At 42.2% G+C, this 134,274-nt stretch overlaps 1 protein-coding gene across 18 annotated transcripts; it reads left to right on the forward strand.

The window, feature by feature from the left end:
- Window positions 1-9,161: 9,161 nt before the first annotated feature.
- On the forward strand, window positions 9,162-109,143 carry SHLD1 (shieldin complex subunit 1). Of its 18 annotated transcripts, none has more exons than XM_045445251.1 (6): window positions 9,162-9,255; window positions 11,765-11,952; window positions 12,843-13,162; window positions 29,898-30,072; window positions 31,001-31,182; window positions 106,495-109,143. In XM_045445251.1, the coding sequence occupies exons 5-6, from the start codon at window positions 31,005-31,007 to the stop codon at window positions 106,935-106,937; spliced, it is 621 nt and encodes a 206-aa protein (XP_045301207.1). In that variant the 5' UTR covers window positions 9,162-9,255; window positions 11,765-11,952; window positions 12,843-13,162; window positions 29,898-30,072; window positions 31,001-31,004; the 3' UTR covers window positions 106,938-109,143. The 18 variants fall into 18 exon arrangements, 17 of the variants coding, with proteins under 17 accessions (XP_045301207.1, XP_045301199.1, XP_045301203.1 ...); XM_045445243.1 differs by having other exon boundaries at window positions 9,166-9,255; window positions 30,998-31,182; XM_045445244.1 differs by lacking the exon at window positions 9,162-9,255 and adding an exon at window positions 11,599-11,616 and having other exon boundaries at window positions 30,998-31,182.
- Window positions 109,144-134,274: the final 25,131 nt, after the last annotated feature.

Here is a 134,274-nt window from a genome sequence, read left to right on the forward strand (position 1 = left end):
TATTTCTACCATCACCTGAAAATGTGTAGAGTGATAGAAGTCCTCCTTCTTAATTAGTTTGGGACATTTATAAATTGCAGTATGAAGGGAATGGCCCTAATAGCAATGTGGTAGGCAGAATTATGGCCCCTCAAAGATATCTATGTCCTTATCCCTGAGACCTCCGAGTATGTTACCTTACATGGCAAAAGGGACTTTGCAGGGGTGATTAAGTGAAAGATCTAGAGATGGAGAGATTATCCTGGATTATCTGGTTGGGACGAATGTAATCACAAGTGTCCTTATAAGAGTGAGACAGGAGGGTCAGAATCCAAGAAGGAGATAGGATGATGGATGAAGAGGCCAGAGAGAGAGAAAGAGAGAGAAGAAGAGACAGAGAGAGAAAGCTGAAGATGCTAAGCTGCTGGAAGATGTCAGAGGGGCCACAAACCAAGGAATGCAGGTAGTCTCTTGAAACTAAAAAAGGCAAGAAAACAGATTCTTCCCGAGAGCCTCCAGAAGAAATCCAATCCTGAGACCCATTTTGGACTTCTGATATCCAAAGCTATAAAATAATAAACGTGTTTTGTTTTAAACCACTAATTTGGGATAATTTGTTATAGCAGCAGTAGGTAACTAATACAGACAGACAACTTATTTTTCTTGTTGTCATTTGTTTCAGAAACGACAGGAGGCTTTTGGTGCAAGCTGCTTGGGGAAGAAATGTTTCTACAAATCTGCATGGACTGAGTTTGAATCAATATGGAAAGAGTTTGAATGAAGCCTTGAACAGTAGCTTCCAGAAGCTACACAGGAAGATACAGAGAAGAACAAAATTTGATATCACAGTTCTCTTTTTGTAATGTTTATTTATTTATTTTGAGAATGAGCATGAGCGGGGGAGGGGCAGAGAGTGGGAGAGAGAATCCTAAACAGGCTCCGCACTCAGCGTGGAGCCCGACACGGGGCTTGATCTCACGAACCTCAAGATCACGACCTGAGCCCATAGTGACCTGAGCCAATATCAAGAGTCAGATGCTTAAATGACTGAGCCACCCAGGCGTCCCTGATATCACTGTTCTAAAAACAACTTTCCTCTTGCTTAGGACACAACTATTTATATGGAGTATAACATAAACGTATTTGAAATATGTATTTAACATATTATCTTCAAACATACTGTATTCAACTGATTAAGTTTGTTATGACAATCCAGGATCATATTTATGTAAATGTAAATGTGCTTAAAATTTGTCTAGAAAACTATTGATACTTCTGATCCCAGGTTGTATGAAACAGTGATAAATGCCAAGTATCAATAGACTATTCAAGTCTCATGAGTAATGCTATGAAATTAGACATGGCTAACTGCTACAATTACCTGATTAAAGAATGGAATAGTTTATTTTTTCATATCTTTGTTAGGGTACATAAATAACACGATTCTCTCTTTTAAAATTTTTTTAATGTTTATTTTTGAGAGAGAGAGAGAGACAGAGCATGAGCAGGAGAGAGGTAGAGAGGGAGGCATAGAATCCGAAGCAGGCTCTAGGCTCTGAGCTGTCAGCACAGAGCCCACATGGGGTTGAAACTCACAGACCTGTGTGATCATGACCTGAGCCAAAATTGGACACTTAACTGACTGAGCCACCCGGGCACCCCTTGTTTTTTTTTTTTTTTTTTTTTTAATTTAATGTTTATTTTTGAGAGAGAGATAGAGCATGAGTGGGGGAGGGGCAGAGAGGGAGAGGGAGACACAGAATCTGAAGCAGGTTTCAGGCTCTGAGTTGTCAGCACAGAGTCTGACACGGGGCTCGAACTCACAAACCTCGAGGTCATGACCTGAGCTGAAGTCGGACGTTTAACCAACCGAGCCACCCACTAAATAACATGATTCTCTTGAGAATTGTCTGAATCACGTCTTCATTTGCCCCTTCAGATTTACTTGATACCCTTCTTCACCCTGCTCTATGCCCTGGAAGGCTGGGCCAACATGGGCCAATTCAATAGGCTCCCTGGCTTCCTTGCCTTCTGGCTTGAGACTTTGGCAGAGGTCTCCAGCGGGTGACCAAAGGGAGTTAAGAAGGGTGAGGTGAGAGTATATGTTCTTCCGATATCCTCCTAAATAAACTAGTACTCAAATCCTTGATTCAGAGTCTGCTTCAGGGGATCCGATCTAAGAGAGCATGATATCTGGGAACTACCCCCATCTTCCGGGTGGACCCCTGCAAGCTTGCTTGTACTTCCCATAGCTAGCTGGACCCAAGCTACACCCGTCAGCTTCTCCTTCCCTGGAATCTTGTATTGGAACAGAGAGGATATAGGTCAGTGTCTGCAGGAGGCTAGGGCTCTCACGTGTGAACTCAGGAGCTTTGCAAGTGTACCAACAGGTAAGGGAAGCAGAGAATGCCAGTCTGTAGGATGGGGCAGAGGGGTGGTACAAGGAGGCAGGGAAGAGAGAGAGAGAGAGAGAGAATGGCCCAGAGAATCAGAGAAGAGATGTGGTTTCTTGATCCAGATCCTTCCTAAAACCCTCCTACACCTGGCTCCTGCTCTGTGAATTATGCCGATATGGGTACAATATAGGTATAAATTCTCCATTGTCTCTCAAGGTAGCTCAAGTAACTTCTATAACATACCATCAAAGAATCAATTAACCCAGCAAATCATCGTAAAATTACACTCACACTCTCAGCGAACCAGAAAGCTCTGCTCCACTACACTCCCTGTGAGAATTTCCTTCTTGAAGGCTTGAAAGCACGATGATTGTTAATCCCCCACAGGTGAATGAACAAAGCTTCAACCACCCTCGGGCATTTACAAAATCTGGCCTGAAGACCTGCTTGGCACATACAGCGAGGTGTTTGTGGTCCAAGACAACCCAGAAAGGAACAATTTATTCCCTAATTACTCTCCTGGAGCAGCACAAGCTCACCAGGGAGCCCCGATCTAGAGATTGGTGGTAGGAGGAGGAAGTTGGAGAAAGCCAAATACGCTTGAACAGGAACACACTGTGACACCAGTTCTGCAAACTCCCCGGTCCCTACTTACTGCCTGCCAGGGTTCTGAGTCCTCAGCTTTCTTGTCTTTACTTCCTGGGCCACCTAATGTGTGGGTGTCATAGGCTGCTCCCCATATGATACTGCTATTGAGGGAGCAAAAGTATCCCCTATCTGCCAGTCTGCCGCAATTCATAAATTCTCATTATCAGGTTGTTCTTCTGGTTAAGCTATTATTTCCAGAATATCACTAAGGCACAGATGTCCTATAAAATACAGAAAAAAGACTGGAAATGTCGTCGTTACCTTGCTGTTCAGGGTAGGGTGGCAGCAGAAAGATTTTTTTTTTTCTTAATGCTTTTTGGTGATCAGAGGGAGATACCAGAAAGGGATTGGAGAAGGAAGCATTAAAGGATCTTAAATCTGTTTGGAATTAGATTCATTTGTGGAACAAACATCTGTTGAGTGGCTGTAACAGGCATTGGGAATACAAAAAAACCAGCCTCCTGCATTTATGAAACATAGAGATTAAAGAAAAAGATGGTTAGAGATCAAAGAGTCAGTCCAAGATGGTGGTTCTCAACTAGGGGCCATCTGAGAACTCCTGGAGATGTTTTTGTCACTACTGGAGGAGTTGTTCCTGGCATCTATTGAGTAGACGCCAGGGATGCTGCTAAATGTGCTGTGACGCACAGAGCAACTCCTCCACAGTAAAGAATTATCTGGCCCAAGATGTCAATAGTGCCCTGGTTGATAAACCCTGTAGTAAGACAGCGATTCTCAAAGTATGGTTCCTGACAGGCAGCATCAACGTCATCTGGGAACTCGTTAGAGATGCAAGTTCTTAGGCCCTACCCTAAACCTGCTGAATCAGAAATTCTGGGGGGTAGAAGCCAGCGTTCTGTGTTTTAACAAGAGGACTCTGATGCAGGCTCATGTTTGAGAACCACTAAATTAAGGAATGAAGGAACCTATCGTTACAAGTGAAGGCAAATGCTCTGAAGGAAAAGAACTCTGTACCAATGCTACTCAAAAAGTGGTTTACCCACTATTGGTAGCATCACCATCAGAGAGCTTGTTAGGAGTACAAATTCCTGGGTCCCACCCTAGACCTGCTGAATCATGGAGAGATGTGTAGGGGTTATATTGAGAAAGCCATTATGGGCCATTCTAAGTAACTAAGACCTTAGATGATGGGAAATCGGAAATTTTTCGACTCTGGGTGGATCAAGTTCTGGCAATAAGCAGGATTAGGTTGGAGAAAAGATTAGAAGGAAACCAGATAGAAGGTTGTTGAGGTAGTTCCATGGGAGTGTGAACAAAGGCAGAGGTCGCAGAGATGAAATGAGGGAAGTACAAGTGGGAAAACTGCAGGAGGAAGAGTGTATAGGATGTGATGACTGATTGGATTAGGGATGAAGGTGTGCCAGGAATTCTTTTGACTGGAAGTAGCAAAAAAAAAATCCCAATTTAGAGTGGTTTAAGCGGAGGAGTTAATTTTTCCCCATAGTAAGAAGTCTAGACCGAGGCAAATGCTGCCTTTGTTTCATGATTCAACAATATCAAGGTTGCTGTCTCTCTACTTCTCTTGGCCTTTTCTTTTTTTTTTTTTTTTTTAAATTTTTTTTTTTCAACGTTTATTTATTTTTGGGACAGAGAGAGACAGAGCATGAACGGGGGAGGGGCAGAGAGAGAGGGAGACACAGAATCAGAAACAGGCTCCAGGCTCTGAGCCATCAGCCCAGAGCCCGATGCGGGGCTCGAACTCATGGACCGCGAGATCGTGACCTGGCTGAAGTCGGACGCTTAACCGACTGCGCCACCCAGGCGCCCCACTCTTGGCCTTTTCTTAATAGTTGTCACCTCATGGTCACAAGATAGCTGCTGCAGTTCCAGATGTCTTGCTTGCATTCAGGGATGGAAGGAGCAAATAAGAAAGACAGGGTCTGTTCCTTTCAATAAAATAGCAAAAGTGGGGCGCCTGGGTGGCTCAGTCGGTTAAGTGTCTGGCTTCGGCTCCGGTCATGATCTCCTGGTTCTTGAGTTTGAGCCCCGCGTTGGGCTCTGTGCTGACCACTCAGGGCCTGGAGCAAAAGCGTTTGTAAAATCATTCAGAGACTTCTAGTTATTGGCCAGAACTGCACCCCATGACCACCTATAGCTACAAAGTAGTGTGAAAAAACGTTTATCATTGGCATCTCCATGGCAGAGAAAGAGGTTTGGAAGTTGGTATTAAGTCCTCCAATCTACAGCATCTGTAAGGGAGGAAGGAGTAAACTAGACTGACTCTGGCTTCAGCTAATATGGGGAGTCTGGCACTATTCTGTAGGATAGGAACATGGTGGGAAGACACAAGTTTGGAGTGGGAAGAACATTATGGTAGATTGTCTACTGCAATAATTCTATCCACTGTTGTATATATAGCTCTTTGTTATGAGACTGCTACTTTTTAAAATGTTTTTATTGGGGTGCCTGGGTGGCGCAGTCGGTTAAGCGTCCGACTTCAGCCAGGTCACGATCTCGCGGTCCATGAGTTCGAGCCCCGCGTCAGGCTCTGGGCTGATGGCTCAGAGCCTGGAGCCTGTTTCCGATTCTTTGTCTCCCTCTCTCTCTGCCCCTCCCCCGTTCATGCTCTGTCTCTCTCTGTCCCAAAAATAAATAAACGTTGAAAAAAAAATTTTTTTTAATGTTTTTATTTATTTTAGAGAGAGAGACAGCAAGGAGGGGCAGAGAGGGAGACACAGAATCAGAAGCAGGCTTCAGGCTCTGAGCTGTCAGCACAGAGCCTGACATGAGACTCGAATTCACAGACCTGACCTGAGCCAGTCAGATGCTTAACTGACTGAGCCACCCAGGCATCCCGAGACTGCTATTTCTACCATCAAGAAGTAGAATTTACTTCTCCACCCTTTGAGTTGGGGTTTGGCTGTGGGACTTGCTTTGGTGCATGGGACATTAGCAAGGGTAACACAAACAGGGCCTTGAAAAGCACTTATACATGGAGGCCTGCTCTCTTTCAGCCAGAGGAGGAACACTGAGACCATGATGTGCATAAGCCTGATGAGCTCTCTAGAAGAGAACTGAAGTGCCCCAGCCAGGAGCTAGTATCAGCCACCAGATACATGAGGCCCTTTTAGGCCAAGATGAACCACCAGAGACTATAGCTGCATGAGTGAACTCCGGTGAGATCAGCAGAATTGCCCAGTTGAATCCAGCCCAAAATGCTATTCAAAGAAATATGAGCAAATTAATATTCTGGTGAAAACATCCCAGGAACTACCTGAACTTAAAAAAAAAATTAATTTTAATTTAAAAAATTTTTATTTTAGAGAGAGAGAGCAAGCAGGGGAAAGGGGCAGAGGGAGAGAGAAAGAGAGAGACAGAATCCTAAGCAGGCTCTGCACTGTCAGCATGGAGCAGGACTTGGGGCTCAACCCCACAACTCTGGGATCACGACCTGAGCCGAAATCAAGAGTCAGACACTTCTACCAATTGAGCCGCTCAAGTGCCCTGTACCTGAACTTTTTGATCTGAAGCTGCAGATCGGGATGCAGGAGTTATCAGCGTAGAGGGAGTACATATTTGAAGTTGTGAAAAGGGATGAGATGGCCTTGGGGCATCTCAGAAGCACCAGTGAGAGGTGGAAAAGAAACGGGCATAGAGCTCATAAGAGCAATTTCCAGAAGAAAAGTATCAACAGTGCCATGTGCCAAGGAAATATTAGGAAAGATGAAATCTGAAAAGAGAATGTTGGATTTGGCAATTAATGATTGGTCATCAGAGATCTTGACCGGAGCAGTTTCGGGAGACAGGAGGGCCCAGAGGTCAGGTTGCAATAGGATTACAATGGGTTGAAGAGTAAGCAGCAGGTGGGAAGCAGACTGTTTTTCCTAGGAGTCTGGGCTGTGTAAGCAAATAGAGGGAGAGGGGGCGGGGTGGTAGCTTGGTGAAACCACACAATCAAGGAAGGCCTGAACCTTCTTTTTGTCTTTCAAGATAGGGGAGGCTTAAAAATGTTTAGAAAGTGTTGGGATAGGGAGGATATTAAGAAAAGCCATAGTATCCACTGGGACTTGTTTCTTGAGAGGCAGGGTTTCTTTTAATCAGGGGAAAGGACGCCATAACACACAGAATGAAAGAAAACAAACACAAAACTAGAGGGTAGGCATTGTGGGGGTGAATGAGAGAGACAAGGTTGTAGATATGGGAGTGGGAAACTGAGGTACCCAGGCTTGACAGCATCCATTTCCTCTGGGTTGTCAGAGATCCAAGAGGCAGAAGACAGGCTTTAAAAGAGTAGCAAAGCTTTGGAACAGGCTCTATGGGCGTGAAGGAGGGAGCTGACCGGGCACCAGTGTGGGATTCACTGGGATGCTGAGATCCATCTGAGGTTTGATGATCACTCATCTGGCCACTACCTGTGCCAGCTATGTAGCACTGGGCAGTCTATGTGTACGAACTAGCAATGTGAATACTGGCTTACTCCATGGATTTCCTCCTAACTTCATTTCCTGCAACACAAACTCTTCTTTTAATTTTTCTGATTATTAAGTTTTACTGGGCATGTGGCTTTCGCGATCAAAGACTGCATTCACAAGCTTCTCTTGCAGCTAGTTGTGGCCACTTGACTAAATACTGACCAATGGGATATGAGTGCCAGTAAGTGTCCCTAAAGGACTAGGCATGGCCGTCTTTCTCTCTTCCTGTTTCTCTCTGGTTGGAATGCAGATACAACGGCTTGAACCCAAGCAACTATTTTTTGGTTATGAGGGAGAAGCTACACATTTAAATGGCAAAGCAACAAGATAGAAGGGATCTTGGTCCCAAATGATCACGGACCCAATATATCAGCACTGGACTAGCTACTAGCCAAAAGTCATTTACATGAAGAAAAATATTCTATCACATTTAAGTACATTTTCTGTTTCATATAAATGAAACTAATTCTAAATTTCCATACTCACTGCTCTCTTGAAGAGCCTCACCTACACCGATATTCTGTCAACTCCGGATGCCTATATATTTCTCAATTCCCTATTTAAGTTTCTTCTAAGGTCTTTTTTGAACACTTGCTCTGACCTGGCATCAGCTCTGCTTATTCAAATCTCTGACCAAAGACTTACCACATTTGGGCACTTCTGTTTATATTTTACTTCTGATTAAACCTAAGGGGAAATACTCTCAATTCTTACTCAACTATTTTTAGTATTGCATTATTTTCACCGTGCTACAAAAAAAATCATGCCATCCTGTGTTACACACTTATTAACTCATTTATTCAACATTGATTTGAACACTTTCTATGTACTTTGAAGTGATGGACTTCACAGAGACACAAAAATCAGTGTGGTGTCCCATCAAGAACTTGACCACCCAGCACAAGAGAAGAATATGAAAGTAACTAAAATAATAAAAGTTAGAAGTGACGCAGCCATATTTTGCATGTTTTGGAGAAGTAGGCAATATTTGAAATATTTTCCTAAATTTCCCATTGTGGTTTATAAGACTGGATTTAGAACTAAAATTTCCTGATTCCCAATATTCTGGTCATTGTATCAGACTCCACCCTAAGCCATGATGCCAAGTTTCATAAAACCATCTTAAAAAAAATTTTTCTTAATTTGTTTAAAAGTTTAAAAAAAGAAAACAGGGGCGCCTGGGTGGCGCAGTCGGTTGAGCTTCCGACTTCAGCCAGGTCACGATCTCGCGGTCCGTGAGTTCGAGCCCCGCATTGGGCTCTGGGCTGATGGCTCAGAGCCTGGAGCCTGTTTCTGATTCTGTGTCTCCCTCTCTCTCTGCCCCTCCCCCGTACATGCTCTGTCTCTCTCTGTCCCAAAAATAAATAAACGTTGAAAAAAATAAATAAATAAAAAATAAAAAAAGAAAATAAGGGCTGTGAAAGAAGTAGGAGTTGATTTAAGTTTATTCATTTGTTTCCCAGTGTCAGGGCCCGAGGTAGATGTTGAGATAAAATTGAAACAAATGACTGATGTGGTCTTGTCCTCACAGATGTTAAAAATAAATCTCCCATGTAAACATCAAGTGCTAACTGTGATGAAAACATTTCCAAAGGGAGGTCCAGAGAGGATATGATGGAGCGTTGGTCCTAGACAGGAAAAGCATGGCAGGGGCTGGGCTGCGGAGGGGAGGTAGCCTAGTAAAGGCATGAGGAAAGGCCCATTAGCAGGAGAGAATAACAAAGACACTGAGAGTTGGCTCACTCCCTGGAGCTCAGAGAGCAAGGGGAAGCGAGTGGTGTTAAGAGGAGATGGGAGAGGTAAGTAGGCGCCAGACTGCAGAGGCTCCTGTAGACCACATTACAACTTTGGCTTATTTTAAGAGCAACAGGAGGCAAGTGAAGTGGTTTGCTTTCAAACAGATCCCTCGGGCTGCCAAGTGAAGAGAGAAATACGGGGATGAGGAAACAGTAGGAAGCAGGGAGACCAGTTTGGTGGCCATGGCGGGAATGCATCTGTGAGGTGAGAATAGCCTGGACACGGGTGTGCTGTGGGGGGAGAGAGACTGATAGGAGAAGTCTTCAGGAGGATTTAGCAATAGTTTGGAGCTGGGATGTGAGGAAAGAGAAGTCAAGGAGGACACTTGGGCGTTTGGGTTTCTTCACCTGATGGATGATGCTATTATTCAGGGAAGAACACAAACCAGATTTGGGGATAAGGGCAAAATGAAACAGGTCTTTCTTGGGTCCAGTTTTGGACATGCTGACTTTAAAATGCCCTTGAAATACTCAAGTGAAAATGTCATGAAGGGGATCAAAAAATGGGTCTAGATTCACTTAGGAGTGGGACCTGGGTGGGAGAGAGGGATGATGAGTTACCTGTGGGTCGGTTCAAACTGAAGCTACAGGCAGGGATGAGACAACCCAGGCAGTGTGTGGGCATTAAGGGGGCAGGGGGTGGGGAGTGAGTGGAGAAACACCAGCGCTGGGTGGCCAGGTAGGGCAGCAGGAGCCCAGGTAGGAATTGGCTAAGGAAAAGGAGGAAAAGCCGGAGATGGTAGAGACTTGTAGGCCAGTCAGGAGAGCACTGTTTTCATTTTATTTAAGCTTATTTATTTATTTTGAGAGAGAGACAGAGAGAGAGAGAGAGAGAGAGAGAGAGAGAGAGAATCACAAGTAGGCTTTGTGATTGGGAGTGGAGCCCAATGTGGGGCTCAAACTCACAAACTGTGAGATCATGACCTGAACCAAAATCAAGAGTCAGATGCTTAACTGACTGAGCCACCCAAGTGCCTCAAAGAAAACATTTGAAGGAGCATTCAACAATGTCAAAAGCTGCTGGGAGAATGAATAAGATGTGGCCCAAAATCTGCTTGGGGAATCCAGTGTCATGGTGACGATTCAAGTTCAAAATGTTTTGATGCAATGACAAGGGTGAAAGCCAATCTGGAGGGAATTGAGGAGAAATGGAGGTACGGAAATGGAGGCAGAGTATAGACAATATTTTGAAAAGTTTGACTGCAAAGTGGAAGAGAGAACTAGGGCAAAAGCTAGAGAAGGATGTGGGCTTGAGGGCTTTTTTGTTTCTCTTTATGGTAGATTCATAAATAGAAAATCCATAAATTGATTCAAATACACACAGAAATTGAGAACATAATAAAAGTGGCATCTCAAATCTCTGGGGCTAAGACTTTTTATGAAATAGTGTTGGAATGCCTGAATAGCCATTTGGACATTCTAAAATTGGATCTATACCTCATATCATATATGAGTAAATTCCAAATGAATTGGATCTGTAAATGTAAAAATGAAACCATACAATTCTAGAAGAAAACGTGTGAATTCCTTGATATCTTGAGGGTGGGGTAAGGCGTTTGTTTGTTTGTTTGTTTGTAGTAATCTCTATACCCAATGTGGGGCTCAAACTCAAAACTCTGAGATCAAGAGTCACATGCTCTTCTGACTGAGCCAGCTAGGCACCCCTTTTATGTATGTATATATGTATATATGTATGTATGTATGTATGTATGTATGTATGTATGTATTTAGTAAGGGAAAGGTATTTTTAACTCAAAATCCAGATACAATGAAAGAAGTGTTTGATAAATGTTATTATTTAGAAAGAAACCTTTGCATGTCAAAAAAAAGAACAACACAAAACACAGTAAGGAGGCAAACAAATTAAAAAAATAATAAACAAAGTTAAAAGGCAAATGACAAACTTTTGTCTTCTTGGGGTAATTATTTGACTCATGCATTATATATATTATGTGTATTACCTGTAAAGGAATAGATATATAGATATGAATATAAAGAACCAGTGGAGAGGGAATAATTGGCCAGAGAAGAAAGGGGAAGCGAAGAGAAGGGAAGGGAAGGGAAGGGAAGGGAAGGGAAGGGAAGGGAAGAGGAAGAGATCAATAGTGTGAGTGTCCTGTGAGTAGTCCAGGACAGAGGATAGGGCATAGAAAGACAAAAAGGGACTGCCAGCAACTTCTGTGTTAAATCGACAGGAAGATAATCTGGATGTGGCTAGATGTTTAATAACATTAGGAAGTCAGTTAGCAGCTGGGAGGAAGAGGAGAGAATTTTAAAATAATCATGGTGGAGGGCAGGAGCCTGCACTGACCAGAGAAATGCCCAGAAAGACCAAAGCCTGTTGAATGAGTGCACTTGGCAAAGGTGAACTTACAAAGGAGCCATTGTGCCCCATGAGTGGCTTTTCCCCGGCAGTCCTTGAGAGCTGAGTTATTTGACTTTTTATTGTCTTCTTGGGGCAAGGACTTCCTCCTGATTCCACTCTATCATCCTGGGAATTTTTTTCCTACAGATCCAGGAAGAGGGAGGAAATGAAGGGAGGCTCAGAAAGAAGCAGTTTAACTTATATGAAAAATATTTTGACTAACTCATTGAGTTTGTCAAGTAAAACAGTGAGCAATGTGAGACCTGGAGAGAGGCAGAGAAATTCAGAAGATTCTGAGAGAAATGTTAAGGACAACTGTTAGAAGAAGGCTAGTGGTAAGTTTATCTTATCACCTTAATTCAGAGCTTGCTCTCACTGCATTTTGTTTTGTGGTTGAGTGAGGAAACCCTTGCTCAGAGCTCAAAGTCCTAACACTTCCTCGAGTTAATCTCTGAGATGGTCCTCTGAAGGGGATGGTACATAGGGTGTGTCTGTCTCTGCGATTTGCTAGCTCCCTCCTCCTTGCTTGCCACTCCTCCCTCCCCCCAGTTCCATGCTGTCTGCAGATTAAATAGACATTAAGATTTTTCTGTTATGACAACCTCTTCACAGCCAGGGCTGGTGGGAATGGCCCTTAGTTTAGTGTTGCTGGCACTCAGGGGATGGTAGGTTATATGCTAAGAGAAAGAATGTGAGTGTAGTGAGTTCCCTTTGCAGAGGGGGGGGGAAGCATTCCTGTCTAGGACCTTGAGATCCTTAATCAGAGCAGAATACAGACTCATTCTCCATGGAAAGGATTACAAAATCCATGATGACAATATAATTTAAAAACAAAAACAAAAAAGCCAGTTTTCTGGGGGTCAGGAGTCCATCTTGGAAAGATCGTGTCTGCATCTAGGCACTGCCCATAGCCCAGCTCTGTGTGTCTACAGAGTCTCAAAGCACAAGAGAGAAATAACGCCAGTGAGTCACCAAGTCTAGCTATTTGCTGGGAAGGTGACTTCAGAGGGAACCCAGCCAAAGCTGGAGGCATTTGTGCAGTTGGAAACTAGATTACCAGCCTGGCCCTGTTTATGTGGGACATACTGACCTGGGAAGGACTAGAGCTCCTTTAGTCCTAGGGGTGGTCCAAAGCTGGGAATAGTAACTCTGATTCCTTTTAGAATAATCACATTCTTTGCAGTTTGTTTATATTAACATCTTTTTGTGTCTCTCTCTTGGGCAGGCCCCTCCTAACCTCCTAACTTGAGGACTGATTGACCTTCTAGGCGTTACTCCCAATGACCCAACTTTGAACTAACTGCCCATGTGGCAAGGTGATGTGAAGATACTTTCATTCTGAAGGAAGACTCTAACAATACAAAGGAATGAATATCTAATGGTGGAACTTCAGGTACATAAAGTGTCCAAAGATGTTTTGGGCCAGGATGTTCTACCTTGTGCTGTTCAAATGATCGACTAGGTAGCCTCCTAGTTTACCCTCTTGAGAGGTTGGCTCTGCCCTTTGGAACTTCAGAAACATCTGGCTCATTGTCTTTCTCAAAGGTTAGTGGATTTCAGTTCACTCCAAGGACTTACTGATAATGGGTATTTATAACTTGATATTATCAGTGGACAGTAGGTAAGCGCTTTTCTCGTCACTTTGATAGCAAAGGGAGAGTACGTTTACATGCTGTCTTCAGGTATGGCGGGGAGGTGGATTTTACTACCCTCTTTTATAGAACAGGAATATTAGGAACCCCAGGAGCTGAGGCTGTGAACTCTCAGAGTGTCACCACAGACATGAAGTGAGCACTCTGCCTCTCTCATGAGTCTGTCTGGCTATCCACAACAAAGGAGGCAGCCAATTTAAGATAATAAACCCAACGAAGGGCCTGTCTTCACATTTTTATTTTCTACATCAATTGGTTTGGAGCATTTGAGCTTTGTAATTACACATTTCTCCTCATTTATGCTTTCGCTAGTGATTTGCCCTCTCTCGGCCTTTAAACAAGCCAGTTTAGCAACCATGCATTCTGACATGGGGTTTTTATAGCACACACAAAGGATATTTCTAAAACACACAAAGGATTTAGGTCACAGATATCCAGTATAAGGCTGTGTCTGCTCTATTTTAATAATGCTCTTAAAAAATAATTTATGAGTTCAATGTGCTCCGGTTCATTAGTTTAAATGAAAACCTAAATCATTCCCTAAATTATAAACTATTTTTGACTTATTTTCTAAAGCTAGGAACAGTACCACTGATTCTTTTTAGGATAATTGTATTCTTTACAGTTTATATATTTTAAAATCCTCTTAGCCATTTACGAGCTTTGTCTCTGTGTCTCAGTTTCCTCATCTGTGAAACAGACATAATAATAGTACCTTACCCACAGCATTATTACTAAAATTACATGAAGAAATTCATGTCATTAATGCCCTTAGCACCGTCTAGAGTGCTCTACCAAACTTAACTATTGTTAGCATATTATAATTATTTTGAATTACAGAAGTAATGTGTGTTGTTGTAAAAAAAAAAAAGAAAATCCAAAGAATTTGGAGGTTTATAAAGTAAAGAGTAATTGTGTCCACTCTTCACCAGCCCTACCCGGTCCTACTTTCTAGAGATAGCCACTGTATATCGACTGCAGTTTTTCTCTGCGCTGTCTTAGAACTTTGCTTGCCATCTAGCAACTGGCCATGGGCATCCTTCCAGAGCAGGTTCCCTGGAGCCCCCTCTTTACATAAGATGGGTATTAGCGCCTCACCCAATCTGTCTGTGGCTCTGATATGTGTTTAGGTCAGCTTTGCACATTTCTGTGCAGTCAAATCCTTGCTCTTTCCTTACACCTTCTGGGGTATGTAGAATGCATAGGAAGACCTTCTCAGGGACCAGCATTTAGAAATACACTTCCCAGAACTGGAAAATAAAGACTTGCACAATTCAAGAGAAATTTTGGAAGATACATTACACATTAGTGTGAGTGTATTTTGCTTTTTACTGGAGAAGTTCAAAGACTGAACTGCTTTTAGGTGTCATGGACAATGCTACCTTCAGTTAAAGATGAGAAATACAGGAATGAAGACATCTTCCAATCTGCACAGCCTCTTCGTGGCACCTGCAGGCTTTTTAGAGGTCATGGTGTGGAAAGAATGGGGGGGAGAAGTCAGTAATTTGGTGCTCGATGTAGTTCAACCTGTGATTTAACCAGCATGGAGTGTAAGAAGGTGGCTTTACCTTACTTAATTTCAGAAGGTTGTTGTCAAAGATCATAACAGCAAAATCATTTGGAGACTCAAAAATTACCAACAAAGCCAGCTGAAGCCAGCAGCTCTTGGCAAGTTCTGTCAAGTTCTCCGCATTCTTGCTCACATCCAGGCATTGAGACACTATCTTTGAGAACATGACTCAAAGGTATTTTCCAAAAAGACAAGTGGATATTTAAAAAGAAAAAAATTTTTGAGTGATTACTATATCTTTGACAGTGAGGTATTTCCATAAATATTTCACTACTCATGTTTTTCCTACATTTTTCTTTTTTTTCTTAGTAAACACATACTATGTCTATGTAAAGTCAGCACAACTGGCTGAAAAATATGAGGCCCACTATTTCAAAATAATTTTGTTAGGAGTTGTGTGGGATTTTTGAAGATAAAAAGATAGTCTCCACCCATAATCTAGTTATTTATATTCTTTCTATTTTCTAGACTTTTTAGGGAATAATTTAGAAAAATACCAAGCAATTAGGAGTAGACTATCTTATATTTTGAGATAAGGACAATTCTCTGTGTGCTCTATCATGTTAATCAATTGGTGTGCTCCTCAGACATATTATTTTTAAAGGCACGGTGTAGCAGTGTCCTCTGATGATCCATGCCTTTATGTACTCCTCTCCCACAATGAATCAAGCCCTGAATGACTAATAGAACACATGGGAGGGGATAGTGTGTGACTTGGCAGTCTAAGTTTTGGAAGATATGGCAGCTTCCATCTTGGTCTCTTGGATTGCTTACTCTAGGACAAGGACTGGAATTAGGGCTAATGGGCAAAACCCAGCCTGCAAATTGTTTTTGCATGCCTGTGAACGAAGATTGGCTTTCTTATTTAAAAAAAAAAAAATTCTTTTTTAACATTTATTCATTTCTGAGAGACAGAGAGAGAGATCGTGAGCAGGGGAAGGGCAGAGACAGAGAGGGAGACACAGAATGTGAAGCAGGCTCCAGGCTCTGAGCTGTCAGCACAGAGCCAGAGGTGGGGCTCAAACTCATGACCTCAGCTGAAGTCAGACGCTTAACTGACTGAGCCACCCAGGCTCCCCTCTGATTTTTAAAATAGTTTTCTAGGGGCACCTGGGTGGCTCAGTTGGTTGAGCATCTGACTCCTGGCTTCAGCTCAGGTCTTCAGTCTCACGGTTCATGAGTCAGAGCCCCACATCAGGTTCTGCACTGACAGCACAAAGCCTGCTTGGGATTCTTTCTCTCCTACTCTCACTTCCCCTTCTCTGGCTCATGCTCTCTCTCTCTGTCTTTCAAAATAAATAAATAAACTTAAAAACAAAAAATCAAATATAGTTTTAAAAATTTTATTATTATTATTATTATTATTTTTATTTTAGAGAGAGAGAGAGAGAGCGTGTGCACAGGGTAGAGGGGCAGGGGGAGAGGAAATCTTAAGCAGGCTCCAGGCTCAGCAGGGAGCCCAACGTGGGGCTTGATCCCATGACCCTGGGATCATGACTTGAGCCGAAATCAAGAGTTGGACACTCAACGAACTGAGCCACCCAGGTACTCCTAAAATAGAGTTTATTAAAAAGGGGAGAATATGTGGCAGACTGGAGGTGGCCCACAGGGCTTAAAATATTTGCTGTCTGGTCCTTTACAGAAAAAGTTTGCCACCCCAGATCTGAGGAATGCAGGCAGCTTGCTGTGAACACACTTATCTGGAGTGCCCTGGGCCTCAGGCGGTCCTATGAAAAGGCCAATATGGAGAGGAACTGAGGCCTCCCATCCAGAGCCAACACAAACTTCCTCATCATGAGTGAATCAGCAGGGAAGTGGAGTCTTCAACTCCAGGTCAGCCTTCAAAAGATTTCAGCCTTACCTGCTATCAGCCCGTATCCTCATGAGACACACCGAGCCAGAACCATCTAGTCAAACCACTGCCAAATAACTGAAGCACAGAAACCATAAGAGATAATAAAAGATCAAGTGTTATTTTAAGCCTCAAAGTTTTGGGGTAATTTATCAGGCAGCCATAGTAAATAGAATATATTATGTATTGTCCCCAGGTAAAATGCTCATTCACTTCCTTTAAAAGTTCTTGGAGGTAGGAAGAATATAAACACATAAAAATCTTCATCACCCTATTATATCTGATGATTTCAAAGCTTTGCAATAACTACTAAGACCTCAGACATCACATTCCAATAAAGGTATAGGAATCAAATTATTTCTTTAGTATTTATAAATATCATCAATGTTTTCATCTACAGCCTCTACAAACTGCCTTTGTTCCCTGCTGACATCATACTTTTGTTATACCTGGTATTCTTCAAATCACTCGTTTGCAAGGAAAGTGAATTTAGAATTGCTAGCCATCAGTCTGTCAATGACGCCATCAAGCAATTTTGGTTTTTTTTCTAAGTAGTCCTGGAAGGCATTTATTGTTCCCTTTTCACAGGCAAGGAAGTTGAGGCTCACAGAGATTAAAGGGCTACAGCCACATAATTGGTTATTGAGAGCTAGGACTGAAGCTCAGCCTCCTGACTCTACACTAAGAGATCTTGTTTCTTCACCTCTGAGTATAGATAGTCCAGAGTGGCTTTGGGTTATAGGTCAGACAGTCTTTACCATTGTGCTAGTACTGACTCTAGAAATTAAGGTCCAAGCTTATGTTCATGATAAATATACACGGTCCAAGTGCTGGGTATCTATCGGCATATAAAACCCACATCTTCACTTTCACGGATCTTCCAGTCCAGTCTAGGAGCTTACAGTCCATCTGATACGTATTTTTTTTCCTTGGGCATCTATTTATTGCTTAATTACGGCTTTATAATATTGCATGAATGAAGAGCAATAGGATGCCTTGAGACTCATCAATTACTTAACCCTTGACCTTTTGTAAGGTTTTCTTTCTTTCTTCTTAAAGCTAAATCCTCAGATGGGTGAGTAATTAGATCAAGGTTCAGAATAACAAAGACAGATAAGGTAACTGCAAACAACATCATCCCACGTTGAAAGAGCTATTCTGGTCTTTCACCTAAAGTGACTTCTTTCTGCTGAAAGAGATTTGGCAGCAGCTAGCTTAGCTGATGGCAGAAAAATCAACCATGAAATATAAAGGTTTCATAAGATTGTGACATAACCCAGTTTTTTACAGCCATTATATAATCAATGGCAAAACAGCAGGGGGACCGAAATAACTTATACCTTACTTTTGGAATGCAATAAAATCTCTATTTTGCTGTCTCCACAAATTTAAAGTCCCTATTTTGTTTTGATGATGACTTCAATTAGTTTTCATTTCTTATGCACTAAGCAATTTAAAGTGGTAAGAAAGGATGGTCAGAGGCATGCTATATGGCAAAGACAAGTCATTTCAGAATTCAGAAATTTGCTCCAGGAAGCCCATCAGTAGATAAAACTTATTATGGAAAGGCCACAGGAGAATAAAGAAGAATTAGTTTATAAGCAAACAAGTATGTTTTTTCTTTTATTATTATTTTTTTTGTTTATTTATTTTTGAGAGAGAGAGAGAGCATAAGCAGGGGAGGGGCAGAGAGAGAGAGGGAGACACATAATCCGAAGCAGGTTTCAGGTTCCAAGCTGTCAGCACAGCCCAACACGGGGCTGGAATCCATGAGCCGTGGGATCATGACCTGAGCTGAAGTCGGACGTTTAACGGACTGAGCCACCCAGGCGCCCTAACAAATGTGTTTTTCAAGGAAACGGTGACAATGGCAAAATGTTCCAAGGTTTGTTTCACTGATAACAGGTCAGGAAGAAGGTATGTTTTTGAGACTTCTTGGAGAGTATAAGGGTTGAGTCAGATGGCAGTGGGGAATGCAGGACACCTGGGAAGAGACATTAATTCATGCATATAAAAATGCTTTTGAGTCACTGGGCTGGGATCTGGACTACAAATATGAAATAGACACAGTCCTTGCCTTCAAGGCAGTTACAGTTAGTGGGAGAAACAGAAAGGGCAAAGGAATTTAATCATGGTAAATGGAGGAATGCAGGGATTCTTAGGAGGGATAACTACCTTTCATTTGAAAAGTAGGAGAAGGTTTCCTGGAAGAATTCCCTAAAGCTGAGATCTGAAAGATGAGAAAGACCAAAGAAGAGTGTCCCTGAGGAAGCAAACTGTCTACGTAAAAAGCTCAGGGGCGAAAGCAGGCAAGCACAGAGTATTTAAGGAAAAGAAAAGAGTGTACAGGTGGAGGGTTGGGGGATAGTGGTGGGAGATAAGGGATAAGGGTCCTCTAAATCTAGTAAAGAAGTTTGAGCTTTAGCCCCAGCGTAAGGGAGTGGTGTGCTTAAACTTCATTAAAACAAAACAAAACAAAACAAAAAACAAAACAAACAACTGGCTGCAAGAGAGTTGGAAAGCTGTTGTCATCCAGGTGGCAGATAATGGTGAGCTGTACTCAGAAAGTTGCTATGTGGATGGAGAGAATTAAGAAATAGTCAGTAGATCTCTAAGAAAAAGAATCAGCAGGGTTATGGTTGTATATAGGACATGCTGACAAAGGAGGAAAAAAACGTTCTGGCTTTGGCAACCAAATGGTCCAACTCACTGAGACAGGAGACACTGCGGTAGGAGCAGGTTGACTGAGAGGTGGGAGAAGTTTGAAATAAAGGTGACTGAAGGATATGTTGATTTGAATCTCAGGAGGAGCCTCTCAGGAGGCTTAGAGGTTTGGGAATCATGAGCATAGATGGGAAGGAGAAGATTCAAGACAGAATCCTGAGAAAGGCCCACAACGAAGAGAGAGAAGAGCTTATAAAGGAGATTTAAATGAATTTTTAAAAGAGGAAAAAGAAAAATAGGAAAGTGGTATCAGGGAAACCCAGGAAAAAACATTTTCCAGAGGGAAGGCGTGATCAACAGTGCTCAATGCCATTGGAAACCAGGCTGAAGCATCAGACAAACTCCAGTTGAGGGACATTCCACAAAATAAGTGACCTGGAATCTTAAAAAACATCAACACCAAGAAATACAAAAAAGACTGAGGAATGGAGATTCGAGGAGACCAAAGAAACATGGAAACTGAGAATGCAATGCATGATCTCAGATTTTTTTTTCTTTTGCTGTATTTTCTATCATCTTTAATGGTTGTATAATAATTCAGATAATTTCATTTAATTATATTTGAGTTTGTCATTTTATGAAACAAACAGGAAAGTAACTTAGTATTATTCCAGGCTTTCTCTAATCACAATTTGTGTTACTTTAGAAGAATGTTTTTAGGGCACCTGGGTGGCTCAATTGGTTGAGCGACGACTCTTGATTTCAGCTCAGGTCAGATCCCAGAGTCCTGGGATGGAGTTCTCCCCACAACCTCCACACTTAGCATGGAGCCTGCTCAAGATTTTCTCCCTTTCCCTCTCCCACTTCCCAGCTCACGCACATTCTCTCTCTCTCTCAAATAATAATAATAATAATAATAATAATAATAATAATATTTTATAAGATATATTACATGAAAAAGGGTGAAAATTGAATCTATACACTTTGACTACCAATGCTGGAAGAAAAAATGAAATTTACAGTTGCTGTGTTAGGTTTGTCTGAATATATTTTTACTTCTGCTTCTATTTTTATTTGCCTTCAAATTCAGCATGTGGTTGGCCAAACCTCAGCTAGCATTATTTAAAAAATTCTTCTCAAGTGAAGGACTCCCTAAATTATGGGATTCTATTCTAAGATAGGAATCTGTAGGAGGATGTGAGTGTACAGGACTCTTTCAAGAAGATGGTGAAATGGGACAATGACCTTCAGTCTCCTTTCTGTGATCCTGCAATTCTGGCACTGGTGTATGGCTAAGTCGCATGCAACATACTAAAATATTTTCATTCTCTTTGTTAATTTCTCTCTCCTCTTTATGTTTTTTAAAACGTAGGCATTTAAATTTTTAAAATTAAAAATGTTTCCTGTTTTCTTCAACGTCCACCAAGAGCATTTACCAATAAGCCTTTGGTAAAGTTTAGTCAAGGGCGCAAAATTTCACTGGCTTGGCCAATGCCCTCAGTCAAGATGGCGGTAGCTACATTCTATTGCCCTTACTTGCCCTCAGCAAAGGTGGCTCCAGTGACTTCCTTTCAAACCCTCTTTTCCCATAACAAATATGGCGCCTCCGCTTCCGGATTTGGATGTGCTGCTGTTGCTGGTCGGTGAGTGTAAACGGGACTTTGCAATTTTTCTCTATCAGTTGTCTTCGTGGAACAAGGAGTGCCCTGGGATTGCGAATCGTCAGGGAGTCTAGGCAATGTTATCAGATCAGTCTCATAGTTGGGAAGTTATGGCGGCTTCCCCTGGCACACTTCCAATTTCCCGTACCACCCCTCCTCCACCCCAACAACACATGGCCTCTGCAGACACCTCTTTGGGGAAACCCCGTAAATTTGCAGGCAGTGTGACCGGATGCCCTTGGGTTCTTCTCCTTTTTAAAAAGCAGCTTTTTAAAGCAATAAATACATATCATAAAATTCGCCTGTTTAAGATGTAAGATTCAGTGGCTTTTCATATATTCCCAGAATTGTTCAGCCATCCCTACAATCTATTTTTATCTTTATTTTTTAAAGTTTATTTATTTAGAATGAGAGAGAGCGAGAGAGAGAGAGAGAGAGAGAGAGAGAGAGTGAGTGCACGGTCAAGGAGGGCAGGAGCAGAGAGAGAGAATCCCAAGCAGGCTCTGTACTGTCATTGCAAAGCCCATCAGGGGTTCCAGCCCATGAACCATGAGATTATGACCAGTATATGACCTGAGTCCTGAACCAGAATCAAGAGCGGGATGCTTAACTGACTTAGCCACCCAGGCACACTCCCCCCACCCCAATCTAATTTTAGAACATTTCCATCACCCCAAAGAAATGCCCTGTGCCCCTTAGCAGTCTCCATTCACTTTGACCTTCCAGTTCTAGGCAGTTACTAGTCTACTTTCTATAGATTTGTCAATTTGGACATTTGATACAAATAAAATCATACAACATGTGGTCTTTCTTTACTAGTGTTAAAAGATAAACTGAGGCATATTTAAAATTCTAAGTTAATTTGAGTCAAAAAGCAATTTGAATTGGGCAGGATCCAGTCTAGCAGATAGAAAGGAGCTCTGAGGAGTTGAACAAAATGAGAGACTTATAGGCAGAAGGGAGCAGGGACAAGAAAGTGATGCTAGGCCAAAAAAGCAGGTTGGTTATTGCATGGTTACTCCTCTTTAGAGGATGGCAAGGTTCTATCTGGCAGATTACCCAACTAGTGCTGATGAGGCGATTCCTGATTGGTTGTGGGGTTTAGCACAAGCAAAACCATTTTGGATCTGTTGTCTTGTTTTTTAACACTAGGTTTTTATCACTAAGTATACATGTGGCATGTATTTGAACTTAATTCTTTTATAAAGCTGAAAAATATTCCATGTGTGCATATACTACATTTTATTCATCCATTTATCAATTGATGGACATTCGGATTGTTTCCACTTATTGTCTATTGTGGATAAAGCTGCTGAGGGGTGCTCAGTTGGTTAAGCGTCCAACTTTGGCTCAGTTCAATGATCTCATGGTTCATGGGTTCGAGCCCTGCCTTGGGCTCTGTGCTGACAGCTCGTAGCCAGGAGCCTGCTTCCGATTCTGTGTCTCCCTCTCTCTCTGCCCCTCCCCTGCTCACACTGTCTCTCTCTCAAAAATAAACAAACATTAAAAAAAAAAAATTAAAAAAAGGCCACTGTGAACATATGTGTAATGTTTGTGTGGACATATGTTTTTTAAAAAAGTTTTTTAATGTTTATTTATTTTTGAGAAAGAGAGACAGAGTGCAAGCAGGGGAGGAGCAGAGAAAGAGGAAGACACAGAATCTGAAGCAGGCTCCAGGCTCTGAGCTGTCAGCACAGAGCCCAATGCGGCACTCAAACTCATGAACCATGAGATCATGACCTGAGCCAAAGTTGGATGCTTAACCAACTGAGCCACCCAGGCACCCCTGGATATTTGTTTTTATGTCTCTTGAGCATATGCCTAGCAGTGGACTTCCCAGGTCAAAGTGTAACCCGTTTAACCTTTTGAAGAACTACCAAACTATTTTCCAAAGTGCTGGCAACTTTGTATGTGGATATCCACTTGTCTCAGTGAAAAGACTGCCCTTTCCTTTTCCTATGTCTTGGCACCCTGTGGAAAATCAGTTGACCATAACTGTACATTTTACTTCTGGACTCTCAGTTCTATTCCATTGATCTATATGTCCATCCTTATGCCAGTACTCACAGTCTTGATTAGTGTGGCTTTTTACTAAGTTTTGAAATTAAAAAAAAAAAAGAAAAAAAATGAGTCCTCCAACTTTGTTCTTTTTCAGGATTGTTTTAGCTATTTTGGGTCCCTTGAATTTCTGTATGAATTTTTTAAGTACTTTTGTCAATGTCTGCAAATAGAAAAAAACACACACACAACTGAGATGCAACTAAGAATTACACTGATCTATAGATCAATTCAAGCCATATTGCCATCTTAAAATATTAAAATATTAGATGTGTTTCCATTCATTTAGATTTTTAATTTCTTTCAACTCTTTATAAACCGATTTTATTTTTAAGTAATCTCTACATCCAACGTGGAACTCAAACTTATAACCCCGAGATCATGAGTCATATGCTCTACTGACTGAACCAGCCAGGAGCTCCTCTTTCAAAAATTTTTTTTCCAGTTTTCATTGTGCCTGTCTCACATATTTTTATTAACTATATTCCCAAGTATTTTATTCTTTTTGGATGCTGTTTTTTTTCTTAAGTGTATTATTTTTGGGGGAGAGTGTGAGAATGGGAGGGGCAGAGAGAGAGGGAGAGAAAGAATCCCAAGCAAGCTCTGCACTGTCAGCACAGAGCTCCTTGAGGCCCTCAGTCCCACAAACTGTGAGATCATGACAGAGTCGAAATGAAGAGTCGGACACTCAACCAACTGAGCTACACAGGCGCCCCTTAATCTTTTTTGATGCTGTTGTAAATGGAGTTATGTTCTTAATTTAATTTTAGGATTATTTATTGCTAGTGTATGTAAATATTTACACAGTATTTTTACATATTTTTTATTGGCAGTGTAAAATCATTTGCATATAGTTTTACTATATTGATCTTGTATCCAGTAATCTTGTTTAACTTGTTTCATGGTTCTACCAGTTTTTTAAGTGGATTCCTTGAGATTTTCTACCCACAAGATCACACCTTCTGCTAATAGAAATAGTTTTCCTTCTCTCTAATATAGAAGACTTTTATTTCACTCTTAAAAACTGAGAACAAACTGAGGGTTGATGGGGGGTGGGAGGGAGGGGAGGGTGGGTGATGGGTATTGAGGAGGGCACCTTTTGGGATGAGCACTGGGTGTTGTATAGAAACCAATTTGACAATAAATTTCATATATTGAAAAAAAAAAGAAGACTTTTATTTCATTTTCTTGCCTAATTGTGCTAGCTAAAATCTCCAGTATAATGTTGAATAGAAGTGATCAGAGAAGACATCATTGTCTTGTTCCTGATCTTAGGGGGAAAACATTTTACCACAAAATATGCTGCTAGCTATGCATTTTTTTCTTCTTCAAAAAATACCCTTTATCAGACTGAGGAAGTTCCTTTCTAAGTTGTTGAGTGGTTTGATCATGAAAGAGTGTTTGACTTTATCAAATGCTGTGTGTGTGTGTGTGTGTGTGTGTGTGTGTGTGTGTGTTGTGGTTTTTGTCCCTTATTCTTTTTGTCCATTATTCTTTTTTTTTTTTTTTTTTTAAATTTTTTTTTTCAACGTTTATTTATTTTTGGGACAGAGAGAGACAGAGCATGAACGGGGGAGGGGCAGAGAGAGAGGGAGACACAGAATCGGAAACAGGCTCCAGGCTCTGAGCCATCAGCCCAGAGCCTGACGCGGGGCTCGAACTCACGGACCGCGAGATCGTGACCTGGCTGAAGTCGGACGCTTAACCGACTGCGCCACCCAGGCGCCCCTTTTTTGTCCATTATTCTAATATAGTATATTACATTGATTCATCTTGAGATGTTAGAACAACTTTGAATTCCTAAGGTAAGTTCCACTTGGTCATGGAGTCTAATCCTTTTTGTATTTTGCTGGGTTTGGTTTGTTAGTATTCTGTCGAGGATTTTTGTGTCTGTGTTCGTAGTAGTGGTCTGTAGTTTTTTGTGGTGTCTTTGTCTTGATTTAGTATCAGGCTGATGCTGAGCTTAGACTAAATTGGGAAGTGTTTGCTCCTCTTCCATTTTTTAGAAGAGTTATTTAGGGAAGGGAATGACAAGTGTAGTGGGAGGAAGTGGGGCTTATTGGAGAACCTGAAGAAAAGCCATTATGCTTGAAGCCTGGAAAGCAGTGGGGCCTGGCGTTGGAGGATCTGGGCTAGAGAGAAATTTCTGGATGGTGATTAATGTCTCAGAGGAGGAAAGAAGAGGAGAGAGCCTTGGGCTAAACATGGAGAAAGTCCAGTTGCGGATGGAGGATGAGCCACAGAGCAGGATGGAAGGAACAAAGGCAAAGAGATGGGAAGACAGGAGAGTGGTTCCCTGGAAAGCAAACAAAGGATGGCAGAAGAAGGAGTTTCTAGAAGTCGTATGCTAGAGTGATTGAGTTGGTGGAAATGAGGAAATGAACCAATTTAGACTTTTGAGAATTTTGTGGATAGGAGAGGAGACTGGCTGTGGGGAGTGCAGGTGTCAAAGATTTCCTTTTCACTTTTCTTTCTTTCTTGACAACCTTTTTTTGAGAGAGAGAGAGAGAGAGAGAGAGAGAGAGAGAGAGAGACAGAGCATGTCCTTGCACACGGGAGCCAGGGAGGGGCAGAGAGAGAGGGAGAGAAAGAATCCCAAACAAGCAACGTGGAGCCCAATGTGGGTCTCAACTCATGAACCATGAGATCATGACCAGAGCTGAAATCAAGAGTCTGTTGCTTGACCAGCTGAGCCACCCAGGCACCCCACTTTCTTGACAACTTTAAAAAAAAGTTTATTTAATTTTGAGAGAGAGGGGGGGGAGAGAGAAGGAGTGGGGGAGGGGCAGAGAAAGAGAGAGAGAGAGGGACAGAGGATCCAAAGAAGGTTCTGTGCTGACAGCAGAGAACTCCATGCAGGGCTCGAACTCACAAACCATGAGATCGTGATCTGAGCTGTAAGTTGGACAGACGCTATAACCGACTGAGCCACCCAGGCACCACTTCTTGACAACTTTTAATGTTGATATGATTTTATACCTTCAAAAAATTGCAAGACTTGTACAAGGAACTCCCAAATAGCATTTTCCAGATTCACCAGCTGTCTATACTTGCCCCATCAATTTACTTTACCATTCTCTCTCTCTCACACACGCACACACACACACACACACACACAGCACTATTTGAGAGTGTGTTGTGCACACCTTTCCCCCTACCAATTAATGTTTGAGTGGCATTTCCAAAGAACAAGGACATTCTCTTACATACTAGGTTTTGTTGAAAATGGGAGCAATTTGGGCATATTGAAAAATCTAAGTGAAGATCCAGTGGGAGAGAAGTGAGAGAAGGGGTTGTTGTCACTGAGGGCTTGTTGAAGGGTCTAGAGAGAGCAGGATTTAAGGTGCAGGTGGAGGGGTTGGACTTTGCCACAGGAGGGACAGCTCTGTGTTGTGAAGAGGAGTGAAGCAGTGTGCAGACGTTGGAGACTTTGTTCTGCTTGACGGGTGGTGGAGGAAGTTCCTCTCTGCTGGATTCTGTTTCCTTTGTCAGTTAGGAAGTGAGCAGATCTACTGAAAAGAGCAGGAAGGCGTGTGACAGATGGGAAGCGTCTGAGTTGAAGAAGACAGGAGAAAGCACAAGAGTCAAGGAGAGGGGAAGAGGAAGTAATGAGATAAACATCTCAAGATTCATGTGGCCAAACAGCCCATTTCTCGTTGATGTTTATTCAGTTAGAGTGAGCCAGCTTGCTCTATTCAGTGACTCATGTCTAGCCCTGCAGAGGGGGGAGATAAACTGAGTTCATCTAGGCGAGGGTTTTGTCAAACGGGTGTGATAAAAGAACACAATGGTTCGGGAAGGGAAGTTTAGGGTACTGACAAGATAATGGACTATAAAGTACACTGGATAAGAATGAAAGAAGTAAGATGGCTACTGAACGGGAAATAGAAGGGCAAATGGATAGGAGGTAGACTGGGAAGATGGAAGCCTGTAAATTGTTTTCTAATGATTACTATTTGACTTATTGGATCTAGATATTATTGAGCATGCATTCTCTACTGAGTATTTTCCATCCATTAATTTCATATAATTCCTATGACAACCCTATGAGGTAAGCACAGGCATCAAGCCATTTTTATCGATAGAGGAAACAGACGTTAGTGACTTGCCCAAGGTGACACAGCTAAAAAGTGAGTCTCTAACTTCAGAGACCCTGCGTATCTCTGGACTGCCCTGCAGAGCTTCCCAGCTGTGCTCCTTGCTCCACTTTGACCCTCTTCTGACTCACGCTTCACTTAGCTAACAGTGTGAGCATTTGGAAATGCAAATGGATTGTACTGGGCACTAACTCAGACCCTTTCATTACAGGTCACTGGAAATATGTAAAAAAAGAAGAATTAACAGATGAATAAAGGCTTGGACAGGTGGATAGTTTTATGATAAAGAAAATCATAGTATGATGTTAATTGTGAAATCTAGATGGTAGCTATAGGAATGTTCATCAGATAATTCTTTCCAGTTTTCTTTATGTTTGAAACTTTTCACTGTAAAAACATGAAGGGAGAGAAGACCTTTGGCTGAAAAAAGAGATGAAGCTAAACAGCTTTTTATCTGAGGACCCTGACTGAATTGGATTTATAGGTTGGTAAGAATCTGTAGTCATGGGAGAATGGCTGTCTTCTCTTGGTAAGCAGGTTTTGATGTACCGAGAGACATCTTGTGCCTGTGCCCCTATGGTATTGGAAAAGAACACTTAGATTGGATAATTAAAGCCTTTTTTGTTTTTTTAAGTTTTATTTATTTATTTTGAGAGAGACAGAGACAGGGCAAGTAGGGAAAGGGCAGAGAGAAAAGGAGAGCGAGAATCCAAAGCAGGCTCCACACTGCCAACGCAGAGCCCGATGGGGGCTTGAACCCATGAAACCATGAGATCATGACCTGAGCCGAAACCAAGAGTTGGAGGCCTTAACAGACTGAGCCAACCAGGTGCCTCGGCACTTTTTTTTTTTTTTTTGAAAGATCCTTTTAAGCAGTCTCTACACACAATGTGGGGCTCAAACTCACAACCCTGAGATCAAGAGCCGCATGCTCTCTTGACTGAGCCAGCCGGGTACCCCAAGTACTTTTAAGAGAGGAAAATAAGCTCTTCTGGAGAAGAAAGTGGAACCCTGTGTTAAAAGTTTTAGGGCAGAGATAATCATTGCATCGCACTTGTCAGCTTAGGTGGTTACAGGCCATAGGGAGGGTCTCATCTGTACCTATTACTTGCTTTCTCCTGGGCAACTTCAGAATTCCAAAGAATGTTTTGCATGCACAGTTTCTTACTTTGCAATAAGCCAGATTCTGCCTTTCAGTAGACTTTCTTTTTTCTTTCTTCCTTCCTTCTTTCCTTCCTTTCTTCCTTTTTTTTTTTTTTTTGCTCAAATGCCCAGTTTGGAATATATTTGACATTTAATACTAGTGATTTCTAAAAGAAAAGACAGATATCACATCAATCTGCTGCTTGTATCACTAATGACACTCTTGCTTGATGGTCAATGTCAAGGCTCCTTTTCAGGCAGGCAGGATGTACTGCTGTCCTTCACTGAACTATTTTTTCCCTTCCAGAAGCCTCCAGAGCAGTGTTTGTTAACACGAGGGGAGAAGGAAGAGACACAGATGCCTGTGGCGGAGGTGTTTGATGAAACTTCAGGCTTGGTTGGCTAATGTAATATGTGTGAAGAGACAGGATGTTCTTGCTTCTTTGGGAACCTTGATCCCTCTGCTTCTTTCAGAAGCAATCAGCTGCTTGCTCTCTTGGCTCACTCTCTGCATGGGCGAATGTCCACAACAGCATGTGACTGTTGTCCTCAAACAAGAAGAATCTTGCCAGGCCTCTCTGTTGATATGTTTTTATACACACCCTATCTTTGCCTGATAGGGTGGTCCTTTGGGCTGTGCAGACACAGGAGGCTGGGAGGTCTGGGAGGTGGGTTCATTCCAGATTGGCATTTTCTAGATGAGGTTTCTTTGGGCAAGTTACTCGACTTCCCTCTTTGTCTGACTGTCTGATTGTAAATGAGGGTCGTGGTAGGATTGCCTGCTTCATGGGGCTATTGCAGATGAAGCTCTTTGCACAGTGCTTGGCACCCAACAAGCACTGGATAAATGTTATCTACCCTTATTATTATACTGTTCCTGTTATTCTGAAATTGCTTGTTTCATTCAAACATATGTCTTTGAGATCTTTCAGGTTCCAACTGTCATCTTAACAGCTGTATAGTATTCCATAATTTGGAATACCACCCCCTCCGAAAACTATTCCTTCTCTAACGCAGTTAGATAAAGCAACCCAGTCATTAAAGCTGCCATTCCTCATTGACTCTCTTTCTCTTTAGCCCCTTTACCTGTTCAGTGATGAAGTTCTACTCTCATTTTAGTTCCTACATATGTTCTTAATCTGCCCCCTGCTCTTGATTACCCTACCCTAGTTCACATGCTCCTCGTCTCTCACCAGGACCATGGCAGCTGAATGAATTCCTGTTGCTTCTAAGATTGCTGGCCACTGGGCTGAAGCCCTATAAAGTCATCTCCCATCCAGCTGCCAAATCTGCAGATCTGACCGTGTAAACTCCTCTGCATGGCACGTGGCGGCCCACGGCAGTCATGACGCATGGTGTTGGCTACAATATGATTTATTGATGACAGAAATTTATGAGGCAGAGAGTTGCAGAGGGTTTAGGCTCTCCCCAGGCCCGTAGTTATTTTATAGAGAGGTGGGCAGAGCTGAATGCACTGTAAAGAACCTTCCAACAGAGAATCCAGTACCCACAAGTAGATCGGGGTCTACCTGGGGAGGGAGGATGAGGAACACCTAATTTTATTTTATTTTATTTTTTTTTAGGAACACCAATGTAACAAGAAATGTCCAAGTGATGAACCCAATAAAGCACCTTTGTGGTCTCGAAAGCTCAGCCGGAGCATTTGTGCATCCAAGTGGCTATCAACAGCCAAGCCTCGCTGTCCTTCCCAGAGCTGGGAACAGAAGAGCCCCACGGCCATCCAGCTGAAGCCACAAGGTTTGTCTCTGCCCAGTTACCCATGTGTGATTGGTCTTTGACTCTCACTTTAAACTCCCAGCACCCCATGGCACTTGTGGTTGCCCAAGCTGGTTCTACTTGCATTTGCGCTGTCCCCCAGGCATTGGCCTGGCCTGCCCCATGCTTGGAGATGACCTTCTCCAGAAAACTTACTGTTGCTTTCTGGGTTCTTCTCTGTCTTGTCGTTGTGTTTACATGGTGTGTTGGTGCGTTTGCATCATCCCAAACTGTGAGCAACTTGAAGGAAGGGTCTATTACATTCACCTTTGTATACCCAGGGCCTGGCGTGTTAAATCATTGACTGAATGCATGTTTGACTAGGCCACAGATAAAAATACAAGTCACCCGTAATCTCACTAGTCAGCAATTAAACCACTGAATTAATTACCATTGAAGTTTATTTGGGATTTATCCTTCCAGATGCTTTTTTTCTAGCTATAGATATGTGTATTTCTCACTTACACAAACACACACACACACACACACACACACCCCACACATGATTCTGCATTTTATAAAGTCTGGATCAAACCCTACCTATTGTTTAAAAATCTTTTTTCCACATAATGTATCATAGACAGTCTCTCTTCTCATTACATATTCTTGTAGTCCTTGGATTATCGTGTTGCACAGTGCTTCATCCTTATCAGACATGCGGTTTATTCTCCAGCTGAAATTGTTAATCTTTCTGTGTCGAGAGTATTTGTTTCTCATGATGAAGAAACATGGTAAACAAATACTGGGTCTAAAGTAAGCACAAGGAAGACTGTTACTAATGGGAAAGTATTTTGGCCAAAGTATTGTTTGGCCTTTAAGGCGCTGGGACTTTAGTCCTTCAAGCTGTGACTGAAATGGGGGCCTCCTCTTAGGCAATGCCTCTTGTATTGAATTATTTTTTCCACAGCAGGACTATGGCGACCCAGGAAGCCACTCCAGGCAGCCAGTCCGAGGAGAGCAGTGCCTTGGATTTGCCAACAGTTTATGACATAAGAGATTATGTGCTGCAGAGACCCCACCAAGAGGCCGACAGTGAGGCTTTTAGTTCTGTAGAAGCCCTTTCTAGTCCTTGCTCTTCTGATGCAGATCCAGGTAAGAAACAGGGTTTAAAACAAGCTAACACTGACACCCCCCCCCCCCCCCCCATACATACAGGTATGTGGTTGTTTGTTTCTCTCTTTTCCAATAGCACCTCTCTGAGGAATGATTCATTGTCTCGGGTAGAAAAACATCTTATCTAAGCACAACTGTGGGGAGAGACTTCAAAGGACAAGCTCCCTGGTGTAATCACAAGGAGCTATTTCCTGGAGGCCTTTTTGTCTGAGGACCTTTCTAATCTCCATCCAACTGCATTCAGAGGTTCAACAGGGAGAGGGTGGAATTGAATTTTGTTTTGTTCTTTTAAAACTTCAGAAAGTTGGGGTGCCTGGGTGGCTCAGTGGATTAAGCATCTGACTCTTGATTACAGCTCAGGTCATGATCTCATGGTTTGTGAGTTCGAGCCCCACGTTGGGCTCTGTGCTGATAGCATGGAGCCTGCTTGGGATTTTCTCTCTCCCTCTCTCTCTGACCCTCCCCTGCATACACTCGCATGAGCACGTGCACACTCTCTCTCTCTCTCGAATAAATAAATAAATTAAAAAATAAAATAAAAACTAAAACTTCAGAATGCAGCAGTGTGGGCCTGTTAAATGTTACAGGTGACAGTAGTAGGGCACTCAGTATTCCTCGTATAGAGTATACTCTGCATTTGGGGAACAACTTTTCTACAAGTTTCCCTGACTGAATTGCCAAAAAGTTTATTATTTAAGCTTAATGATGATTGTTGACGTAGTTACTGACCATCTCTGGTTGTAAAGCCCTTGACTTTCCCATTCTTTGCCCAGTCCAGACCTGGAGGTCCACAGACCTGGGCCCAAAGCTCTCCCACTTACTGGCTCTGGGACTTGGGGCATGTTTCTTAATGTCTCTGAGCTCTGTGTACTTGACATCATCACTTAGATTTCTGTTAGACTTCTGGAATTTGATATATCCTAAAGCAAATTGCTAATTCCTCCCCCACCTCCCCAGTCCATTTCCCCTTGTATATACACACCTGTTCGTTGACCCTTTCTCATCTCTAAAAAGCATTTTTACCCATCCATTCACTTGGGCCCAAACTTTGGAGTCATCCTCAACCTCTCTCACATCCAGTCTATCACTGTCAGCTTTACTGCCAGAGTAAGATCTAGAATCTAAACCGTTTTGCCACCCCCTCTGCTGCCACTATTGCCTGTCTTCTGGATTATTGTTACAAACTCCTAACCAGCTCTTTCCATACCTGCCCTTGACCTCCTACACTCTCTTCTCAACACATCCACCAGAGGATCCTTTTAAAAATGCAAATCAGATCATGTGAGCCCTTGGTGCAAAACTCCCATGGCTTCTCATCTGACTCAGAGCAAAAGCCAAAGTCCTATGGCACCCATGCCCTCTGGGCCCTGGGTCTGCCACGTCTCTGCCCTGACCTCCTACTGTTCTTATCCTCACTGGGCGGGGCCTCTGCCTCCCACCTCTAAGAGCCAGCCACCCTCCTCCCTGCTGACGTTCTTTGTTGTACCCTTCCCTGGCTTTATTCTTTGCCTCGGCAGGAATGCCACTGGGCACCCTAGATTTGACTTTAATTGATTCATCTCCTGGAATATAAATTCCAGGATAGCAGGTACTCAATAAATACTTGTATGAGGAATGAATGGGTGAATGTTAACTGCTATTGGTATTTCATTAAGAGATATGCTTGTATGGATGTAGGGCTGAAGCTGATCCCAACGTAAAAACATCTCTGGTCCCCTCTCCACTGCCCACACATGTAGCTTAAGGCTGGTTAGGAGTAACTTTGGAAAGTTCCATGTATAAGGAGTGGGAGTCATAGGCAGCACTGAATCAGGTGAAGCCTGAATTTAGCCCCATAGCACAATCAGTGTTGGAGGAGATTGTCAGATTGCATCTGCCTCCCAGAAGAAAAGTCAAAATTGATGGAGACATGGCCCAACTGTCAGCCATTAACGTGTGCAAAGTGCGTTATCAACTATTGTGCAGTGATATAAATCCTGAGCCACTTCTGCTAGGATAGAACACATGCACCCCAAACCCAAGTGGGTCCAGTCCAACTGGAGGCCCAGTTCTCACTTTGTCTTCTCCTTGCTTGGGCCTCCACCCCATTCCTGCGTGCCCTGGGCCTTCATATGTCACCCTTCAGAGCCTCCCCAAAAGACGATTTGAAACTTGGACTCAGAGACAAATAGCTTCAAGTGTCAGCTTTTCCAGGATGGTCTTCATTTAAGAATACCTAGCCTTAACCTTAAAGAATGGTTTAATTTCAGGAATCGAGGATAGGTAGAAGAGAGATTGGGAAACTCTGTCTGTCTGATGTTCCTAAAATGCATCCAGTTTATGTTTTCCACCCCTACACATCCTCACACCCCCCCTCTGCACCCTACCCCCCAATTTGACCTTTCCAAATGGAGCCATTCCTAGCATCTGGGAGTCGTATCTCCTCCTTCTTCCCTGTGGCCATGCCTGCTGATCTGCAGCATGTGTTTAAAACACTCATGTTGGTTTGCACATACTACAATGAAGGTTCTGTGGTTACTTTTCTCTGCAGAGCTAGACATCGGAATGTCTTAGAATACAGGAATAATGATCACTCCCATTTATGGCAGCCTGGCTGCCTGTCAGGTTTTTTGTTGTTGGGCTCCATGCTAAGTGGTTCACAAAGATTGCTACTTTTAATTCTTACCACAAACCTGAGAAGCAGAAAGCAACCCTATTTTATAAATAAGGAAATGTAGATGTGGAGACATTAGGAAGCCTGCCCAGTGTTACTTAATAAATGGCGGAGCTGGGCTGAGCCCAAAGGCACTGTTTTAAATCACATTTTTATTGGAAAAAAGTTGCTTTTTCTAACCTGGAAAACAACCAAATGGATGATATCACTGAGATAAGGAATTGCCCAGAAATGAATCTAGGCAAGTTTGTTTGCTTGATACAGCAAACAACTCATTTTTGGAGGGGGGGGGGCAGTTTTAGGGAGGAATATTAAGTTTTTGATACTATTTTATTCAGACTTACATATTTAAAAGCAATCTTAATTTTGTGGTGCAGTCCACCATTCTGCAGTACTTTTGTATGCTATACCATTTATTACTCACGATACTTGTTATGGTTGCTTAAAATTGGGCCAGATCGGGGCATCTGGGTGGCTCAGCCGGTTACGTGTCTGACTTCGGCTCAGGTCATGATCTTGCAGTTTGTGAGTCTGGCCCTGCGTCAGACTCTGTGCTGACAGCTCAGAGTCTAGAGCCTGCTTTGGATTCTGTGCCTCTCTCTCTCTCTCTCTCTCTCTCCCTCTCTCTCTCCCCCTCCTCCGCTTGCACTCTTTTTTTCTCTCTCTCGAAAGTAAAAATAAATATTCAAAAAAAATTAAAAAATAAAATAAAATAAAGTAAAATTGGACCAGATCACCTAGAGCTTCCCAAGAACTGAGTGGAAATGATATCCGAAAGATATCATGATGGGAGCAGGGATTACGCTAGGATCCAATGGAAGGCAGCCACCTTTATATTTAGTAGCTTTGTAGCGGATAGCTTATGGTAGGCAGGAATAAATGCACTCAGGTGTATCCACCACAAAAGGAACTTAATTCTGATCTCACTAAATGAAATTTACACAGCATGGGAAGCTATTTATTTTGTTGTAAACATTTCAGAGTTGCCTTTTGTGAGAAAGAGATTTTTACTAAGTAAATTTAGGAAAGATTGTCACTGGTAATCCGACCATTACCAGCCAGTGAAATGGCTGAGGTGGACGGTCCTACACTGTGGGGGAAAATCACTGCCCTAACCACCCAGCCTGATTTGCTCTTGGCTGACCATCTTGCACCTCCTGTTTCTCAAAACTGTCTATGGTCTTGAGTTTTGATTTTCTATTTATAAGGAGGACCCGGGGTGGGGGGGTGCCTGGGTGGCTCGGTCAGTTGAGCCGCGATTTTGGCTCAGGTCATGATCTCACGGTCTGTGGGTTCGAGCCCTGCATCGGGCTCTGTGCTGACAGCTCAGAGCCTGGAGCCTGCTTCGGATTCTGTGTCTCCCTCTCTCTGCCCCTCTCCCGCTCATGCTCTGTCTCTCTCGCTCTCAAAAATAAATAAACATTAAAAAAAATAAAAAAAATACATAAAATCTTAAATAAATAAATAAATAAATAAATAAATAAATAAATAAATAGGATCCGGGGCACCTGGGTGACTCATTCAGTTACGGGGCCGACCCTTGATTTTGGCTCAGGTCATGATCTCATGGTTCATCGTGGGCTAGAGCCCCGTGTTGGGCTCTGCACTGTCAGCATGGAGCCTGCTTGGGATTCTTTCTCCCTCTCTCTCTGCCTCTGCCTGGCTCTCCCTCTCTCTCCCTCTCAAAAATAAATAAACATTTAAAAACTAAAATTTAAAGAAGTATGTATAAGTAAGATCCACTTTCCTTCCCTTCACTGCATGCTCATAGGTAGTTATAATTACAGATTCTCTCCCCCACAGCCCTTCAGCAGATTTTGCCCACATTTTAATCTAGTTCTGATAACTCTGGATCTGTTGTTTGCTCGGAGACATGGCCTACCTTTACGTTGGTCTCCGTTGGTGTTCTGATGGCTACTGTTCTAGCTCTGCTTTTTAACATATCCAGCTCCCAAGCCAACTTGCATTCTTGGCTTGCTTGTTTGCTGTTGTGTTTTGTAAGGAAATTGATCTTCTAGAGATTGGTGAACACAGTCAAAGTTTTCCAGCTGATAGTCACCCAAGGTATCTCAGCATTGGGCTGCACCCAGCCCTAGTACTCCCTTACTGTTGGTTGCACTTAGATAGCCTGTGCTTACCTCAGAGTATGGTTGACTACCTCAAGAACTGATGGAGTATGGCAGGTTGCTTACAGAGGTCTGAGGGTGAACCCAGGACCTGGCTTCTCTAGCTACTGGGTGAAATAGGAGCCAGGAGCTGACCCTTAAGATTCAGTCCAATAAGCCCAGTTGTCAAAACCTATGGTTAAAATTCAGACACACAGTTAGCAAGGAGATGGGGTCCACAGTGATGGTATAGAATAGCCTACTGGTAGCAGAGCACAGCCCTGCAACAGGTAATGCAACGAGAGTACCCAGAAATCCCAGCAAGTGGCAGGCAGTGTGCAGGTGGCTTATCAGTTAGTGGGAAGGTCCCAACTTCAAGGTCGGAGTCAGCATCACAGTTGTAACCTCTGGAAGAATAGCAGGCAAGGGACGAGTGGCCTCAATTTTAGGAGATGGCAGGGACCACTGTAAAAACCAGGTTTCAAGGACAGGGACCTGGGCTGACGCCTAACTTTTATAAAGGATCCCCCATTTCACCATGTAGCTGCCTCTGGCTTTGCCCATCACTGACCTGTTCTTCCCAGCCAGGCTTTTTGAAGGGGTTGCCCATATTCCATTCTACTTCCTCTTATGATTGTTCTTCAATTCTGGGCACATGTCCTTCACCCCCACTACCCACTAGACTAAGCCTGCCCTTGCTCAGATGCTGGTGATTTTGCCCAGGAGCTAAACGTAATGGACACTTCTCTGCCCTAATCTTGTATGCCCAACTGCCATATCACTGTTCATGCCCTGGAGGAGGATATTAGCAGCAAGGGACATGAGAGTTCAGAGCACTTTCTAGGAAATGAGTTGATAAGAATCGGAGAGTATTAGTCAGGAAAACCTCAAAGCCTTGGTCATTTCAGCCTGGGTACCCAAAAGCGGGTGAGTCTGGGCTGTGTCTCTCTAGATAACCACCGCTCCTCTGTCTCAAACTGGTGTCTTGAGCAAGCATTGTCTAGCTACTTCTTATGAAGTAGTAGTAAAACAAACAACAACTTGTCACCTAAGCCAGGCATAGGAGTACAGAACTCCCTCCCTTCTCTTCCTGGTGAGATCTGACAGAAGAGCCACACCGCCAAAGAGGTCTTCTTGAAACAGCATTTCCATCACGTTCCTCTATTTAAATCCCTTTGAGATATCATTGTACACCCCCACTTTCCTTCCAACTCCAAACAAGGCTCCTGTGCCTCCTTGTCAAGGCTCTGCATAATCTCATGTCCAAAGCATTTGTTCAAGATTAAAAAAAAAAAAAATTTAATGTTCATTTGCTTTTGAGACAGAGAGAGAGACAGAGTGTGAGCAGGGGAAGGGCAGAGAGAGAGAGAGGGAGACATGGTATCTGAAGCAGGCTCCAGGCTCTGAGCTGTCAACACAGAGCCTGATGCGGGGCTTGAACCCATGAACTGCGAGATCATGATCTGAGCCAAAGTCGGACGCTTAACTGACTGAGCCGCCCAGGCACCCCTGTTCAAGATATTTAACAGCCAGTTCAGCAGTATTGCAATATTTTAGTAACTGGCAAGGCACCAGGTAACATACAGGTGCATGCCAGCCGAATGCAGGCCCCTGCTGGTGTCTAACTACTCATTAACACAGGCCTGCTACTCCTGTCGGGCTTGTTTTTATGCTGAGTCAGGCCTTAATGCCTCAGCTGCGTTGTTCCTGTCCTTGAAATGTGCTCCTTCCTTCCTGGTCAGCTCCAGGCCACTCCAGAAACTGTTGAGCTGAGTCCGTCAATTAGTCCCCCATACACACTTAGCAATGGGCTTGGATTCCCTGCCTCTTAGATACTTGTTTCCTTTCTCTTTTGTTACTGGGCTGGAGAAAAGCATAGAGTAAACAGAATGCAAGTGCCAAGTGAGATGGTCAGTGGTCTCGGATAAACCCCTCAAAAACAAGGTCACCAGGGTTTCCTGGAGTGAAGTTCTGTTTGTACTGCTATAGGTTGAGAAAAGTCTGAGATTGGTGGCTGATCTCATCAGGGCCCTCTGCAGCCTCTGTTCTGGAGATGCATTCTATTAGATGCCTTCTAATATAGGACAGAGTTTCTTTGGAGTTGTTTGGCTTAGACGTTGCAATATGGAGTTGGTAAATGTTTCTTTTTGAGCCCTTTCCTCAAACTTTGACTTCTAAGAGCATTTGTTGAGAAAACCGGCTGCATGTGAACAACAAACTGTTTGATGATTAAATCTTGATGATTAAAAGCCCCAGCTGGTAGCCCTAGTTGTATGTCTAAAGTAAATAGTGATATGGGGCGCCTGGGTGGCTTGGTCGATTAAGTGTCTGACTTCGGCTCAGGTCATGATCTCACGGTCCGTGAGTTCGAGCCCCACGTCGGGCTCTGGGCTGATGGCTTAGAGCCTGGAGCCTGCTTCGGATTCTGTGTCTCCCTCTCCCTCTGCCCCTCCCCTGTTCATGCTCTGTCTTTCTCTGTCTCAAAAATAAACAAACGTTAAAAAAAATTTTTAAAAATAAAATAAAATAAAGTAAATAGTGATTTAATGTCTCCTTTTTTTCTTCTGGAATCTGTCAAAATCCCAATCTTCAAAGACCATTTTGTAACCTGTATAAATATATAGGCATTTCATCCAAGGAATTTGCGATTTAAGAGTAGATAAATGTGTCCTTTTTCCGTTCTATGATTCCTATGGTATCTATTTGTAATTCTGGAAAATTTTATTTCCATAAGAAACTTTAAGCTCTTGGGGCGCCTGGGTGGCTCAGTTGGTTAAGCGGCCGACTTCAGCTCAGGTCACGATCTCGCGGTCCGTGAGTTCGAGCCCCGCGTCGGGCTCTGGGCTGATGGCTCAGAGCCTGGAGCCTGCTTCCGATTCTGTGTCTCCCTCTCTCTCTGACCCTCCCCCGTTCATGCTCTGTCTCTCTCTGTCTCAAAAATAAATAAACGTTAATAAAAAAAAAATTATAAAAAAGAAACTTTAAGCTCTTAAATCTAAAATTTCAAAATAGAATTTATATATAATAACTATAGAATTCTGAATGTGGTGTTGTCATCTTAAATAGGAGTCAGGATATATTCTACACATGTAAATAATGGTAAAGACATTTTCCTTAGAGGTGACATCCAACCTAGAAATGACATCCAACCTAGCAGCTAATGACCCAGCACCCTTTAAACCAGACCTGAGATACAGGGAGGAAGGGAAAGAAGGAGATTGAAGAACTAATTCTCTGAGAAATCAGAGAACAAAATCTGGTGCTTACTAACCCATGTCCAGTTGATGGGTTTTATTTGGAAAGTTTGAGTGTCCTGCATGCCAGTGCATTTCTGATTTGTTACCACTCATTGGGGTGAGTTCTACAGATTCAGCCACTGTAGGCTTCATTTTCAGGTCCAAAACAGGATGTTGAATTCTTTGCTTGCTACTATTGGAAGGAAGCAGTGCGTCCTAATTGTGTGGCCCAAGCAGTGAAGGATAAACTATCCGTGTATATGACTAAGGCCCACAGAATTACAGAATGTTACAGCCCCTGGGCCGGTGGTTTTCTTTTTTTTTCTTTTTTTCAACGTTTATTTATTTTTGGGACAGAGAGAGACAGAGCATGAACGGGGGAGGGTCAGAGAGAGAGGGAGACACAGAATCGGAAACAGGCTCCAGGCTCCGAGCCATCAGCCCAGAGCCTGACGCGGGGCTCGAACTCACGGACTGCGAGATCGTGACCTGGCTGAAGTTGGACGCTTAATCGACTGCGCCACCCAGGCGCCCCTAAGGCCGGTGGTTTTCAAACTGTGTTCTAAGCATCCCTTTAGGAGCTATAAGGTCAGGACTGAACTTATGGGGGCCCTGGACTCTCCACTTTTGCTCTCCATATCAACTTATTTGCATCATAGGCTTCTAGATGAGCAGTCATTGGAAGAAAGGATGTCAGGGCCAAACAGTTTGAAAATTGCCAAGCTCACCCAGATGTGTCATTTTCTGCAAGAGAGTGTCGAAACCCAGGATAATGGGATAATAGGATAATGTCGAAACCCAGGATAATGAAGAAAATCACCCAAGGTCACATAGCAACCTGGTAATTTCTATTTTTAGGTGGCCCTCTCTACAGACTACTTCTAACTGTGACTTTTCTATCCCTTTTCTGAAAATAGAAGAATATTCTTCTCTAGTTTAGGCTGCCAAATTGTAGATAACCTTAAATAGTTGTTAGAGATAGTAGTTTAAGAGGAGAGTTCTTTTCAAAGGCTCAAGAATGCTATTTGCCATCTGTGACATCTCTCATTGCTCCTCACTTTGAGTTTCAAGGACACCTGCTATGGGAGAAGAGACTTGTTTACTTCTGTGTACTTTGCCTATAGCCACAGGGTTTTTTTCCCTGTATAGAACACAGGGTTTTAATGTTCATGTATTTATTTTGAGAGGGGAGGGGAGGGGCAGAGAAAGAGAATCCCAAGCAGGCTTCATGCTCAGTGCGGGGCCCAATGCGGGGCTTGATCTCACAACCGTGAGGTCATGACCTGAGCCCAGATCGAGAGCCACATGGTCTTCTGACTGAGCCAGGCAGGTGCCCCAAGAAAACTATACTCTTATCACATTTTATAGCATTCTGAATTTTCCTGCTCGCAAAATAATGGAATTGAGTGGAAATTTTAAATAAATTCTAAAAACCGACAAACAAGCCAAGAGATTTAACCCTGTTTCTTCACAATATATTCAGTCGTTAGATCCAGAATTTTCTTCTGTAAAGAACTCTTCGAAAACATTAGGGAATGTTAGCGCAGTGCAAGTGAAAATATGAGGAAGTTACCCGTGGGCCAATGCCATTTTAGAACATGAGTTTGAGGGAGAATGGGTTAAAATAATATTCTGTGTTTTCAGCCAGCAAAACCCAAACAGCTGCTCCGGGTCTAGATCCTGGAGATGGTGCTTGGCAATTGCTTGCCATGGGGCAGTGTTCGAGTCTACTGCCCTCTAGTGACTATTTTTTACATATTCCTGAGCGTTACTGAGAACAAGAATTTCAGTGTACCAGATGTGTTAAGCCTTTATAATTCATCCTTTGCAGAGCTTTTGTGCCTACTAGAAATAAAACTTCAAGTTATTAGAGATTTTTTTACTCAAAATCTGAGACGCTAACTTGTCTTAAGGCCACCAGTGTTAAGTCTAGTTACTGCAAGTGCATTATATAATTTGAGGACACTTTTTCATTTATCTTGCTTGATTGATTGCAGGTGAAAATGTAAACATAAAAAATAATACCTGATTTTTTTTGTGTGCATTTGCCAAGAAAAAGTTGCGTTCTTCTGCAAAGATAAGACCAAAGGATTTAAATTTGCTTTATTTGATGAAATTATAGTAGCATTAAAGGGTAATGAGATTTTAAAAATCTTTCGGGATTTCTGATCTGATAAGATGGCATACCCATGACTCCCTGCTAAGTACAACTATAAACCATGGAAACATGAGAAGTGGTCAAGGAATAGTGGGCAGTGGTAAGAAGAGGAATTGGTTTCAGGTCCCAGGACTGAAGGAACAACACAGAGGCAAAGTGTCTTCTGTTCTCCCACCCACCAGAAGAAGGTGACCAGAACTTGGTGCATTTCAGCCTGCAACCTAGCAACAAGAAGGGGCCTGGGTAGGCTCATTTCTCCATAGTACTGAGCAGTGGGTCATCCCACATCACCAGGAGAGCCCAGCACCCAACAAGGGGGCATCTATAGCAAAACCCATCATAGTAGGTGGCGAGAGGAAGCACTCTCCTCCATTGGGCCAGAGACTTCACTCCTCTGCTAAACCAGACCCAGGTGGCCCGCAAGCACAAGTGAGGGGATTCTGCCAACTCAAGTAGTGACCTGGGCCGAGAATCCCCTTTGTCTTTGTGGGCCTGAGACTCCCCTTGCTCCCTACCTTCTTACATTCACTGGGGCAGCTGGAGGCACTGGAAAAGGGAAATCCCACAACAACAAGCAGCCCATCTGGAAAACTGCCTCTTCCCAGGGGGCCTGAGATCAACCCCCTACCAAGAGACACCCACGGGCTGGGTCAGTCCTGCAGGCAGTTCCAGCAGGGTGCTATGGGAGCCTCAACAGTACCTGATAAACCAAGGAGACCAAGATAAGCAGCAGAGGCTCTGAAAATTAAACTGTCATTGGAACCATGCAAAAGTAGGCCACAACCTGAGTGCTAAACCTGAACAGGATGGCTGTGTGCTAAAGTACAGGACCTAAATAGCGCCAAGGTCACTCGTCATACCCAGAACCAAAAATCACAACGTGAATGAAAAAAGTCACAGACACCAATCCTGAGATGAATCAGACACTGGAATTTGCTAAGGATTTTAAAGCAATCACCATAAAAGCACTTCAGCAATCAGTTATAAATTCTGTTGAAACAAATTAAAAAATAGAAAACTCAGTGAAGAAATACACGTTATAAAAAAACCTAAATGGAAATGATTGAAATGAAATAGACCATAGCCAAAAAATTGATAAATTGGACCTCATCAAAATTTTTTAAAGTTGTGGGGCGCCTGGGTGGCTCAGTTGGTTAAGCTTCCGACTTTGGGTCAGGTCATGATCTCACCACTCGTGGGTTCGAGCCCCACATCAGGGCCGACATCTGTGCTGACAGAGCCTGGAGCCTGCTTCAGATTCTGTGCCCCTCCCCTGCTCACACTCTGTCTCTGTCTTTCTCTCTCAAAAATAAATAAACATTAAAAAAAAAAATTTTTTTTTTTAATTTGCTCTCTGAAAGCCCACATAAAAAGGATGAAAAGATAAGGTACACACCAGGAGAAAATACTTGCAAGTCTGTTGTCTGACAGAGGACTAGTATTTTGAGTATAAAAGAACTGTCAAAATTCAGCTGCAGAAAAGTAAACACTTCAAATAGAAAGTGGGCAAAAGACATGAAGAGACATTTCTCTGAAGAGGGTATCCAGATGGCAGATAAGCACGTGAAAGTATGTCCAACATCAGGAGCCATCAGGAAAGTACAGATTAAAACAATAACGATACCTACAGAAATGGCTAGGATAACACCACCAAATGCTGGTAAAGAGGTAGAGAAGCCGGACCACTCACGCATTGCTGCTGCGAGTGTAAAATGGCACATCTACTCTGGGAAACGGTTTAGTAGTTTCTTGTAAAACTAAACATGGAATTACCATATGAGCACCTGGCATTTATACTCTTGGACATTTATCTGGCAAATGAAGAGTCACATTCGTGCAAAAGCCTATACATGAATGTTCGTAGCAGGTCTCGTCTTAACACCTGAAAACTCGAATGTCCCAGATATCCTTCATCAGGAGATCGTTAAGTAGATTGTGGTGCATCACTGGTATGGCCAGTGAATACCGCTCAGCAGTAGAGTAATGAACCATCCAGACACACAACTTGGATGAATGAATCTCCCAGGGAGTTCAGCTCATGGGGAAAAAAGTGAATTCCAAAACTTGACGTACTGTCGTCCGTTACACAATATTTTTGAAGAGCAAACATTTTTAGAAATTGGAGAACAGACTAGTAGATGTCAGGGTTTGGAGTTGGGGTGGGCAGAAGGGAGGTGGATGTGGTTCTAAAAGGGCAATGCGTGGGATCCTTATGATGAAAATATTCTGTATCTTGACTGTGGTCATGGATGGGTGAACCCAGATGCGTGATAAAATTGTAGAGACATACATAAATGCATACGAGTAAACTGGAGAAATCGGAATAAGATTGTTGGATTTATTAATGCCAGTATTCTGTAGTTGGAAGTACATTGAGGGAAAGTAGGGAAATGTTCACAGGATTTGTCTGCATTGATCTCTAGCACTGCATGGGAGTCTTAAATATCTCAAGAAAATTTTCAACCAAAAAATCTGTCGGGCATCATAAAAATCCTGGCCCTTTTTCTTTAAATGCTTGTAAGCTCACCTTTTCTTTGTTTTCTTTTGTTTTCTTGTGTTTCTCTGAAATAGTTGCATTTTTCTCTGAAACAACTGTAAAAATTGCTATACAAATAAACAATTCCCTAGCTTTGATCATTTTCATTGTTTCTAATGTGTTGTTGTTATAAAGGGCTGTGTTCAACATCCTTCTGGTTAAGCCCTTGTATTTATCTTAAATTATTCTTCAAGCTAAATTCCTATAAGAAAAATTGCTCTGGTTAAGCCCATGTATTTATCTTAAATTATTCTTCAAGCTAAATTCCTATAAGAAAAATTGCTCTATCACATTAAAACTTTTTTTTGACACGTATTACTAGTTTGTCCTTCCAGAAAAGGGAAGAAAACCATTTTTTCCAAGGCTCTTCTCAACACTAATATATAATTTTTTGAAACTTTGCTAATTATGGGGGGGGGAAAAAGACTTTTGTTTTAATATGCATTTCTCTGATTATAGTGTAAAGAAATACTGTGTTTTCTTGGACATTTTCTTTTTTATGAATTGCCTGTTTTCTATTAAAATTGTCATCTTTTCTTACTAATTCATAAGAGTACTTTATACATCAAGAATACTAACTCTTTAGCATTTTTTGCAATAATTCATCCCAGTTTTGCCTTTTAATTTTTATACACTCTCTGATTGAAATTTGTTTTCTCTAAAATGACCAAAGTAATGGGTACTTTAAAAAAGGTAAAATAGAGGCGCCTGGGTGGCTCAGTTGGTTAAGCCTCCAACTTAAGCTCAGGTTGTGATCTCATCATTCATTAGTTCAAGCCCCTCATTGGGCTCTGTGCTGACAGCTCAGACTCTGGAGCCTGCTTCAGATTCTGTGTCTGCCTCTCCGTCTCTACATCCCTCCTCCACTTGTGCTCTCTCTCTATCTTTCTCAAAAATAAATAGACATTAAAAAAAAAAAAGTAAAATACCACAGATGAAAAGGAAGCAAAAAGAACATTCTCTATTCTTCCCCTCCCTTTCTACTTTCTGGTGGTAACCAGTAGTGTTGTGTATATTTTTAGGGAAGTGTACCGTAAATATATATATCTCAGTGTTGGTAAACTGTGCATGTAAATGTGTGTGTTTTAGTATAGTTGATTATGCATAGCTTTTAACCTGTCAAAGTTCAGGGGAAAAAAAAAGAAAACAGAAGTAAAACGAATGAATCACTGAAGTAGTAATTAGTTTATTGTGCATACATTAAAAAGACACTTTGCAAATTGGGAGTGCTCAAACCAAAACACAGAATGAAGCTCAGAGGTATATTGTTATAAAGCAGCTTATGTAGTGTGGAGGCAGTGACTGGCTTTTGCAGTAATTGGTTACAATATTAGAATTTTCTTAAATGTAAGGGTTTGGTTAGTGGTTACCTCCTATTAGTTTGGGGGAACAATTTAAGTTTTGCTTATGATTTTCAGACACATAACCAAGAAGTGTCCCAGGTCAAGTTAGCCTCTCTTATCTTGCAAAGTAAACTAAATTAAGCTTTACATGTATGACTAACTGGTTGTGTCCATTCAGGGAATTTTCAAGTCTGGTCTCTGTTTGTGTTTGATTTTAGCAAACCAGAAATCTCTAACAAAAACATACTGTTTTCCAACTTGCCTTCTTAAAAATTTATTTATTTTTTATTGTTTTTAAATGTTTATGTTTGAGAGAGAGAATGAACGGGGCAGGGCAGAGAGAAAGAGGGAGACAGAATCCGAAGCAGGCTCCAGGCTCTGAGCTGTCAGCACAGAGCCCCACACAGGGCTCGAACTCACAAACCGTGAGATATTGACCTGAGCTGAAGTCAGACACTTAATCAACTGAGCCACCCAGGCACCCCTCCAACTCACCTTTTAAAATTCCATGTTCTATCACAATCATCTTTAGATGTTAATAGCTCAACCAAAGGTCTGTGTAGTATTCTGGAGTACAAATACACTATAATCTTTTTCACTGTCCCCCTGTTAATGGCCATTAGTTTGTGTCCCAGTTTTGGCTACTACAAGTAAATGTGTTGTTTCGTTATTGTTGTTGTTGTTGTACAGATTTTAAATTCTTACATAATTAATTTTATCCATCAATGCTTCTGCTTTGGTATAATATTTAGAAAATCATTCTCTCCCAAGATTATATAAATTAGGTATCTCCTGGTAATTTTACAGTTTAAATTTTTTTTTTTTTTAATTTTGAAATGTGTTTCTTGGTGTAGAATGTGAGGCAGGGTGATAGCTTTATTATTTTCTCAATGGGAGCCAGTTGTCTTAAAGCTACTTATTTAATTGTATCATTTTCACTTAAAAAGATCATATTCTGCATCCTTATTTTTGGTTTTGGAGCTAGACTGGTTTGGGTTTGACCTTGATTCTGACCTGGGGCAAGTTGCTACACTTTGCGTTGTTCAATTTCTTCATCTGTAGAATGAAAATTATAATATTGCCTGCTTCTTAGGTTGTCATGACAACTGAATGAGGCAACAGAGCTTAGAACATTTAGTAAAGGCTAGCGGTCATTACTGTTGCTGCTGTTATAGCTAGTAGTGCCCCTGTGGGTGTTTCTAGACTTCTACTTCTTTGTTGAACTCCTTTCAACAAGCAACTATAAGCCTTACCCTTTATGGTGCTCAGTACTGGGCAAAAAAAAAAAAAAAAAAAAGATTTGTACTGGCACAGAGCCTTTACAGGGAAGTTATTCTGATTCATACTGACCCAAAGTATCCACAGAATTACTTCCTAGAATTTGCTGTTAGGATGGATAGATGTTTTCTGCTAACTCAGCGTATAGTTGTAGGCAAATTATCTAACCCTGTTTTCATATAATCTCTTCATTGCAAATGTAGATGTCAACAGATGCCTTCTCATTTGCAAAGTGCTTTGATTTGTATTTGAAGAGGCTTCTGTGCAGTTTCCACAAATCATCTTATGGTGAAGGATCCCCATTAATTTCAGGTGGCTTTAAGCAGAGCCACATCTGTGAGAATGTGTTTTATGGCATGCTTTTTTTTTTTTTAAAGGTTTTATTTTTAAGTAATCTCTACACCCAACGTGGGGCTCAAACTCACAACCCTGAGATCAAGAGTTGCATGCTCTACCGACTGAGCCAGCCAGGCGCCTTTATGGCATGTTTGTTAGAGGTCTATCTAACCAGTCAATAGTCAATGAAACATTTTTTTATTGTCCTCTTTGCATCTATCACCATGCTCTAGGTTGAGGGTGACATAAAACATGAAATCGTGTGGGAACACATGATTTCTGTATGCAGGGAGTTGAGGCTAGTTGGGAAAATAAAATATGCAAACTTAAAATAAGAGGAACAAAATCAGGCAGGGTAGGTATCATAGCTTCACAGAACAAATAAATAGAATGAACAAACTCATTTAAGAAAATAACATCTCTTCAGGAAAGAGCAGATATCTTATTTCCCATGTCAGAATTCTCTATGAAAAGAGTAGCTGTTGAAACTATTACGTTCTGAGGATGCTAGAGAATATTACTTAATGAATAGAAATTAACATGTTATTTTACATTTACAGTTCCCCAGAGAAGAACAATAATACAAAATTTAATCAGATCTTGGAGGAAACATTTTTTATAACCATTTATTACTAGACCTCAGAGTTTCCTTATTTATTGTCAGTACTTTTAAACCTGTAGAGTTTTAAATTATGCTTTAAAGTTGCTCTGTCAGCCATAGTTATTAATAACATTATCAATATATCATTAATGAAATATAGAGAAATAGTCATAATAAGAAACAGGGAGTTGCTCATTTGTGATTTCAGCTGGTGCCTGTGGAATTTTTCCTTTCATGATGCATCTGAGAAGTACCCTACAGTTTCCCACTGCTTTATCTCTGGCTATAAATTCTCAGCTAATTGCCTAAATTTGAATTTGAGCTACTTTGTGAAGATGAGAAGATCATTGGTCTTTGTGACCAAGTCTGTGCCTTCTTTCTTCAAAGAATGAGTTGATTGAAATATGTTGTCTTTCAAATCTGGACTTCATGAATATAGATTATGTGGTAACTTCCTACAGGTCCAAGGCAATAGCAGCCTGAGCAAAAGTATGAAATGGCAAGATTTCAAAATTGGGAAAAACAAATTTGGAATTATCTACATAATGCTGTAAATGAGAATTTTTTAATGCATTCAAATGCATTTAATGCATTTTGCGGGCTCAGTATGAACGAATAATATCAGATAATCCTACTTTACTTATTTTACACAGTGAACACTGTTTAACATTATTTTCAGACATTCATATTACTCTCTATTTAATGCTTTTTATTCATCCAGTAAGTGTTGAGTAAGTGCATGCTCTGTTTTGAATACTGTGCCTGCTGTTGGCTATCCAGGTGCCTTACAGAATGGTGGAAAGGAAATGAGTTTCCTACTGCCTGTATGTCCATCCAGGTAGAATCTTCCTACTTGTAATCTGTTTCTGATTTCATCTACCGAGGAGGTAACGTGGCATTTACCCATGCGGTGGACACTCCATAAACATTTCCAGGGTGTTAGAACATGGGAGGTGAACTGAAAGGTAACTGGTCTCTGCCGGTAGTAGGCTGTAAACCTACATATCACTTTTCAAATATTAACTCAACCTTCAACAGGCGTGAGAAGTTGAAGTTGTTTGCAACTAGCCAGGAAGCAGGAAGGATATTGAATTCATTTCAGCATATTAAGAACTAGGAAGAAACAGCCATAAAAAAGAATGAAATCTTGCCATTTGCAACAAAATGGATGGAGCTAGAGTATATTATGCTTAGAGTATTAGAGTATATTATTAGAGTATATTATAGTATATTATTATACTATAATTATATAATATACTATTAGTATAATATACTAGTATATTATAGTAGTATATTATAGTATATTATATACTAGTATATTATACTAGTATACTATTATATACTAGTATATTATAGTAGTATATTATATAGTATAATATACTATAGTATAATTATGTAATATATAATTTATATATAATATATATATTATATAAATTATATATATTAAATTAATATTAATATATATAATATATATAAATTAATATATAATATTAAAAATATATATTTTATATATTATATAAAATATATAATATATAATTTATATATAATATATATAATATATAATTTATATATAATATAATATATATATTATATAATAGTATAATATACTATAGTATAATTATATAATATATAATATTATATAATATTATAATTATATAATATAGTATATACTAGTATATTATATACTAGTATATTATAGTATACTAGTATACTAGTATACTATTATATACTAGTATATTATAGTAGTATATTATATAGTATGATATACTATAGTATAATATACTATAATATACTACTATAATATACTAGTATTATAGTATATTATTAGAGTATATTAAGTGAAATAAGTAAGTCAGAGGAAGACACCACATGATTTCACTCATACGTGGAATTTAAGAAACAAAACAAATGAGCCAAATAAAAAAAGAGAGAAATGAACAGACCCTTAACTATAGAGAACAAACTGATGGTTACCAGAGAGGACGGGGGGAGGGGTGAAATAGGTGAAGGGGATTAAGAGTATGTGTATCATGATGAGCACTGAGTAATGTATAGAATTGCTGAATCACTACATTGTACACCTGAAACTAGTCCAATACTGTACGTTAATTATGTTGGAATTTAAAAAAGGAAGAACTGGGAAGGAAAAAAAAAACAGCTCTGGATTCTATTTTTTGCTCAAAGTTTAACAGGAAGCTTTCTTACATCTAACAATGTATGATGTGATTTAGAAAAAATTTAAACTACCTTTTCTGACGAAAGAAGGAAGCAGGAAAGAAGAGAGGGAAGTAAAGAGGGTTGGGGGGAGAGAGGGAGAGATAAATATTCTTATTTTTCAAGACTGTTTTGAGGAATAAGGACAATGCATGGAAAGTACCGAGCACCATGTTCACGCACACTAAACACACTATTAATAGTATCTGCCATGATGATCATGTAAAATTGTATGTTCCAGGAAATAGTATTTGACTGAAGGCACGTCTACATTTGTTTAAGAAGTCACGTTATAATGACTTTGTTAGTCATGAACTTACAATGACGTGATATCACTGACCTCTCTGGAATTATACACCCCTGGCCATGTGACAAGACTCTGCCGTTGTCAGAGACCTCTCTGCCCCCTGTTTCCTGGGCTACTGCTTGGACTCCTGGCATGTCACACATGTACATTGGACCCTTCTTTTGTTATTGTTGTTAAGTTTTTTTATTTATTTAAGTTTTTTATTTATCTCTATACCCCATGTGGGGCTCGAACTCACTACCCTGAGATCAAGAGTTGCACGTTCTTCTGACTGAGCCAGCCAGGTGCCCCAACATTTGCCCCTTCTGGCCGCTGTCACCAACAGTGGTTCTCTCTGAGATTGTGTTTGGGTTATCTGTTGCAGCCTAACTCCTCCAAAACATAGTGACTTGAAACAACAACCATTTTATTAACTCTCACAGTTGTGTGGGTTGACTTGATTCCGCTGGGTAGTTCTTATGCCCAGTGTGATGTTGGCTGGGGTTGCAATCACATGGGAGCTTGAGTTGTCTGAAATGTTCAAGATCTTATTCACATCACTGACAGTGGATGCTAGCCATCAGCCAGAAGCTCAGCTGGGCTGTCTACTGGAACACCTCCACGTGGCCTCTTCATGACCCAGGCTTCTCACAGCATGGTGGCTGAGTTCCTAAAGGGGGGATCCCAAGAGGGAGCCTTCCAAAAGAAGAAAAGCAGAAACTGTTAGTCTTTTAAAGGCTTGCCTCACTTCTGGTTTATTCTGTAGGTCAAAGCAGTCACAGACCAGCTCAGATTCAAGGGGTGAAGGAATCAATTCCACCCTTAATGCAAGAATGGTACATGCACACAAGGAGAGGACGGGGTTAATGCGTGGCCATCTTACTATAGAGTAAATACCACATTCCTTTAAATTTGTCTTAACTAAAGTTAAGTAATAAATAAAATAATTAACTAAAAGACTTAACTAAGTCTTCAGTTATTTAGTTATTATTTCGTTATTAACTAAAAGACTTAGATCATTTATTTATTTTTATTTTAGAGAATGAGAGTGAGTGGGGGAAGGGCAGAGGGAGAGAGAATTTTTTTTTAATGTTTATTTATTTTGAGAGAGAGAGAGACAGGTCAGGGGGAGGGCAGAGAGAGAGAGTTAGAGAGAGAATCCCAAGCTGACAGTGCAGAGCCCCAACACTGGGCTTGATCCCACGACTGTGAGATCATGACCTAAGCTGAGATCAAGAATCAGATGTTTAACAGACTGAGCCACCCAGATGCCCCGAGTCTAAGTCTCTTAAAAGGACACTCACAGGCTCAAGGTTCATGCCCTGGAAGTAATTCTGGAAAAGGTGGCCTAACCTTTGGAACCCAGACCGATTTGTCTTGGATCCAGTTCTGTGGCACTGGGGCAACACTTGTGTCAGTATATAAACATGACACTAATCTTCAAGGAAGGAAAATTGATATCCAGTTCTGTGGGGGAAAGTTTAAGTCCATTTGTGATTATAGCTAGCTCAGTAATTCTCAACTGAAGGTGACCTGTCCCCAGGGGATGTGTGGCAATGCCTAGAGGCATTTTTGGTTTTCGCAACTGGGATGTGAGGCAGTGCTACTGCCATCTGGTGAGTAGAAACCAGACGACAGTAAACATCCTACAACTTATAGGACAGCCATCTTTCACAACAAAGAATTTTCTGGCCCCAAATGTCAATAGTCCTGAGGCTGAGAAACCCTGAGCTGGAGCAAAGGTTCTTCCTAGACTGCCTTGTAAGTTCATACAGAGTGCACTGCTTTTTATACTCCAAGGCATCATTTGTGCCTTTCATCTTGTGAAGAAATTTCGTATCTATATATTTCCAGATTCAAATTGTGAGATTTCTCTAAAGGCTCTCAAAAGCTGCAACTTATTTTTATTTTTAAGTTCATTTAATTATTTTTTTAGTAATCTCTACACCCAACGCGGGGTTCAGACTCAAGATGCCAAGATCGCATGCTCCTCTGAGCCAGCCAGGTGCCCCGCTGCAACTTCTGTTTACTTTTGTATGTAAATAATTTATATACAGAGACTGGAACAAAGTGGCTGGTAGTCCACACATCCTACCTTTCTTTCCCCTCAAACTTTCAAGAACTGACAAGAAAAAATTACATCTGTGGCTATATCCGTCTGTGTCTATGTCTCTATCTCTATTTCCAACTCCATCACTATCTCTGTCTCTGTCTTTATCGCTCTATCTCTCTCTATCTTCTGGAAAAGTAGGGGTGGTCACTATGGGCCAGAAATACTGAGCCTTTTTGAAAGGCTGTATCAGCCAGAAGGGGTGAGGTTATGCCGTGGTAACAGAGCCCCCAATCTAAGTGATTGGAGAGTGCACAGTTGATTTCTCATTGATGCTGCATGTTCATTCGGGCGGTCAGGATGGTTGGCAGCCTTTCTCAAAAGTTGCCCTGGTCATGTGGAGGAAGAAAGAGAACTCTGGAGGGCGTCGCCCTGGCAGTTTAAAGGGACAAGCCCCAAGAACCCCTTCTGCTCACAACTCGTTGCCAGAACTATTGACATGGCCCCATTTCCACAAAGGAACCAGGAAGAGCAATCCTGTAAGTGCCTGGAGTGGAAAAATTAAAAATATTTGGCATATAGGTTTACTGACCCCCCTCAAAGGCCAACATGGACGGAAGGGATCTGACAGAGGGAAGAAGCTACAGCTCAAAGTGTGCACCAAGGGAAACCGGAGGAAGTAGTGGCTCCTGAAGGTATAGGGAGGGGGAGGGGACCCTGTACAGTAAAGCAAGTAATTAACTAGAGCTGTGATAGGAATAGCCTAGGAGGCTGGCAGCCACTCATATCCAGGAAACAGAAATCAGGAGGGCTCTATTTTAAAATTTAGAAATTTTTTAATGCTTAAAAATACCTGATGTGCTATGGAAATTACATAAAGTCTGTAAAGTCCTGTGTTCAAAATCACTATGCCTACTACAGTGCCTGGTACACGGTATGTGCTCAGCGAATACTAGCTGAATTGAATGGCAACATTAAAGCAGACGCTATTGTTGTTGATGAAAGGATTCCTAAATAATCATATATCCTTAGCAGCATCCACATCAACAACAACAGCACCCTGTTATCCTGTCTCATAGATCAGGTTGGTTTTGGAAGTAAGGCAGTGTCCTGGCTCCTCATGAGGTCGCTCAGGAATACCTCCATCAAGCTGCCAGCATCAAAATAAAAGGCATGTCCACCACGGGGATTTAGATCCTGGCTTCCTTGGTTTCCTAGCCGAGTCCTCGTTTTTCCTTGCAGCCTCCTTGACCCACCCACCATGACTGCTTTCCTCACTCTCCCACTCTCTCAGCTGGTCACCCAACTTTCCTTTGATGGGCTCTGCCTGCATCAGGTCTCTGGGGACAGAGGTTAGAAGTGCATTCTGGAGTCAGACCGCCTGGGTCCAAATCTTCCACCCACTCTATGACTTTGAGCAAGTTACCTACTTAAGCTTTCTGGGCCTCCTTTGCAAAACTTGAGTAATACTAGCCTACGTCGTAAGACCCTGTGGTGAGTCGTGAATGAGGTGACATTGTGACAGTTCTTGAATGGTGCCTGGCCCTTAGTAACACCTGATCCGTGCTATGGGTCATCATGGTTGCTGTCAGTGCCACGTTTCCTCCAAGCTCTGTTCCCATCCAGCTCCCAGGGCTTCTCCCGGGAGGGGTCCCCATCTCTCTGCCCACTTTCGCTGAGCTGCATGGTGGTCTTTCTGATTTGGTGGGTTTTGTTTTGAGTCAATTTTCCGGTGCCACACAGTCCCAGGATATCATTTGTAGGGCTGGCTTCGTGTCAGCTTATTTCTAGCTTTTAACCCACATTGCTTCAAAAAGGATTACATGGCTCTGTGCCCTGGTTTCCTTCTCTGTGAAACAGAAATAATGCCTTTTTCTTCCCCTTTCCCAGGGGTTTTGGTTTTCTTTTTTCCTTGGCTCTGCCTTTATTTTATGCCAACTTGTCAACTTTTGTGTGCCCTTAAAGCCACCTTCAGTCCTTGATGGGAAGAGGTACAGGTATTAATAAATAAAGAAGCACATAAATAAAATAAAGAGTAGTTATGAAAGCGCTGGAAGAGGTTCAAAGCATCACACACACAAGACGTTTTTAGTCAGTAAGTGGCAGAGATTGGAAAATCCACTCTGTAATTTTGTCTGTTGAGCTTAGAAATGTTCAAATCATTGTAGACTTCATGTGATATTTACAGAAAATAGAATGTACGGAAAACGTGGAGGAGATACATTTGCTTTGGTCCTTTCAAGAGAGAAGTTGTGAAAGAGTCAAGCGGCAGAGCTGAGAATATGCTTTTAAAATATGTGACCACACGTTCTTAAAGGGAAGAATTAACACAGAAATGACAATAAATCTCTCACCCTGAGGAAGGGTTCACTGCAAAGGTCACACATGAAAATGATTACAAAACGAGTGTAATCTCTCCTCTAACTAGCAGTCATGATCCCTGACATTTACTGTTTACTTGGCCTTATCCCAGTAAGCAAAGGTGGGGGGGGGGGAGGATACTATTTTTAGCCCCATTTTACAGTTGAGAAAACTGAATCCCAGTTAGGTTATTTAACTGAAGCTGTGGTAAGAGTAGGCATCCTTTCTCCTGAGCTTGATCAGTGATCACCACTTGCAACATTGTTCCCTGCTTAACCTGGTGATTCCTTTAAAATTCTCTGTCAGCATGCTACCGGGCCAAGGCCCATGCCAAAACAAAGTGAAATGGGTTACATTTTGCTCAGGCTCCCATTTGGCCTGTTTACCAGCCCTGGCCATTCCTTCTCACTTTGCGGATTTATTTGTCCTCAGCCCATACTCCATAAGCCCATAACACTTGCAACTCAAAAGGGGCTGTATTTTATTTTATTAAAAAAAAATGTTTTAAAAATCTTTTTAAATGTTTATTTTTGAGAGAGAGAGAGAGAGAGAGAGAGAGAGAGAGAGAGACAGAGAAAGGGAGACACAGAATCTGAAGCAGGCTCCAGACTCCAAGCTATAAGCACAGAGCCCAATGTGGGGCTCGAACTCATGAACCGTGAGATCATGACCTGAGCCAAAGTCGGACACTTAACCAACTGAGCCACCCAGGGGCCCCAAGAGGGGCTGTATTTTAATACAACATTCTTGAAAGCTTGAAGGCATTTTTGCTTTACCTTGGTTCAACTGCAGATCTCTTTGAGAATCTGATAGAAAGAATAAAAAGCTTTCCCCAGGGGGGGAAAAAAAAAGGTAGGGAGCTTCAAATGTGGCATGGTTTCAGGGAAACTCCCTAGAAGCCTGGGCCTCAAATTTAACATTTAAAGGAATAAAACAAGAATCCCAAGAGCAGGTGGTGGTGGGCTTGCCGTTGGGGTGTTGGGAGCCTGTCTCCTGCCTCCTCAGTCAAAAGAGGACGCTGTTGGCCTCCGTGCTGGATTGATAAAATTAATGCAAAACATTAGCACAGAGCAAGAAAAAAAAATGACCAGTTTATACTGTTTCCTTTGTATTTTTTATGTGACTTCAACGGTTCCTGCAGGCCAGCTTTGTTTGCTCCAGGTCTGTAACCTTTCGCCTTGTTAGAGCTGATCTGTGGCTGCACGAGAACATGTCAGTCTCGGCCTGACATAAGGGGTACCCCAGGAATGTCATGGGGGAGTTGCCCAGGATGAAGGTGCCCATCAGCCATCCCTGTCACCTAGTCCTGTCTCCCGGTGCCACTTGACACTTTCTGACTAGCATGGAAACACCTGCTGGTGCATCGAACAGGAATTTGTGTCGAGAAGCAGGGTTTTGTTCAGTTTGGCACAAGAGGTTTCCTGTTGACTTCTGGAAGTGTTTGCAGGCGCGGGGCAAATGACAACAAACAACCCAAGAGTTCCCACTTACTCAAAGACTCCTTGGCAGTTTGTTTGCTGGACAGAGGGCTGCGTGCTGGTGGTGAGCTAAAGCCTGTGCCCCGCGGGGGGATCTTGGTGGAGTCCTGGCAGTGGGAACCTAGGCGATGCTCCGGTGATCTGCGGAGAGAAAAACCAAAATGTTAACAACGCAAACCCCGAATGCCCTTGTTCCCTCCGGGAACATAGTATTGTCCCAAGCTCAGAAAGCTGTACCTTAGTGCCTAACTTTGGGTCTAATTGTCATGAAGCTGCAGGGTGGTAATGGTGTTTCCCCTTCGTTCTCTTCTTTATCAACCAGTGCCCCAGCCCCCCTTTTGCATTGTTTAAGACGTTAGGCCCTTCTACAGCAGTACATTGCGTCACTTTCTTTTTTTTTTTTTAATTTTTTTTTTCAACGTTTATTTATTTTTTTGGGGACAGAGACAGAGCATGAACGGGGGAGGGGCAGAGAGAGAGGGAGACACAGAATCGGAAACAGGCTCCAGGCTCTGCGCCATCAGCCCAGAGCCCGACGCGGGGCTCGAACTCACGGACCGCGAGATCGTGACCTGGCTGAAGTCGGACGCTTAACCGACTGCGCCACCCAGGCGCCCCGTGCGTCACTTTCTTTTTTATGTAGTATCTTTTCTTAAAAAAAAAAAAGCTTATATATTTTGAGAGAGAGAGGGAGCATGAATGAGTGCAAGCAGGGGAGGGGCAGAGAGAGAGCAAAAGCCAGCAGGCTCCGTGCGGTCAGTGCAGAGCCCGTTGTGGGGCTCGATCTCACGAAGCACGAGATCATAACCTGAGCCGAAATCAAGAGTTGGACGCCTGATGCCACTCAGGCGCCCCTTCATGTAAACCTTTCTAAAAATTGAGATGTGATTGACATATAAAGTTATAGTAGTTTCAGATGTACAACAGAATGATTCAGTATATGTGTCCACTGCAAACTGATCACCGTAAGAAGTCTAGGTAACATCCGTTCAATTCCTTAAAAAAAAAGGGGGAAAAGGTAGATTATTTGGGACAGACAACAAAATAGGGATGTAAGTACTTGAACTTTGTGATAAATTTGTGATCAGACAGAGGTGGGTCTAACACGGTAAGACTCATGGCTGGGCCTGGGTGGCCTCCGTTTCTCGGTCGAACGGGGAGAAAGTGCAGCCTTTGGGGTTTGAAGGGCTTTGTGACTTTTTACTCGGTGCCCCTAGGTGCGTTAAAGAACTTGTCTGAGCCTCAGTTTTAAAATCCGTTCTGTGGGGATAACGATACCTACCCAAGGGAGTTGGGCACACAAAGGTGTCACACATGACAGTCCCACCCCACACTTTAAACTCTTCAAGCATCAGGCTCGGCGGTCTATGATGTATGCACTTACGGATTATATCTTCTTCCTCCCCATTGAAAATGAAAACAGTTGCCTCTTCTTCCGTTCCTATATCCCATCCCTTATGATGATTAAGAAGCAGTGATCATTTCCTGTATTACTGTGAGGAAACAGATTCTCTGCAATAAGTGTCCCAGTCCGTTTCCACTCTTACAGTCAGGCAGGCAGTTTTGGTAAACTACTTCCCAAGTGCTGAAGGAGTTAGATTAGGAGAAGCGTGGCGTTGTCCCAGAGACTGGTTGAGATCACTGGCCTCTGCCTCCGGCCGTGGACGGGGAGATTCAGGGCCTCCCTGTCGCTGCAGAATGATGGGAGAGTTGGCCTTCCCGTGACATGCTGCTGAGTCCGGATACCAACATGCCTTGTCACAGCCCGTGCTTGTGTTTTGCTGTGAGCAGGACATGTGAACAGGTAACCTGGGGCCGGGGAGGGTGCAGAGTGGTGGCTGTGATGGTTGCCACATGTATCTTTCTTTTTTTTTTTTTTTTTTTTTAATTTTTTTGGTAATGTTTATTTTTGTGTTTGTGTGAGAGAGAAACAGAGTCCGAAGCAGGCTGCAGGCTCTGAGCTGTCAGCACAGAGCCTGACGTGGGACTCGAACTCATGAACCACGAGATCGTCACCTGAGCTGAAGTCAGACGCTAAACTGACTGAGCCACCCAGGCGCCCCTGTTGTATCTTTCTGTTACAAGACTTGCTTTTAGTGTCTGAGAGTAAGTGGTCTTATAACCATTCCCGGTGATTTTCTGTCCAGAGTTCTCATTTTGCTCGTGAACACACTGGCTTAGGAATCCACTGGCTGGCAGCTGCGTGCCAGGACAGTGCCCACCTCTCTCAGCTGGAGCCCCACGGGGCCGTGCCTCTCCTCAGTCAGCCTTTGCCTCCTGTCCCTCTCCTCTGCTGGGTCGAGGGCAGCTCTTGGCCACATTTGATTGTGCTTGAACTGTGATTCAAAACTGGCACGATGATATCATTGGTTTAAAAAATTTTTTAATCCAGAAATATAATATAAACTCTTGACTTCCGAAAATATTTCCGAAAATAATATCCATCCCTATATATCCCTATATATATAAAACACTGCATTATTCAAAGCAGCTTTGTAAGTTAGAGTCCTATTTTTGTGGAATGTTCCCATTTTGGCAAGTCACATGCCCTAGAATTATTTTAACATTGCTGGAAAAGAGGCTCCCCTTAGACTTCCTTTTTGAGGATATAGCCTTTCTTTGTAGGCTTCAGGATTCATGTTCCCTAGAAGCCATTAGGGATTTCAGGCAAAGAGCTATAGAGAATAAATCCAAACCATATCTTTCTTTTTGTTGAGTACTTACTGCAACTTGTCTTTGAAGGCAGGTCCCCTCGTGATGAAGGCAATAGTGATCCTTTTTTTTTTTTTTTTAATTGTTTTAAATGTTTATTTATTTTTGAGAGAGAGACAGAGACAGAGACAGAGCACAAGCAGGGGAGGGGCAGAGAGAGAGAGGGAGACACAGAATCTGAAGCAGGCTCCAGGCTCTGAGCTGTCAGCACAGAGCCTGACATGGGGCTCGAACCTACAAACTGAGATCATGACCTGAGCCGAAGTCGGACACTCAACAGACTGAGCCACCCAGGCACCCCAGTAGTGATCCTTTTAAAAGAAAAGTTTAGGAAAATAAATAGTACAGAAGGTACACAATGAAATGTAAAAGTCTTGTGTCTCCTCAGTGCTTCTCCCTAGAGGTAATTGTGAATAACTTTTGTGTATCTTCCTAGATATTTGCTATGCAATTATAAGCATAAATATTGATATAGCTATACATACACATATGTACATATACACATATATTACACACACAAAACAGCACGTGTATCTGTTTTTTAGAAATGCAAATGGAATTTTATTGTACCTACCATTTTGTATCTTACTCTTTTCACTTAATGCTATATCAAGGCATCTTGCCATATTAGTACACGCAGATCTCATATTTTTAGTGGCTACGTCGTATTCTGTTGTATGGTCGGACCATAATTTATTTAATGTGGTGTCTATTGATGGATGTTGAGGTGGTTCCTACTCTTTTAGTCTCACAAACAATCTTGTAGTGGGTTTTCTCAGTGATATCTTACCCAGTGCATTTGGTGAATGCATACTCTCATTAGTTGAATCACATCTTGAGAACTATATTGCTGTATTTTAAGTATAGGTTTCTTGTGCTATATACATAAGTAGAGTGTTCCTGTGAAAGCTTTCATCAGCCAAAATGGCATAAAGTGAAGATGCAATTATCATTAATTTATATGGAAAATTTTTTGAGCTTTCCCAGACTCCAAAAATAACCCCTTTTAGGCATTTCTGACACCTTAGGACACACCTTGTTAACAGATGCACATAATAAATTGAGATGAAGTACAGATGTCCACAGACACAGGTCAAAGTTATGGTGGCTCGACGCAGAGATTATGAGTATAGTTCCCAGGAAGGAGCTTGGTGGGGCCACTCTGGCTTCTCAGGTACAGCTGCCTCGGTATATAAGCAGTGAATACTATTTTGCCATTTTTGATCAAAGTGAAAATCCTCTTTGGATTTCTTTTGGTTAGTGAAAATAGGTACTAATGAAGGTCTTTTGTAAAAGCAAAGTGGTGAGACATGAACTTTGGAAAAGTAGGGGATACCTGTATTAGTGATTTAGTAGATTTTAGCAGAGAATATTTATAATGAAGCCTAGCAAAAAAATCTCCTTAAAAAAGTACAAGAGGAGCGCCTGGGGGGCTCAGTCAGTTAAGCATCCAATTTTGGCTTAGGTCATGATCTCACGGTTCATGGGTTCGAGCCCTGCCTTGGGCTCTATGCTGACCGCTTGGAGCCTGGAGCCTGCTTCGGATTCTGTGTCTCCCCCTCTCTCTCTGCCCCCACCCCTCCCAGCGTTCACGTTCTGTCTCTCTCTCTCAGAAATAAATAAACATTAAAAAACATTTTTTAAAAAGTACAAGAAACACATTTACAAATAGTGGAAGTGTTTTAGAAGCCAGTTTAGTTAGGTTAATCTTATTATTCACTAGGAATTAATTCATGGTAAGATATTTGTTTTAGAACATCAAATTAATATGCCATGAAGGAATTTAAGGGGGTGGCATTTTTTAACGAGTTGCCATAGTGGCAGATACAGCACTGTGGCACATACATCCTTAGAATACACTTCCATAGGTGGAATTAAAACAGAATAATTTCTCATAAGAGGAGGTGAGAAATTTTGGGGGTGGATTTTTCTTTCTAAAACAGTTTTCATAAGTGATTAAAATGACAGCTTTTAAAAAGTCATCAAAGAACTAGATGCATGCCTAATAGAAAGGATCTGAATGTTCATGTTTGCACAAAAATAGGCAATCCATTTTGATTCCATGAAATGAATATTTACTGGTTAGAGTCCATCTTGATGGCATTAACAGATATAGCTCTCTGTAAGTAGATTCTTAGATTGATTTGCTCTGAATTCACAGTTAAATCCCTATTTCTCTTTATTTGAAAAAAATTTTTTTTAATGTTTATTTATTTATGAGACAGAGAGAGACATAGCGTGAACGGGGGAGGGTCAGAGAGAGAGGGAGACACAGAATCTGAAACAGGCTCCAGGCTCTGAACTGTCAGCACAGAGCCCGATGGTGGGGCTCGAACTCACGGACCGCAAGATCATGACCTGAGCTGAAGTCGGACACTTAACCGACTGAGCCACCCAGGCGCCCCTCTTTATTATTTTTTTTTATTAAAAATTTTTTTTGAGTTTATTTATTTTGAGAGAGACAGAGAGAGTGGAGGAGGGGCAAAGAGCGAGGGAGAGAGAGAATCCCAAGCAGGCTCTGCACTGTCAGCATGGAGCCAAATGTGGGGCTTGAACTCACAAACTGTGAGATCATGACCTGAGCTGGAACCAAGAGTTGGACGCTTAACTGACTGAGGCATCCAGGTGCCCCTCCCTATTTCCCTTAAAATTTTTTTTAATGTTTATTTATTTGCAAGAGATAGAGACAGAGGGCAAGCTGGGGAGGAGCAGAGAGAGAGAGGAAGACACAGAATCTGAAACAGGCTCTAGGCTCTGAGCTGTCAGTACAGAGCCCAGCATGGGGCTCGAACTCGGGAATGGTGAGATCATGACCTAGACCAAAGTTGGACACTTAGCCGACTGAGCCACCCAGGCGCCCCCTATTTCCCTTTAAAGGTACATGCATGTGATCAGGTGTCTGATTGCCATCATCCATGTAGCAAATGCCGTTTGCCTTGCGTGAGTGGGTCCCTGGTTCCACAGCTCAGCATACACCTGAGTGGAGTGCCATTCTTCCAGCAAGTATGAGTCAGTGCCATTGGCCCTTGGCATCAGCAGCCACAGCCTGGACGAGTTTTCTAACTACCACTATCGTGTTTGATAGCAACTGCATCCATCCTCCCTCATTTGTGTAGGTAACTCAAGTCTTTACACCACATTTCTCAACCAGGGGTGATTTTGCCCTCCTCACCCTAGAGATGTTTGGCAGTGTTTGGATACATTTTTGGTTCCCCTTCTCCTCCTACTTCTCCCTCCCCTCCTTCTTTTTTGAGGACCAACATAGATTGGCCCCACTTTTATTTTGCCAAGGAAACACGTTGAAAGCAGCCTATACCACTGATTCCACAAATCTACCTTCATTTCACAAAAGAAAAGCTAATTTAATTTCCGAAATAGAAGGAGGACCTAATCCCCAAATATAGATCAGCCTCATGTGGTTGCTAGTTTTCTCACTTGGCCATGGACTGGTGAGAATTTCATCATGGCCTACCATGAGTCAGAGGCCAGTGCTTGGGATGCTTGGCATACATAGTGCCAAAAGCACTGCTTACAGTTCCCTGATGCTTAACAGGCAACTGGAAAGTGGTAGTAGTATGAATCATAACTATTGCTTAGAGATGCTGCTGCATGAAATTTAAGAGCCCTTCCTTCCATTTCTGAAAATTCTGGTATCATTGAACAAGTGAATGGATGGCCTCTTGTAAGACAGCAAGGCTATTCTTTTCTGTGCATTAAAAGTTTCCTTTGGTGGAGAGATTTTTGTAGAGTTTATGGATCATATTTTTAGTAGATTATACCAAGCTTCAAGCTCAGTTACACCGTTTCTCTGCCTTTCAGAGTAAATCATTACACCGATGGGAGGCAACGATGCCCTATGCGTCACTCTCACCAGGCATTATGCCTCAGCAATATACTGAGTTCTTTCAGTTCCCTCCATGTTGAATTGGGTTGTTTACCTAAACCCCTGATGACTAGGCTCTTTAAAAATGCAGTGGATGTTGTTTGTTCATTCAAGAAATGATTTTTGAGTGCCTACTATGTGCCAAGCCCCGTGCTTGACCCTGGGGATACACAGTGAACAAAACAGATAAAGGTCTTGCCTTCAAGGAGCTTTTACTATAGTTACTGCCCTCATGCTTGGAGGGGGTACACAAGGGGTAGAGAGATAACAAAACAAATAATCTATCAGCTGGTGCTATGAAGAAAGGGGATGAAATGTAAGAGATGGGGGTGTGATTTAAGCACCATGGCCAGGAAAGGCCTCTTGGATAGGTGACTTGTGAGGAGAGTCTGGAAGAATTTTAGTATTATTGGAGTAAATTAATACATTTTTCTTGCTTATAAGCTTATAATTATGGGATAAAGAGCTTCTGTACTTTCCTATGGGTGGGAGAAAATGCAAATATTGTAAAAGAGCAGTTGGAGAGAGAATCATATATTTACAACACTATTTCCTCAGAAGAGGAAAAGGCAGAGAAACAAAAAGAACTGAGTCAAATGGTTGTTTTGGACTTTATACCAAGAAATGAGCCAGCTTTTCTCAAAACAACCTATTACTGCCTCTCTTTCGTGGCATCCTGAGTATTGATCCAGAAAGCATCTTTAAAGGTGTTAAATATTTATTAACACTGGGAAAAATAAGTCTCATCTGTGAAATTGTTGTTTGGGACCCAAGAATCTTGAAGAAAAGTACTGAACACTCATTGGTGGTTTATTTAGGAATATCTGTATATTTTCTGTTAAACATTACTGAATTTAAAATGCCTCTAAACTCAGCCCTATAGAATTAATTCCTTAACATAATCCCAAAGTCAAAAAGATTAGTAAATTGTCTACTTTTAGCTAAATGTTTAACTTTTGAGACTGAAATTGGTAACATCTTTTTAAATACGTTCTGCACTTCCAAGATTACTTTTTTTTTAAATTTTAATGTTTATTTATTTTTGAGAGATACAGCGTGAGTGGGGGAGGGGACAGGGAGACACAGAATCTGAAGCAGGCTCCAGGCTCTGAGCTGTCAGCACAGAGCCTGATGCAGGGCTCAAACCTACGAGCTGTGAGATCGTGACCTGAACCAAAGTCGGACTCTTAACTGACTGAGCCGCCCAGGCACCCCTCTAAGATTACGTTTTTTTAGTGGCACTCACCACCAGAGGGCTGGAAAGAGACATCCAGAACTAGCTCTAATACGTTGTGTGGTGACAACAGCTACACTTGTGGTGAGCATAGAATAAGGTATAGAATTGTGGAATCACTATGTTGTACATCTGAAACTAATGTAACATTGTATGTCAACTATACTTCAATTAAAAAAAAAAAAGTATCTGGGGCTCCTGGGTGGCTCAGTCAGTTAAGTGACTCTTTCCCTCTCTCTCTCTGCCCCTGCCCTGCTCACTCTCTCTCTCTCCCCCAAAATAAATAAATGAACTTTAGAAAAAAAATTAAAAAAAAAAAAAAAAAGCATTAGCTCTAATGTTCTTTTTCACCACTCATGCTCCTTGGGAGTTTCTGTGATTCTGGAATCCATCTGTCTCTAAGAGGGAGGCTGCTTTCTCTGCTAGCAGATGAGCTTGACAGTTTGACTGTACTAAGTAAGCCTTTTCAACCTTGATTCTTAGCCTTAGCTGCACATTGGTATCACTTGGAGGGAGTTTTAATGATACTGATGTCTAGGACCCACCTCTAGAAGCTCTGATTTAATAAGTAAGGAGGGCAGCCTGGGGAAATCAGAATTTTTTAAAAGCTCCCTAGGTGGTTCTCATATGCAGCCAAGCTTTAAAAACCCCTGCTTTAGTGCAGCACTTTTCAAAATGTAATGTGTGTATCAGTCACTCAGGGATCTGGTTAAAGTGCAGATTCTAATTCAGTCAAGTATGACGTGCAAAGACCAGGGACACCTGAATAAGACTGTAGAGCAGAGGTTGCCAGACAAATCTGACCCAAGGGCTGATTTTGCATAGCCTTTTGGCCCTTTACAGGAAAAAAATTTGCTGACTCCTGCTCTAAAAGGACTTTTGATAAAGCTCCCTATAACCACTGAAAAATCCCTTCTTAGTAATATCCCACTTTATAGGACCCATGCACCACTTTTTTTCCTATACTCAGGAATTTATTTTTATATAAAAGTAATGGCATAACTGGTAGATTACTTGCTGGTAAACTTGATTCTTTCAAGGCTTGTTTGTAAGCTTGTTAGGGAGATTTTAGGGCAGCCTTTACGTATCGCTAGTCTGGCTTCCTACCGAGGTGTGTCCCTTTCTGGCTCTCTTATTGAATACCCCAGTTGTTCAACAAGGACTCTCCACTCTGGCTGTCAAAACATGTGTGTCCCCCAGCCCCGTGTGAGTTCTAAAAGGTGGCCAGGTCATAACTGCCCTGGCTTTGCCTGGCTTTATAGACTTTTGCTCTAAATATGCACAGCTTAGGGGCACCTGGGTGGCTTAGTCAGTTAAGTGTCCGACTTTGGCCCAGGTCACGAACTCGCGGTTTGTGAGTTCGAGCCCCGTGTCGGGCTCTGTGCTGACAGCTCAGAGCCTGGAGCCTGCTTCGGATTCTGTGTCTCCCTCTCTCTCTGCCCCTCCCTCACTCATGCTCTCTCTGTCAAAAATAAACATTAAAAAAATTTTTTTTAATGTACAGCTTAGTGTCCAGTGAAAGACTCAAAAGAATAATCTCTATGCTTATTTCTGGAGTTTTATCTCTGTGCAGCTCCCTCCTCTACAGGACTTGGCTTCATAAATTTCAGGCACCTCAAATTCCAATCTCTGTGCCCTGCGTGGATTCCCCCTCCTTGCACTGTGGTCCCTAAAGTGACTCCACGCAGAAAGTTGGGGCAGTCGTAGGCACATTTTACTTTCTTCCCTTCTCTCTCCTGAACTCCCTGTGTTCAATAACTGAAAAACGTTGTTTTGTCCAGCTTTCTAGTTGTTTTATAGCAGAAGGGCAGGTCTGGTACCAGTTACTGTATCATTGCTGGAGACTATTTACTTGGATTTTTTTCCTTCTAATATTTTTCTACAGTAAGTAAAGGCAGGGGTCCTGTCACCATTTTATAGGTTAGATGACACAGAGTTGCCAAGAGTGCGTAAGAGGCTTGAAATCACACGCAGAGTTGGTAGGATGGCAGGATCCTGGATCACATGACTTAACCTTGCCTCACTAACCTAGATCCCACCTGCAGACCTACACATGCCAGTGGGTGTTATAGGCAGAGACCAAAGCAGTGGAGAAAAGAGAAGAAAGGGTAAAACAGGACAGTGGTGGAAGCGCGGGGAGAGGAAAGTTCTTTAGCTGTCTATCGGGGTAGAAATTGGGGCTTCTACAGTTACCCCAAGAGTTGCCTCAGGTATCACTCACTGTCACTCATGACAATATAGAAATAATAGCCACCATTGGCTCCATCCTTACCATTTTGCTGAGAGCTTTCAATGTATTATCTCATTTATCTTCGTGCTCTACCCAAAGAAGACACTATTATCCCTATTTTACAGATTAGGAAACTGAGGCTCAGAAAGTCTCTTCTCTGCCCAGAGACACAGCTGAGACTGCAGCAGTGCTGAAATGAAGTGTGAGCTAGATACGGTCTCTTCTATCTTGGAACTTACCCTCTAGCAATAGAAAACCCAAGAAATCAGCCTCTGAAACGTTCCCATTAGAAGACATTCTCCTACAGTGGTATTTTTACTAGGCAAACTTGGAGTTGTTTGTCATGGGTAGGCTTAAAAAAGAATAGTTGTGAAAGATCAGGCTAAGTTCATAAAATAAAGAAGGGAAAATGTTACTTGAGGCTGACATTCAGTGATAGCTTAGCCAGCTGCCATACTGTCTCACAGGGAAAGGTTTTATTTATGTCTCTTTTGGTCTTGTCTTCTTTTCATCTCCATGTTTGATGTATAAGCTTTAGCCAGAGCCTTTGATTTACAGTGTTCTAGAGAAAGAGACCAGGGATGACAAAGCCTGTCAGGCCATACCTAAAAGCCCCTGTGTTGTCCTAGATCGGAGCAGTCTGAGAGCCGCACGGAGGGTTTCAGCAGGTGCTCAGGGAGAGCCTGCTGGGAAGGCAGCTCCCCTAAAGCCTCGTAAAATAAAGACCTTCCTAATCCTTCTTTGAAATACGCAATTTGCTTGGGTATTGGATGTTATGGCAGCAATTTGTAGGCCTTTGAAAATTCTTTTACTATCTGAGTTCAATCAACAGAGAAAACTGAAAAATCCATTAATTATGAATATATTAAATAAGGGGCTTTAAAATTTATTGAAAATCTGTAGCCAACATTTTTTAACCTCTAAAATACAGTTTACTAAAACTATAGTTACTGTTATAACATGCTGGATATTGAGGGGTAGGGAGCTTAGGTATCTATCGGGAGTAATAACAAATTACCCCACGACTCAGTGGCTTAAAACAATAAACATTTATTATCTCATAGCTTCTGGGGGCAGAAGTCTGGGTGGCTTAGCTGGAGGGTTCTGGTTCAGGGTCTCATGAGGTTGCAATCAAGCTGAAGCCTTGACTAGAGCTAGAGAATCTGATTCCAAGAAGATTCACTCATGGGACTCTTGGCTGGAGTTTTTGGCTGCCCACATGGGCCTCTTCACGGGACACAGCCTTGTGTCCTCAAGACATGACAGTTGACTTCTGCCTGAGTGAGGAGAGAGAGACTTGGAGGGGGAGGGGTCCAAAACAGAAGCCACAGTGCCTTTCAAAACCTAATCTGAGAAGTGACAGACCATCACGTCTGCCTATTCTATGGGTCACACAGACCAATCCCACTACAGCATGGGAGGAGACTACACAAGAGTGTGCATATCAGGAGAGGGCCATCCTTGGGAGCCATCTTGGAGGCTGGCTACCATATGCGCTATGTTAAGATGGAAAGTAAATTCCAATATTCAGTGAGCAGCTACTGTGTGCCACAGTTCAGCAAAGTTCCATTTAAAAGTCTATCATGTTGGTTGTATCTTCTTGAGAGATATAAAAGTGAAAACCCAGAGCCATGGGGTTGTGTGTGTGTGTGTGTGTGTATGTCCCTAAGTCTCAGCCAATTGTACAATTCCTTGTCATATTATAGGGCCAAAGAGCTGACTCCTGAGAGGCAGGAATTGATCACCAAAAGACTTTCGAGTTTGCGTGAATAAATCTCAACCTGAATAAGATCAGTGATCCAGTACAAAGGAGAAGCCCCATCTGTTTTGTTCACTGATGGGGGCACTGACCAGGCTTAAGTTGTAGGAAATCTGAGGAGGGAACCTTTCTTCAGTGCAACATCCTGGGAACACCTTCTCCAGGCCATGGTCTGTGCTCCTTTCAGTGCTCATTTTCCAAAAGGGAAAGAAAGGGACCCAGTACCATCTTGTTCGTGGAGCCCTTCCTTTATTCTCCCCCATAGGAGACCTGAGGTCTGGTCTTGAGCAAGTCACATGCTTGCTCTGTATTAAATTCTGTAACAGTACCAAAGTGGTAGGACTAGAAAGAAAGGTATGAGTACAGTACGTGGCTAAGTCATGTTGCAACTGGCATTTTACCAGCTATTGTTCCAATGAAGAATCACCTGGGCATTCAGATGTGAAAGCTACTGGTTCCCAAACGGCCTTTTATTTCAACTCAGAGCCTTAAATGAGCCAGTCTTATGGCATGCGAGGGGAGGTACCTGATAACAGCGGTTTCTACAGTAACAAGTAGTCAGGGGGAATTACCAGAACCTTTTGGACATCCTGAGCAATGTGCAAGCTATCTGCCTGTTTGCACTCAATGCTTTTTCCAAAGGGTTATGGTTGTAATGAGGATAATGGGTTTTCATTGTAAATACAGAAAAACTTCAAGAAGAAAGCTTAGGAAGAAGAAACTCTAGAAGGAAAAGGGTGGAAAGAAGTTGGGATGGTGTTCAAATATATCTAATGATATATTGTCTTAAAACTTCACGTTAGTTTACTCTGGTTGGTTTGCTGTATTTGCTTTTGATTGTTTCCTGCTCATTTGGATATTTCATGTGTTTTTGTTTTTTTATTTTTTTTAAGTTTATTTATTTATTTTGAGAGAGAGGGAAAGAGAGAATCCCAAGCAGGCTCTGCACCATCAGTACAGAGCCCAATGCAGGGCTCAAACTCACAGAACCGTGAGATCATGACCTGAGCCGAAACCAAGAGTCTGTCGTTTAACCCACTGGGCCACCCAGGTGCCCCTTCATATATTTTTAAAAAGCAATGCAGAGGAGAACACAGTCTCCTGTTTAAAACCTGGAGGTAATCATTAATCATTGTTCCCATTTTTGTGATTTACTTGTAGCTTTTCATTGTCAACCAAAGAAAGATCATACTCTCTGTGTGGTTTTGCATGCTGCCTCTTTTTCCCTCTGTAGAATAGGGTCCTAGAAGTGGAATGCCTGCTTTGAAGGGCATGCACACGTCACATGCACATCTTACAAACAGTGCCACTGTGAACATAAATGTCCCATGTGTTTTGTGTTGCACCCTGCTCACACACACACCAGAGCCGACAATTCTGAGAAGAGGCAGGTTTGTGCTATGTGTTGGGGAGCAACCGGGCTCAACTGTTCTAATCCCTTTAAATGACACCCAGCCAGATGTCACCTCCTCCCAGCCCCTTTCCCCACCCTTTCTCCTTCCACCTCCTCCTGTTTCTGACTGTAGGATCATTTCAGGTTTCTGCTGGGAAACTCACTTTTTGTGAGCCACCTTCTTTCAGCTGGGTGGAGTGTGGGTATGTGGCACCTTTGGGTTTCATGCTCTAGCTGGCCTTCCTCCAAGTTGTCCACTGGAGGTGCCCTCCTCGCCTTCCAGCATGTAGTGGATTGATAGGTGTGCACTTGGGGATTCTGAGCCTGCCTGCTGATTCTTTCTTGAGAATAGTCTCCTGGAAGGTAAATTACAGGATTAAAGTATTTGAGTCCCTTGGCCCTCTGGGAAAATGACACCTGCTTATCCTCCACCCAGCAGGCTGGGAAGGGGCTCATCTCCCCACATCCTGGTAATATTTACTCATTCCACCAGTATTGATGCCCACTGTGTGTCCTCACTGAGAATACCCTATGGGTTCAAAGTGTCATCTCATTGTTTTAATTTGCATTTATTTGCAAATCATTTATAATGAAATGTAATATTTTAAAAGCTGTGGCAATATACACATATTACGTAAAATTTACCATATTTACCAGTGGCATTAAACTACATTTACGTATTGTGTAGGCATCACCACCATCCATCTCCAGAACTTTTCTATCTTACCAAACTGAAACTCTGTCCCCATTAGATGCTAACTCCCCATACCTCTTTCCCCAGCCCCCGGCATCCACATTCTATTTTCTGCCTGTATGGATGAGATGCAATATTTTCATATGTATTGGCCGTTCACATTTCTTCACCTATCAATTCTTTTAAAATGTCCTCAGCCTATATTTCCTGTCGGGACATTAGTATTTTTCTCATGGAGTGGGAAGAGTTTCCTAGGAAAGTTGAGAGTGACTGGATCAAGGATTTTTCATTTTTTTAAGCACTGTTAAGATTGGTGGGTTTTCTCTGCCTGGTCTTGATTCTGGAGAGATTTGCCTTCTTTTATCCCCTCCTGGTTTCTAAGCTGCGATCTCCCAACTGTTTCCTCTCCTTAGAAATGGGTTCAGTATTTTTTTTTTTTTTACAGCTTTACTGAAGAACAGTTGACAAAATTGTATGTATCTAAAGTGTACAACAGGATGATTTGTTGTAAAATAATTACCAAGATCAAAATAATTAACACATCCATCACCTTAAGTAGTTAACTCGTGTGTGTGTGTGTGTGTGTGTGTGTGTGTGTGTGTGTTGAGAACACTTAAGATCAAAAAATGCCCTAGGCTTATGGTGCTTATACAGCTATAAAGCCAAGACAGTAAACAACAAAACTAGTAAATTAACAGCATTAATTTAATGTTATGCATTATATTGTTTTGCTGAAACTAAGTCACAGTTTACAACATGAATGTGACCTGCAGTGACAATATGTAAATAAATAATTTTTGAAAAAAGAGAGAAAGAGAGAAGGAAAGAAAAAGTGGCTCAGCAGGCCTCAGGGTGAGCTTTGGTGCCCCCACTGGTCCAGCCTGAGGCTGCTTGTTGCCCAGGCCTAGAGGAAACCGGGTTGTTTCTACCTCTTTGTTTTTTTTAATTGATTTTGAGGTTTTTAATTTATTTTTAGAGAGAGAGAAACAGACAGACAAGTGGGAAGGGGCAGAGAGACAGAGAGAGAGAGAGAAAGAGAGAGGGAGAGAATCCCAAGCAGGTTCTGTGCTGTTGGCATGGAGCCCGATGTGAGGCTTGAACCACAAACCTTGAGATCATGACCTGAGCCAAAACCAAGAGCTGGGCACTTGACCAACTGAACCCCGCAGGCGCCCCTGTTTCTACTTCTTCTCAGGAGCACCCCATGAGCCCCAAACCTTGCTTCTTGCTTATTTTACCAGGAAATTCAAGCAACAGAAAAAGAACTTTCTCATGGCCCTGACACCTGCCCCTGTCCCCATAGGCCCCCATCTGTTAGAGTGGGTACTTTGTCTCTGCTCCTATTTAAGGCTGGTCCCTCCTAAGGTATGCTGTCCCCATCTCCTCTCTCCCAGTCACGTATATCACACCTCCACTTATCTCCTCTCTCCTGCATTATTGATTTTCCCCTCTTGACTGGCTTATTCTTAGCAACATAAAACATGCTGCAATGTCCCTCATCTTAAAAAAAGAAGTCCTCCCTTGACCCCATATTGCTCTTGGGCTCCTGCCCCACTTCTCTGTTCCTTTTTCCAGCAAAGGGCTGTGAAAGATGTGTCTAATTTGTCCATACTCACTCTCTCCCTTCTTTCCTTCCCAGTTCCTCTCCAATCCCCCCCAGCCAGGCTTGTGCCTCCCCTCCCCACTCCCCACTGACCACCACCTCCCCCCCAACCCCCCCACCCCCGCCCCCACATACACACCACTGCTGTTACGAACTTAAGTCATGTGGCCACACTTGGCAGCAAAGGAGGCTGGCAATGCAGCCTAGCTGTGTGCTCAGAGAAGGGGACACAGGATTGGGGGTGGGGGAACAGGTAGAGCAATGTGAAGGGGAAGAGGGAGCTATTTCAGAGCTACTATTTGCAGTTCAATGGGGCCGGATGTGAATGCACGCTCTCCTCCACGGGAACCTTAACTGAAGAACGTAAAGAACAAGGCGGCCAGGAATAGCGCAGGCCCAGCCCGCAGGGGCAGGGCTGCTCTTTGTCTAGCGGGAGGGCGGAGCAGACCAGCAAAGGTGCTTTCGGCGGCTGGCTTCCGATCTTGACTTCAGATGAAGGCTGCTTTTTTTGTTTTCATGTAAAGAATTGGATTCTTTATTTGTGATATCCATCAACCTTGCTATTCTATATTTCTATCAGCAAGGCAGTTTTCTCCACTATCATTTTTTGTTTTTTATAAACAGCTTGAACTCGATCACGCGAAAGGGCTACAATTATACATTTGTTAACCAAGCACAACACATAGCTATTTTGCTTTACAACTTGCACCTAATATATCAGTACAGCTGGTTCATCAGTTGTCATGAAGGTTGCATTTTTTTTTTTTTCTTTTAGTAGCCCAACACAGGGCTTGAACTCAGGACCTTGAGATCAAGACCTGAGCTGAGATCAAGAGTCAGAGGCTTAACCAACTGAGCCCCCCAGGTGCCGCACGAAGTTTGCATTTTTTAAGGGAAAAATGTATCTAGTATCCAGGAACAATTTTCTGATGAAATCTCCAGTTTTCTGCAATGTGGACTGGAGCTTGTGTCTTTCCAATTTTATTTGAAGATCCTAAAATTTAGATTGCCTTTTCCAAATCCTAATGTTCAGATTGCATTTTTCGAACCAAAAATTGTGGATCAATCCCGTGGCCTGTACACATATCTCCATCTTCACGGTCATCAGAGGCCTTAGCTTCCTTTCCAAAACCACTGGACTAAGTGGGGGAGTAAATCTCCCATTGTGGATCTTTTTATTATTACTATTATTATTTGAGAGAGAGAGAAAGAGCACGTATGAGCAGGGGAGAGGGGCAGATGTCGAGAGAGAGAATCTTAATCAGGCTCTGTGCTTAGCACGCAGCCCAATACGAGCTTAACTTGGGGCTCGATCCCATGACCCTATGATCGTCACCTGAGCCAAAATCAAGAGTCACACAGATGCTCAGCTGACTGAGTCACCCAGGCTCCTCTCCCTTATGGGGTCTTTAAGGATGATTCCAGCACAGCCACAGAAATTACAGAGAGGCCTATGAGATGAAAGGGTCTATTGTACTCTCAGGGCCTAGAGGAAGGGGAGCCACGTGGAAGGAGCAGCCAGGGAGAAGACTCAACCAGGCCGTGGGGGAGCACACCCCAGGGCAAGTGCCTTTGTGGTGGTCATGGAGGGGTCGACCAGCAAAGGTGGGAGGGCATTTTACTGGTGTGTTTGAGTGTCACTTGGTCAGAGTCAGGGGGGGAGCAAGAAGAGGAACTGTAGCAGGGACCAGCCTTATCACACTGGTGTACCTGGTTGCCTGGGCAGGTGCTCACAGCATGCTTTTGGGGGGTGTTGAGGCATCAGAAAAATGGGAACTTACAAAAATTAACAGCACATTTAGCTAAGCCCCGCCCCTTCCAAAGTGCTTCATCAAATCTCTCCTTCTGCTGTACCCAAAAGGAGGGTGCACTCCTTTAAAACAAATCAAAGGATAAATACTCGCCATAGCGCCAGCTTTTCTTGGCTCCTGTTGTACGAATGGATGGAACATCACTGATTAACAAGCGTCATCTGCCGGCCACCCCTCTTGCATGGAAAAGCTGAGCGTCCACACAATCACGGCAACCTGCCCTGGATGTGGAGTGACCAACTGTGGAAATGAACCATTCTCTGTAGTCCTGTCTCTACCATGCGTGGGACCAGCAAAAGGATATTCAGGAAGAACGGAATAAGGCAGGGGCCGGTCAGTACAGTTGTAACTGTTATGCAACACCCCCGTGTGGCTGCAGGCCCCCAGCCGGCGTTTTAGGAGCTTGTTATCAGATTCCTCAATACAGCCGCGGCAGGGCTGGCACGCTTGGCAGCCCACGGCGCAAATGAAAAATATAGGAGTCTGACTCAGGGAGCGTTTCCCTTCCTGTCTTTCTTCTGAAGGAAAGGAAAGTGATTGCTGTGGAAGCTATTTCTGATATTCATAGGAACATGATGGCCTGGCTCGGCTGGCCAAAGGAAGACAGACAGCCTCAGTTAGGAAGGTGAGGTGCCATTTAAAACCATAACGGAGGCACGTGCTGTTGTCACCTGTCTCTCATTTTCCTCCTCATTTTCCAGAACACTGTGCTTTTCATGATCTTATCTGCTACAAGAGACCTTGTACAAACATCACTGATGGATATTTTCCTTGTGGCAGAACCTTTCATCTCAAGAACTGGTTATTATGCACCTGTCCATGTGGGAAGCATGGTTTGCATTTTCTGGGCCACTAGGGGTTGTGATTTAGGCACCATCGGAGGGAGCCCTGGGCTTTTCTTTATCGTCGGTGGGTGTGAACTTGACAGCAGGTCATGTTTCTGTGCTGTTCACGGTTCTCTTTTGTTGGTCTGTGATCAAGCCATTTATTATTTTCAGATGGCGACAAAAAGTAATTAAACTCTGTTATCAAAGCTCCTACAGGAAAAATTATTTAGCTTTATCAATCCATTGTAACCATAGCCCTCCTTTTCCCATCTTGAAGTAACTATTTGTATATGTTTTTTGATAATGTTTCTTAGGAATATAAGTGTAATTTTATAGCATGAGTGACTGTGATTTGTTTGGGTATGTTTTTTGGTTTTTGGTTTTTTTTTTTTTTTTTTTTTTTTTAGGATTTCTTCCATTCTGATATCTTTACATGATTCTGCATTGTCACTGAGGCAGAGTTTGTGTAGGGTAGCAAGATTTTCTTCAAACAGCTTTACTTCGGCAATCTACACATGTGTCTGTCCCAAGAATTTCATCACGAGTGTCTTGCCTTCTGCAAAGTCTTAAATTCTGAAGGCCCCTTCTTTGCCCCAGCCAGAGTGGTCAGTCTAGCACAGAGGCTGAGAACTGGACTCTGGTACTAGACCTCCCTGGGTTTGAATCTGAGCTCCACCACGTAAGTAGTGGAACCTTGAGAAACTCACTGGGCCTCTCTGGGCCTCAGTTTCCTCACCCATTCAAGGGGATGCTTCATAAGAAAGTTTCAAGAGTTCAGTGAGTTATGTTAAAGCCTGTGGAATGGTGCCTGGCACGGGGTAGGTTTCTCATAAGTGCTGTAGTCTGTGGCTAGTCTGTCATGCCACCTCCCGCATCACCATGACCTTCCGCACTCCCTTCCCCATCTCTCCCACAGGCAACTCCCTGTCTGCCTTTACCTCTCATGCTTCCACCAGCACCTCCTCCCTGAAATCTTCGCTGCGCGACTGTTTCAGTTCAGGTCCTAGGGGCGGCACAGATAACACTGTCCAACCAGGTAATTTGAGGGAAGCTTAATAAAGAGATCACGGGCAAAGGTGTGAGCATGCATGAGGAGACCACAGGGGAAGCACGGTGCCCAGGCCTTGGCAACCCCGAGAGAGCATGCTCACAGGAGCTGTGTGGAGAGGGCTGCCTGGCAGGGGCCAGCGAGCTTGGTAGAAGGATGCAGCCAGCCCATGGCAACCGCCCTGGAAGACAAGCAGGGAGGTAAGGAATCTGACCTCACCTTTTTCTCTCCTTGATTCTCCTGCCAAGCGCCACCCCCTGGTTCTCAGCTCCAAGACGGAGAGCAAAGACACTCATCCATGCCTGCAGTGCATGGAGTCGCCTCCCAGGGCAGAGCAGGGCAGAGCCAGCTGGAGAGTGGATTTAGACCAGAGGAGCAGGGGAAAATACCAGCCTACTGCCCTGAGGCCCTGGTCTGCGGCCCCCACTCAGCTAGAGTCATGGCCCCCGGCGGTCTGGCCTTCATACATCGCCCCTCGTGGAGCTCTGCCCGGTACCTACCGCTGTGGTCTCTAACCCTGCCACATGGCCAGTCTGCAGGCGGCTCAGCAAACACACCCGACCTCTGTGCCGCTTTTCAACTTGTCACAGGGTGCCCTTCCCTCCTTCTAGGCCTGGAGAAGTGCAGCAGGCTTACAGTATCCAGTCCAGATACGCTTGCTCTCTGCAGTCTTCACTGCCTCCTGTTAGGTTGCCTGTTAGGCTGGCTCTGCATGTATCCCTGCTGCACTGCATGTGCTTTAGAGCCTTACCTGTGGGACTGCCTCCTCTATAGACTAGATCACCCTCTCTTTTTTTTTTTTATTAAGAAAGATTTTTTCAATGTTTATTTATTATTGAGAGGCAGAGAGAGACAGAGCATGAGCAGGGGAGGGGCCGAGAGACGGGGAGACACAGAATGTGAAGCAGGCTCCAGGCTCTGAGCTGTCAGCACAGAACCTGATGCGGGGCTCGAACTCATGGACTGTGAGATCATCCCCTGAGCCGAAGTGGGACGCTCAACCGACTGAGCCACCCAGGTGCCCCTAGATCACCCTCTCTTTGAGGAGAGACTGCACCATACTCTTCTCTGCATTCCTTTGTGGTGCCTCCAAGTGGTTGAAATAAAAATGCTCAAAAAGTCAATTGCATTGAAACGACTAGTTGGAAAGATGCAATAAATACCACTTAACGTGGCTAAAGGTGGTGTTAGTTATGAATAATGGATTCAGATTTTTTTTAAATTTTTTAAGTTTCTTTATTTTTGAGAGAGAGAGAGAGAGAGAGGGAGAGCACCCACGAGCTGGAGAGGGGCAGCTCTGTGCTGTCAGTGCAGAGACTGACACGGGGCTCGATCCCATGGAAGTGTGAGATTATGGCCTGAGTCAAAATCCAGAGTCAGACGCTTGACTGACTGAGCCACCAGTCACCCCTGGATTCAACATATTTAACACTGGCTAAGTGTATCATATGTTGTGCATAACCAAGTCACTCTCTGACCCCCTGTCCCCGCATCCAGCTTTAGTTGCTGTCATATTCTTTGGGGGCACCCTATACGTCACTGTTTAGAATTTATCTTTGTAGTCATTTATTCCTTCTAGATCTTCTAGATCTTTAGCTCCATGAGGACAGGGACCATATCTGTGTTGTTCTTCACAACATCTCCAAACCTTAGAACAGTATATGGTGCACACTAGATCCTTCACAAATGTTTGTTGAATGAATAAATGTGTTGGTCATAATACCCATGACATGTCATAACTTCAGGAGTCCAGCAGAGTGGGGATTCTAGTTTCATACCCTTCAAGTCATTTCTTGTGTCTCGAAGGAGTCATTTCTTTATGATCCTCCCCCCTCATCATTACAGCAGCCACCCTTTCCACTTGTACAGGAGCAGTCTTGTACCAAGGACAAATTCCCTTTTCCTTCAAACTCCATAGGGAATATGATGTGTTTGGGGGAATTGTTTTTTCTGAAATTATCCTATTTCTCATTTCTCCCCTGATTGTGTTTATTTGTAGTTTATTAATCTGATGGTGCCAAATAAAATATATCTGATTGTTATTTGGGCCATTTCAAACCTATTCAGTAGTCTTGAAAATGTGTCATAGGGCATTATCAAGTCTTGTAATTGAAAATTGGCATCATTTTATCTTATTGACTATTGTGACCGTCTAACCAGATTTTATTATGAACGAATGACTTCAGGGTGTTCTCTTTAAAGGTCACAAATGATGATGTTTAATATCCTCAAAAAAGATTACTTTTTGGAAACGGGAAGTAGCAACACAGCCTGGGAGCCTTAATTTATTTAAGCTCTATCATTGCTCAGTAATCTTTTCATCTGCCGTTTTTCTGACGTTTAATATTCTGAAAAAAAAAATGTTCTGGAGAGGAAATTAAACTTGAGGTTTGAGATAACAGGACTCTTTACAAAGCTTATATACTGGAGATATTAGAAAAAGATCCTGATTAAAAAAAAAGCGGTTAGTTTTAGAGGGACTATCTAAGTTGGATTGTCTAAAGTGAAAACCTGAAAAAATTGGACAGATGTACTTCATAAACTTGGAGAATATTAACTGTGGGGCCATGTTGTAACAGGTTTTACTGATGCTTCTGTTGTAAACTAGTTGCCTCTTTTCTGCCTGATAATGGACGTTTAAGTTTGGGGGTTTTGTGACAGAAGCAATTAAAAGCTCAACACTGTTATATTTTTCATTAATTTACCAGTGAGTGGTTGGGTTTATATAAATGATTGATTTATTTTGAAGATAGTTGCAGTTCTAAGTTGTGTTTTACTAGACAGCTTGTCCTTCATAATATAATTTGCCTTTAACTACAATATAATTTCTTCCACCCTTCTGGTTATCAGCCTTTACTTTAGGAAAAAAATAAGCATAGGCAATATCTTGAAGATAATTTTTAAAAATTTATTAATTTATTTGTTTTGAGAGAGAGAGAGCATGAGCAGGGGGAGGGGCAGAGAGAAAGGAGAGAGAATCCCAAGCAGGCTCTGCGCTAACAGCGTAGAGCTTGATTTCATGACCCTTGAGATCATGACCTGAGCTGAAATCAAGAGTCAGATGCTCAACCCACTGAGCCACCCAAGCACCCCTGAAGACAACATTTTTAAGGTGATGAAAATAAAATGGTTTGGGAGCTCTCAATCTTACATGACAGAAGGTCAGATTTGGACCAGGCTTGATATAGAACATCCTAATTAAAGCCAGGAACAGGCAAAAGCAGTGATGGGCCCTTAATACTCAGATAAGCAATATCTCCAAAAGCCAAACATTGATATCCTGCAATCCAGCATTTCTGCTCCCAGATACATACCTAACAGAAATGCATTCTTATGTTCATGGAAAGACGTGCCCTGAAACAGTCATAGTGGTGCCAGTTATAACAGCCATAATTAGTTCCTACCCAAATGCCCATCATCGGTAGAATGGAGAAATAAGTGGTTATGTATTCATGTGGTGGAATACCATACATCGTTGAAAATGAACAAACTGCTACCCTATATAACAGTGAGATGAGTCTCACAAAAATATAGGGTTGAGTGCAAGAAGTCAGATGCCAAAGAGTACCCACTGTATAATTCCATCTGCTTGCAGCAGAAAACAGACAAAGCAATCTAGGTGTTAGAGGTCAAAAAGGCAGTAACCGTTGGAAGGGTAGCTGCCAGAAGGGGGACACGAGAAGGGCTCCTGGGCTTCTGGCACTGCTCTGTTTCGTAATCTGGGTGCTGGTTAAACTGGGTCTGTTCAGTTTGTGAAAAGTAGTAGAGTCATTATTTAGGCACTTTTTAATATGATATTATAATTTAATAAAAAGTTACAAATATATCAACTTGCAAATTGGACATTGCTGTAATTTTCCAAGCTGACTCATTAGAAAGGCACAAGTATACAGTGCCACTCTGACAAAGGTTCAAGGGCACACAAGTACTGTACTGCACTGTCTTTAGGCAGAACCATATTATCTACCAAATGAAACCAAATGAATGTGACACTTCAACCTAGCCATGATTTTGTTTGCGGAGAACATAGGAGCTTATCCAAACCCCCAGTTCCTTTAGGGGCCAGCTCTGGTGTTCCAGTTCAGTGAAATCTTTATGGCACCTCTGACCTCTGTTCTCTTATAAGCTCTGATCACAGCCACCATCGGAACTGGGTTAGAAGTTAATAGTACTCTAGGCGTTTATGTTTCTTTTGATTCTTTCTCGACTGCGAGTTTATCAAGGCCACCAGCTCCACCTTTCATTTCTCCATCCGGGGTCAGGCATTTGTGGACCTTTGATAAATATCTGACAAATGACCGTTGCTCTTGAAGACACAAGAAGATGAACAGAGGCTCTGCCTAAGGCAGAGCAAGCATTTGCTTTTTTTTTTTTTAAATATAATTTATTGTCAAATTGGCTAACATACAGCGTGTACCGTGTGCTCTTGGTTTTGGGGGTAGATTAAGTGGCAATAACTGTGTTGCTTTGAATCATCTCAATTTGATTTCTCAAATCCCTTTGATATCTTTTTCTCTCTCTTTAACATTTTCTTGTTTACATGGTTGGAAATTATGAAAAAGCACACAGAAGTAAAAGAGAAACACCCATAATCCTTCCTACTCCGAAGAAAAACTCTTTTACTGTTCTGCTGTGTTTTTTCTTTTGCTTTTGCTATAATGCCATTGCTTTCATGCTCCCTCCCCTCCCCGCTGCTTTCTTTCATTTCTGGAGAGGGATGGGAGTGAATCCAGGATAGAAACTGCTCCACTTTTTTTTTTTTTTTTTTTTTTTTACTGCTTCACATTTTTATTTTTTATTTTTTATTTAAAAAAAATTTTTTTTTCAACGTTTATTTATTTTTGGGGCAGAGAGAGAGGGGCAGAGAGAGAGGGAGACACAGAATCGGAAACAGGCTCCAGGCCCTGAGCCATCAGCCCAGAGCCCGACGCGGGGCTCGAACTCACGGACCGCGAGATCGTGACCTGGCTGAAGTCGGACGCTTAACCGACTGCGCCACCCAGGCACCCCTACTGCTTCACATTTTTAAAGGGTACTCATGTTAGAAACTAGGTGTGTTACTGCCTCAGTTTTCCTTACTCTCCATATATGAAAGTGTGACTTAGCTTAAGAGCCGGGCTTTCATGCCTTGCTACAGAATAGTATAGCAGAAGATGTAACTCAGGCTTCTCTTATCCCCTGCTTAAGCTTTTTAGATTAGCTTGGCTGGTGCATGCATTATACTCCAAATCTCTAAAAAGAACTTAGAGTTTTTTCCAGGATAGAACTATTATGTTTACTAATATTACTGTCCTCAATCTCATCCCAAAAGCAGGATGAGAGCTTTTAAATGTCTTAGACTTCAACATCTGTCAGACCCTGAAAATCCCATGAATCCTATTTCTCTGCCTGAGAATCTGAACAAAAGAGTTGCCTCTCCAGGTAGCCTTTTCTGGGCTTTTGTCCTGGGCTGAGCTGTTCTTTCTGTTTCTGGAACCAGAGGGTGATCACCTTCCCTCCATCAGTGCTGTGTGGCTGACACGCCTGTCTTCCTTGTCATGACCTGGAGCTCCCCATCTGTCATGTGCCCGGGTACACACGCCATGTGGTGTTTGCACTCTTGCTTTTTCTCCTAAAATAGACTCCTGTGCTTCTCTCCTTCTTGACTTCCGGCTTTTCCTCCAGACTCCTCAAAGCTTTGTCCCTAGTTTCTCCTTAGACTCCTGAAGTATTTAAATAATACTCATTTAAATGAGATTATTCATTGGTAAGAAGAAAAATCACCCCCATAATACTGACAGTCTGTTTCTCTTGACCTTTAAAACAGCTTAATAGGCACATTGTTTTGTTTGTTTAGCTCCGCTCTGGTTGGACTCCATGTGACATTTGCATTATATCTAAGCCTGTACTTAACTGTGTTGCTATAAATGATTGTCCTGATCAGAATCCATCTAAAGGGAGTCCCCTGCTCTATAGTGTGTATGTGTGACAGAGAGACAGAGACAGGAAACAGAGAGAGAGAATAATTTTAGGAAATCTAGTTACCAAAATAGTTATAGAAAAGAGAAGAGAATGGACATAGTTTGGATTTGCACCTTTACCGTTTCCATCTTGACTAACTCTTGGCCTATGTTCAGTTACCTGAAGTGGGTCTATAATCCTCATATAAGATGCCCCTGCTGTCCTTGGCCTTGAGGAGACAAGACTTCACATGTGTTTATACTTGATGCCCTTCAAGTTGGTGACCCTTGGAATGCAGATACCTGCTGAGGGCAAGTTCACGTTCAAGACGTGATGTTTGTGTTCGTATTGGAAAGGCAGTGCTCAACGTTTGGGAAAGCAAATGGGCAATTCCCACCCATGTCCGAGCCTTCTCTTGGAGGCCCAGAACCAAGCTGCCTGCCAGGAGGGAGGTGTATATATGGTGGAGCCTTTCTGCCTCTGGGTGAGTGGTTCTCCTATCCTGTGAGTCCTTTTCTTCAAACATGAGTTTCTGAAGTTAAAAATTTTTTGATAGAGAAATTAACAGTGTATAACTTTTATGCAGAGGAATAACTGGGAACGGGATCATTTCTATCATGATACAGAAAAAAAAAAAAAAAAATATATATATATATATATATATATATATATATATATATATATTACAGACTTATCCAGCTGGGTTGCGTTCTAATTTAACTAATTCTTTGAGTAAAATAGCTTTCTTGGGTTTTTTTTTTTTTTTGGCTTTCTCATTTTTAAATTAAAAGTAATGTGTAGTCATTATGAAGAAAAATCTACTGAGTATAGATGGATGAGAAGGGTAACAATAATGAAAACAACAGTTAGCATTTATCAAGCACTCAGTCGTGCTTCCCCATTTTGCTTCATTTCATCCTCCTCCAGTTCTGTGGGTGAGGTACCACTGTGCAAAGGTCTATGGCAAAATAAATCCGGTTAATGTTTTAACCCTCCCATCTTGAACTTATTGAAAACCAAGTCCCCCTTTTCATGAACACCTGCTGCCATCTCTCAGGATGCAGGTGGTGTTCTGCAGATACTATTCGGAAAAGGAGAGGTCAGTGGTCTCTCCAGCAAGGGCCTGAACTGGGACCAGACACGCTACCTCCCTCTACCACCTACCAGCTTTCAGATGCTTCATGCTAGTTGTGTTGATGGTGATTTAACGCGTCCTTCCACATTAAAACCTAGAGCAGGATATTAATTCATTTTTTCTGGTTCACTAAAACCAGCTGCCTCAGCCCTGGTGTCCCACTAAAGATAGGACAGGGACCCCATGTCTAGGAAGTCACAGTCGGACAAGGAAACAGCCACACACAAGCTTTTAGTAGTGCAAGGAAGGAGACGCCGAATACCATGTCCTGAGCACTGTGGGTCCTGGGGGAGGGCCCAGCCAGTTCCACCTGGGGAACAGCGGGGAGGGGCATGGGCACAGGGTCCCCCAGGAGCAGTGGAGTCTCCAGGTGGAGAAGGCCAGCCAAGGGAGAGTTGAGACCATATTTGGCAGCATGCAAGTGGCCAGGCTTTGAGCAGGATGCCCAGTGAGGAGCACAGATGGTGTTTAAAGTCAGCTCTGAGTCACTCTTTGAAATTACAGAAATTCAGGGAGAAGGATTTGGAAGCCCTCCAGCCAGCTCTGTGACCTTCTAGTCTCTCAATAACCATTGGGTCTAGCTCATAAATGGGAGCTCTCTGTAAAATTGGAGGATATAAGAAAAGTGGCAGAATGATTTCAAGAGAAGAAAAGGGTTCTCATGCCTTAGTCTGCGAACCACTGGGTTTACCATCACTCTCCTGACTGGCTTTTTACTGGTGAGTTGCCCGCCTGTCCAGCTTTGACCAAGGTCCCAGTGCGGTGGCTTCTCAAGTCTTGCCCCATCTCCACAAATGACTGGATAAAGGTTACATAAAACCCCCAAAGCAGGGCCAGAAGGTACTTGGCTTCTCAGTGTGAATGTGCTTAAGATGGAAACTGTATTTTCTGTCGAATGATTTTTTCGTTGCCTTGGCAACTCCTTGGGTTTTTTTTTTTTTTTTATGCTTTTGATTTCTCTCAACAACATGAGCTGCTTCCTTTGATTTAGCTCAGACGTGTGCACAGATTTCTATCTTATTCAGAGTCTCTAGCGTGTTTATGAGGTATAGATTTTTTTTTATTTTCCACAGTCTTCACAGGGTTGAACAGTGATAAATAATTTCACATAACCGTTAGCCTGCCTGATTAAACACAAAAGGCAAGTCATAGTGATTTTTTTTTGTTTGATGTCAAATACTGTAAAAATGATTCAAATTCATTTTTATAAGATATCGCTAAATATTTTAATATTAGGCTTTTAAAGTCTCCAACAAGGTCTATGTGGAAAATTGTTTCTATACATTATAAATGCACATGGTTCCTTCTGTCTTCTCTTTGCTCATGGGCTCCGGCCCCATTGGCTTCCTGGTTGGTTCTTATCCTTGTTAAACCTGTTTCCATCTCAGGGATCTTCTGTTTCCTCTGTCTGGAACTTAGCTGCTCAGATACTGGCATTGCTTCTTCCTTCCTTGTTGCATTCATGGCTCTTGTTAAATGCCACCTCTTCCAAGAGGGCTTTCTGGACCTTCCTGCCTAAAACAGGATCTTCAGAGCGCCCAGGTGGCTCAGTCGGTTGAGTGTCCAACTCCTGGTTTTGGCTCGGGTCATGATCCCATGGTTCATGGGTTTGGCCCCACATCAAGCTCTGTGCTGACGGTGCAGAGACTGCTTAGGATTCTCTCTCTCTCCCTTTCTCTGTGCCCCTCCCCTGCTCATGCTCACTCTCTCTCAAAATAAATAAAACTTTAAAAAGTTAAAAAACAAAACAAAACAGTGTCTTCATTCATTGTTCTGGCCAGTTTGGAGATGAGGGGATCCATCTCTGGAAAACCTGAATGAATTATCAGTCATCTTATACAAAGCCCACCAACCTATAAGCTGGACATTAGTTTTTTCATGCCACACCCTTAAATTATGAACACATAGCCAAAAATCACCAGATATTTGCAGGAATCCTCCATCACAACACATAGAGACTCAGACTAATAAGAAATGAAGAACTTGGAAGAAACAGAGACAATGATGAAACAGAAGAAATACATACACCCACACATGTACACATGCACAAAACAGAAAATGGGGCAGAGGAAATCATCATGGAAATAATACAAGTAATTCAGGAGAGTGAGAGTGACAGAGGGGACACCTAAGCCAGTAGCTGGGGAGCAGGCCTGGAGAGCAACCTAGTCAGTGGCAGCAGAAAGGTGGAGGGCTCTCAGGGGGAGGTGACCAGGAGTGCTGGGGAATCAAGAGGCTGTCCTGCCAGTTTAACACAGGAAAAATGATACCAAGAGGCTCTTTGAGGGTGTGGGTAGAGTTAGAGATGGTTACAAAGCCAAACAAGCCAATGCAGAAAAAAAGAAATAACTATTAACTACAAAAACAATAATATTGTACAATAAAGGAAACATTCTCTTACTACATTTAGCAGTGATCAACTTTATATAGTTATAATAACATAAACACTGACTGTGGCTTTAATAAAAAATCGACATAACTGTATTTAGAGAATGGGGGAAGGTAAGCCTCTGTGTACGTGTGCGTGTATGAGTGTGCACCTGAGGCCTGAGGATATGAACATAGAATGTGGATATGAACATAGGACGTCTAAAACCGATAAACTACATTATTGTTATATCAATTAGATATACAGAATTTTTAAAACGAGAGGGAATAGCAAGTTGAGACATAGACTGAGGAATGGGAAGGAGGCTGGGGGAGACAGAGCACTATTGTTCATTGTAAGACTTTTAGCCTCATCTGACTTTTGAAAGCTATGAGCATATATTACTTTGATAACCAAAAATTAGTTAGGAATTAAAATATAAGCTTCAAGCAGCCCTCTGGCTGTGCACATGTCTCTGATAGAGTTTGATGTGTATTTGATTAATATGAAATTTAGTCCAGCATGTGGCTGATGTCCTTGATTGGTAGGCCCATTTGTTTAACCAAGTCCATTTTCACTTGCACACAGAGTAATTAACTCAGACTCACTTTGTTGGAAGTCATGCTGAAGACATTTATCATTTCTTTCTACACCATGGAGGTAGACTGGACTATGGCTCGGGGTTGTTGCGGCTGTATGCTCATTAAAACTGGAGTAGATGCACGTGGCACTAAATTGAACTTTTTAATTACCGTAGATTTAATGACATCCCTCTGCCATGCACTTAATCTTCAGCAAATATTTACCCTTCCCAAACTGGCAGATTTGCAATTTATAGCTTGTCATGTCAAATGAAGCATTTTCTCTTTCCCCTGCTCTTGAAGGATCTCTGTTCAAAATTATAATCATTTAAAAATAGCTGACACATTGTCTTTGTGGGGAGCTTTCAACATTTCCATCTTATTTGGAACTGACCCTTCTCACTCCTCTCAATCTTTGTATTTATTGATGTATTTATTTTGGATACAGTTTAATGTTTTTATTCTGTTATCTGGGTCATTTGCATAGAGCAATGGGTGAGTAGGGGGAGGGAGGGATGGATGGATGGAGAGATAGATGAAAGATGATAGATAGGTAGGTAGATAGATAGATAAATAGGTAGATAGACTGAGAGGCCAAACTGTACTAAGCGTGTGTGGAAATACAGTTTCAGATAACAGAGAACACATCACAAGCTTTAGTCTTAAGATTTCCACTTCATAAGAGCTATGTAGTAGCTTTCCAAGAAGAGGCTAAATAACCATCATTCTATTACATCAACATAGTTTCCCAGACTTTATGATGAAAGGGGAATTCACAAGATGTTCCATTAGAAAGTCCTGAAATAACTTCAGGATACTTGTAGATGTTCTTTTAATTTGTACCATGGAACTAATGTGAGCAGCTGCAGCTGGAAGCCCGGTTATTGAAGCCTGGGTATGGATGTCGTAGGTCACTATTTGGTCATAGAAACTTTTCGACAACCCTCCCTTGTCAACACTTGAGAACACTTCCCAAACCAAAAATAAAATGGTCAAGTAAATTAATATATTTTTGTATTTTGAAGATGAGAAACTGTGAGACCTAAAATTCTAGAGGCGATGTCAGGATCAATGAGTACAGTCGATTGAAAGTTGTTCACTATGACATAAGCACGAAAATTTGTACGTCAAGACTGGAGGCCCCACAGCCATGAGCTTGCCTGTGCACCATATCATTATCCTCTTATGTGCCTTCTTAGTGTTTGGGGCCATACTTCCTAAGTTTGAATCCTGACCTTGCTCCTTACTAGCTCTGTGTCTTTGACCAAGTTTCTTAATCTTCATGCCTCACTCATTCTTCATGAGTGTATCAGCTCACTCAATGCCTATTCCAGCCTCCTCTTCTTACAGAGTATGGAAGTTCCCCCTTTCAGAATCTCTTATAGCTGGTATTCTGGATGTGAGTTGTATCTGCTAATCAAATGCATTCCCATAAACATGTGGATTCAGACCTAGATTATGTAGGAAGAGGGATGGGGCATGGGACATTCATTTTTAGCTGGGGTGGATAATGGCAGAGGCAGCATGGTCTGGAACTAGCAACTTTAGTGATGGCTTCCTGATTGGGAAGCTTCCAGGTTGTAGCAGAAACTAACTTGGAGCAGCATCTGTAGCAGCTCTCTAATTGTTTAGCTTTCAAATAATGATAGAGCCAGCAGCCTCTTTGGCTGATTTGAGTAGTAATTTGTAAAAGCTCAGCCTAGAGTCCGTTTGTACAGCCCTTCCAACAGCAATATATACTATGGTATACTTTTTTTTTTCATTTTTAAAAAATGTTTATTTATTATCGAGAGACAGAGAGACACAGCATTAGCAGGGGAGGGGTAGAGAGAGGGGGAGACACAGAATCCGAAGCTGGCTCCAGGCTCTGAGCTGTCAGCACAGAGCCCGACACGGGGCTCAAACTGCAAGATCATGACCTAAACCGAAGTCGGTCGCTTAACCAACTGAGCCACCCAGGCACCCCTGGTATACTTCTTAAGTAGCCAAAGTGATTTACATCGGCTGCACCTGAGGAGTAAGAACAGTCCACTTACCTTATCGAGTTGTTGAGTTAATAAGAAAGCATTTACAGTGTTTAGAACATCTGGCGTGCTTTTTCTTTTTTAAATGTGCCTAGGACTTTTTCTGGCCCTAGTCACTGGTACACCTACAACCATAATAACCAGATATTTATTAGCTTGTTGGTTTGTTCATTCATTCATTCATTCATTCATTCATTTATTCATACATTCATTGAAACAAATATTTGCTGAAAATCTATTCTAATCAAGAGTTGCCCAGCTGCCCTAGGATAGTGGTTACCAACCTAACTGAACATTAGAACCTTCTGGGAATCTTTTTTTTTTTTTTTAATTTATTTTTTGAGAGCAAGAGACAGAGTGTGAGTGGGGGAGGGGCAGAGAGAGAGGGAGACACAGAATCTGAAGCAGGCTCCAGGCTCTGAACTGTCAGCACAGAGCCTGGCGCAGGGCTTGAACCCAAAGACAGCGAGATCATGACCTGAGCCAAAGTCGGACACTTAACCGACTGAGCCACCCAGATGCCCCTAATGTTTATTTATTTTTGAGAGAGAAAGAGCATGTGAAGTGGGGAGGGGCAGAGAGAGGGAGAGCGAATCCCAAGCAGGTTCCGTGCTGTCAGCACAGAACCCAACTTGGGGCTTGAAACCAAGAACCATGAGATCATGACTTGAACTGGAATCAAGAGTTGGATGCTTAACCGACTGAGCCACCCAGGTGGCTCTATCTGAGAATCTTTTTTAAAAAACTTAATTTCTGTGCCACCTCTGGGACTTACTGAAGACAGGGAGTGTGTGTGTGTAGATATTTTCTTAATTGAGATACTATTTTCATAAAGGAAAGTACACAAATTTTATGTGTTATAGCTTGGTGGATTTTTCCATATGTATACACCCAATTAACCACTACCCAGGTCAAGATACAGAGAAACAGAAGTGTTCATGAAAGATTTATTGTGTGTATGGATTAGGGGGAGCTTTTTTTAGAAGCTGAAGTTTCAAATGCCTTTGAGATTTTGCCACTCAGAGGTCAAAAAAAAATTTAGTCCTCTGGAATAATCAGTATAATCAGGTTACTTTTCCCTTTTATTTTTCATAGTCCTCTACAAGTTTGTTGTCCTTTCTAGATTTATGGAAGAAAACTATTTCGTTTATACATGAAATGAAATTAATTTGAGGACTTTAAATAAGAGAAAATTGCAAAATATCAATAAGGCATTAAATATTATCAGTGGTAACCTCTGACTCTGTTTATCTTCTTATAAGTGATTGGCACAGTTTTTTGACTAAAAGAAAGCTTAACTTAAAACTTACTAAAAGAAGGCTTTCTTAAAACTAACCTATACAGCTTCTTTCATGTGATCTCTTCCAAGAGAGTGAATATCATGAAAGTAAAAATAATTATTTTCCTTTTTTTTCAAAAGAGTGTTGGGAGCCAATGACTGCATAATTAGAATTGCAAGGCTGAGGCCACTAGAGCAGCAGGCATGAGCTGAGTTAGGAAGATAAAGTTAGTAATTATTTGAAAAGCAAATGGAAATAGTTGATTACAGAGAGAGAAAATGTCATCAGCAAAACATTGAGAGCATCTGCCTTTTTTTATAAAGCCTACTAGAACAACTTTGATGTTGAATTGTTTTGCATAATTGGCTCATTACAGAATGAAACTTTCAGAAACAAAATATAAGGTGGACATGAATTATACTTTTAAGGTGATCATGTGTGATTTGGGATCAAGGTCTAGCATTGGGACCCTGTTTCAAGGATAGCTGGGACCCTATTAGTGAATTAAATAGACTCCCATCACCAAAGGAATAGAAAACATGAAGATTCTATGTAGCTCATTTCTCTGCCTTCAGGAAAAATCTCCGTAAATTGACTTAGGTGATATGAATATTGTCCATTTTGAGCATTCTTAAAAGAATAAACTTTGGACAGGAAGGCAGTCTGGCTATGACATTTATTATTCTGTTGATCTGGCCAGGTAAGAGAATGTCTTAATTTCCTCGCCATTTCCTTAGTGACCCTAGGTTAGAACTTCCCCTGCCTTCTTGTTTCTATTGCTGCTGTCGAGACATCAACCATCAACTTAATTGTCATTCATTTATAGGTAATCTGTCTTTTCTTACTGGGTAATTTTAGAATTTTTGTTTTTGCCTTTGATAATCTGCAGTTTTATCTCATGCCTAGCAATAAGGTTCTTTTTATTTATCCTGCTTGCAGAACCCTGTGATTGCTAAACTGGACAATTCATGCTTTCACCAGTTCTAGAACATCTTCACCCATTAACTCATTGTGCATTGTCTTTCCCCCATTCCCTCTCTTATCTCTGAAATTCGAGTTAGGTGCATGTTGGACCATTTCACTTTGACTTATGTATCTCTTAATTGTTTTGTTTTCTCCATTTCTTTGTCTCTCTCTGCTAAATTCTGAGTAATATCTTCAAATCTGATTTCTATTCTCTAATTCTCTTTCCACTGGTGTTTAATCTGTTTTACCCATCTACAGAGGGATGACCTATTATTATAATTTTCTAGTTTTCTAAGTTATTTTTGTTTCTTTTTCTAATTTACCTGCTTATTTTTTTGTAGTGTCTTGTTCTTAACTCAAACTTTCTATTTCCTGTTTTCTTTTTTTTTTTTAATGTTTATTTATTTTTGACAGGGAGAGAGAGAGAGAGCAGAGCATGAGCAGGGGAGGGGCAGAGAGAGACGGAGACACAGAATCTGAAGCAGACTCCAGGCTCTGAGCTGCCAGCACAGAGCCCGACACGGCTTGAACTCACAAACACGAGATCATGACCTGAGTCAAAGTCGGACGCTCAACTGACTGAGCCACCCAGGGGCCTCCCTATTTTATTTCTTTGACATAGTAAACGTACTTGTTTTATATTCTGTGACCATTAACTGATCTCCAAAGTTTCTGTGAGTCTCAATCTGAGGCTGGCTCCAGTGCCTTGTTTTCAGTGTGTATTTTGTGAGTACTGTTTTTATTGTGAGCTCCTATTCAGTGGAATTTTATTTGAGGGGTTTCTTATGACATTTGAGTGAAGGTACATTCCTCTGGAGAGGATTTTCATCTGCTTTTCTAAACATATAATGGCACATTATTCTGGAAATATACTAAAATAAATTCCTGACTTGGAGGTCTTTAGACCACAAAAATAGTCTCAATTTAGGCCACAAACACATGCGAGGTCTGGCTCATAGTTAAATCTCCAGAAAGATGTTTTTTTGTTTTTTTTGTTTTTTCCTTTTCTCTACCCAGGGCCAAAGCCAAGACAAACAAGTTTTCTTATTGGGACCCTTTGCAAAGCTTGCTTTTTTTTGTTTTTTCCTAGTTCATCTTTTCTCCAAGTGTGTGACTTCAGGGCTCTCAGCTTTATGCAGTGATGTCCTTTCAAGCACCCCATCTTGACTTTTGGTCTCGGAGGATTTCTTTTGCTTTTGGTCTCTGAGGATTTCCTGTACTTTATTCCAGCTCAGTCATGCATTTTAAAAGATTAAAAAGAAAATTTACCCAGAATTTTTAGATATTTGGTAACAAGAAGGATCTTGTTACCACCACATTTTTTTAGTCAAAAATATGTAACTATCTTTGCAGTCCTACTAGAGATGTCCTTGTAAAGCTAGAAATTCAATTCCCTATTTGCCTCCACTACTAGCTCTTAATAATTCATGCTAGAAACATTTTCAACACAAATACATCCTAAACCCCTCATGTCTAATATTTTTGTCATTCAGTCAGCCCCAGCTTTTACTTCTCTACTGTCTATAAGGCCTTTTCTGCATAGGTTGTATCACAGCTGGTTTTTTTAAATTAAATTAAATTATTTTGAGAGAGACAGAAAGAGAACCAGCAGGGGTGGGGCAGAGAGAGAGGGGGACAGAAGATCTGAAGCAGGCTCTGCACTGACAGCAGAGAGCCCTATGAGGGGCTCGAACTCACAAGCAATGAGATCATGACCTGAGCTGAAGTCAAATGCTCAACCAACTGAGCCACCCAGGCACTCCAATCATGCTGTTTTTAAGTGTTTATGGCTTCCCCAGTTTCTTCTTTTTTTTTTTCTTTTAATTTTTTTAAGTTTATTTATTTTGAGAGACACAGAGACAGCATGAGTGGGGAAGGGGCAGAGAGGGAGAGAGAAAATCCCAAGCATGCTCAGAGCCTGATGCAGGCCTTGAACTCACAAAACTGTGAGATCATGACCTGAGCCAAAACCGAGAGTCTAATTGACTGAGCCACACAGACGCCCCCTATGGCTTCCCCAGTTTCTGAGCTTCTATGTTTTCTGATGTTATTTGCTCCAGAAAAGAGGGCTCAAAGCTTTGCCCTTCTTCAACTTCAACAGTAAATGGGGGAGTGCAGGGGGAGAGGGAAAGATTAACTCCTATGACTGTTCTCAGTGTATTTCCCAGTCTTACCTTGCCTTTTAAACTTTAACTTAGCCCTACAATTCTGACTCAGCCAGCAGTCATTCTGTGAACATTAGATCTTTTCTGCCTAATTTCCCGATCTCTTTTTTTTTAATTTTTTTGATGCAGTCTGTTTCTCCTTCTTCAATGTATTTACTAACCTAAACTTTTCCCTGAAGCTTTTCACTTGATTCATAGTTTCTATCAACTATGAAACCACCACTGCCATCAGGCCCCTGGAGGTTGAGTCACTACAATCCCACCCACACCCTGGTGCTGGTCCCCCTTGGGGAGACATGTCGGGGGACAGCTGGAGGTGCCCCCCCCCCACCGCAGTCTGGGCTTCTGTGCTTGACACTCCCCCACACTGAGGAACCTGCTGTTTCCACCTACACTGGGATCATATTTGCTTTGTAGAGCATGCACTTGGGACCTCTCCATAGTCAGTCCTAACCGTGAGATGGGTACTGTTTACTGTGATTCATCCCAGCAACTCTGATACCAGGATGAGGCACAGGCTGTTGATAAAGGTGATGTTCCTTCCAGTCAGGAATGAACACTTGTTTATCTGGACTTTCCTTGTGATATGTATCTGTCACTTCATGGAGACATACAAGAGCATTTACAATTCACTTCTTAAAACCTTGGATGTTAAATGACAAATTTCTTAAATATTTACATGTAACATCACTGCGGCTGGTGCTGCTTGTCACTATGATAATAATTACCAAGTGGCTTTTATTTACTGAGTGTGAACCGTGTGCTAGGATTTATGCTAATAAATCATTAATTCTTACAACTGTCCTGCAAGGCATGACCATTATCATCCTCATTTTACAGATGAGGACATGATGATTCAGAGATGTTAAGTGACTTGCCCAAGGTCACACAGCCAGTAAGTGGCCATGCTGGGACTCAAACGCAAGCCTTCCAAACCCAGCCCATGCTCGTAAGCATTTCATCTATCAGGACAGAAACAGATTTCTGATCTATGACTGTGAGCTGTTTTACAGAAGCCAGAACTTAAATTCACGTTAGTTCTGTCCTTTACTTACTTACTTACTTACTTATATATTTATTTATAAAAAAGATAGAAATTCATTGAATATACCTCCAGGGAGCGGCAGGCAGGACAGCAGAGGAGAGGCTGTTGCAACCAGTTATGTCCTTTAAAGCAACAAATTTGAAAGTGTATAACACCATGCTGCCTGCCATTATGCACAATTGGTTTTGGAGTCCTTTGTAAGAACTGCTTTCAGAGCCAGTGTGTGAAACATAAGAAAAAACAATTTTTTAAATATTTTATTATTTATTTTTGAGAGAGAGAGACAGAGACAGTGACAGTGCATGAGCAGGGGAGGGGCAGAGAGAGAGGGAGACACAGAATCCAAAGCAGGCTCCAGGCTCCGAGCTGTCAGCACAGAGCCCGACGCAGGGCTCGAACTTACAGACCCCAAGATTATGACGTGAGCCAAAGTTGGATGCCCAACCGACTGAGCCACCCAGGCACCCCAAGCGATTTCTTTTTGGAGATAAACTTTGCTTTTTATTCCATTCCATGTTACCCTACTTGATCACCTACATTATTTATCAGATTTTACTCCTAATGCCTTTTGACAATTTCCAAAAAGGTAATTCTGTCCTCTGAGGATGGAGATTTGCCACCAATGAGGACATTCAGAAGAAGCTTTCAGGGGGAGTGGAGACACTTCCTAGGAGGCTCCAGCATGTTCTCAGTGATGTCAGCATTTTGAAAATGAGAGCTTGGCCTCCCAGGATGATTACTTTGAAGGGGAGAGCACTCAGCTATATATTCACATTCTGCTGTATTTGTTTACAGTTCAATCTGTTACTTCATAGATATACTTAAATTGATTTGATGTGAAGTCTGTTTATACAAATATGCATTTAAGGAAAATACTACTGTGTTTAGAAAGACATCAGACTTTCCTTGTCTATCACAGTCTCAGAAACTCTGCTGATGTCAACACTGGAACTGGCTCTGTTTTGATAGGATTCTGTTCCTCTTTATATCTTCAAATTAGCAAATACTAACTTGTGGATTTGGACAGATTGTGAGTAGGCCCCCATTCTTCTTCAGGAAAAAAATCAGTTTGCTGCTTCCACAGCAAAGGGAGATGATCCCGCTGCTAAAAATATCTCCAGCAACACTTCAAGCATCATTTTTAAAGTGCTTTTTTTTTTTCTTACAGTGAAGGCTAGGGTTAAAGTTTCAAGCCTCATCTTAATTAGCTGCTCACATTTAACTTAACTCTGCCAAAGTAAACAGTCGTATTCAAAATAGCAATGTTACCATAGCAACCTAGATCAGAATCGTTTGATTTTCTTTTCTGCTCACGATTGTACCTTACTATCTAGGCCATGATGTGAGACAAATCTGCAGAAACATCCCGTATAAAATGAGATTTAAAAAAAAAAAACATTTAGGGGGGAAAACATTTTTAAATGATTGCTTTAAGTGTTACAGGAAGCTCCTAATTCCCAGTGGCTCCTGAAGGAGATTCTCTCTCAGGTTCCCTTGTCTGACAGCCGCACCACTCAGTCCCCTCTTGGGGTTCTGGGTGGTGAAGTACCCCAGAACCTGGACAGGGTTGGGGGATCGCCGTTCTTGTTCCAGTTCTAGCTATCAGACTGTGGTCCTCAAAGTGAGACAGCTGAACCAGATAATTCCCCATGGCTTTTCTACTGTAAAGGGGGGCTCAGGTTCTGATCCTTTAATTTGGTTATTACTTAACAAAATGCAAAACCAAGCTGTTTTAAATCAAGCCTCGGGCTAAGCCTTAATCTTCTAGGAAAGAAGAGAATTGTTCAGCATTTTTAAGATCCAGGCCTGTGATTCCTAAATTTGTATTACCTGAATCATCTAGGGAGGCCCTCGAGCTCCCCTGACTGGCTCCTCATGGCCAACATGTAAAGCTATCATTGTTCATAATTATGGCAAATGTTAGCCACATGAAGAGCATTTTAATTAAGAAAATTAATAAGCAGATTAGCCTTTTCCGTGGTCTATTTTCCAGGCCCTTCATGAAGTGATTCTGGAGACTTGGTCTTTGTCTCAATTTTCTTGCCTGGCAAATGAGACTCCGGAAGCCAGATGTTTTCCCTGCCCCTGGATCCAGCTTGGTGCGTGACTTTCTTTTTTACTAAATGGAGTAGAGACACAGTATTATTTTTGGAAGTGATAAACTGACACTGTGAAAGTTGTTTTACTTGAGATTTGCCATTAAAACAAAAACAAACCTCAAGATCTTTTGTCCAGCCTCAGACAGGGATAATCTAGTCATGAGATCAAGTGGAGAAAAGTCAAACAAAGATATTGTTTTCTCTGTAATTTATTTTGTGTGCCATTAAAAAGAAGGTAGAGGAGCGCCTGGGTGGCTCAGTCAGTTAAGTGTCCGACTGGCTCAGGTCGTGATCTCACGGTTCCTGGGTTCGAGCCCCACATTGGTCTCTGTGCTGACAGCTCGGAGCCTGGAGCCTGCTTCAGATGCTGTGTCTCCCTCTCTCTCTGCCTCTCCCCCACTGGTGTTCTGTCTCTCTCTGTTAAAAATAAATAAGCATTAAAATTTTTTTTTAAATAAAATAAAAAGAAGAGAAAAGGGACAAAGCCCAGTAGAAAAATGGTAAAGAATATGAATATGAATGGTAAAGAAGTGGGCATGAAGCATATGAAAAGCAGCTTAGCCACATTGAGTGTTAAGGGAAATGTGAATCTGAGTAAGGAGATACCATTTAAAATGCCTGACAGTATCAGAGTTTGGCAAGGCTGTGGAGAAACAGGAAAATACAACAGATACTGCTGGGGGATTGCCACAGCCAGTTGGAGAGCGATTTGGCAGGTTCTGGTGAAATGGAACACCCACGTTCCCTTGGACTAAGCAGTTCCGCTACTGGATGTAATTCCAGAGATTGTCTCTGCAAGTACACCGGGAGGCAGGCACTGGGGGTTTACTGAGGCCTTGTTTGTGATGGGGAAAAAATCAGACACAATCTACATGTCTACCAGCAAGAGAATGCAATAGACGAAAAATAATGCAGTATGTTCTTTTTTTTTTTAAGTTTATTTATTTATTTTGAGAGAGACAGAGATGAGGAAGGGCAGAGAGAGAGTGAGAGAGAATTCCAAGCAAGCTGTGTGCTGTCAGTGCAGAGCCCAGGGTGGGGCTCAATCTCACAAACCGCGAGATCATGACCTGAGCCCAAATCAAGAGTCAGATGCTTAACCCACTGAGCCACCCAGATGCCCCAATGCAGTATGTTCTTATATTAGAATACTGTAAAGCAATTCATACATAATATCAACAATGGCTGAAGTAAAAAGTCAAAGTTAAGTGAAAAAATGCAAAACTTTGTATATGGAAAGTAAAATTAAGATGATACTCACACATGTATTATGGGAACATTGGTATAAGGTATAAAAATGTGCCGGAAGGGGTGCCTGGCTGGCTCAGTTGGTGGAGCATGCGATTCTTGATCTTGGGGTCATGAGTTCAAGCCCCACGTTGGGTGTAGAAATTACTTAAAAATAAAATCTTAAGGGGCACCAGGGTAGCTCAGTCGGTTGAGCATCGAAGTCTTGATTTTGGCTCAGGTCATGATCTCACAGTTTGTGGGATGGAGCCCCATGCCGGGCTCTGTACTGACAATGCAGAGCCTGCTTGGGATTCTCTCTTCCTCTCTCTCTGCCCCTCCCCTGTGCATGCTTTCTGTCTCTCTCTCAAAATAAATAAATAAATAAACATTAAAAAACACTTTAAAAAATAAAGTCTTTAAAAAATTATTAAAACATTTTAAACATGGGCTGAAGGAATAAATTTCTATATAGAAATGGTCAATTTTAATTAAAAGATTTACTTCTTTTTTTGTTGTTTGTTTTTATTTTAATTCCAGTATGGTTCAATCTATAAAGAACTCACCAAACTCCACATCTGAAAAACAATCCAGTGAAGAAATAGGCAGAAGAAATGAATAGACACTTTTTCAAAGAAGACATCCAGATGGCCAACAGACACATGAAAAGATACTCAATGTCACTCATCATCAGGGAAATACAATCAAAGCCACACTGAGATACCACCTCATGCCGGTCAGAGTGGCTAAAATGAACAAGTCAGGAGACTATAGATGCTGGCAAGGATGTGGAGAAACGGGAACCCTCTTGCACTGTTGGTGGGAATGCAAACTGGTGCAGCCACTCTGGAAAACAGTGTGGAGGTTCCTCAAAAAATTAAAAATGAACTACCCTATGACCCAGCAATAGCACTGCTAGCAGTTTACCCACGGGATACAGGAGTGCTGATGCATAGGGGCACATGTACCCCAATGTTTACAGTAGTGCTTTCAACAATAGCCCAGTTATGGAAAGAGCCTAAATGTCCATCAACTGATGAATGGATAAAGAAGATGCGGTTTATATATACAATGGAATACTACTTGGGAATGAGAAAGAATGAAATCTGGCCATTTGCAGCAACGTGGATGGAACTGGAGGGTATTGTGCTAAGTGAAATAGGTCAGTCAGAGAAAGACAGATATCATATGTTTTCACTCATATGTGGATCCTGAGAAACTTAACAGAACCATGGGGGAATGGAAGGGGGGAAAAAGTTACAAAGAGGAAGGGAGGCAAACCATAAGAGACTCTTAAATACAGAGAACAAACTGAGGGTTGATGGGGGGTAGGGGAGAGGGGAAAATGGGTGATGGGCATTGAGGAGGGCACTTGGGATGAGTCCTGGGTATTGTATGGAAACCAACTTGACAATAAATTATATTAAAAAAAGTAATTCCAGTATGGTTCACATACAGTATTATATTCATTTCAGGTGTGCAATATAGTGATTCAGCTACTCCTTATGTCACCCAGTGCTCATCACAAATGCACTCCTTAAACCCCATCCCTAAAATGTTTCCTTCTTTAATAAGAAAAGAGACTTGAAGCAAATATGACAATATGTTAAAGGCGTGAATTTGGATATTCCAGTTCCTGTGTAATTTTCAGAACATTTTAATTTCTTAAGACAAATATAAAATGCCAAGGTAAAAGTAAGGCAGCTGACAGATCAGACAGCAAAGATGAGCCTTCTTAATTGCCCTGAGCACTTAATTTTAGGGCTTTTCACCGATCACACAAATTTTTGGGTTTTTTCCCCCAGCATTATTTTCTTTCTCAGCAGTTGCCTTTTAGAGGACCCTAGCTTTTGCCCATTGCATCTGTTCATCATTACGATGAAGGGTGACAGCATAGGCCACCTCCTCTCGGGGTGATTCATCAGGATTAGCTTTCAGATATAAACAAGCACAGACTTAGGCTCAGGTTTCGGAAACACCTGACAGTATCATCCATCTTTTGAAGTGTTCATTTGGGTTAAATATCTTGATATCCACACCCCACCCACACCCCTTTGTGAGTCTGTGGGTTTTGTCCTTTAAAGAAACAGTTGCAGATTCTAAAATGCACAAACCGCAGATGGCAGGCTGCTATCTGGCAAAAGGAGGCGTAAGCTTACTGATTTTTTTTTTGTCATTAATTTTATGTTATTAATAAGACAGAGAGTAAGGTACCTTAGAACTCCGGGGCTGCTGTTACTGTACAGTGGTGGAAAGCCAGATGAAACCAGAGAAAGGAATCAAAGTAAATTACTGATGGGATGAAGTAAATTGAGGCCCGTATTACTTGCAGGGCCGAAACCAAAAGGTCCTTGCCCAGCCAGGGGGTAGGTGAAAAATGCTGTGGAAGCAGAGGGAAAGGAAAGGAGGACTGTCTCGGAGGACAGGAGAATAGAAAGTTTAGAGGGGTACCTGGGTGGCCCAGTTGGTTAACCAGCCTGCCCTTGATTTCGGCTCAGGTCATCATCTCTTGGTTCCTGAGATCAAGCCCCACATTGGGCTCTGCACTGACAGCATGGAGCCTGCTTGGGATTGTCTCTCCCTCCCTCTCTGCCCCTTCCCTGCTTGTACTCACTCTCTGTCTCAAAATAGATAAAAAAAAAAAAAAAAAAAAAAGAATAGGAGAAAACCAAAAGTGTGTAGGCATCTTATTATTAACCCACAGACCAGATTATTTCTGGCATCAAAACTCAGCCCTCCTGTGACATAGGGATGTATGACAGGAACTTATATGTGATGTATCATGATACACGTATACATGTAATGAATTATGTGATCAGGGCCCTTTTGAGAGTGAAAGAAGGTGCTATTAATAATTAGTTGGGGGGCACCTGGGTGGCGCAGTCGGTTAAGCGTCCGACTTCAGCCAGGTCACGATCTCGCGGTCCGTGAGTTCGAGCCCCGCGTCAGGCTCTGGGCTGATGGCTCAGAGCCTGGAGCCTGTTTCTGATTCTGTGTCTCCCTCTCTCTCTGCCCCTCCCCCGTTCATGCTCTGTCTCTCTCTGTCTCAAAAATAAATAAACGTTGAAAAAAAAAATTTTTTTTTAAAAAATAATTAGTTGGGACAACAGGCATAAACTGGGGTCATCCTGGGCAAACCTCCTAGTCACCCTGGTGAGTACTGGTCACCCAGTAATCATGCACATTTACATCTTTGTAAATGAAACTCATCAGGGGTGCTGGTCTGGTTTGGTCAGTGCAGCATGTGACTCTTGATCTCGGGGTTGTGAATTCGAGCCCCATGTTGGGTGTAGAGATTACTTAAAAATAAAATCTTTAGGGGCACCTGGATGGCTCAACCGGTTAAGTGTCCAACTTTGGTTCAGCTCATGATCTCACGGTTTGTGGGTTCAGGCTTCACATTGGGCTCTGTGCTGACAGCTCAGAGCCTGGCCTGCTTCAGATTCTGTTTCTGTCTCTGCCCCTCTCCTGCTTGCACTCTGTCTCTATCTCTCAAATATGAATAAACATTTAAAAATAATAATAAAATAAAATTTTTAAAAGAGAAGAAAATGAAATTCATTAAATAAATAAAACATCAAAAAATTTTAAATGCATCTACCATGTGCTAGCACTGTTTTAGGCCCTGAGGGTACAACAGGTATCAAGAGAAACAAAAATCCATGAGGAGAAGCTAGACAATAAACAAATCATATGTTATTAGATGTTAGTATGTTTATATGGAAATATAAGGCAGATAAGGGAGACAGGGACAGCCAGGGCCTAGGGGAGTAAGGGAAATAGAATTTTCTTTCTTTCTTTTATTTTTTTATCAATAATTTACTTTTTAATTTACATCCAAATTAGTTAGCATATAGTGCAACAATGATTTCAGGAGTAGATTCCTTAATGCCCCTTACCCATTTAGCCCATCCCCCCCACAACCCCTCTACAACCCTCTGTTTGTTCTCTAAGTCTTTTATGTTTTGTCCCCTTCCCTGTTTTTATATTATTTTTGCTTCCCTTCCCTTCTGTTCATCTGTTTTGTATCTTAAATTCCTCATATGAGTAAAGTCATATGATATTTGTCTTTCTCTGACTAATTTCACTTAGCATAATACCCTCTAGTTCCATCCACGTAGTTGCAAATGGCAAGATTTCATTCTTTTTGATTGCTGAGTAATACTCCATTGTGTATATATATCCATTCATCCATCAATGGACATTTGGGCTCTTTCCATACTTTGGCTATTGTTGATAGTGCTGCTGTAAACATTGGGGTGCTTGTGCCCCTTTGAAACAGCACACCTGTGTCCCTTGGATACCTAGTAGTGCAATTGCTGGGTCGAAGGGTAGTTCTATTTTTAATTTTTTGAGGAAGGAACCTCCATACTGTTTTCCAGAGTGGCTGCGCCAGTTTGCATTCCCACCAGCAGTGCAAAAGAGATCCTCTTTCTCCGCATCCTCTCCAACATCTGTTATTCCCTGAGTTGTTCATGTCAGCCATTCTGACAGGTGTGAGGTTGTATCTCATTGTGGTTTTGATTTGTAGGGAAATGCAATTTTTAGTTGTATGCTCAGGGATGGTTTGGTAGACTGAATTATTGTTCACCAATACTCTCTGCCTCCTACGGGAGAATTTTGCATCCTCATTCTCTTGAGATTAGTTAGCATTGGCCAATGATATGTGAACAGAAGTGACAAAGCCCTCCCAGTCACTGCCTGCTCTGTCATGCTCTTTTCCCTCTGCCGCAGTCACTAAGTAATGTTGAGACAGTGGCTGCTCCATTGGCCTAGGGTCTGGCATAAAGGCAAGGATGATACAGACCTGCTTGTATGACACAGAGCTGTAAGTAGTGAGAAATAATCCTTTGTTTTTCTATGCCCCTGAGATTTGGCACTCGCTTGTTATGTAGCATAACCTGACTGATACAGAAGCCCTCACTGAAAAGATAACATCTGAACAGAGACCTGAGGAGGTGAGGGAACCAATCATACAGATGTGTAGAGAAAGCATGTTCCACACAGAGGAACAGCAAGTGCAAAGCTTCTGAAGAGGGAGCTTGCAAGGATCAGAAACGAAGCCAGACTTCTCAAGGCAATGATGCAGAGGTATTGCACCAGTCAGATTTTCATGCACCCTGTGGGGCTGGAGACAGGACTTAGTCTTGTTCAGCCAGCGATGCTGCCACTCCTTTTTATCTCTGCAGGGCATGGAGTGGAGTGGCAGGAGTGATAGGGACAGACAAGGGTAAGAAGGAAAAGAAAGATCTGGGCAGAGAGATGCAACCTAGCAGAGCAGGGCTCCAGATCATGGGCACTAGCCACTCATATATTATAGATCATAGTGTCACCCACATAGAGAGCCTGTGAGGCCTCTGAAGTCTTACTGCTGTCATAAAGGAGATGAGTCTGTGAATCCAAAGTGTGCTAATCAGTGACCACTAATAACCACGACACGCCCCTTCCCCACTCACCTTGTTCTTACACCCCTGACTTTCTTAGAGCCACACAGACTCCAAGGAGCCTCCAACAGACAAACCAAGGCAGAAGGACCACTCTTAGCAGACTGTGCACTGCCCTGAAAAAGGGCTGCTTTCCCTTTGAGCAACATGAAAGGAGACCATGTGAGCCACATGTTCCTTCTTTCCTTAAATCCTGATAATTCTCTTTTTTTTTTTTAATATAAAGTCTTCGATTTCTTTTGGCTCTGTGCAGCCTTGAAACCACAGATCCTCCCAATTAGTAGTCACTAGTAAAAGAGAGTCTGAACAAATAAGGCAGAGTGGGCGGCTATTGAGGCTGATGCATGAGGGAGACAGAATTCAAAATATCAAATCCATTTAGGAAAAAACTTGTTAAAGTTGAAAGCTAAATGTTTCACAGAGATAAAATCCTGCTGCGCATTTATCAACCACAGAAGTAGTCGTGGAAGATTCTCTGGAAGAAACCCCCATTAAACATCTGGGTTTCTAAAAGCTGATGGCATCTCACAGAATGCAACCATTCATCTCAAATCCTCATGCAAATTGATTGCCTAGAATTGCCATCTATGACTCCTAAACATATAAAAATGGCTTTAGATTTGTAAGAATCTTAAACAGCTGTTATCTGTTTTCTCTCTCATCAAAAGAGAATTTAACAAATGGATGCTCTGGTAGATAGGTGACCTTGAAAATGCATGCAAAAGTATGGCCATACCAAGTGCCACCTTCCTCCCTGTCTTCTTGTCAATTCCTAAAGAAATTGGAACAAAAAGGGAACAAAAAGGGAAATTCCACTCAATTTAGACAATGCCAAAATGATTGGGACTGGGGCCCTTGCTGAGAAAAATAAAATGCCATCTCGAGGTCTGAGAAGGGAGGAATGCATGGTACAAAAGGATGCCATCAAGAAAGGCATTGATTGTGCAGGGATCAATAGCAAAGGTGCCTTGGGAAGCCCAACGCAATTCAATATATTACAATGCAGTGGGATTCACCATTCACTTCCCACTTTTTCCAGAATCCATCCTTTGAGCCACTGTTCCTCTCAAGGGATAGGAGGCATAATTGTGATTTTGGGGAGGATGACTGTTTGTTGTATGGGATTGTTCTGTGCATTACAGGATGTTTCCATCCTTGATCCCACTCATTAAGTACAACCATTTTCCAATCACTAACACAAAAACATCCCCAGACTGTCCCTAGAGTAGATACTACCATCCCAAGTTGAGAGCCTTACAAGTCTGGCCTATATTAATGTAAGATTAAAGTTTGAACTTTAATGTAAGTTTGAACTATTAATGTAAGATTGAAGTTTGAACATAACTGTGAGGATGCACCACTGAGCAGGAACTGAGTTATCAAAGATCATCATTCTGTACACATGTAGGTTCATGAGGAAAAGAAAAGCGATTAGCTCTATTTGCTGGAAAAGAAATCCCAGGTATCAGAAAGGCCACAACAGCCACATGATTAGAGAGATGGCTTTGTTGTTGTTGGTAAAGCAGATTTTAAAAGGAAATCAAAGACTGAAATGAGCTGGAGACAGTGTTCAAAAGAACTGATATGGTAAATAACCCATGTTGTCATTGCTTTTCTGGAAAAGGGAAGGAGGGTTTCTTTAAGATGAGTTGCAATCTGCTTGATATTTACATGAAAAACAGAGGAGCCACACTAGTTTTTTAGGCTCTTTAGGCTCAAATCAAAGTTATTGACCAGTTACTTAATAAGTACATGCTATGCTACTTGGAGGGTTCTGTATAAATGGCTACCTCGGTGGGCAGTTTCAGGAACTCTCCAGCCTTTTCAGTGTTACTGCTGAGGACCTTCCCTCTCTCTTTCACTCTTCCCATTGACCTTTCTCAGCCCCTGTCTTCCTGCCTTACTTACCCAGGACCAGATCATCTTTGTGGAAGCAAGTGGGAAGGGACACCTCATCTAGCCATTGTGGGACCCTTTGCCCACCCCCTTCTCCCCTTGGCTCTCCAATAGTACCGTTTATTAGGCAAGTACTGTTCACCAAGCCCTGGGCTAAGGCTTTTGTTTGTGTTAGTATTAAAGTAGGCCACCAAAGGAAATTTTAACAGTTATTCTTCCAGAGGAGGAATTTAATGACTTAATTAAATAATTCTGTAATTATTTTTCTTGAAAGAATCTCAAACTCAGAAAATTTGCAAGTATAATACAAAGAATTTTTTATTTTCTGGAATTATTTGAGAGTAAGTTGCCAGCCCGATGCCCACCACCCCTGATTTTCCAATAAACAAGGACATTCTCCTACATAACCGAATGAAACTATCAAAATGAGGAAGTTCACAGGGTACATTACTACCATCTAATCCTCAGGCCCCGCTCAGGCAATCCCAGTAACGTTCTTTATAGCAAAAAGATCTAGTTGAAAATCATGTGTTGCTTTTAGTTGTCATGACTGTTTGGTACTCTTCAGTGTACCGTCTTTTGCTCCGTCTTTTCTGGGTTTTCATGACCATGGCACTTCTGAAGAGTACAGGCCAGTCAGTTTGTAGAACATCTGTCGGTTTGGTTTTATCTGTCGCTCCCTCATAATTGGGTTCAGGGGCTGCACCTTCGGCAGGACTATCAGAGAAGTGGTATTGGGTCTTCCTCCTGCATCTGGTCAGGTGGCAACAGGGTTTCGATTTGTCCCATTACTGGTGATACTTAGGTCACTTGATTAAGGTGATATGTGCCATGCTTCTCCATTCTGAAGTTATTTTTTTCCCATTTGTAACTAGTAAGTATTTTGTGGGGAAGTGCTCTGAGACTGTTCCTCAGCAAACTTGCAATGATTTCATGGATTTATGGTTTTATATTTTAATAAATGGGCTACCATCAGTTACAGGTACTCTCATAATTTATTTTGATGCTTAAGTTGTTCCAGATGTGGCCAGGTGATCCCTTTGGAGCTGGCCTCTGCTCCCCCTTGACAAGCCTCCATCAATATTTGAGCATTCTAGATAGTAAGATGCACCAGGCCCATCTTGTACTGTCCTTAATCAGCCTGGAATCGGCCATTCTTCAAGGTGGCTGAGTGCTTTGTTTTTGGGCTACTTGTGTGGTGGACCAGTGAATGCTCGTCCATGTGTGGGCTGCGTGTGTCTCACACCATGTGTCCACATCCTTCTTGGGTGCTTTGGATTAACTACTCCTCTGTTCCTTGTCTTACCATAGAAGTTCTAGAAGAGAGATCATTTACTAAAACTCTTGTAGATGAGAACTCCAAAGCTCAGCAAGGTGGTATGGTGTCTAGCTGGTAGCAAAACTGGAGTCAAAACCGTAAATCTCTTCTCTTTTTCTATAACCATCCACTGCATCACACTTTTATTTTATTTTATTTTATTATTTTTTTTTTCAACGTTTATTTATTTTTGGGACAGAGAGAGACAGAGCATGAACGGGGGAGGTAAGAGAGAGAGGGAGACACAGAATCGGAAACAGGCTCCAGGCTCTGAGCCATCAGCCCAGAGCCCGACGCGGGGCTCGAACTCCCGGACCGCGAGATCGTGACCTGGCTGAAGTCGGACGCTTACCCGACTGCGCCACCCAGGCGCCCCTACAACTTTTTTAATCGTTAGTGAGTGCAAATATTTTTATCATAGCTACTAGTTGAGTTAATGGGGTGAGGGGTGTATGTGTGGAATTAAAGCTAGTAATTTATTAAAGCTTATGTCAGAGCAAAAAAGGAAAATATATTTTGATTTAATGTATACAATTTTAAAAATTAAAACTGGTTGGTGTATAAGGAATTCTGTAAATTATTTGTGGGGAATCTTTTCTAGAACACATTGTCAGCTTGGGATTCTCTGTCTCCCTCTCTCTCTGCTCCTCCCCCGCTCATGCTTGCACACATGTGCATGTACGCTCTCTCTCTCTCTCAAAAATAAATAAACATTAAAAAAAAAAAAAAGAAGTAAGGTTCCCAAAGAGGTACAGAAAGTTAGATCAAGGACTAGGATTTGGCTCCAGTTCTGGCTTCTTATTGTCTATTATTAAATCAGTTTATTTGTTACTCCTTTAAAAAACAGAAAGGTGGTGATTTTAATTGAGAGAGAAAGAGTCCATAGGATTACTGTAAGGAGTAGAAAAAGAAAATGTCTGAACTGTGTAAATGCCCAGCACTGTCTACATTAGGGGTCTTTACTGTATCTGTGCCATGGATCCTTTTGGCATCTGGTGAAGCCTTCCCACCCTATTGAAATGTAGTTATTAAGTTAGTTAAAGAACAAATTTACAATATTATAATGAATATTTTTAAATTAATGTTTAAATAATAAGTTCTAGTATCAGGACCAATAACTGTGTCTTAGTCTACTTGGGCTAGACTAGGTGGCCTAAACCACCATAGACCAGGTGGCCTAAACAACAGAAATTTATTTTCTCAGAGTTCCAGAGACTGGAAGTCTGAGATCATGGTGCCAGCATGGTTGAGGTCTGGGAAGGGCTTCCTGGCTTAGAGAAGGCCACCTTCTCATTGTGTCCTCTCATTGCCTTTCCCCAGTCTTGCACCTGGACAGACAAGAGAGAGAAAAAAAAGCGAGAGAGATCTCTTCCTCTTTTTATAAGGCCACCACTCCTATCAGATTAGGCACCTACCCCTTATGACCTCAGTTAACCTTAGTAACCTCCTAAATGCCCCATCTCCAGATCCAGTCACGTTAGGGACTAGGGCTTCAACTGTGAATTTTGGAGGCCACACTTCAGTCCAGAGCATAGTGATGGCATAAATGATATTTTGAAACATCTTCTGCAGACTGTAATGTGGTATGAAAATAGCTGTGAGCTATTGGCAACAAAGTCATACGTACTGCTGCTAGTAGGTTTGTTGCCTACATTTATTATGGAAGGGAATGCTTAATTTCTGATTGAGGTTAGTGAAAATAAAGATACAAGTTTTCTCCCTACCCAAATTCACAACCACCCTGAACTTCTGTACAAAGACCATAGATAAGAACCCCTGAAACATGCACATAAGATGTTCTTGTTTGGAGCAAACAAGTGGCATAACCCCCAGGATGGTGGGGATCGATTCCAAAATCAGCCAGTCCTGCCCAGTACCAGTCACGCAGGAGCAGCAGGTGACTTGAAGAGACATCATCTGCTTCTGGCCTTTTTGAATATGTGTTCAAGTACTGGAATGTGTTTTGTCTTGCAGATACCAGTAACCTAAATTCTGAACAAAATGATTCCTGGACCTCTGAGAACTTCTGGCTGGACCCTTCTGTGAAGGGCCAGGTGAAGACCAAGGCAGAGGATGATGGGCTTCGGAAATCCCTGGATAGATTCTATGAAGTGTTTGGCTGTCCACAGCCGGCCTCTGGAAATGCACTCTCCGCAGCAGTCTGCCAGTGCCTGTCTCAGAAAATCAACGAACTGAAGGGCCAGGAGAGCCAAAAGTATGCCCTCCGCAGTTTCCAAATGGCCCGGGTCATCTTCAACCGGGATGGCTGCTCGGTCTTACAGAGGCATTCCAAGGATGTCCACTTCTACCCATCGGGAGAAGGAAGTGTGTCTCTGGATGATGAAAAGCCAACCCCGGGACTTTCAAAAGATATCATTCATTTCCTCTTGCAGCAGAATGTGATGAAAGACCTCTAAGTAGTGCCTGGCGGTAAGAGCAGGCAGTGTGGAGGGTGGTCCGGTGGCCAACGCTGTCAGTGCACACCCACTTCCCCTCCAGCCCCTCTTGCCGGCTCTGTGTGTCCAGCCCCCTGTGTGTCTGGCCCCTGTGTCCACACCACCTCCCACCCCACCCTACCACTCCCTTTGACTTAAGGCCAGTGACTGACTGATTGTCGAGCCCAGAAGCACATCTTCCTTGCCCCAAGGAAGGAAGGACATGCTCTGAGGCATACATTACTCTCCAGAGCTCCCCTCTGGATCAGGCCAAGACGGGGACTTCACACGAAATCACTCCCTCGCTCAGCACCTGCCTGTTTCCCTGTCCTCCCATTCATCTACTGGTGTCTCCCAGGGGCCTTTCCTTAATATATCTCTTGTACCTGGATCCTTGACTCAGAGTCTACTTCTGGGAGAACCCAACCTAAGGGAACAGGCTTTCTTTGTTACATGAGTTTTTTAAAGGATTTAAAGCTCTACGCCAAAGCAAGTATAAGAATTATACCAAGTTGTAGAACTGAGACCATGTGACTGCGCATGTATTTCCCAAAATAACATAAAGATTTAAATACGGTTCCCAAAAGTGCATCACATCTTCCTCATACCCTTGCCTCTCCAAAGCCAGAATTCCCTGTTTTGTCATTCTAACAGGGTGTGGAAGGAACATTTGGATCATCTAAAATAAGAGCTAAGATTTGCAAATTAAAAGAAGGGGGGCGGGGCGCTCTGTCTCCACCAGATTGCCAGTGTGGAAGGTGTGAAGAAAACAAATGTGCGCCACCTACCGAAGGACGCGCCGCGAGGCTGACGGGACGCGGCCTTGGCAGTTTGTGGTGGAAGAGAGTAAGGAATCCTTTGCCCAAGTGGACTCCTCCCTGTCATTTTTGCCTTCTGCCTGTACCCTCTGTCACCCTCTGAACAGTTGGCCCCTCACCCCTGTCCCGTCCTTGCTCCGTCAGGGAGTGGCTTTAAATAGCCGGCGCAGAGGCCCTGCTCCACGGCCGTGTCCTGAAACCCCCCTTTGAGACTCGGGTGGTAGAATGACGTCACCTGGCACCGAGCTCTTGGAAGCTGTAACTGGAGGCCTCGTGCTAATCCCTGCCTCGACAGCCCTTTAAATAAATTACGTTGGCAGAAAGAGGGCTATCGTTTGTTTGGGGGAACAACAAGATGAGGCTGGCAACACAGTGCAGTTAGATTTTGAGAAACTCGAGGTGAAATTTCATTGGCCTAAGGCTCCATAAGCTTGCCAGAAAGCGGAGTTTGCAAACGGATCGGCCTGGAGGCGCGCATGAAGAATGAGTGAGCCCTCTCAGGCAGGTCTCTTGGGGACTCTCCGAGCAAGAGTGGGGATTTTGCTTGAAAGGTCAGGGATTACATACCAAGGCTTCCAGTGCCGGGAAGAGCAGAGGTAAGAAACAGTGTTTCACACTGCAGTGCAGAAGCCCCTTGGAAGAGACCTAAATGATAAGAACTAGGAAATGGGGAGGTCTTTGAGAGATACTGAAGGAAACAAGACTCCGTGTTTTCCTCTGACAAGCAATCATGTGAGTCTCTCCCCACGAGCTTCTCCTATGCAACACCCCCAAATTACTCGTAAACCAGTGGGCCTTACAATTGAAAATGTGCAGGTTGAATTTTAAGGTCCGTAGTTTTATTGTTTTTTAAGGTGGAGCAAATTAATAGACGCAGCTGAAGAATGCTGTAGATTTCAGAATTATTCATTCACTGAAAGGAATATTGGAGATTAGTTTCCATGGCCACCAACAGAAGGAAACTGGATTATTTTATACTGTTTTTATAACACAGAAGATGGAAGCTACTCCAATCTCCATGCCGGAAGCAGCTGCTTCTGTTTGGCACCGAGATTTTAGTATTGGTAATTTTGTAACCTTTATTATTATCAGTGCTGAGGGTGCTCAGTAAAAAGAGGTAGATCCTGAAACCAGAGCATTTAGAAACCTGGAAGCCAGAATCACCTTAGGGTGAAGGAAAAAAAAAAAAAGAGGAAAAAAAGAGTGTGGTGTGTGTTTGCTTGTATCTGAGTAAGTGCTTGTGACAGGTCAGTACAAGATATTTGATTCCCTGCACTCTCGCTCTCTAATTTGATCTTCACAACGTTGGGATGGCATTTTCCATTTATCCCTGTTTACCTTTAATAAAGACTAAGAGATAAGGGTGTTAAGGCTCTGGCCTTTGGCATTATTGTCTGTCTCTGCCCTCCTGATCACTTCACCGTCTTATCATCCCGTGAACATTCTCACTGGCCTGTGATATCATCTGTGGCCCTTTTCAGAGGTCTCTGCGAGGGAGGATTTGCTCGCAGGAACATCAGAACTCCAAAGAAGAGAACCTGCTGCCAGTGTCTTGCATGTGTATGACTGTTACTCACTTCACTAGTCGTTTCTTTACGTGACCTACGTGAGAACACGTGCTGTAGATCTTATTACCAGCAATTAGCACAAGACAATATGGAGATCACCAGCCAGCCCAGGTGGCTCCTTGCTGAGAGAGAATTTTCATCTGGAGAACAGATGGGGATGGTTTGCTCAAACTACTCGTTTCCAGAGCTGCTGGTAGTATACAAAATAACTGTAGGTGCCACATGGACGAACAATGTTTATCTTCATGGTTATCTATTTTGTTTAATGTGTTAGAAAAATATATAACTACCACGTTGAATCTGTGCTTTTACAGACAGCATGTAGGACAAGCCTAATATATTTAAAATTTTAAAGTGAATTAGTGAAAAAGTTAATGCTGTCGACAATATACAGATATGTCAAAAATTATAAAGGTGGTATACCAGGAAATGACTGAAATTTGGGATATAAGGGGAGAGCAAATCTATTCTACCTTCTGTATCCCCCGTCTCTCTCCGGGAATACTGCAGGAAGCTTCCATCAGGTCAACCCACATCTTCCTTTGCCTCTATTTAGTTTTTATGGTTTTTTTTTTTTAATGTTTATTTATTGAGAGAGCGAGAATGAGCAGGGAAGGGGCCCAAAGAGAATCCCAAGCAGGCTCCTCACACAGCGCAGAGCCCAACTCGGGGCTCGATCCCATGAACAGTGAGATCATGACCTTAATAAAAATCAAGAGCTGGTTGCTTAACCAACTGAGCCACCCAGGTGCCCTATCCTTTCCCTCTCTTTACCCTGCAGCTGTGTTGCAAACCCTTTTAAAAAGCAAACAGATGTGAATAGCCAGCAAATTAAAGAGAAGGGACTAGCCTTGTCAAATATGGAGACGTTTTTAACTTACAGTAACTAAAGCAGCAACAAAACCAAAGTAGACAAATCAAAGAAAAAGCATTCAGCCCATAGACCTAAATGTACGTGTAAATGGAGTATTTGATGAAGGTAACATTTCAAATTTGCGAGGTAAGGTGGAGTTTTTAGCAAATGGTTTTAATTTTTTTTTTTAGTTTATTTATTTATTATTTTGAGAAAGAGAGCATGCAAGTCGGGGAGAGGCTGAGAGAGAAGCCCAAGCAGGCTCTGCACTGTCAGTGGGGAGCCAATGCAGGGCTTGAACTCATGAGCCGCGAGATCATGACCTGAGCCGAAGTTGGATGCTAAACTGACTGAGCCACCCAGGTGCCCCTTAGCAAATGGTTTTAGAATAATTGGCTCCCCAACTGGGGAAGGAGAGTAAAAAAAAAGGCTAAATTCTTCGCCTCATTCTTGATATCCAAATGAATTTTAGGTGGATTAAAATTTTAAAGTAAGGGGCACCTGAGTGGCTCAGTTGGTTAAGCTTCCAACTCTTGATTTTAGCTCAGGTCATGATTGCACGATTCATGGGTTTGAGCCCTGTATGGGGCTCTACTCTGGCAGTGTGGAGCCTGCTTTGGATTCTCTCTCTCTCTCTCTCTCTCTCTCTCTCTCTCTGCCCCTGAGAGAGAGGGAGAGAGGGTGTGAGCTGGGGAGGGGCAGAGAGAGAGAGAGACAGAGAGCGAGACAACAGAATCTCTCTGTGCTGAGCTGCCATCACAGAGCCTGACTCGGGGCTCAAACTTGCAAGCCACGAGATCATGACCTGAGCTGATGTTGGACACTTCACTGACTGAACCACCCAGGTGTCCCCCCCAAATTTTTTCAAGGTAAAAAGATAAAAATCATAAAATTCTAGAATAAAAAATGAATGATATAGATACATGCAGCTGCACTAGTAGTGGCTTCAGGCCCAGTGTCTCCCAGCCCTCCATGCAATGACAGATGGTGACTTAGGGCACCCCCCACATCTGCCCAAGGATACCCATGTAGGCATCACATGCAGGGATCTGGTGGGAGCTTAAACAAAGCCAGAACATAGTAGACCAGAACAGCATTGCAAGGGCTCAGAAAGTTGTCATTGAAACTATAGACTACAAAAGTAAACCTTAAAAACAAAAACAGGGTGGCTGCCTACTAAAATAGAAGATTTATATAAGATTAAGAGTCTCCTAGGATGCCTGGATGGCTCAGTCAGTTAAGTGTCCAACTTCAGCTCAGGTCATAACCTCATGGCTTGTGAGTTCAAACCCTGCATTGGGCTCTGTGCTGACAGCGCAGACCCTGGAGTCTGCTTTGGATTCTGTGTCCCCCTCTCTCTCTGCCCCTCACCCACTCACCTCTGTCTCTCTCTCCTTCAAAAATAAATAAACACTAAAATTAAAAAAAAAAAAAAGAAAGATTAAGGGTCTCCTAACATAATATGCAAAAGTTCAGAACACAGTAAAAAATCACTTGTCTTACCAAGAACCAGGAAAATCACAATACGAGTGAGACAAGATAGTCAACTGACACCAACAGTGAGGTGAATCAGATGTTGAAACTATCTGGCAGAGATTTTATTTTATTTTTTTCACATTTTTATTTTTTTTGAGAGACAGAGCATGAGCTGGGGAGGGGTAGAGAGAGAGGGAGATATAGAATCTGAAGCAGGCTCCAGGCTCTGAGCTGTCAGCACAGATCCCAGGGAACCCTATCTGGTTGAGACTTTAAAGCATTTTAAAATGGTTTCAACCAATAATTATGAAATCCCTTGAACCATATGAAAAACTATAAAACCTCATCAAAGAAATAGAAGTTATAAAAAAGAACCAAGTGGAAATTACAGAACTGAAAGCACAACCACAAAAAACAAACAAAAAGACCCTCACTGATGGGTTCAGTGGTAGAGTGGAGATGACAAAAGATGGGATCACTGAACTGAGAACAGATCAATCAAATGTACTCAATCTGACAAACATAGAGGAAAGAGACTGGGGGAAGAAAAGGAATCTGTGAAACAGTAATAAAAGATATCGACATGGCTATCATCAGAATCCCAGAAGGAGATGAGCAAGATTGTGGGGCTAAACAAATATTCAAAGAAATAATGGCTGAAAACTTCCATTTGGCAAAAGATGAAAACTACAGATTCAAGGGCTATGTGAACTTGAACTAAGATAAATCTAAAGAAATGCTCATCAAAACAGCATAATTAAACTTCTGGAAACTAACAAAAAAAATCTTAAGAGCAATCAGAGAGAAATGATGCATGCCTTAATTATAGGCAAACACCAATTCAAATAAGAACAGATTTCGCATCTGAAATCATGGAGGACAGAAGGAAATGGTACAACATTTTCAAGGGCTGAAAGAAAAAAAAAAAACTGGCAGCCATATCTTTCCCAAGCTTGTCCTGTTGTAATTTACCATGGAACATTCTACTCAGATGCATCCTTGTCACCTTAAACAAAATGTATAAAAAAAACCAAAGGTATCTTCTTTCCCACAGGCTAATAATACTCCTATTTGATGCATGTAATTCATCAATGGCACTAACATTTGCTAAGTCATTCAGGCTTGAAAAACTTTGGATTCATCATGACTTTTACTTCTAAACATTCCACTGTAGCACACAGTGGTTGTTAAGAACTGAGACCTGGGAGCTCCCCTGCCTGGATATGAATCTTGCTTCTACCATTTATTAGCATGTGTCCTTGGGCATGTTACTTGACCTAACTGTGCCTCAGTTTCCTCATCTGTAAAACAGAAATGACAATCATGTCTAATTCAGGATACTCACATGAATTCAGATTTGTTATGGTATATAGAATAGCACCCAGCAGGTAGCGTTGGTTTTTGAGGGGTGAGGAGTTGCTTAAAAATTGAAATTCCTACATTTGCCTCTTCTTTCTCTTCTCACTGCCATCGCCTGCTCCAAGCTTTCATCTCCTTAAGGACCTCCTTAAAGTTCCTGCTTCCAGCCGTTCCCCACACTGTTACTACCATATTGGTCTTCCTAAATCTAGTCAACACTGGATCCCATCCCACCTCCCACAGAAACTTCCCAAGGCCCTTAATACCAGCAGGGTGAAGCACAAACCAGGTCCATACTATTCTAACCTAGGTGTTCTGCCCTTTTCTCAGCCCTCAGACCTTATACCCAAGATCCATGGCCTCCAGAATATCCCATCCCTTCTCTAGCCCTGACGGCTCTACCCAACCACTCATTTATACTTTAATCTTACACAGTAGGACCTCCCTGTAGCTATTAACATATATACATCTTCTTTCCCAAAAGAGATGGGAAGTTCCTAAAGGTCAGGGAGCTTCTCTTAGCCGGACTAGACACAGACCAGTCCTGGGTAAATACTGATTATGAAATGAGCTTGTTCTGTAGTCTCCTCTTCTGTTCAGCCTCCTGGTAGAGCCAGCTTGACAACTCTTTCCCTTTCCTGCAACTGAAACCATATAATCTTAAACCAGGAGTAAAGGATAGGGAATAGGAGGTGGCTTTATCCCTTTTGGGAAACATCATGGCTGGAGAAAGAGTCCAGTTGTAGGCATCAGAGGCAACAATGCTGTCATTAACAAGGAACTCCTCCAGGAGTTCGAACTCCTCCAGGCCTCATTTCCATCTGCAAAATGAGGACATTAGCAAAGCTCCAAGTCCCTCTCAGGCTCAAACATTCTGTGACAAATCTCCACAAGGGTGGATTCGGGAAACTGATTTTCAAATTGATTGAGCTGTATGGCATGACTGCATGGAGAGTTAAACTGTTTTTCATAGCAATTTATTTCCTGAGTTTAGCCTATCAGCCAGTATTTATTAAGCACCATTTACTCAACATTTACCCTGTGTTGAATCCTGTGGAGACACAGAGTGGTATCTCACAGGAACCTTGGCTTCAAGGAGTTTATTATATAATCAGAATTTATTATATAATAAAAGCTCACCAAGCTCATGATCTAGCAAATTGCTTTGTTTGTTTACCCACGACTTCTTCTGTAAAATAAAGTTTGACCTGAATCATTACATATAATCCCTATGCAGACTATGTATTCTGTGGGTCATTTCCGTATTATTTTATTTGAAACACATACATATTGTATAGGTACTATATACGCTTAGATATAAGTATATGAGATGTATTGAAAATGTACATATTTAAAATATCTCCCTTGGCTAGATTTTTAAAAACTTTTTATTAAACCAAATGATATAGATTTTCAAACTTTCACAAAAGTAGAGAGAATTGTGCTATGTGCCCATCACCTAGCTTCAACAGCCATTAGCTTTCTGCCATTCTTTTTCATCACTCTCCTCCACCTGCTTTTTGTGTGTGTGCTAAAGCATTGCAGAAGCTATCAATGGCGAAGGACTTTTTTGCTTAATTTCCAGTCTCTCATGGACCACTCAAGCACACAGCCTGTGCTCATGCGCACGCAGCTCACCATGCAAGTTCAACAATACCCAGACTGGGCTCTTCCCAGGCCAATGAGACACTAATCACTGCTTGGATGGCTATGACAACACAAAGCGTCGTAACAGTTTCTAAATACATAGTGTCAATGTCTGCACTTATCACGGACCAATAGCACACAATTTGCAAACTGGCATTGATCCACAGACCACAACTTGAGTAGTACTGCACTAGAGTGTTTTTGCTTTTAATTTTTATTTTAAGGAGAGAGAGAGTGTGCGCAAGTGGGGGAGAGGGGCAGAGGGAAAGAGAGAAAGAATCCCAAGCAGTCTCCATGCTCAGCTCAATGCACAGCTCCACCCTATGACCCGGAGACCATGACCTAAGCCGAAATCAAGAATCAGCCATGCAACTGACTGAACCACCCAGGTGCCCCTACGCTACAGTATTTTAAAGCAAATCCAGGGCATTCTTTTATTTCACCTGTGAATTGAACATCTGTCACTAATGGATAAGGACTCAACAAACAAAACAAAGCATCACATGACCATTAATATTCAGTCCATGTTCATGTTTCCCAACTTTCTCAAAAATGCCTTCTTACAGCATTTGAATCTGGGTTAAAACAAGGATCTACGATTGCATTTGTATCTTTTTTTATAATTTAATTTTTTAAAGTTTATTCCTTTTGAGAAGGGGGGAGGGGCAGAGAGAGAGGGAGAGAAAAAGGATCCCATGAATCATGAAATCATGAGCTGAAATCAAGAATCAGACGCTTAACCAACTGAGCCACCCAGGCACCCCGCATTTTTATCTCTTAAACCTCTTTCAATCTACACTAGCCTCCCTCTCTCATAAAAACTATTTGGAACTACCATCCAAATAAATTGGTTTATCATTAAATGCAAAAGTTTTCCTCACCCGTAATGTTTCAAGTGGTTTTTTTCCTGCATTTGTTATAGTGTGAAAGGGCTTCAAAACAAATGAACTCTACTCTCCCCCTAAAAATCCATAATCTATGCTATGGATTGTTATGACCACCTTTCCCACGCCCCAGACTTGTTTTCATGGCTACAAAATTATTTAGATTACTGCATACACAAAAGTGTCAATCACTCTGTCTTCCCTCTGATTTTCTTTGTCCCCAGTGGGAGACGCTTGTGAACAGTGTTAAGTGAACCATGGGTTTTCTTTGCCTTGACATGCCCAAAGCAGTGTTTACCAGATACATTCACCTCTCTGGGGACCTGTGCATACAGGATAGTGGCTTGAGATACTCTTTGATTATTTGATTTGGACCAGATCTATCTGTGGGTTTCAGAGTGACATCTTTTTCCAGACATACTTTCCCTATCGCTAAGGATGCAGAAACTCAAGTAGCTTTGGTTCTTTGCTGGTCAACACTTCACTTAGAATCATAGACTTTGAGGGGTGCCTGGGTGGCTCAGTCAGTTAAGTGTCTGACTAGCTTGGGTCATGATCTCACAGTTATGAGCTTGAGCCCCAGGTCAGGCTCTGTGCTGACAGCTCAGAGCCTGAAGCCCACTACAGATTCTGTCTCCCTCTCTCTGTGCCCCTCCCCTGCTCACACTCTTTCTCTCTCAAAAATAAACATTAAAAATTTTTAAAAAAAATCATAGACTTTGAACAGCAAAGGAAACTCAGCAATCATGTAGTCAAGCCCTTTGGAGGGAAGGAGATAAAGACCGCTTTGTCTAGTTATCTAGATATCTAAATGCCCCCTGGACAAGAGCCCAGGTCTCTGACCTCCAGGGGTGACTCTGTATACTAGGAGATATCACTTTCTGTGCAGTCAGAGTTCTGGATTGCACACAACAAAAGTGGACTCTAGCTGCCTTTAGTAGAAGGTTGGCTAATGGGTGGCAAACAGAATTGACCAGAAGTCTGGATAATCAGGTTTTGAAAACGGGCAGCATCTGAGGGAGGATGGGCAGCAGGAACACAGCTGAGGTCATACTTCAGGGACAGCCTGGATGGAATGTTCCTAAGTCTGGCCCTGCTGCCACTCTGGCTGTTGGACACGACTGCAGCTGTGGCCAGGAGCCTAGGTGCCACTGCTGCACTAAATTCTGCACTGTGCCCGAGTCTAAATTAAGCCCTGGGTCGGAACGTCTGATTTGCTGAGGCTGGATCATGTGACTGTCCTCTAGCAGTCAGGGATCAGGGAAAGGGCCATCAGGTGTGGCTCCCTTGTATAGTAGGGGGTGAATCCTGCTTCTCACCATTTGCCACATCATAGAGGAAAGGAATTAGGATGCTAAGCATTCCCTGAAAACAGCAAATGGCCCACCCATCTCCCCATGTGGACTTCTGTTAGTATATAGACATAGACAACAGTAGTTATTTTATTTCAACAAAATATGGAGAGATTTCCTACCCTCCAAAATGGATTACATTGTCAGATAAACAGCACTTTTCCAAGCACTGAGTTTGTAAAGGCTTTAACCTCACTGAAGAGGTAGGTTAACAGTTTCTTCTGTGCCTTGGTGTTTCAGTGATTGTCTCTTGGCCTAATCTCTGGGGGGGGCGGGGGAGCCAAAGACCAGTCTGTCCACTCGACTTTCACTCAGATGCTCAATGTAATCACAGTGGCTTCCAGGGGCATTAAAACTTCTCTGAGTTCCATTAGTGACTGGACTTGCACTTGAAAGTATCCCATGCTGCTACGTATCAGACTGGGGCAAAGATTAACTGGGACATAGGAGATTTGTTCAGGCAACAGCCAGGATTCTGCCCCTGTTCCCTCAGTATTTCTAACAGCTTTCAAATTCCATAATGGGAAGCAGTGGTGTGTGGTTAAGTAATATGAAGCCAGAGCTGACACTGTGACAGCTGTTCCCAAAGGCACAGGATTTCTTTGTTACTAGGAAAAGATGCCCTTGAGTTTTCTGGGCTGAGGTAAGAGTGTTTGGCAGGCCCTATCTCCTCTGCTTTCTGATTGCCTTGACGGATTACAAGATGGAAAATAATGAGCCAGAGGGACCTTCAGAGCATTTGTCCGCTGCCTATGTGGCTTAGTTTTAGATCCCCTCAGAAACAGATTCTGGGGCACAAATTCAAGTGCAAGTAGTTTGTTTGAGTGGGGGAGTGGGGAACTGAGATGGGAGAAAAGCAAGCCAATAGGTGGTATATTATCAAGCAAGTTGCTACTGTGCACAACTGGAACTCAATCCTACCGCAGAACTCAGGGGGCCAGGGCAGAACGCAAGCCTCAGTTATCCTGCACCAGAAGAGAGAGAGAGTGTGGGGGTCTGTAAGCACCAGTTCCCATCAGTCTTTGGTAAAAGGCAGCAACCAGGAAGGCATTAAATCTCCAGGATGTCTGGCCTGCTGTGTGTATGGGCAGAGCAGACCCTGGCCACCTAACAGAGCCCTCCGGTAAAGAGGGCAGATGCTGGCCGTTGGAAGTCAGGCTGGTATACATGCAATGTCAAAGCCCAAGGAGATAGGGCCAGGGCATCTACAGCATCTGCTACTCTGTGTTCTCTCATCCTCCAGACTTGTGGGCAAACTTTCTGTTCCCCACCCATTCAAAGCCCAAAGTAAACTCCCCCAGAATCAAACAGGGGATGCACTTCCTCTGCCACCCCAAACCAAATTTCTAATTGGTACAGATTACTTATTTCACCATTTGCTATTTGGTAGCTCTCCACACACGTCACAGGGTCATTCTGCATCTAGTCCTCTTTAACCCTGCCTGGTAACGTGTTAGCAGCTCACACTGACCATGGCCCTGCAACAACTGAACAAACTTCACAGACTGACCCTTCCATTCAGTGAACATCTTCTTGGATACTTGGAATCACAGCAGTCCACAGCCAATGTACTTTGTGTAGGTTCTCGTCAGCTTTGATGTTTTGGAGAGATTTACAATTTGCTAAACATAATGAGTTTGGGGTGTATAAAGAACTGTGATTCTAGGGGCGCCTGGGTGGCTCAGTCGGCTAAGCGTCCGACTTCGGCTCAGGTCATGATCTCACAGTTTGTGAGTTTGAGTCCCGCATCAGGCTCTGTGCTGACAGCTCAGAGCCTGGAGCCTGCTTCAAATTCTGTGTCTCCCTCTCTCTCTGCTTCTCCCTGCTCACGCTCGGTCTCTCTCTCCTTCAAAAATAAATAAAAACATTTTTTAAAAAAATTAAAAAAAAAAAGAACTGTGATTCTAAAGAATATATGTTGCTTGTTTCTAGGGAAAGAGGTCAGGTTCCTCAGGACTATGAATAGCACTTGCTTCAACTGTGGTTCAGCCAGCTGTGAGCTGGCAACTTGGAAATGTCTGTGAGAAAGGCAAAGACGTCAGGAAAGCAGAAACATTTACTCACTTGTTGTCTGGTGTATGAACATCCTACTGTGGTTTACTGAATGAGTTGAGTTGTAAGACCATCTAAGGCTTGTCATGTGATCTTGTACTAATGAAGCTACCTATATCTTGAAGTAACGGCTTTCTGGTTTTCATCATTTTTTTTCTTTTTTCAATCTGAGTATCAGTCTTTAGTAGAGAATGAGAGATGTCAGAATCAGCTGGCTCTATCGAAAGGACCTTAAAAGATCACGAGGCAGTTTCTCTGCCTTCAGGCAACATCACACTTAAACCATTCCTGACAGGATGCTGCTTCTGTGTGGTCTGAAAACTCTCTTGAAAGAAAAGTGGGAGAAATGCCACAGCCTGCCTGTTCTCAATGTCTCTCCTTAATAAACTGTGGGCTTATCTTTGTTTGAACTTTTGCTTCAAGTTTTTAACAAATGTCATGATGATCTCCTAAATCCTACAAAGAGATATTCTGCAAAACATCCCAGTGGCCTATGAGAATCCTAGGCTAGATGACAGTATATAATTATAGGAAGTCAAAAGTGGTATTTGGGGGAAATTTAGTCTTCTAGAGAATCAGTGAAAAACATGTAGGATTTGCTTTGAAATGCATCAACAAATAAGATGGAATGATGGATGGATAGATGGACAGACACAAGACACAAGATATAGTAGAGCAAATGTATGGTAAATGTTATATGTATAGTAAAGTAAATGTTAATGGTATAGTAAATGTTAATGGTAAAGTCTAAGCAGTGGGTATAAAGGTCTTATTTGTAAATTTTTATCAAGTCTTTTTTTTTCAAAACAAAATGTTAGGAAAATATATGCAGGATATGTTTTGAGTATTTAAGTGTCTACCCACGTACTTTTATTTATAACTTGGAGATTTAAATAACCACAAACTTTCCTGAAGACAATCTGTTTTCACAATTGAAAATATACTTGAATATAAGAGATAACTTCATTGGCTCCTAAGGGTTAGAACTAATAAAACAATCAACAGATCGTTAATGAGTACCTCCAAATTACTCTGGGAGATATGAATATATAGATATGATTCCCATCTTCAAAATTTTAAATTCATGTTGGGAACATTCTTTTTATATTGATCTATCTAGATATGTATCTCATATACCTAAACTCTTCATTATACCTAATCTATGTCATCTGCATCATCAACACCAGCATTTTTCTGCCCAGATCATAAAATTTACATTTAGACCATCAACATTAGCTATATCAAATATGTCATCCACACCTATGTTTAGATCAATAGCATTTATATCTCCTCTTACATCATCTCCTCTGTCTGTATTTACATATTCTTTACCAACATCTATGTTTGTGTCTATATTACCTACAGCTACACTTTCTTGTTCATCGTCTACATCATCTACATCTATGCTCACATCCACATCAATGTCTACCTCGATTTACATCTATGTTGTCTAAATTGGTGGTTCTCAACCAGAGCCGTTTTGTACCCAGGGGACATTTGGCAACATCCAGAAACATTTTTGATTGTCACAACTCTGGGCGGGAAAGGCGTGCCCCTGGAATCTAGTGCGTAGAAGCCAGAGATGCTGCTAATCATCCTATGATGCAAAAGACAGTCCCTGAAAATAAAGAATTATTCAGACCCAAATGACAATAGTGCTGAGGTTGAGAAACCCTAATCCACTTTATCCACATCAACTACATCCATGTTTACAGCTATGCCAATCACATCTACATCTATATTGACATCTACTCTATGTACATCTATATTTATATTGACATCAGCTACATCTGCATTTATATCTGTGTCACTGACAGCTACATCACATCACAGCATCTGCAATATCTACATCAACATCACCTACTTGAACATATACAACATCTACATCTATGTGATGTACATCTTTTACTTCTACACCTACCTGTATATCTAACTAGCAGCTCAGAGCTTATTTGTTACATCAGAATGAGAATTTTAATTCTCCCCTCCTCTGGCCACATACAAAACTGTGAGTGGAACAGAGGTCGACCATTACTGATCACACTCCTTAAAGTATAAGAGGCATGAGCTCTTTACTGGCTTTGTCCTGGCTTCAAAGGACAACTTTGATTTCTGCTAGTAGAAGTCAAAGAGGCTTCCATTTTGAGTTGGACTGAAATGAGAAGTTAAGCTTGTGCCTGATGAATTTCATCCATGCCCTCTCTTTGCTTGCCAGTCTCCAGAATCAGAGGTTCATCTGGTACAGACACCATTGTCTATCACAGGGTGATACAGAATAACTTCTTCTCAAAACAGCAATCAGTGCTGATAACTTGACATGGTTTGATCACATCTGGTTCAACCTGAACTGATCTTGGCTGGAAAACAAGCAGTTGGGACAAGGGAAACGGCTGATGCTATGTGGTTGAGTGCTTTACCTACAGCTAAATAGTTAAAAGACCTCGGATTCTGGACCAAACTACCATACTGCACCTCAGGTTGCCACATTCATTTAAGCCTCCTTAGGCATATAAGTGGACTTGTCAGCCAAGACAAAAGTGAAATGATGTTTCTAGGTGAAATTGAGAACATGGGGGATAAGACAAACAACAGCAAATCCCTGTGGCTTCTGTAGCCTGTGACATTTACCAAATAACGTTGCTTCCCTGCGAACCTCTACCTCTTGGAGACCATTATTTTTCCTCCGGGAGTAAGATTGGCCCTGGGCAGAATTTCAAAACAGACTCTCTCCACCGTTTAACATCCTCAACATTGTAGTGTTTCTAAATTCTCAAAAACATATGAATCTTGGGGACTTGGAAGTAAAAAATCCAAAATTCCTTACTCATTATTATGGATTTATTTAAAAAAAAAAAATATATATATATATTAAAGTAAACTCTATGCCCAACGTGGGGTTTGATCTCATGACCCCAAGGTCAAGAGTCACATGCTCTACTGACTTAGCCAGCCAGGTACTCCTATTTATTAAAATATTTTTAATAAATGAGAAATACACAGCTTATATATGTAAAAAAAATTGTAGCCCATAGCAAATATCCAAACATTATAAAATGCCAGTGAACATAATTGAGTAGTTCTTAAATAATCTAACATTTGAATGTAATCCAGCAATATAGACATCATCACCCAAAAATCACAATTCAAAATCACTAATTTATGGGCTTACTTTGCCTTCAAAAGTTATTATTTCTTAGGATCTGTATAAAGTATACCATAATAAGTATAAAGGTATTGATATTTATTTTGTTTGCAAGAGTGTCTCTCAGTTAGCAGATAGGACCAGGAACACACACTTATAATACAGTAACAGCTACACACAGGCAGACCCATCAAACTGTGACTTCTCTGTGACATTCTCCAAAAATGTTTACATTAACCTTCAACTCCTGGGCTCTGGTGGCTCCTGGTCTTTCAGTGGATCCCTTTAGACCAGTCATATCTGTCTGCTCATTGTTAAGCTTTAATTCATACAGGAGAATTGTAATACCTTCTCCTGTTTTCCCAATTTCTATTTGGAAACTATATAAATTGTCTAAGAAATGCTGGGAAGGAATTCCCTCATGGAAACATTACTTAGCAGCTCCTCAGTGGGTACTACCTCTTGTACCCTCTGACTGCCCAAAGCCCCTTTCTACCCTATCCCACTAAACCCTTTCTCCTATATCATTTAAGCTTCAAAGATATACACTCCCCACCAGCAAAACTTCAATTCTCTCTGGGTTGGTGTTAGGCTTCAGGAGGGAAGCAATCTGATTGAACGATTTCATCCTGGGATGTGAGAACTAATATATCTCCCATGGGGGTTAGAAGTGCAATCAAGAGAATGGAAAACTTTCTGCAAGTGTGGGAGAAATAGTACAAGGCATTCTTTCCAAGGATCACAGAAGCAAATGCTTCCAAGGGACACAAAGGTGATAAACTGTGGGAACTGGACTAAGAATTAAACCAGAAGTGGTGGAGACTGGGAGTGGCCAAACAGGAGAGTGCAAGCCTCAATTAAAAGTATTCGAATTCAGGGAAGCCTGGGTGGCTCAGTCAGGTAAGTGGTTAAGCGTCTGACTTTGGCTCAGGTCATGATCTCACGGTTTGCGAGTTCGAGCCCCGCGTCAGGCTCTGTGCTGCCAGCTCAGAGCCTGGAGCCTGCTTTGGATTCTGTCTCCCTTTCTTCCTGCCCTTCCCCCACTCTCATTCTGTCTCTCTCCCTCTCAAAAATAAATAAACATTAAAAAAAATAATGAAAATAAAAGTATTCAAATTCAAATATTTAAAACAATCAACTGGTATAAGTCAAACCATCCACTGAGGCCCAGGCTCTGCCAGTTTGGGATCTCTGCACTGAATGCTTCAGTGGGGCCTAGTGTTCCTGGGGTAGGTGCCCCCTGCATTCGCAGTCACACCTCAAAAGACTGAGGACAGTATTTTCCCAAAGGCTAGAATACAGAGTCAGTGAAATACAGGCATAGCCTTTTACTAAGTATGGACCTAACGGAAATCAATTCCAGTTGCTAGGCTGACTTCAGCTCTCAACAATTAAAAGTCACAGATTAAAAGATCCTAATCAAGCAAGCTCTGTGCTGTCAGCACAGTGCCTGATGTGGTACTCAATCTCACAACTGTGAGATCATGACCTGAGGTGAAATCAAGAGTCTTACGCTTAACACGGTCACCCAGGTGCCCCTCTCCCAATTTGCAAACTCTCTCTCTCTCTCTCTCTCTCTCAAAATAAATAAATACACATTAAAAATAAATCAATAAAAGATCCTAACCAACCACAATTTAGAAGCAATAATTTTCAAAAACCAAGTAGACAAAATGACAACATTTTTAATCTTAGACTTTTAATAAATCGAATAATCATATGAGAATATTATATCTCATATGAAGGCTGTGTTTTTGTAAACAAGGTAATGTATAGAACCCATTATATTCTCCACCATTCAACTATTGCACTTATGTTAGTAAGTTCCCTTTTATTAGATAACTGGTTGACTATCTTTATCAATATACAAGTTCAAACACAATCCTAGTATTATATAACCTAGAGCATTTTTACATGAATCTACTTGAGGTGGGGGGAGGGGGACTCATTGGTAATATAACTGCAATTGTTCAATGTGATCTTCCCTTAAAACGCTGGTGGAATTATTTTTTTAAAGTTCATTTATTTATTTTTGAGAGAGAGAGAGAGTGGGGGAAGGGCAGAGAGAGAGGGAGAGAGAGAATCCCAAGCAGTCTCTGCGCTGTCAGCACAGAGCCTGACATAGGGCTCAAACCCACAAACTGTGAAATCATGACCTGAGCCAAAACCAAGAGTCTGACACTTAACTGACTGAGCCACGCAGGCGCCCCTGGATTTATTTTTATTTTTAAACCAAAGCTTGTCTAAAGTGTACAAATGTGTAGAATGTTATGTGACTATTGACTGTTTTTCTAGTAGCTAGATCTTTATTTCTTTAAGTTCAAACCATGATGCCAGATAAAAGGCACGATTTGGGGGGAGAAAAGATTCTAACCAATGTAAATGTCAGCTACTTGGATCTCTTCTGACTGTGATGGTGGTTTCCTTCCACCTAAAGGGTCTCAGTTCTCTTATAGCATTTTTCTTAGCATGTCTGTATTTAAAATTCCATTTTAAAAATGACATCTGGGTCTTTCTACCAGATCAATATTTTTTGCAGTGAAAAAGGTGTTGAACTCTATTTGGATCCTAAAATCTCCTTGCCCTGCTTCCTTGATGTAGATAATGAGGATTTTAATATCTTATCACTGTCTCCATCATTTATGATTGTTGAGATGGTTCTTGCCCACTTGGGAGAGAACATGAAGGTGAGCATTAAAAGCTCGACAAGCTTGTTTTTTGGGGTTTGTTTTGTTTTGTTTTTGAGAGAGAGAGCAAGCATGAGAGGGTGAGAGGGGCAGAGAGAGAGGGAGAAAGAGAGAATCTTAAGCAGGCTCCATGCCGAACACAGAGCCCAACACGGGGCTCCATATCACAACTGTGAGATCATGACCTGAGCTGAAATCAAGAGTTGGTTGCTTAACTGGCTGAACCACCCAGGTGCCCCAGACAAGCTTGTTTTTTAAGTCTAAGTTCTGTTATTAATTTCTGTGTACTCTTGTGCAATAACTTGACTTCTCTGAATTTTGATGTTCTTATCTTCAAAATGAAGATAATGAACCCTACCTCATAGGATTATTTTAAGGATTAACAGAAATGATGCTGACCGTAGGAATGGAGGAAGCATATAAAGCCCTCAATAAATGAATGACAACAGTTCTTACTTTTCCTCTCCTTCAGCTATCTTGTGCACATCCCACCTCATTCTCTTTGTTCATGTAGTTTTGTGTTAGTTTCCCAATATGGTAACCTAGTTCCTGATATGGTAACAGATTACCATAACCTTAGTGGCTTAAGACAACAGGTATTTATTGTCTCACAGTCCTGGAACTAGGAGTCCAAAATCAAGGTGTCAGTAGGGCCATGCTCCCTCTGAATCCTGTAGAGAAGACTCTTTCCTTGCCTCTTCCTACTTCCCAGTGGTTTACAGCAATCTTTGGCACTCCTTAAGTTGTATCTGCACCACTTCTGTGTCTCTCCTCACATGCCTTCTTCCCAGGTCTTTTCTCTCCATACCCAAATCTCCCTCTCCTATCTCTTGTAAAGAAACCAGTCACTGGATTTCAGGCACACCTGAATTCAGTATGACCTCACTGTAACTGAACTAACTACATCTGCAAACACCCTATTTCCAAAATAAAGTTAAATTCTGAGGTTCCATGTGGAAATGAATGGGGGGGGGGGACATTATTTCACCCAGTACATTCACTTTGGCACATCCAAATCTCATCCTCTGTGAAGGCCTAACTCATTTACCATCACCACAGTCCTGGACTGTGACAGCTGCTACGGCCATCCCATCATATGAAACCTAGGATCATGTCTGCTCTGTGCCTGCTGGTATGTTCCTGGGTGTTTAGCAACCACCTCTCTTGGGGAAGGGAAGATCTGATATAAAGAGGGAGAGAGAGACCAGATATGTATAGAAATCATATATACATATGGTTTCTGTGCTGTAATATGCCCACCATGGCTGAGTTCAAGCTGCCAATGTAATGTCAGCCAACTCTCTTGCAATTCCTGAAAATTTAACAATCACCTCTCATGAACCGAACAAGCTAGCTCCAGCACGAGCGGCACAGTGCCTTGTAACTGCTGTTTTGTCTTTAAAGTTATTCATCATCCTATGAAATAATAAGCTTCTCTGGCATATGTTTACTTAAAAGCCAGATTAAAATTAGCTCCAGTGGAAGCCTTGCAGCCCCCCTGCCAATTGTTGGAATTCTTTATTGGCCCTACTTTATATTTCCTCTAAGGAAGCACTCAGAACCCTGTATTATAGTTATTTATTTGCACCTCTGAACTCTTGAGTTAGGACAAACCTCCTGATAGGCTCGTTGGGGGAAGTTATGGTTTGTCCTAACTGTCCGTGAGCCCCAGCAACTCACACAATGTTAGACTCAGCAGTTGCTCAATGGTCAAATTAAGGGAAAGGGTCAGGGCCTATATCTTGTTTCGTCTTTCTCAGTGCTATGCTCACAGCAGGCACTGAGTGTATCCTTCCCAGAACTAAATAATGTCATTTTAGTGTCCCCAAAAGCAGACCACCTACTCTCCTGTTGGTCGAATGTCCTCCCTAGCAATGGTTCCATATCTGGTTATGCATCATTCATTCATTCATTCAACAATATGCACTGAGCAGCCACTATATGCAGGTATTGTTCTGGGTACCAGGAATAGAGTATAAAAGGAAACAGGCCAAGCCCTTGCCATGTGAACACAGTAAACGCAAAGGACCTGAGGAAGAAGGATGCTTGGCATGTTTTAAGAACAGCACAGAAACTAGCATGGCTGGAGCAGAGTGCATGGGGGTGCATGGCAGGAGAAGTAAGAGAGGTAAAGGGAGCCAAATCACATAAGGCTGGTGGCCAGTGTAAGATTCTGGCTTTGTGCGTGAGATGAGAGACCTTGGAGCATTTTGAACAGAGATACGACATGACCTGAATAGACATTTTAGTCTCACTGTCTGGCTGCAGTATGGAGGATGGACTATTGAGACAGGGGAGAAGCAGGGAGACCAGTGAGGAGGCCACTCATTTATCTAGCTGAGAGAAGATGGTGATTTGCAGCAGTGGTGGTAGGAGTTAGAGTTGGAAATCAGCAGTTAGATTCTGGACATATTTTAAAGTCTGAGTCTTCAGGATTTTCCAAAAGATCAGCTGTTGGATGTAAGAGAAAAGAGGAGTTAAGGGTGATGTTCAGGCTTGTGGCTGAGCACCTGCAAGTATAGAGACATCCTTTACTGGGATGAGGTCCCAAACTCTTATCATACATTAGATAATCTTGGGTTATAGTAGAGGTGGCTCAGGAAGGTCACAGATGAATCAGAAACAAGACCAGTCACAAGAAGTCAGACTCCAGATTGGGCTCGACCAGCAAGAAATGTGGCCTGATGCTGAACTCTGTGCTTCTCTCTTAATAGGGGCAAAGGGAGGTCCAAAGACTCAGGCAATGTTGAGCCCATAGGCACAGGGTAAAGTGTGTTAGCTATGCTCAAGGTTGAGCACAGGGTAAAGCGTGTTACTTGTAGACTGAGAGCAACAGGCAGTCAAAAGACACTTCAAGATCAACACCTCCTTACCCCACTAAGGTTGGGCCAGATGCTGTCAAGGTCTGAGATTAAAAAAAAAAAAAAAGACTTGCACCCTCCTTCCAGGAGTTCTGGAAAGTCTTCCAAACCACCAGTGTTCACATAAATGTTCACTTCAGCAGCAGCCCCTGATCCCAAGAATGTTATCATGGGAGCTATTTTTTTTTTTATGGTCAGTAAGAGCAGAGTTGGTCCACTGAGTGGGCCTTGATTCACAGGTAATGTATGAGCTGAGGGATCCCAAGAAGGTTCTTAACTGAAGTGGGTTTCTGGGGAACCTCTGCACTGTGGTGAAATTCCACTCAGATTTCCTCCTCTTGGATGTCTTCAGGGATGAGTTGTTCTTCTTTTCTTTTCTTTTCTTTTCTTTTCTTTTCTTTTCTTTTCTTTTCTTTTCTTTTCTTTTCTTTTCTTTTCTTTTTTTAAGTAGGCTTCATGCTCAGCACAGAGCCCCACACAAGGTCTGAACTCATGACCCTGAAATCAAGACCTGAGCTAAGATCAAGGATTGGATGCTTAACCAACTGAGCCACCCAGGCGCCCGAGGACGAATTGTTCTGAAATGTCCCCAGGGGTAATACTGGTTTGGAGTCTCCCAGCATTCATTAGCACTTTGTAATAGAATATTTTGTACAAATTACCTCTTCAATTTTAAATCTGGTATGGTGGGATGTTAATCATGTACTGGAAAGACAGACAAAAGATGGAAGCTGAGCCATGTGAATGCTTACTTACTCTAGAGCAGAATGACAAGAAGACAGAACATGGTACCTGAGTCAGTTCCCCCTTGCCACCCAAAGTTCTTTTGGTTTTTCTCTTTAATCTGGAGGGATAAGGAGAAATGGAAAAGGGGTATGGAAAGGAGAGAACTGGGGGCCATTAACTGACTTGGCATTTTGATGCCTGCTCTGAGGCTTGAGTTACCTCCAATGTGCCCTTTTCCCCCAAATGAGGAAGTAGCAGCATCCAAGAATGCCACCATGTGGGTTTACCTAGAGCAGGGGTAGGAACTTGTGCATATGATACTCTGCCTCTTATATATTTTTCCTGGGTTTTTTCTCCCTCCACATCCCCACTGTCAAAACAGTGTCCAGAGTATCATAATAAGACAATGAATTATTATGCAAACAAACCATTGCTCTAGATTTTGAAGTACGTTGTCTATCCATTTCATGAAGTCCTTGGGTGAATTCATGAGTTGAAGGATTCAGGTTCACTTTTCAGTGACTAAACCATCTCCCCTGAGGCAACTCCTGTGCTGCTCTGACCTTTCTCCAACATTTTCTTAGGCTACAGATTCAGTGAGGTCTTTTGGATGCCCTTTTACTTCCTCTTCCATCTCCAGGCCAAGAACTGGCCCATGTTCCAGGAGATGCAGGTCCAATGAACTGAGGCTTCTGCTTTAGTGTGCAGGACTTAGGGTACTACTCTGTCCCTCAGGTCATATTCCAGCAAAAGTTCTTTCTCTTTTCCTAAATTAGCTATAAAGTCTGCTTCACTATACTTCTAGGGGGAAAAGACCAAATCCCGTAAATGTTCCAATGCTTATTTTCATACCTGATAGGATAACATGCCTTCTGAAAAACAAAAAGATTTGAGTTGAGAGTGGCTCATCCATTGGTAATTTATAGTTCCAGGTAGTACCATGTTTATATGGTATTATTATTATCATCATCATCATCATCATCATCATCACTATTTGGTGCTCTTTTCTCTGCCTTATGACTGAGTACAAAAGAAAGAAAAGGCAGCTAGGGGAGAGTGAAAAAGAGGTGAAGAGCAATCCTTTAATAAAACCTATGAGAAGTGACCCACTATATATATATATATATATATATATATATATATATATATATACACACACACACACACACACACACACACACACACACACACATATATCTTTTATCTTTGTTACCCAGAACAAAAATATGGACAATTACATCTTGGGAGGTTTGGGACTATATATATGAACTTAATAGTAATGGCTCCTGGAGGACCATTATGAATTATTGGGAAATAAAATATTCATAGGTGTTAAACCGAAATTAGCCTACATGGAGTTTTCTCAGTGTTTACATCCACAGAATACATTTTTGTAGAGAAGAGACCTGCCTGGGAGTTGATGTGCTCTAATTTCACCATAAATAATTAAAAATTCAGCATCAGCAGAAGAATGACTCCTCCCAGTGCAAAGAAGGCTTATTAAGTCTGCCAGATTTTTCAGAATCACAGAGGCAGAACCAACCTACATTTCATGATTCCTGAGGATGAGTGCAGAGAGAAGGGCCAGGGGAATGCAGCAGACAGCACAAGAGTAAGACCTTAAAACACCCTGCAAAGGACTGGTCCAGTAACAGCCACGCTGGCCTGAGGGTGGTATGACATCAAGGTTATGACCACCATTTCTGGCTTGATGCTGGAAATTCCAGAAACCGAAATACATATTTTTGAGAACAAATTTCAAAAATGCCTATGAAGAGTGCCACAGACAGAAGACTTTCTGATGGGAAGAGGACAAAGAGACTGTGGGCATCAAGGCATCAAGGTGGAGAGAAGTTGCTACTAAGAGTGGGAAGAACCCAACAGAACAGGAGGCAGGTCCTGACATCTCTGCTACCCACTGCTTGGCACAAGTGCCGGAGGACGGGAGGGTCATACCACCTATGTGCTTCCACCAGGTACTCCGTTCATACCCCTCAACAGTTACTCACAGATTCCCTCCTGCTTCTAGGCTTGGAGGAACCTCAAAGCAACTCCGATCTTTTGCATTAGTTCTATTTTAGGGGATGTGAATTTTCTCTTTCACTCTGAACCCATCTGCTTTCATCTTTTGGGGATTCCTCATGATTTCTGGTCCAGCAGGAGCATTCCCTCTTATACTGCAGCACTCATATACGTAAACAATGTGGAAGCATTTTTCAATCTTATATTGCACGTATATCATTTTGAACATGCTGAACTTGGAAGGTACACTCAGGAAACAGCTTCAATCTTCTTTCACAACTGCCTTCAAGCATGCTCTGTCAAATCTCCTTTCCTGGTCCTTGAACAATATCTTAGGCAGGAACGACAGCTTTTCATTAACTCTGGACCATTACAACAGTACAGACTTCTATTTTTCACCCACTTCAAAGCTCCTTCAGCGCCCAGCTGCTGCCTGACTCAGAACCAATCATGGAAAAGAAGGAAAGGATGGGCTCATTCTTTTGTTCTCCTGGTTTCTTTCTTTCCTATCATAACCACCCCACCCTCCACCCCCTCCACCTAGCTCCTTCTGGTTTGGAACAGGGTGGAAGATTAAAGAAGTCCAAGAAGGGATCAGAGGTTGCCAGTGTCCTCTGTAGTTCCCCAGAGGATGTCCAGATGCTGCCTTGCCCTTTCATTAGAGACCTTTATCAATTCTTTGGAGTCCTCATGGCAACCTCCTCACTCCACCAATTCCTGACAGAGGTGATGCTCCCTGTCTGGCCTTTTACAACACCTCTCAGCTACCATAATCAGTACATCCCTGGAGTTCCCTTGCTCCAGCAAGCAGGGGCCTTTTTGGGTGCATGCAGTCCACTTGCCAGGGAAGAGCTCTAGATATGCAGATGCTCCAACCACTGTCCTCCCCAACCTGCCACTGCAAGCTGCTCCAGCTGACCTCCCACTGCCTCCATCTTCACTTAACTCTTGAACTCTCATTTAAAATTGCCCTATGGTCCCTTCCCACTCTCCTCTAGTAGCATTATAGCTGCAGCTCAGTAAGCATCCAGCCAGGAAATGAGATGCCATCTCTCTTCCTTCAGACAGCCCCATTTTTTTTTTTTTTAATTTTTTTTTTCAACGTTTATTTATTTTTGGGACAGAGACAGAGCATGAACGGGGGAGGGGCAGAGAGAGAGGGAGACACAGAATCGGAAGCAGGCTCCAGGCTCTGAGCCATCAGCCCAGAGCCTGATGCGGGGCTCGAACTCCCAGACCGCGAGATCGTGACCTGGCTGAAGTCGGACGCTTAACCGACTGCGCCACCCAGGCGCCCCCAGACAGCCCCATTTTTTGTGAACTATTCTCTAGGGGTCTTTCACCTGGCTAAGGTAGGAAGAACCATCATAACACAGTACAGGGCTCCGTTGCAAATAGATTCCTTCTCCAACCAGTCCCTCTTGCATTTCTAGTTCTCCCTCACACAGACGTTGTGACAGTCACTGTGCCACTTCACTGTGCCACTTCACTGTGCCTGTGTTAGTGAATCTCATAGTGAGGTGCCTGACTCTTCTCTTTGGATCATGGGAGCACTTAAAATCCATGCTCCCTCACTCTGAGGCTTTAACCCAAAGTTGGATATACTAAGAAAAATTCTATTGAACAGCCTGCAATGGGTTTGTGAATATATGCGTCGTCATTCAATTTCCTCCAAAAGTTGACCCTGAAACAAAAATATGACTGGAAATAATTTATTTTGGAGATAATTCCAGGAAACAGTGACAAGAAGCAAAACAGGGAAGGAAAGAGAGCTGTAAAGAGCTTGCTATCAAGAAAGTTTCCACTGTGGGTAACTAAAGCTGAGTCCCACCAGGAAACTCTCAGAGCCTGTGTGGAACACATACCTCAGAGGGATCTGGGAGTCTGGGGGAAATCTCAGAATTCTAGAGATGTACATTCGCAAGGCAGCAGTCTCCATGGTAGTGCCATTTTCCTGGCATGTCATGCTCTCTCACCCTCCTCCGCAGTCCTGGAGTCTACCCTACACCTCTCCCACCTTTTCTCCCTGACTGCCTGGTGAACTCTGCTAGAATGGATGGAATATATCTCCTTTTGCCATTAATGTTGGGATTGACCACATAATTTGTTATAGCCAAAGTAATATGCATGTACCACAGGGCTTGACATGTAGTAAGCATATATATGCACAAATGAAATTAATTGATGAGTTTTGAGGGAAAACATAAATTCAGTGACTGTACTGCTAGGTGGTTTTGACCTATATGCCATTCATTTGTCTGTCTGCTTTCTGATTCCATGCTCTGTTCTGTATCGCTAGAGGGACTGTTCCTTGAAAATTATGTTGCTCAGGCTTCCCTGTCAGTCATACCCAGGTATGTTCAGCCACTAAGAGGCATATACACTGAAAGAAAAGAGAAGCCAAAATAGTTCTCCTCCTTTCTCTCCACTGGAAGAGGGGGATGCATGGGTAGCAGAGGCTGCTTCTCTTCTGTGGGTCTAGTTCTTACCAGACAACCCTTCCTCCATGGCTCAAATTCTGCCTTCCTAGCCTGTAGAACTTTCCATTCTTACCAAGTGATTCATGTTTCTGGGCTCCAATGTGGACACATTCTTTTTTATCCTTTCATTCCCGAGGGGTGTAGCAGCTGCCTGTATTTACCAATCTTTGGGTTTCCTCTTCTTGCTATTTTAGCTTTTTTAATTCCTGTGTATTCTTTCCATTATTAAATTCCTTCTAGGGGTACCTGGGTGGCTCAGTTGGTTAAGTATCTGGCTCTTGATTTCCGCTTAGGTCATAATCTCAGGGTAGTGAGATTGAGCCCCACGTGGGTTCCACATTGGGCATGGAGCCTGCTTAAGATACTCTCTCTTTCTCTCTCTCTTCCTCCCTCCCCTGCCCACCCTGTGCACATATTCTCTCTCTCTCTCTCTTTCTCTAAAAAAATAAACAAAATAAATTCCTTCTAGTCATTTCTTTTTACTGGCTGGACCCTGATGGATAACCTATTTCAGAAGCCATGTATAAAACCATGGTTTATTCTAGACACTGGTTCCTAAAAGATATATATTTCCCCCTTATTTTTCTTTGAGAGCATTCCTGAGAAATGCTCTTCCCCATGGGTTCTTTTCTTTTCCTGTGGCAATAGTATTTATACTACTTGAGATAAGATTATATCCAGAACATTATCAGTAATCAAAAAGCTAAGTCTGCCCAATGGTAAAGATGTCAGCTGCTCCCAAATTGATCCATAGATTTGATGCAATTCCTATCAAAATCCTAACAGATTTTTCTCATGCAATTGACAGAAAACTGATTCTAAAATTTATATGAAAATGCAGAATGCCAAGAATAACAGATACTCTCCTGAAGAAAAACAGGGTGGGAAGACCTTTTCCACCAGATATCAAGACTTCTTAAAAAGCTGTGGTGATAGAGAAAGTGTGATACTTCTCCAAGCATAAACAAATAGACCAATGAGATGATGAACTCTAGGGTTGTTGTTGTGTGTGTGTGTGTGTGTGTGTGTGTGTGTGTTCAGTGACACTAAACAGCAGGTGGGTAAGGATGGTCAGTAAAAAAATTCTCAGAACAATTAAGTGGCAAAGCGGTAAAAAGTGTGACTGTACCCCTATCTCATTCCATGTTTATTGTAAGCCCTGGTTCCTAAGGAAAATATGTTTTCCTCTGTCATCCTGCTTTGAAAGAATTCCTTAGAAACACTCCTGCCAAATGTTTTTTTTTTCTTAGTACATTGAGATCTAAATGTGAAAGGCAAAATAATAAAAAGTTTGTCAAATAATGAGAACAAAGAAAGGTAAGTCTGAATATAGGAACTGGCTGTGGGCCAATTCACAATAATGAAAAGACTTTTCTTGATGAGTAATAAACT

Source organism: Leopardus geoffroyi, chromosome A3 (assembly GCF_018350155.1).
Source record: "Leopardus geoffroyi isolate Oge1 chromosome A3, O.geoffroyi_Oge1_pat1.0, whole genome shotgun sequence".
Classification (NCBI taxonomy): domain Eukaryota; kingdom Metazoa; phylum Chordata; class Mammalia; order Carnivora; family Felidae; genus Leopardus; species Leopardus geoffroyi.

What these genes read in the sequence shown, in the direction of transcription:
- SHLD1 (XM_045445251.1), top strand. Translation starts at nt 31,005, where the DNA reads ATGGCGACCCAGGAAGCCACTCCAGGCAGCCAGTCCGAGGAGAGCAGT. An exon ending in CTCTTCTGATGCAGATCCAG is followed by an intron (nt 31,183 to 106,494) that starts GTAAGAAACAGG and finishes TTTGTCTTGCAG; the next exon opens with ATACCAGTAACCTAAATTCT.